The sequence below is a fragment of the Amia ocellicauda genome, chromosome 19 (genome assembly GCF_036373705.1).
Source record: "Amia ocellicauda isolate fAmiCal2 chromosome 19, fAmiCal2.hap1, whole genome shotgun sequence".
In the NCBI taxonomy this organism is placed as follows: domain Eukaryota; kingdom Metazoa; phylum Chordata; class Actinopteri; order Amiiformes; family Amiidae; genus Amia; species Amia ocellicauda.
Window position 1 is genome coordinate 26,793,651 of NC_089868.1, and position 143,200 is coordinate 26,936,850.

The 143,200-nt window shown below is 49.7% G+C and overlaps 3 protein-coding genes and 1 long non-coding RNA gene across 4 annotated transcripts; 2 read left to right on the forward strand and 2 right to left on the reverse strand.

Annotated features, from left to right (window-relative positions):
- Nucleotides 1-39,871: 39,871 nt before the first annotated feature.
- On the reverse strand, nucleotides 39,872-91,401 carry trabd2b (TraB domain containing 2B). Its single transcript, XM_066692346.1, has 7 exons — nucleotides 90,888-91,401; nucleotides 87,034-87,594; nucleotides 59,207-59,353; nucleotides 56,054-56,228; nucleotides 44,694-44,784; nucleotides 40,932-41,180; nucleotides 39,872-40,476 (listed from the first exon to the last, which is right to left on the reverse strand). The coding sequence occupies exons 1-7, from the start codon at nucleotides 90,990-90,992 to the stop codon at nucleotides 40,263-40,265; spliced, it is 1,542 nt and encodes a 513-aa protein (XP_066548443.1). The 5' UTR covers nucleotides 90,993-91,401; the 3' UTR covers nucleotides 39,872-40,262.
- Nucleotides 91,402-103,857: 12,456 nt separating this feature from the next.
- Nucleotides 103,858-107,999, forward strand: LOC136714703 (uncharacterized). The gene is made up of 2 exons (XR_010805046.1): nucleotides 103,858-104,602; nucleotides 106,490-107,999. It is a non-coding gene; the product is annotated as an uncharacterized LOC136714703 (long non-coding RNA).
- lpxn (leupaxin) lies at nucleotides 107,772-113,752 on the reverse strand. Its single transcript, XM_066692304.1, has 9 exons — nucleotides 112,961-113,752; nucleotides 111,848-111,939; nucleotides 111,505-111,575; nucleotides 111,065-111,170; nucleotides 110,069-110,347; nucleotides 109,819-109,986; nucleotides 109,630-109,711; nucleotides 109,221-109,369; nucleotides 107,772-109,001 (listed from the first exon to the last, which is right to left on the reverse strand). Exons 1-9 carry the CDS (start codon nucleotides 112,971-112,973, stop codon nucleotides 108,735-108,737), a joined length of 1,227 nt encoding a protein of 408 aa, XP_066548401.1. The 5' UTR covers nucleotides 112,974-113,752; the 3' UTR covers nucleotides 107,772-108,734.
- Nucleotides 113,753-114,149: 397 nt separating this feature from the next.
- On the forward strand, nucleotides 114,150-121,143 carry znf692 (zinc finger protein 692). Its single transcript, XM_066692104.1, has 12 exons — nucleotides 114,150-114,383; nucleotides 116,448-116,721; nucleotides 117,587-117,618; nucleotides 117,712-118,374; nucleotides 118,468-118,540; nucleotides 118,778-118,873; nucleotides 118,978-119,091; nucleotides 119,208-119,273; nucleotides 119,415-119,493; nucleotides 119,804-119,918; nucleotides 120,219-120,318; nucleotides 120,706-121,143. Exons 2-12 carry the CDS (start codon nucleotides 116,555-116,557, stop codon nucleotides 120,947-120,949), a joined length of 1,749 nt encoding a protein of 582 aa, XP_066548201.1. The 5' UTR covers nucleotides 114,150-114,383; nucleotides 116,448-116,554; the 3' UTR covers nucleotides 120,950-121,143.
- The last annotated feature ends 22,057 nt before the right edge of the window (nucleotides 121,144-143,200 follow it).

The following is a 143,200-nucleotide window of genomic DNA, read 5'->3' on the forward strand; positions in this document are numbered from 1 at the left end:
TGAGAGCGGGTGCGGACGGTGCTTTCGCCGGTGAGAGCAGGGGGTGCAGGGGGAGTTTTGCCATTTGGGCCCCCCCCCCCAGCCTGGGGCCCCAGGCAATTGTCTGGGATACTTACCCCCTTGGACAGACTGGCGCAGTATACTGCCTGGAGCCTCAGGGCGTTGCGATCAGCAATGTGTGTCGTCCTTATAACACTGCATTGATGAGAGAGATACAGACAAACAGCATGGACCCAGAGGGACAGAGAGAGAGAGTAGGAAAGACGGTCAGAGAGGGAGTTCCACTCCTGGAAGTGTTCTGTATTCTCTCAATGAGTCGCGACACGATGCACGTGTGCTGCGGGGGAGCCCTGCCAGCTCGCCTCCCGCGCAGTGCCAGGCCTGTGCCGGCTGGGGGCCGCAGCCCTGCCACTGACCCTGCTCAGGGGGTTTTCGGAGCCACCGAAGAGAAATAACATTTATTTTAATAACGCCTGATCCTGCCCTCACCTCGCAAGCATGCGGCTGCCCCAGCGGAGCTGTTCTCTGGCCTGACGCTCCATAAACACAGAGAGAGAGCAGGCTGTTTAATTAGCAGGCATCAGAGCTCGGTGACTCCCCCCCGCAGCCACAGGCAGGCGACTTTATTGTTTCATTATTACGATTAGCCTTAGCAAATGGGAGTGGGGGGGTTGCTGCAATGAACGGGCTGCTGCAATTATTTTTTTGATGTTCATGCGTTTGTTTGGGCCGCCTGGCCTGAACGTAGCTTTGGGAAACTCTTGCATGTGCATATTAAACGGCTGTGTTAGTGTATGCTAAATTTTGAGCTGGGTGTTTTGTTGCAGTTGCTGTTGTCTCTGACAAGGAGGCCGGATTTAAAAATGGTGATCACGCAACAAATTAGTTCCTCCCTCCCTCTGTCATTCATGCTGTGTGAGACCCCCAGAGCTCCCTCCCTACTGCCCCTCAGGAGCACCCCCCCACACACACAAATACACACACACACACACACCTCTACCTCTCAGTGCCAGTTAACCCCCCAGCACTACAACCCCAGAGCAATGCAGATTGAGACACTGGTTGACACTAGCACCAGTCAAGAGCAGTGCGATGACATCACTGCAATGACATCACTGCTGAAGCGAGACTGAGAGGTGATGCTGCTGTAACGGAACAAGGGGGGGCGGTTGTGTTTGCTAACGAGAGTCTAATCAAAACAAGAAAGTAAATTAAACACAAAGAAGGAAGAGCAGTTTAAATCGACTGTTTATGATAAATATTTATGAAGAGCCGCCGGCCCCCATTGAGGCCCATCCCTCCCCCCCACCCGTAACGGGATCTAATTGAGGGCAGTCATTCGGATAAAAAGCCAAAAAACACCGGGTCCCCCTATTAAAATACCATGCCGCGCTTTCACCGCTCCAAGTGGCGGCTCGGTCCTTTTTGTGTGTGAGAAGAAGGGAGAACAAGGCAGGATGAGTGTGGCGGGGGGGCGGCAGGGGTGGGGGGGCGTAACTTGACCGGCTCATTGTTCGACCTGTTTGTCTCCCTTGTCGCACAAATGGGCCCAGCTGATTTCAAAAGGACCCCCTTTCACTCAGCGCTCACCGCTCGAGCCCCCCACAATTACCCCACAAGGGCCTCGATTCACGGGTTCTCACCTCGTCCGAGCACCGTGTGTGTGTGTGTGTGTGTGTGTGTTCATATTTGTGTATGTGTGTGTGAGTGTGAGGCTCTGTTTACATGCGTCGACATGTTTTGTGTGTGTGTGTTTTTGTTTCCTCCGGTTTGTCTACCGCAGCTCCAGCATAATTTCCCCTTGAATGCTCTCTCGTGTGGAAAAGGGAGGAGGCGGGGTGGGGGGTCAGGCTGTGCGATGTTGTGCGATAAAAACGCGTGATTGCAGGGCTCTTGAGCGCAACAAAAGAGCCCCCTGCCACTCCGCTCCCTGAGAGGACATTCAGCCTGTTTGGACACCTCGGCCTGCCTAGTGGGGCTGCTCCCGGGGGTGGGGGGGGCCGTGGCACGGGGACACTGAGGTGGGCCTGCTTGACGAGCGATCCCACCCTCTCCACTCTCTCTCTCTTTCCAATTATTCACTCTCTTTCTCGCTCTCATTCTCTCTCCCTTTCCCTCCCTCTCTCTCCCGCCCTCGCTTTCATGCATGCATTGTGCCCCATCTTGTTTCTCCACCTCTCCATCTCTCCCCTTTCTCCTCTCCTCCCTCCCTCTCCCTGCATCTGCGCATCTGCGTCTGACCTTGACATTCAGACACTTGTGGTCAGGGTTCGGTGCGACGTTTTTGGGATGCAGGTTGTTCAAGTGGGTGGTGGTATTGTGTATGTCGGTCACCTCGGTTATGGTGCTTGGATGGATGGATGGATTGACGGACTGACTTTGACCCAACGAAGGCATTGACGATGAAATATGTGTTTTACTTGGTTGATAATGACCTTGCATCCCAAACAAGAAAACAATGAAACGCAAGACAAAACAGTGTTGTGTTGGGAGGGTGTGACCAGTGTTGTGCGCTGGACTGGAGCTCAGAGGGGGCTTGGCGGGGGTCTGCTTACTGGAGCACCCCCTGTATTACAGTGCGTGACAGGCACCAGAAAGACCGATGTGCGTTGCATTAGGTGTGGCAAAGCCGACGTTATCCATGGCACTGCGAACACACACGATACGGCAGTGATCTCTCTGAGCCCCATCCCTCTGTCCGTCTGAGACTCAAACCCCCTTCTGGCTCCTCCAGTTACTGGCGGGTGGACAGCCCTGAGACCCGGCGTAATATATGACCGCGAGCGAGAGGAGGGGCCGGCCTGACGCTTCGCAAGGGTCTCGTTCATCCGATATTGGCAACACCACCAGATCCGAGTGATTGATGATGACTCGTACAAGACTACACTAATCTGAAACATCTGTGGGAGGACCCTCTCCCATCACACAGTACTTCTGATAGTATTGTTTTATTAAAGTTAAATAAAATGGTCTACAAATGGCCGACTGGAGGACGCTGCTCCATCACTTCAGGAGTGGCCCATTGAGCTGGGGAGAGCGGGCCCGGCAGGTCCCAGTTCAGGAGCCCAGCGGTCCAGAACCACACACGCACATGTCTGACACTCTCATGATCTGCTCTCATCTTTATTGAGCAAAGGGGGGATTATTACAGTGCTCCAGCTTGGCTCTGCAGGAACCTGTACAGAGCGCTCTGTGTGCGTGGGAGAGAGCGAGAGAGAGAGAGAGCAAGAGAGATAGAGAGAGAGAGAGGGAGGGATAGAAGTGAGAGAGAGAGTGAGTGAGTGCATGTGTGGGAGTGTGTGTCTGTGTGAGTGAGTGTGTGTGTGAGAGAGAGTGTGTGTGTGTGAGAGAGAGAAAGTGTGTGTGTGTGTGTCCATTATCAATTAAAATGACGACACCCTTGGCTGTGCAGGCTGTCAGCCGCTCTCTCTCTCCTGGAGCATTTTTAGTAATAGTGAAAACATTAACATTAGCAAGCACTCTAAACACCCCCCACCCCCCCACCACCTCCTCCAAACCACCCCCCCGCCCAGCGCCTTCTCCCCGCGCTGTATCTCACAGCTTGAACGTGAAATCACAGTAAAAACACCATTGTAGTGTAGAAATAATAATGAAATGCCTGGAAATAATGATTGATAGTGTTGGGCCCAAACGAGAGGCATAATGTAATTGTCAGAGCTCTTGTCTGCGTTGATATGGGCTCTTCAGCGCCGTGATTGAGCTAAAAGCCATCTTCACGGCCAACAATTAGAGACGGCACACAAAACATTAGCCGCGCGGCCGTGACTCAGGCCCGCCGCGTTACCCACTGTGCTGTTGAGACCATTAGCGGGGCGGCCCGGTGCCCTGTCCCCGGCCCAGTGCTGGCGGGGCTGTAATTAGAGCCGGGCCGGTAAGTGGACCGGAAACGCTTTGTTCGACATGGTGAACTGCAGAAGGAGCGATTGTGTGATTCTGGCTCGGCTGCACCGAGTGATCGCTCCTCTGTCCCCTTCCAACCATCTTTGGATGGGTGGGGATGTGCAGAATCAGCAGGAATGACGGTCGGCGCCCCCCCATGGCAGGAGCAGGTGTTGCCGCGGCCGCTTGTCCCCCCCCCCGTGCCACTGCACTGATGTTTTGACTGCGCCGGTGATTTACACAGCCATTATCGTGAGCTCCAGTTTCCCCGGGATGCAGTTCACCGTCCGACAATGTGGACCAGATGCTGCTACAGAGGAGAGTGGAGGAGAGAGAGAGAGAGAGAGAGAGAGAGAGAGATGGAGAACTTCACCAGAACTTCACCAACAACTGGGAGAGCATGTCAAAAAACGCAGCGCTCACCCACCCTCTGTTTCTGCAGTGTAAATATGTGGAGAGAGGGATGGAGGGTGCAGAAAGCAGGGAGGGAGAAAGGAGGGATAGGAAAGGGGAGAAGTAAGAGAGGAGGAGAGGAAGAGGGAAACACAGAGAGGGGGAAGAAGCAGAGGGAAAGAGCGAGGGAAAGGGCAGAGCGTGAGGAGGAGAGCGAGGGGCAGATGAGCGTGTCTTCAATCAGGGCTGACAGTGAGCGGGGGGGCGGCACTTTCCCCAGCGCTCCTCTCTTTACGGGCCATCCGACTCCCTCTCAGTTTGTTTTAAATTTGACCGTGCAGATGTTTCTCCGGGTGAGCGACTTTTATAGTTTAGAAAAGATTATATCAGTTTTCCGTCGTATTGTGTTACTGTATTTTTAAATGGGAGGCAGGAGGGACAGTGGTTTGTGTGTGTGTGTGTGTGTGTGTGTGTGTGTGTGTGTGTGTGTGTGTGTAGAGGGCAGTGGTTTGTGTGTGTGTGTGTGTAGGGGGCAGTGGTGTGTGTGTGTGTGTGTGTGTGTGTGTGTGTGTGTGTAGGGGGCAGCGGTGTGTGTGTGTGTGTGTGTGTGTGTGTAGGGGGCAGTAGTGTGTGTGTGTGTGTAGGGGGCAATGGTGTGTGTGTGTGTGTGTGTGTAGGGGGCAGTGGTGTGTGTGTGTGTGTGTGTGTGTTTTTAAATCCTTCGCTTTCAGTGCGAAAGTCAGAGAGTGAGCGGGGGGGCTCACAGCATTAGACACAGATTCTTTATAATTTCAAAGGAAAACAAAAGCGCCAATCTGAGGATATTAGTTTTTGATAGGCAGCCGGTTGAGCGCCTGGGCTGTGCAGTTTCCATTACAGAGCACGGCTGTGTCACTTTCACAATTTTCCTCTCCTCTCTCTCTCCCCACATCCCTCGTTTCTTTTCCTACAAGACTAAGTAAGAAAAAAGAATGGGTCAGGGTAAAGGAGTGGGGAGACTAGAGAGAGGAGGAAGAGGAGGTAGTGGGGAGGCAGCTGTTTTAGATGGACAGAACTGTAATTGTCGGATTTGAGATGGAGAATTTGATTAAAGAAGAAAGAAAGGGGGGCAGGATTGCGGTGCTCAACACTCCAAACACCGTAGAAACACCAGCAGCACCTACAGAACCGCCCTGGTGCTGCTGCGTTCTCTCCCCCTCTCCCTGCGCTCGCCTGCAGCTCCCGTTCTGCCCAGCCTCGGAGGCTCTTCCTTCTCTGTGGGAGAAACCCGACACCGACTGGCCGGGCCAGTTCGGCACGTGCAGGCATTTCAATAAGCCACTAGATCGGCCGCGCTGTTTATTTTCTCGCTGGCCCAAGATGTTTCGCTTCGGCTTTATTGGACAAGTAGGAACATCTGTGGTCCCGCGACACGCCAGCGCATTTCAGCACACAACTCACGAATCCCCGTTTGGACTGCGCCACGGCCCGGGACGAACTCGATCCAGGCCCCCTAACTCAATTTGTGGGGCTTTAAACCGTTTAGCCACACTTTAGGATGTCTTGGTAAACATTATTCCAAGATATCGCTCCTAAATTTCCATACAAATTGAGTTTTCCGTGTTGCAGATCGAATTTGATATGTTAAATTAAATTACAGCCTGAGTTCATTTGAAGTAATGGGACTATTTTTTTTTTTTTCTCTCTCTCATTTTAGTGTTTTTTCTCTTTTATACGTGATCTTAAATTGTGTGCTGCTGTTTCTGGTGGAGGGATCTTAATGGGTTGTGTCGGTTTCTCCAGCTGGAGCCGGGTTTAGTGGCGAGGAAGTTCGTTGGAGATGCTGCTGGCTCGTCACGGTGCAGTAAGACCCCGAGACTGCACGCATCGCTGGCACGGCCTCCGATGCCTCCGCCGCGAAGGCACAATAATCATCATAATACAATTCTTCCTCTCATCACCGTCATCTCCAAGATAATAGAACGGATTCCATTCCCCTCGTCCCCTTCTGTCAGAACTTTGTTTGACTCGAGTTTTATCGCGGCCTGCAGTAATGCATCGGTAATGCTCTTGTTTTCAAGTCAGATCAAAGGCGACTCGGCCCTTGAAGTCTCGAGTGCCTTCCATTTCCAGTCGTGGGGGAGAGAGGGAATTCGGTGGCTTCCTCCCTTTCAAACACCCAGCCGGTCCATCCAGCCATGCCAAGTGGCGTTTTTTGTTTTTTGCAGACTCTCGGGGGGGAAACTGTTCCTTTCATTGAGTGTCCCCCAACCCTCCGCCGCCACCGTGGTCCTCGCTTGTGTTGAAAGTGACGCCGAGCGAGTGTCGCCCCATCGAGCCGCCCGTGTGTCGTCTCTGCGTCTGGTTCCTGGCTGCGCTGCGGACGCCAGGCAGGGGGAGGTGCTGTGTGTCAGCGCTCTGCTCGGCACACAAAGGAGTTCATGCGGCAGGGACGATACTGTGCCCTACAGCTGCTTTGTGTTGCATTGTGTTGCCAGAGGAGTGTTAAGTCCTGAAAGCAAGATTTCTGCTCCTTTCGAGAGGGATGCATTTTAGGAATCACAATATTAGGTGTGTAGCTACTCTAAAAACCTGGATAACATGGTATTATTGTGCCACATCTGGCATCTTAGGCCAGGATATCAATGTGTTAAAACCTTTGGTGCTCAGTTTCCTTGCTGTGTTGCCTGTTTCCAGGCGCCTTCGATGCCCTGCTCTGCCATGTGGGCTCCCCCGCTGTCTCCTCCGCCCTCAGTGAACACGGCCACTTCCGCTCCCGTTGACCAGGGATGGCCACGAGCGACGCGGATATCCCCCCGCCGTGCCGACTCCAATCCCTCATTAGTCTCTCGTAATAAGGAGGAGAAAGGGGGCTGCTGCAGATTAATTTATGATTATTGTAATGTAGTTCTTCCTCCACAAACATTTGCACAGCCGAGCCGCTCGTGCGGCCGGTGCAGCCGGCTCAGGCAGGCCCGCCTTGCAGCAGAGTGGCTGCGCGGAGATCTCCCTCAAGAGGCTCGTTTGTTCATTCTCCTCCGCACCTCCGCCGTGGCCCTCTTCTCCAGGCCCGGGTAATCTATGGAAATGTATGTATCAAAATCGTAATTGTGAAGTGGGTTGACCATTAAAATATTTGAAGGGCTTGTTTTATCAGGGGCCAAACATAGGATGTGAGTAATTATTATCACCACTGCTGATGGGAGGGAATTAATTTGCCAGGGAAAAACAAATTAAGGATGCTACTTACAGAACGCTCCATTAGACAATGGCATATATAAATATTTTATCTTGGGCGATACAGGTTACCAAAGGTTTAGTGCATCTCCATTTACATGAGGGCTACCACTCCACACGGCAGCCTTCGGGTCACTCTCGGCTCTTCACAATGGGCTTCCTGAGAGTCCCTGAGCCTCTTCTGTCTTGATTTGTCACAAACAGAACAAAGTCCTTGTTCTCAGTCTGCACAGCTGTTGGAAACTGCTTCCAAAGTCTTCAGTGCCAGATCTCAGAGGACATCTCCTAAAGACAATGCCATGCCGCCCCGTTCGGTGCGATTTGGTACAGTGCGATGCAGTGCCGCCCGAGACAGTGCCCCGTGCCATGCAGTAACACAACCACGTATCTGCCGGCGGCTTCACGGCAGCGCCACGGGGTGCCGGACCGCATCTGCATCTCACCGGGTGTGGCGCTGCAACGATCAGCCCACAGAGCCGCGAGGGGCCGAGCGGATTCAGACACACCGCAGCCTAATGTGAATCAGGACTCGGGGCTCCTGGAGGCAGTGTGGCTGTCGTGACTGCCTGCCCTGGAGCTCGCCTGGTTTACATTACACCGCAGGACCACCAACAGACCAGCCTTCCAGAACCGGCCCGGATTACAGCCGTGCTGCTGCTCGATGCCCGCCGGGCCACCCGTGGCTCTGATGTGGGGAGCGGCCTGCGCTGCCCCAGGGCCTGGGAACGGCAGGACAGGGAGCCATCAGAGCAGAAGACACGGAGTCACATTCTGTACAAAGGGGAGAGAGAGAGGCAAGATGTCCGCCCGTGCAACAACAGACGGCCCTGGCAGAGAGGCGGCTGTGTAATCGGAGTTCAGCCCGGCCCGTGGTGCCCGGGACCTTGCCTGACACCTGGGTGACCGCACTGCGGGGTGCAGTCCACGAGTCACTGGACACACTGCAGTGTGTCACTTCTCTTCTCTATTTATTTTCCTAAGAGTCTGTGAAATGTAATATCCATTGCAATGCTTTGTGTGTTATTGTTGTTTATTGCACCATGTTTGTCAAGCATGGAATCTATAGAGTAATGAATTTCAGTCTTTAATTAAAATCAGACTTCAAAGGGCTAGCAGTACAAAGCAAACACAACACACCCCGTGCGTTGAACCCGGGTACCGCCTGCGTTGAGTGCTGAACGCGGGTTGACTGCAGCAGTTGTGCCCCATCACCCTGCATGTGTGCAGCCCGCTGCCGCGCTGCATGTGTGGTTTCTGTTTCTGCTTTAATTAACTGGGTGATTAGTTCATTAGCCTGTAATTGTTACAGATGCCTCGCCGGTCCCCCTCCGCTGCGGCTCAGTGGTGGGGCGCCTCTCGTGGGAACCAGTGCGCTAATGGGAGGGGTCAGTGGCATTCACAGCAGCTTAGTGCCCGGACTGCGCCGCGGTGAGGCCCGGGGGCCACAGGGCCCAAACACCTGCACATACAGAAGGAAAACAAACACATGGATGAAGCAGCCTTTCTATAAACAGAAACATTATTATTATTATTGATAATTGTTATTATTAATATTTGTGTACATGCTACAATGCATTTGTAACGGTTTGGAAAGTATTTAATGTTCACAAATGCGATTAATGTGGCCGAATTTACGTGATTTCATCCTGCAGGACAGAGACCCAGCTGCCTGCTAATGAGACTCGACGGCGTGACAGCCCAGTGTCCTCTTAGACGCCCCCTAGAGGCCGCTGCACTGTTTCCGTGTTCCTTACAGTGCACATTGCACTGCTCTTCTCGTCAAAGATGTGTGAACTACAGATTATTATTATATTCATGAAAATACTATATTTAAATTTGACATTAAACGTGAAATATTTCCTAAATGGGCAAATACGTGGTTTGACTTAAGTGTTCATTCCAAGTGCATTCATACAAGTATATAGACTATAATCAAATAATTCCAGCATCGCTGAAGCTGGTGCTGCTTGGCTATGTTATTATTTTCAATATACAGTTATATTAAAACTAATACTTTTATGCGTAAAATACTGCATATCATAATGTTGCATCTCAGTGCGATAGTGCAGAATAGTACAGTGGAATAGGTTATTAATTAGTGTATTTGTGACGCAGTCTCTGTGAGCCGCGGCGGGCTGTGCAGGATTGTCAGCCTCGCAGCCCCGGGTCGATACTCATTTGGTGCTAATAGGCGGCATTGATTCCCGCTCTCCGGGCCGGGGTCAACTGCAGCGGGCTCGGCTCTTTAGCCCCATAAACGAGGTGCTAATCCGAGGCGCCGTGACCTGCTGCTGAGCGGCTGAGCTCAAGGGTACACACAGGCATGCACAGAGACGTGCAGACAGCACTGCTGCATAATTATCATTAATATATAAACGGGCATGATTGTTTATTTCCTGATAGGAATGGTTTATATTCCCAGAAACCCTTGTCTCCTGCATGCATTTATATAATTAATTATTATAACATTCAGTGACAAGAAAATTATTGAATATAAAACTATATATTTGAATGCTGTTTTGGATCAGGTTAGTTTCAGTGGGAAGGTGGTGAAATTAAAAGGTTAGCAGTGAGTACTGTGATGATGCCACTGATAGATATACGCCGGTTAATGGAGATCATCTCTAATGAACAGTCAGGGAACAGCGAGCCCCATCCTCGCCAGAGTCAAGGGAGAATCGTCGGGACTATCTGCTGCTCTGGATGACATTTTTGGCGAAATAAGCCATTTATTAAAAGCAGATTTTGGCAGAGTCCGAGTGATCGCAGTGCAAAAGATTTATTTGGGGGGCTGCTGCTGCTTAAGGTTTGTGTAAATATTACATTTTGTGATGCGATTCGCTCGGAAGACAGGTCCGTGACCTCCCCCGACCTGCTGTAAAGAGTTGATTTTGGCTCCTTTCGGGCATTCATATAATTCCAGGGGAACGGGGGCTGCCTGTAAACGCCAACGAGAAGAGGGGGAATAAAGGAGCGAGGGGGGAAACAGAGTGCAATAATTTGTTAAAGCCGACCTAATCCCCTCTTGGCGCTGGGGGGGCCGCGTCAGTGCGTCAGTCCCGGTGTCAGTCTGTCAGTCTGCGGCCCCTCAAGCCGCCACTCCCTTGGAAGTCGGTGTTTTTCTTCCCTTGTCACTCATCCTGCCGGCCCGCGTTTGGTCCTCTCTGCGGGTCTGCGAGGCGGGTGACGGGGACTCGGAAAGCGAGGGCATCTGAAACCAATTACATCTCCCCTATAACCACCCAGAGACCAATGATGGATGGAGGTCTGTATTTATAGCAAAAGCTAATTGGCAACATACACAGACACACTGCAGTGCCGCGCTTAGTCACCGGCTGCAGCGGGAAGAGCAGCCTCCTCTGCCGGCCCTCTCTGCTTCTGGAGACGTGCTCCCCGGACACGGTGGCTGGAGCAGCCCGGTACCTGAGACTCTTTAATGGCAAAACACTGATGACATACAGTGTGGTTTAAGTGTCGCACTGTGTGAGATAATCACACACAGTTTGTCCACCCTGTTGTAGCTTGTTCTGGGTGAATTGTGTAGTTTAATAAATATTCATGGCTTACCACACTATATACCGTCAGCGCCAATTAACGTAGAGATGAATCCGATTGCTTGGGATACAATATGAAGCATGGCACTTAACCTAACCGTACATTTTATAATAATAATAATACAATTTTTTAAACATATTTTTTGACATTGGGGTCTGAGAAAGTGCTTTGGAGGAATGCAAGCACTTACTGTGTTAACACGTTTGAATATAAATACATAAGTGCTCAGTTCAAAGTCGGAAGACAGTGAAATATGACTAAACTGAAGCTGGTATTAGTACAGCCTCGGGCCCACTGAATACCCAGCCAAGTTAAACAGTTACGCACTTCTGCAGATTTTCCCCTCCACCTCCAGAACAATACAAACATGAGTTTCTTATTCGTTCTTTCCGTGTTTTGTCTGTCTCTCCCACACGTTTTCCGTTTGGGAGATTGGTGTGCATTTGTGGCACTGTGTCGTTATTTCGGTGCTGGTCTCTCCCAGATTACAATAAACTCGACACAGGAGCCTCCGGCTGAGCTGTAATTACCCCGGTGACACACTTTTATATGAACAAGTGTCTAAACATCTTTTTTTTTCCTTCTTTTTTTCCTTTTCGCGTTTTCTTTCCGTGTCCCTCCATGTTTTTATTGATGTATTTATTTTATTGACACTTAAATATCTATAAATGTCTTGGGCGCAGATGAGCCTGTGGAGGGAGGCGCAGGGATGCGCTCTTGCGGGGCCGCTGTGTTGTTTTCCGATGTGCAGCTTATTCGGAAGTCGGTGCGGGGAGTTGCTCTGGGCCAGTATCGACATGCCTGTCAGCGTTTAGAAACTGCATGTGAAAATGTACACACACGCTGGAAGCACATCTGCACCTCGTTATGTCCCCGAAAATGAGTGCCATGTGGTTTTCTGATAAATAGGGCAGTCTATTTATTAGAGCACAACAAATTGGCTACACACACTGACATCTATTGAAGAACTATAAATACATACACGATGAGAGTTTTAAAACGTGCAGGCGGCAGGTATTTTACGAGGAGACTTTTTGCAGATCCGGGGCCATGCTTTATGTCGCTGGGTTATTTATGTCGTTTTCCCTCTCTGTGAAACGCGTCTGTCGGTGCGCTGGCTGGGCTGCGAAGGCGTGGCCCTCCCTCCGCACTTGCGAGCCCAACTTGCACATCAACACTTTTGGAAGACACCACCAGATTCCTGAACAGATCAACAACAGACAGGCTTTAAATCCCGTGTAATTACATATTTGGAGGCTTTTTTTCTGGGTTTTATTCGAAAATACGCAAGTTCTCACCCCCGGTGGTCCTTAAGCATATCCATATGTGTGCGTGTGTATGTATGCACCCCCCACACACCCCCTCGCTCTCCCTACCGTCACTCTCTCTCTCTCTCTCTCTCTCTCTCTCTCTCTCTCTCTCTCTCTATCTATTGCTGAAGAAACGTTAGATATGAGGAGATGATCAAATCAGCCGTCAGCGCTGCCCATGATCGCTGAAGGTCTGGGCGCTGGTCTCCAATCGCAAACTAACACGGGGGGCCTGTCGTGTGTGTGAGTGTGTGTGTCTGTGTGTGAGTGTGTGTGTGTGTGAGTGTGTCTGTGTGTGTGTGTGTGGGCCGGCGGAAAACCGATCTGTTTGAAAACACGTGCTAAATATTACCATATTTACATTCCCCTGAATGGCAGAGAGGGCGCAGGGGGCGGGAAGGGCTGCAGAGGTCTGCGTCTGGGTTCGGCGCTGTTTGAAACCCGAAACCGCCCCCTGCTTATTTCTGTTTTATGGTCCTGTCGGGCAGAGTGTTTACCCTGGACGTGCAACATCTGGATTAGATAATTTGTCGGGAATTAACGGAGGTTGGATGGTTATCGACCCCTTCGTGATTAAATCTGTTTGAATTTCCCCCGTGCTCCACCGGCTGCAGCTCCTCTGTGCTGGACAGTCTTGGGGTGAGGGGACGGGACGGGACTCCCGGACGAATTAGGGGCAATTATAGCCTGTTGCCCCCGTGCCTTGTTTCCTTCCCTTCTCTTAAAGCCTGTGTGTCGGCCACCTGATTGGCCCAGACAGGAAACGTCACCTCCCAGCGCCCGGCACAGAGCACTGGCCCAGGATACAATGACAGGTTCCCTAGAGTGACTAAGGCCTGTGTGTGGCCAGAGGACTCTGCCTGCATTGTGTGTGGCCTCGTGTGACACACAACTGTTTTCACACGCTTGTTTTAAATCAGATTTTGGATAATTGAATTGTGTAAAACCATTGTCTAGTCCACGTGTCTGTCTGGGGGATTGTCCTCGCACCAGGGCCGTGCAAAGGAATATGGAGAGAACAAAGTCAGTATCAGCACAAAGGACAGACAGTCAGTGTCACGAGTCCATAGTGTTGACGTCCATCGCGGTGTGGCGTTTCGGTGGCCTGTGGGCCTCTGTGGGTTAATCTCTTGTGAGAAGTGAATGCTCCAACGCCAAAAACCCCAAACTCCCAAACCAAACAAACCTGAGTTTAACTGCAGTTCTAGGAGAGCGGTTACGGCGGCCTGTTGTCTTCGGAGGGGGACCCGTTAACCTTCTGTGGTAGTTTATTAAAATATTACCTCATTCTTTCCAGCTGGGAGACCCAACGCAAATAAACAGCCACTGCATTCCAGCTTTGGTGACGCTGACCCGCGGTCCACATCCAAAATAAAGATTATTCAAATGGCGAGGGGCAGATGTGCCAAGTATTTGATTTGTGTTTCTTTTATTGACTTTTACCATCTGTTAATACAGTCGGGATGGGTTTCTCCTGCACGGCGTCATACAGGAGGGGTGGGTGCAGAGAGGGAGAAAGAATAAGAGAGATGGAGGTGGAGGGAAAGAGAGAGCGAGAGCAAAAAGGAAATCATGCTCCTGTCAGTTTGCCTGTTGCAGCAGTCTGACCCGTCCGGGTGTGGACTGGCCCCTGTCCTGCTCTGAGGCCCAGAGCTCACTGTTCAGTGGAGTTTATTGCTCCTTAAAATACTGTTAATACAAAACACAGGGAGAGACGGACGCAAGGCCACCACATTTCTCTGTACACGTATATAACAGGGTATGTCCCAGTGGGGGTTCATCCCAGACGTGCTCTGTGGGTCGTCCTCTGTCTTCGTGATGTGTGCAGCTGCAGTACCGGGCATTCTCCAGACTCCCTCAGAGCTGGCTGTACATGTGCTGTCAGACATACCTCAAAGCCTACTGCCGGCCAGGGTGGCCCTACAAACAAGCAACACACATGTGTGAGCAATGTACTAACACCCTGGACACATCGCTGAGGGTGCATGAAGCTGTAAGTGTGCATACAGGCGTGGTGAGAGGTGTGTAATTGTCATTTTCCAGCTCTGGAGGCGAACACAACGTTTTGACATCTGTCTCCTGAGGACCAGTCGGGTTGTGTTGCGCTGTGTGAGGACCAGACTGGTTGTGTTGGGCTGTGTGAGGGCCAGTCGGGTTGTGTGTGACTGCTGCAGCTTTGTGCCCCCTGCAGGCTCTGTAGCCCTTCCTGTGGGATACAGTATCCATCTGCCTGTGTATCAGTCCCCCTTTCTCTCCTCTGTCACCAGATACCTGAACTGGGCTAATCTGGGCTTCTGACAGCTGTGCAGAACCTATACAGGAAGTGACAAATACAGGTCTGACACAATTGAGCAAATAATGTTTGTGTTTGTGTCCGTGCTAATTAATTAATAATCTCCAGTGTCATTAAATACAGTGGAATTTATTTCATTAATTACCTTGAATAATGACTGATTAAATAAACCTCTGCAGCGGCAGCAGCAAAGAACAACAACCAAAAATACATGTTTTCGTAGTACCTGTCAGCAGTGTGAGAGATCCTGACGTGACCGGAGGAGAGCCCCGGCCGGCGGAGCGCTGTGTAAAACTTCACATGAACCCGCTGAAGGGCCGATGGACCCGGGCCCGGATAAATAGCGTGCCGGGGCCGCAGTGACAGGCTGTTTTCATAACCTCTGGAGGCTGGCGAGGGAGAGCGCTGAGTGAAAGATCTCTGGGTAGAGCCTCTCGCTTGGTCTCTAACCAGCAGCTGCCTAGCTCTTGAGAAAGGGAAACGAAGTCCATGAAAAGAAATGAAATGAAATTAATTAACAGGTTGTCTGGATTTATTAGGGCGATGGAAGTTCCCCGAGCCCAGCGGAACGAGGCGGCGGCTCGGGTTTCCAGTTGAAAAGTGAACCGTGCGCCGCGCTGGCCAAGGCAGAGCCGCCCCAGATTACATTACATTATCGTCATTTAGCAGACACAAATCCTTACATTTGTACCCATTTATACAGCTACAGCTACCACTACTCCACAGTGCTGCCGGAGGAGACGCTCCGGCTCAGGGCTGTTTCTGCCGGTTCCTCTTCCTCGTCAGTGACCCTGTCTGTGATGTCATCTCTGCTGTGAGGACCGGCTGGGGAACACTGGGAGGAGGTCACGGTGGTCCCTGCAGGGCTGCTGTATGATGTGCCATGACCCTGATTACAGCTCCCTCCTCCACCTTCCTGCCATCTCCAGTTCCCTTCATCTCTCTCCTACTCTCTCCCACTCCCTCCAGCTCCCTCCTGCTCCTCCGATCTCTCTCATGCTTCGTCCATCTTTCTTTTGGCTCCCTTCAGCTCCCACTTACTCTCTCCAGCTCCCTCCTGCTCCTTCCATCACTTTCTTGCTCCCTCCTGTTCAGCCCAGGTGGATGCTTCATTGTCGGTCCTGAACAGGCGTATGCGTGCCAGTCGGCTCTGCTTCCTTCCCAGAAACACGTGTGGCCGGCAGAGGTGGTTGTAGTGTAATTGCATCCGTGGCTCGGCCCAAGCCAGGCCTAATTGCTACCAAAAGAGCAGCCGCAGCCGCAGCAGCTGTCGGGCCGGCGGAGGGGCACAGACGTACCTGTAGTCCTGCCCCAAAAACATCTGCCACTGCTCTCCTTTTACACCGAACTGAAACCCACTGATATTAACTCAATTAGAGCTGCTAGCGTTTGGTACTCAGGCCGAGGAGAAAAGACATGCTAGGAACACGCAAACACGCCAACAATCCCACAGGAACTCAACGCGACTCAGACGAGACCTCCTCTGCACTCCGAGACAGACGGGGCAGATTAGTTGGCTGCTGTTTCGGGAAGGAATCCCAGGGCAGGTTCTGGCCGGCCAGCGTAGAGGGTCTTGGCGGGCCGGGCGAGGACAGGAGGCCCGGTCTGCAGCTGTGGCTCCAGCACTCCCAGTCCGGCATTGATCTTCATTAATGGCACATTCCCGGGAAAGAGGGAAGCGGATTTTGTGAAACACGAAACTGCGGAACATTTAATTAAGTGTGTGTGTGTGTGTGTGTGGATATATACTGTCTTTTTATTGGCACGTTTTATTGTCGTATGAATGGAAGATAAGATCAGGTGTTATTGAATGCAGCCAAAACCACAACCCAATCAGGGCCCAGGTTTTCAGTCATCTCGTGGGTACGGTTCTGCTGAAGAGAGCTGGGCTTGGAGGTTTCACCCGTTTCGATGGGTGAGTGTGTGCAAGTGATTGGGGGAAAATAAAAAGAGTATGAGATGTGTGCTTAAAAAGTGTCCATGCCAGGCCTCATAGTGCAGACCCCAGAGAGAGAGAGAGAGAGAGACGGGGTGTCTGTTCTGAATCTCCCACTGTCCTCTGGGGGCCGGACTGCTGTCCAGGTGTGAACTCCCTGGTGGCCCCCCACCCCAAGACCCCCCGTGCGCTGCAGCTGGGCCGACCGACACCGTGTCCGTGGGGTGGAGTGCAGGCCGGTCGGGCCGCTGCTGTTGTTTCAGGTGACAGAGCGTCTCCCCGCCAGACAGATGTGCCTCAGAGAGGGGGCCTGGGGAGCGGGGAGGTGTGAAGGGCTGCGTGGAGGGAGGGGGAGCACAGACCACAGAGAGAAACTGACCACCATGAGAAACTGACCACTGAGAGAAACTGACCACTGGATTAAATTGACTTCCAGGAGAAACTGACCACTGGGAAAAACTGACCACTGAGAGAAACTGACCACTGGATTAAATTGACTCCCAGGAGAAACTGACCACTGGGAGAAACAGACCATTGGGAGAAACTGACCACTGAGAGAAACTGACCACTGGATTAAATTGACTCCCAGGAGAAACTGACCACTGGAAGAAACTGACCACTGGGAGAAACAGACCATTGGGAGAAACTGACCACTGAGAGAAACTGACCACTGGGAGAAATGGACCATTGGGAGAAACAGACAACTGGGAGAAACTGACCACTGAGAGAAACTGACCACAGAGAGAAACTGACCACTGGGAGAAACTGACCACTGGATTAAATTGACACCCAGGAGAAACTGACCACTGGGAGAAACTGACCACTGAGAGAAACTGATCACTGAGAGAAACTGACCACAGAGAGAAACTGACCACTGGGAGAAACTGACCACTGAGATAAAATGACCACTGGGAGAAGCTGACGAACAGAGGGGGACCGCTGACCACAGAGAGAAACTGACAGCCAGTCAGTTTCTCCATCTCCTTCTCTTCCTCTTCTGTACCTGAAGATGATGTCTCCTAACTCACCAGACCACACATTTAATTGCCCTACTGTGGACAGAGGGTGCTGGGTGGCAGGTGCTGCTCCTGGGGCCCCAGAGCAGGGAACTGCGGAGACCCGGTCCGGTCCTGTCCAGCCCAGTCTTGTTCTCTTTACTGCAGCTCAGCTCCCCAGTGAAGCGGTTATTGAGGCCAATTACTCAAGACTGTGTCACACAGCTCTGCGCTGACGGGAAGGAGGTTTGACAGTTAGGCTACACATCAACAGAGATATCCTTTTAACACTCTTGCTTGACTTATCTGCACAAGTGGCGTAACCCGCGTGTGCCTGATGCCGACCCACCTGCGCAGACGCGGCGTTGGCCATTTGCTCATGAGCGAGAGCAGATCTGCAGGAGCCGCGCTGCGTGTGTCTGCGGGCTCGAGAAACAGCACTGTGGATTTCATTACCTGTTTATTTGTGTATTTAGGATATCCATATTGTGATTTTCGTGCAGAATCCATATTAATAATAATAGTAATAATTCAACAACACTTAAGTCTTTAGAGAGAAACGCTGCAGTAACAATTAAATCGAGTCTGAATAACTTATTGTTAATTATTGTTAACAGTATTATGAATTAATACTATTGAATTACTATATAATAATAATAATAATAATAATAATAATAATAATAATATTAATAATATAGCAGACAGGATTTCTTACACATTCTGTTATTTTTCACCCATAATGAATTCTCCTATAGACTGCTTGTCCGGCGACCCCGACAAATAAATATTATTATTATTATTATTATTATTATTATTATTATTATTATTATTATTATTGTTGTTATTGTTATTATTATTATTGGTATGCGATACGAGTCCAACCTATTTAGACTGCAATTAATTGAGTGGTGCATCTGTCACAGTACGTAAATGTTTAAGACGAAGTATTTTTTCTTATTCTGAATATTTACCCATACGCAGCCAAACAAGCCTGTCAGACTAAACAGGCAGAGTGCTTTTCAAACGAACTTTTACTTCATTGAACGAATTCAAACCCGCTTCCGTGGCCCCCTGACAGATGACAAAACACATCGACAATTCAATGAAAACTCTCCGCTTCTGAATAAAATGCTTTATTCGTGAGCAAACATTTTAACCGGTTTAACATATTCAGTGTGGTTTTCAAACGGGGAAACGGGACGAGTGGGTCGCAGACAAATAACGTTTAAAAACACTATATTAATCACTTCTGCAAGCTGCAGGCGGAGGATGAATGATACCTTGCATTTGCTCTGAACTAATTGAAAGGAGTTGATTAAGCGACCCCAGTGCGGTTTCAGAAATCACTTCCCAAACCCACTGCGTTTCCCCTCTTTTCTGAAAATCAGGCTAATTATTTGGAAACGCACTAAAGGGTAATTTGAATGTTTTGCTTCGTTAAGCTTTTCAGCGCGGCGAATACAAGCCTTCAATCCCGGCCGTGACTTCGCAGGGTGGCGGAGTTGGGGTGAGACATCTCCGGGCTGCGCTGCCGGGCCAAGTGCCTGTTTTGTTGGACTGGGGGTAATGTTGGCAATATGAATTAGTAACAGCTGAGTCGACACTGATGCAGAGAACGAAAGAGATGGCTTATAGAGCCCTGTTATTGTTGTTGTTATTAGTGTTTTGTTGGTGGTGTTATTATTGCTGTCGTTACACTGAAAGATTGTGCTGAGGACAACAGCACGAACTGTAGTCTGAATCCATCGGCTAAATCTGCAGTAATACTTGAGCGTGGCGTTCCGGGAAACTGATTATAATCCGTAATTAACAGGGGGATTTACACTTCTGACACGTGTTCCTTTGAGCATAAACGATTATCTTCAGCTTTAAATAATTATCACTGTTAAAAGATTATTCTTAATATAAGTATTATTGATACGGTATAGAAATAACAGCACAAATAGTATTTTTCAACTTTAAATTGTAAAAACACGTTGTCATGCTTGCCCCAATTTACACCTGTAACTTGTTGCAGAAGTAGACCTTGTGCTAGGTGCAGTGTTGTACACGTTGTGGTAGGTGAGTATTGTACACGTTGTGGTAGGCGCATTGTTGTACACGTTGTGGTAGGTGAGTATTGTACACGTTGTGGTAGGCACAGTGTTGTACACGTTGTGGTAGATGAGTATTGTACACGTGGTAGGCGCAGTGTTGTACACGTTGTAGTAGGTGAGTATTGTACACGTTGTGGTAGGCACAGTGTTGTACACGTTGTGGTAGGTGAGTATTGTACACGTTGTGGTAGGTGAGTATTGTACACGTTGTGCTAGGTGCAGTGTTGTACACGTTGTGGTAGGTGAGTATTGTACACGTTGTGGTAGGTGAGTATTGTACACGTTGTGGTAGGCGCAGTACAGAGGGGTATTGTGTGAGAGTGCGGGGTCTGCAGAGGAGCGCTCTGTTCGCAGCGGGCAGCCCGGCCAGCGGGCAGGGAGGACAGCTACGCAAACAAACAGCCGCACCTGAAACAACCGGCGCTCCGAGCTGGGCTGTCAGCGCCGCAGCTGCACGGCCACAGCAGCCCTGCAACCCCGAGCCCTGAGCGGCGGGAAGTGCAGGAGAGCTCACCGCACACCGAGCACCACACCCCGGGGTCAGCGTGTGTATTGTACAGGCATCGGTAATAGCAGTAATGGTCATAATAATAATTAATACAAGCCATGCAGCTCATCTGCGCTTGGCTGTAGTTGAGTGGGTGTGGGGGGGTCGCCCTGTCAGGTCAACCTCTGAGCTGCACCTGCGCAAACCTCACCCTGACTCTCTCTCTCGGTCTCCATTTCACAAAGGCGTTATTGGCACAACTGAGTGACATCATAGACGCCCAGAAGAGACGAGTGATTACTGTCAGTCATGTGTGTGTGTGTATGTGTGTATGTGTACACCCTGTGTGTCTGTGTGTATGTATACACCCTGTGTGTGTGTGTGTGTGTGTGTGTGTACACCCTGTGTGTGTGTGTGTGTGTATGTGTACACCCTGTGTGTGTGTGTGTGTGTGTGTGTGTGTGTATGTGTGCGTATCGAGTTGAAGAACAATTTCCTAAAACAGACATTATTGGTTAAGACTCAGAGGCTACACGATTTAATAATAAACAACAAGCGTGCGTCTGATTTATTTATGTTTGTATTTTCAAATTTTATTTTAAATCGAAATTGTGAATATATATTTTATATATTGGATCATAATAATAATGATGATAATGATACACTCTTAGAACTACTGTGTTAAATTTAACACATTCTGTGTTCAAGGACACACAACACAACTTTGTGTTAATAATTACCCAATTACAACACAATAATGTTACTTTTTAACACAATAATGTTTTTACCACAACCGACTTGTGTTTAAATGTATGGATGAATTTTAACACAAAGTTGTATTCTCCTTGAACAAACACAGAATGTGTTAAATTTAACATTCGTTCTAAGAGTGTATTTGTTTTATTTTTGATTGTATTTTCAGCGTATTTACAATGTTGCCATTTAAAATCTAAATTGTGAATATATATTGTATAATAATAATAATAATAATAATAATGTATTATTATTATCATTATTATTATTATTATTATTATTATTATTATTATTATTATTATTATTATTATTATAAGCTTACCAATAGGTTTATCATTGTTGGTAGATGTATATAATAAATTTGACACTACAGTGATCTCAGATTGGTATTTTATTGTTTAATAGATATTTATTATAGATAGACTATTATGATTATTGTTTGTAATATTTTAATTATAATGTGAAAAGCAGACCCCGAGCACGGCGCTCCTGCTCCTCGCACACGGGTGTAATAATCTCGCCGTCACGGCGCTGCTGTTTGCACACAAAGCCCTCAGTGCTGCTGCATCTGAAGCGGGCCTTGTCACGGAGAAGCTGATTTTTGTGTCCCGGTTCAATCCAATGTTAGAGTCCGGGGCCCACACACGCACACACTGTCCATCCTCGTCTTCATGCCACAGCTCTGCGCTCGCCACCCCGGGCTGAGGGCGCTGGAGACCCGACAAAGAGAGACAGGAGAGAGCGAGCCGAGGCGTAGCCCTCCTCCCCGCAGGAACATGTGCTTCTCGGTTTCGCACTAACATGGGTATAATTGATCATATGGAAACTATACCGGGACATATGGTTCAATTTTGGGTTGGTTGCTACACGGCATATGCGTTTGCTCGGCAGCCCTGAGAAACCCGTCCCCGTTCAGCCAATGATGTCATGCAGTGAAATCATGAGGGAAGATGACATTTCAATAAATGGTAGGAAATGAATCGCCAGGGTAACGCGGCGATCCCACGCTTGAGAAATATCAACATCGGAAAAATGGATGTGAGGAATTAATTACCGAATAATTGCGAATTAATAAAAATAACAAATAGTGTGAGCCGCAAAGCCGAGCAGTCGTGTGTAAATGAATTGCCTGGATGTCTTTCTGGCAAGACGATCAAGGTCGGGCGTAATTTAATATCCGCTATTCATTTTATAGACGGGCCCTGTTCATGACTTCGTCGCCATCATCATCATGCTAGTATGGATGTCTTTGTAGGCGAGGGTTCGCAGGAGTCTAGAGGTGTGTGTTAATTGTCTATGAATTAATGTGCGTGTAATGAACTAGGGGCAGCTATTAAAATAAAAACGGATTTCAGTGCAAAGTGTGTCATTCTTTCCCTGCCAGTGTGTTGAGATCACACCAAATCCTAATGTTCAGTCTCCATCAAGCGCTGAAAATATAACTGAGAATAACCTCAACCAAACAACACTTTTTTTCCTGTTAATGACATGTTGTATTTCAAACTACACACAATGTACACGCGTGTATTTCAATGTGTGCAGTCCAACACCTCAGACAGACATGCCTGCACAGGCGCGCAGAGGACGCTGTGGTGATGTTTTATTTATGAGTGGTGGGAATGTCTGGGGTTTAATCTCTGCTATTCACTTCCTCCCCAGCTGAAAATAATTCCCCTTCCCTGTTAAACATTCTGACCAAATGGTTCCCTCTCTCCATCTGCGGCGGGTTTGGACAAATGTTTCTGCGTCTTTAGAAATGTTCCTCTGAAGACCCCGATCCCATATTGTCTCAACATTTGTTAAGATCGCTTTTTTTTCCCACTTATGGCCTCGAAAAGAACTTGGTTAAAAGAGACAGAAAGAAAAGAAGAAAAAGAGACTTCGCAGGGGCGGTGAGAGGGTGTGAGTGCGGGGAAGGGGGGGCTGAGTGTGTGTGTGAGTGTGTGGCTGTGTGTGTGTGTCTCTATGTGTGTGTGTGAGTGTGTGTGTGTGAGTGTGTGTGGCGGGGTCTCATTGGTGAAGTGTATACAGTCCGCTGAGCTAACCCCCCGCTCTGCTCCATTCAGCCTCTCCAAGTTGGGCAAACTGAAAAGAAAAACAATAATTAGAGAGAATTGCTTGTGTCCAAACACTGGCATCAAAGCCTCTGGGTCCTGATTGTAACGAGCCGCGGTGTGCGATCGCTCGGCGTGACCTCTCGTTTGAGCGCCGGAGAGGGGTTCACTAAGCCCGCCAGATGGAGGAACCTCTGTCCCTCACAGGCCTCGACCCCCCCACACAACCCCCCCACCATCACTCAGTGAGAACCGCGGCCGGATAATAGCCGCAGGAGAGAGGGTTAAAAGAGGCGTCGTAATTGCCCAGGGTGCCTCTCTGTAGGGAAGATAAAGCCCCGGCAGCCGTGGCGGGACAGCGGCCCGCACTCAGCCCTCTCCCCGCTGACTGCTGGCGCACATTAGCGCCTCAAACACAGCCCGGCTGACTATTGAACACACGGGTTACCTGCCTTAAACAGCGGCTTGTGCGCCTGGCAGGGATCTGTTTCCCCAGTTAGGACACGCACGCAAACGCCGCAAATTCAGACAAAACACTGGCCAGAAGCCAGAGCACACACGGCTGCTTTAACATGCACTATAAATAGGTTACCCTGGCGTGAGATATTCAATTTTTAAATAATACCACATGAATTAAAATAATAATGAGTAAAATTACAATAATAGAAGCAGCATTTGTTTCCTGAAATCCTATACAGAACGGGGCTGCTAGAAGCTTTTAATTAAATTCGCATTTATAAAATATATGACAGTGAAACTAAATAATGTATGGTGACAATATTAGGTTTTTACCACAGTTTACCACTTGTGTTTTACTACACACTCCCTGGTGTAATCGCAGAGGACAGCACTTCCTAGTGCACTGACACGCACAATGTGGAGACAATTTCAGCGCGTTGGTTTTACAGGTGTTTCATTAACGTCAGTCCTCGGTGTGCGCCTGCGCTGCCACGTTGAGCCGCCTGGAGTTCTGCCGTTGTCAGGAGGCTTAAAGTCAAAACAAGTTGTATTTGTTAATTAATTCATTTAAAAGACGAACGTTTTAATTTTAATTGTGACTCTTCAATGCAACACCAAGAGCTCTAACACACACACACACCGGCTGGCCTCCAGGGGTTTGCATTTTGCACGTCGTCCGCTGAGCGTTTGAAGTTGTGTGTCAGCGGCCGGCGCAAATGTGCGTTAATTACTGCGCACATCGTGGACGCTGCGCCCTGACCCGGCCTGCTCTGTGAGCCCCGGCTTTCACACTTCAGCTGAGTCTTCTTTTAATGCCCTGTAATCCCTCGCGTTGTTTGCTTAAAATGCCCCCTGTGCTAATGCTTTCTGTTCGGGGTGGCGTGGTGGCCTTCTTTGTGCGGTTTGGAAACGCAGAGCGAAAAAGAGGAAAAGAAAAGAAAGAAAGAAAGAAAGAAAGAAAGAAAGAAAGAAAGAAAACACCACCCGGGTTTCCTTTCATCGCCCATGTGTGAGAGTGTGTGTGTGTGAGAGAGAGAGTGTGTGTGTGAGTGTGTGAGAGAGTGTGTGTGAAAGTGTGTGTGTAAGTGTGTGTGTGTGAGAGAGAGTGTGTGTGTGAGTGTGTGTATGTGTGTGAGTGTGTGTGTGTGAGAGAGTGTGTGTGAGTATGTGATTGTGTGTGTGTGTGTGTGTGTGTGTGTGTGTGTGTGTGTGTGCGCCTCCAGTTGCGCAGCGGCGAGTCTGTGTTGGGATGGACCCGACAGGGCCGCACGGAGGCCGGACATGCCACCCAGCCAGCGACACAGGCGGATTGGCGCTGCAGTGGATTCGCGCTGAATGGACAGCGGGACAATGCCACGCCGCGGGGCTGCCTGCTCGGAGTGGGGAGGCAGTGGTTTGTGTGATCAGATGAAGCGCGGTTTTAAGGGCCACCTCAGCCCACTGCACGGTAATGGGTTTGTGAAGACCTAAACGATTTGTTGACCAGGACAATCGACGTGTTGTCTGTCCTCGGCGTGCTGGAGGAGGGATTACACGTTTTCGGCACAAAGGAATTCAAATTGCTAGCCAAACTAATAGAGAGGGTTGAGAAAAAGCCCTTTCTTGCGCTGGGCACCGGGAGCCGCTGTCTTTTCTATTCGTCTTAATAACCAAGAAGGGTCTCCAAGTAGCCACTGTATTCATGCCTGACCAGCGGATTAGCCCGGCGACCCCGGCGTGCGGATGAACATACAGAAATAAACACATGTGAACATACCCCGCATGTCTTAATTAAGCACACGGTTCAGCTAGAACATTCAGACTCTCCTAGAACCAATGTGTTAATATTGGCCAAATTACAACACAATAATGTGTATCTTTATTATTATTATCATCCAATATATAAATATACGTATCGATTTAAAATGAGGACATTGTTAATACAATGAAAATACAAACGGACAAATGTCCGTTGTTTAGACTGTTAACTCATGTGGCCTCTCTACAGGAGGCTACCACTACTGTCTGTTTTAGCAGATTGTGTTCGTCAGCTCGATGCGCACACACATAGGGTGTTGCTGAATTTGAACACAACACAATGTGCTCAATTTAACACGTTAGTTCTAAGAGCACGTGTATTGAAATCAGATTCACATTTATGTGCAAGAAAACAAAAAATGCCAGATTATGAGCAGTTATAGGAATGATCATACAACCGAGATCAACAACTGTCATATTTAACTGGGTACATCAGTAGACTAATAATAATAATCATAATAAACATTTTTTTATATTAATAACAATAATAATGTCGTTTTAATATATTTATATAAACACTATTATTAATAATAACACTTATTTTTAAAATATTATTATTATTATTATTAATAATAATAATAATAATTTCGATTTAGTGAATATGTACGGCTCGTGATCTTAGATTTGAGATTTCTTTCAGAAAGCTCTTATACTTTTCACCATCATCATCAAAAGTATTATTATTATTATTATTATTATTATTATTATTATTATTATTATTATGTATTTATTAGCAGATGCCCTTATCCGGGGCGACCTCCAAAACAGAAGAGCATTATAAAAGTGCAATACAGTCAATTACAGATCAAACATAGTACAATTACAAGTTCAAAATCACACGAGTGCATAAGAACAATATACAGTTAATACAAGTCCTACATCCTAGATTGTGAGTCATAGTTAAGAGCTCGGGAAGGGACATAAACAACACGAGTGTAAAAGCAAGTAAACGGAAACTAGAAATAAAGTAGAATTATTATTAATTGTTGTTTGTTATTAAATGTAATTGTTCTTCTTATTATTATTCCCAATACTGTGACATCTGTTATAAATTAAACTAATTACATATCTATCTCTCCATCTTCGTAACTTCCACGTCTGTGTTGTGTAGAGGGGTTACACTGAGGCAGATCAGGCGCAGATGCGGTGTAACAGCACTATCGCCCCCTAGTGCCGCAGCGCCGGAGCGCACAGCAGCGCAGCGATGCGCTAAACCAGCGCCGGCTGTGCGTGTCATTCATCACGACAGTTTATCTGTAGAGTTGTGTTGAAACCCCAAACACGTTAGTCTACGCTATTGATTTACACCACCGAATTGTATTGTGTGTCTGAATATGAGTTTGTGTTGTTACGCTTTTTTACAGTATATGAAATATGACCCTTTTGTGAAATAATAATACATCAGTCAATCATGAACATCAGTCGTTCACTCGCTGCTCAACCTCCCTGGTGCAGTAAGGTCCACACCCCTACATTGAGACTATTTTGTACTTAAACCTGATCCCAAAGCGCCCGGCCAACTTTCTCTCAAAGACAGCAGTGCGCCGCTCAGAGGAAACCGCGCCGCCGGTCCACACGGGACAGTGTAAACGCACACGGCTCGGAAACTGGATTAGGGCTTTGATCTGCCTTAATCGAGACGGACGGCCCGCTGTAATTGTCACTCAATTGATCACTTCCTTCCTAGCTTTGAAAAACCTTTTATGATGTATTCATTTCTTTGGAGAACAAACTCCAGATTAAATAAGATTGTGTGGTCATGGTTAATTACATTTATTTTAAGTAGTGAGTAAGTTATAATTATTATTGTTATTAATATTATTATTATTAACAGCAATGGAGTGGGTGTCAAGAAGTTAACCTGCCTTGATCTCAGTGTTTGGTAGAGTAATATAAGGGAGAAGAAAAGGGCATCTGCTAAGAAAATAATAATAATAATAATAGAGTGACAGATTGTAAAAGAGTTGACAGTATTCCCGCTGTCCGTGACCCAGCCTGTCTGTCTGCATTGGGCCTTTGCGCTGGTTTGTCTGATAATGACACAATAATGCAGCGTCATTAATTGCAGAACAACATCAACATTGTGTTAGAGGTGGTTGACTCCCTGCAGTAAAACGATCCTGTTGACACTCTTCTCCGAAGTCCCCACACAGGGCTGGCCAGCCCTCCCCACGCCACGCTCTCCCTCTGTGGGCTGTTGGGGGTAATTTAGTGGCCGGTCGTAAAAGGCCCGTCACATGAGGAGTTACGATGTTGTCTCTCAACGCCCCGCACCGACACGGGAGAGGTTACTGAGTGGCAATAACCTCTCTCTTAGGGGCGTCACGGTTGCATAACAGGAAGAGCGTCGTTACTGTGATTTCTCCTCCCGTCCAGAGCGCAACATCATGACATTTCATTCTTAAAAAGGCCCATAAACTGACACTTAAATACAAGGTCATTGCAATTCGTGAAGGACAAGATAGCGTCCCAGACAAGTCATTTCTGTAATTCATTCCTTAAGTAGTAATGCACAGTGAGAAACATGGTGGGGGGGTACCCGTCTGCACAACCAGCCTAGTGCTAAAGGCACTGGAAACACGTGTGGGTGGGACGCGGTGGTCTTGCCCAGGGTCTCTTGGGTCAGAGGTCAGCGGGCCATGCTGTTGCTGTTGTTGTTATTGAGTCTGTTGTGGTTGTTGATGTTGTCGTTGTTGTTGTTGTCGGTCAGGCAGAGCCCCGGTCAGCCCCCAGGCAGGGCAGAGGCCATTAACTCAACAGTTACTCCCTCCTCCTTACTTGGACGGCTGCCACTGTAACTGACTGCTTCACACGGCTAAATCATGTCACGGGAGCAATGTACTTGAAGCTGAACTATTCATAAAACACTATTTATACAACGTGTGTGTGTTAAATGTGGGTTAGTGAAAACTAAGTTGCCTTGGATAAGGGCTGCTAAGAAATGCATAATAGTAACAATAATAATGTATACATTCCAGACTTGCCACACTGAACAGTCTGTGGACCTGCATGTGTTTGTGGAGACAAAGTCCTCAATTCGTTTACAGCTTGCTGACAAAGGGCACATCTGCAGTAAAGTTATGATGCATATATGACAAAAATATGTACATTGTGTGGGCTAAATGTGGCCTACCTCGGCTCTTGACGGTTGCCCCAATTTGGTCCCCCAAACCAGTGTCCCTGTGGAGAAGCCCTCCCGTGGGCTCTCTGGAGCTCAGAGACGGGCCGACAGACTCATGCCATCTTAAGATGGAAGCCATCCACTGATCCGGCCCTCTCTGGCTCTTGCAGCTCTGAGCACACAGGCGACCGCTCGGGTCAGCCGGGCTCTCTGGGACACGGGCCATTTCTCTGGTCTGAATGGGGGGCCGGTGGAGGTGTTGTGGTGCTCTCCTCTCTCTGATATCTGTCTGTCAAACCCTGTTGGTCTGTGTGGTCCGTCGCTCCATGCTTCTGTCCTGTCCGTGTCTTTCTCCCTCTGTGTCTGTCTGTCGGTCTCATCTGTCTTTCTGAAAGGCCGTGGGGATTTGTGTGTCTTGTGCAGTGTGATTACTATGGTCAGTGAAATTTATTCATAATTAAAACCTCTCTCTATCTCTGCCTGTCTGTTTGCCTGTCTCTCTCTCTCTCTCTCTGCCTGTCTGTCTATCTCTCTCTCTACCTCTCTATCTCTCTCCCTCTCTCTTCCTCTCTCTCTCTCTCTGCCCCAGCGGCTCCTGGCCTCCCCGGGCCGCCGCACAGTCTTGCTGTTGCTCTGAGTTTCAATAACCGATGACTAATAGTCAGAGAGAGAGAGAGAGAAAGTGGAGAGTGAGGTGGGAGTCACAACGAGCCGCAGCATTACTGAGATCTTTTATTTTGATCAATTTTCCTTCCTCCTCCCCCCCCACTCACTGCAGAATCATATAAATCCCCATCTACAGTAGTGCTGGCACAGTGGAGAAGGTCAGTGTTATGAAAACAAACCCATTTCGCTATTTGCTATAGCACCCTCAACCACGGAGAAGCCGCCGACTAGAGCTCAAATCAGCTCCTCACTTTAATCACCGCAGAGCCGGGGGCTTGAAACGCTCTCGCTGAATGTATAATGCAGTGTGCCGAAAAAAAAGAGAGAGGGAGAGAGAGAGAGAGAGAGACAGAGAGAGACAGAGAGAGGCAGAGGGGAACAAAACAAGCAAGTTATTGGTGTCAATGGCAGCTATTTTGCTTTTGTTGTTGTTTGTTTATAGACAGAAACAGGCAAGTGTTTGCAGAAGGTGACTGTGTGCCGCGGGAAATGGAGTGGAAAGCAATCTGGTAAACAGGGCGCACTCCTGGGTGTGAGTGTGTGTCTGTGTGCATGTGTGCGTGTGTCAGCGTGTGTGCTTGCATGTCTTTGTATGCGTTTCTGTGTGTGTCAGCGTCTGTTGCAGTGGCTGGGTATGTGTCTGTGTGATTGCATATGTGTGTCTGTGTCTGTGCGTGTGCTTGCGTGTGTGTCAGTGTGTGTGCTTGCGTGTGTGTCTGTGTGTGTGTCTGTGTCAGTGTGTGTGCTTGCGTGTGTATCTGTGGCTGTATGTGTGTGTGTGTGTCTGTGTGCATGTGGCTGTGGCTGTGTGTGTGTGTGTGTGTGTGTGTGTATGCGTGTGTGGGTGTGTGTGTGTGTGGTATGTCTGCATGTGTGTCTGTCTGTGTGTGCTTGCGTGTGTGTGTCTGTGTGTATGTGTCTGTGTGTGTGTGTGTGTGTGTGTGTCTGTGTCAGTGTGTGTGCTTGCGTGTGTGTCTGTGGCTGTGTGTGTGTGTATGCGTGTGTGTGTCTGCGTGTGCGTGTCTCTGTGTATGTGGCTGTGGCTGTGTGTATGTATGTGTGAGTGTGAGTGTGTGTGTGCGTGTCAGGGTGGTAGAGCAGCACTCAGTCTCAGCCTGATCCTCCCGGTCCTCCCAGTGTCGCTGAGCTTCGCCCGGATCACTGGACAGCAGCCAGGCTTGTTAAGAGGCTGTGTGTTTGTTTAGGAGGGCAGCCAGTGGCTCTGCCCAGCTCAGGCACTGACCTTCGCACTTCAGGGGTTTATGGGTTCAATTCTGCCCTCGTTTGGAAATAAAAACATCAGAGAACCTTTCTAGTAAAGAAGGCAGTGCTTTACAAGCAAATAAATACGCTGACAAATGGAGAATTAGGTGTCATACGTTCCCCACACTGTCCCTCGGCTCTGGGGGCTCCAGAGCTCTAATCATGTTTGTTCATCTAGCCAGGACCCTCGAAGGGTTTCATTCTGTCATGCTATCAAAAGTCATGTGTTTGTGTGGAGGCGGAATCTAGAACTGAACACTCTAGAACGGTTCTGATCGGGTCCTTCCAGGGGACCAGTGGTGTGGGAGGAGCGGCGCTGTCTGTGCTGAACCCCGGCCTCCTGTGTCTGAGTCTCTCTCTGCCTTGGGCCTCTGGTTACAGTAAAACCTACGTCCCTTTGCCGGCCTGTGAATCGCTCAGCCCACATCCTGCTGGCAGGTGTCCACCGAGCTGCGAGCGACTTCCTGCCGAGCCACATACCCGGCCACCGTGTCCTGGGCTCGCCTTGTGACCCGGGGGACAGTTCATTCGTCTCTTGGCAGGAAGAGGCTAAATTCCTATCCCCTCAGCTGCCTGCAGGCCCGGTGCCCGGGAAGCATGGCCCTGCAGGGCGAGTAGCCGAGGTGCGATGGTGGAGCAGAGGGCCCGGGGAGCCTGTCAGACCCTTTCACAGCCGATCAGATTAATAAACTCTCTAACAGATCATGAAACCAGATCCCTCCAGGCACCGGGGCAACATGGTGGCAACAGGCAGGGCAGGGCAGGGCAGGGCAGGTGCCGGTCTGGGCCCCGGGGCCAAGGTGTCACCCCTCTGACTGGTGAGCCGCTGCCAGCCAGGGCAGGGTAGTAAATAATTGAAGGGCCCGGGTGGCTGCGTGGCGTTCCCTCTCTCCCTCTCGGGGGGGGGCACGCCGAGGAGTGCAAACAGGCTTTACGACGCGCTGGGGGGCAATTACCTTGACTGTGGCATTTTAACAGCGGCTCGTCCTTGAAGTTGCCTGGATACACCTGAAGCGGCGATAAACCTGCAGGTTTAATGGAGCTGCAGAGCCGCTTATAGCACCCGAGAGCTTATATGGCTCTCCCCGTCTCTCGGCTGTGCTTTGCGCTGCGGCTCTCCGGCTCTTAAACCGCACGGCGCTTTAATGGGACGTTTCATGAGCCGAGTCAATTGCTCTGGTGTTCTACGCCCTGTTTTCGGGGATTATCTGCCTTTCATGGGCTTTTGCACGCGATGCTGTCACTCCCCTCGAACTCTGCCCCCCCACACCCCCGCACACCCCCCAGGGTCCTGTCACCACAGTGTTTATCAGTTCCAGAATACGGGACACATAAAGGAGTTCCTAGACTTTCTCATAGAGTGCTCATCTCTCCTTCCCTTCCTTCCTTCTCTCTCTCTCTCTCGTGATGATTTATCCGCACGTTCTAGTCTTTGTTTCTTCTTCTGTTCAATCTCCTCTCCCTCGCTCTCTCTCTCTCTCCCTCGCTCTCTTGGTGGGGCGTGTGATTTACAGCGGGGACCTCGGATGTCCTTGTCTTTGGCCGGCGCTGTAATTGCCCAGCAGGACCGGTATCGCTCCTGGGCTGACATGGGTAAACACACCCTGAGTGTCTGAGTGTTGGTGTGTCTCTCCGCGCTGTTTAGTGCTGATTGGTTTGCAGATAGCTTCCCCCGCAGCCCGGGCCCATTAGCCGTGTTTGAGCAGTCTGCTCTGAGGAGAGGTGACCTCCACCTTATCCCTGACCTCCGCTTCCCCCCCAGCCCGGCGTGTGGGAAGGCCACTCTGACGGGGCGGCCGCTCTGTGGAGACCTGGGCTGTTGTCGGGCTGTGAGCAAACACTGGGGTCAGACGACCGAGCGCCGCCTGTGCCTTTGCTAAACCAACCCCCCCCCACACACGACACACACACACGATACACACAGCCCTCCCCCACCACCAACCTTCGATTGATCTCTGAATTAAATATTGTCCAAGGCAGGCTAAGTCTACAGAGACCTCTTAGTAAAACTGATTGCTGCCATTGTGTGTGTCAGAGTGTGTGTGTGTGAGTGTGTGTGTGTGTGTGTGTCTGTGTGTGTGTGAGTGTGTGTGAGTGTGTGTGTGTGTGTCAGTGTGAATGTGTGTGTCTGTGTGTGTGTGAGTGTGTGTGAGTGTGTGTGTGTGTGTCAGTGTGAATGTGTGTGTCAGTGTGTGTGTCAGTGTGTGTGTGTCATTGTGAGTGTATTGGATTGAACAGAAAAACCAAACCTGCCAGGCTGCCCTAGTATCTGTGTGTTGAGATGGAGAGGAGAGAGTGAGTGAGCGGTGGAGGAAGGATGAGTGGAGGGGTTGTGATGGAGAGGAGAGAGAGACGGAGAGGTGGAGGAAGGGTGTGGGAGGGGGGTTGTGCAGTGAATTCACTTTCTCTGGCTGAACTTCTGGTCTCACCGAAGACAATTTCCACTGGCTTGGCTGTGTGGCAATAAAAATAAATGAAATTAAATTAAATGAATTATTTTCATTTTGAGTGAAATCAGCTCAGTGTTCAGAGAGGGGCGGCAGCAACACTGATTCAATCAACCAAGAACTACATGTTTTGCTAACACTTTGATTGAATCAAAATATCCCCCAGCAGACAGCCAGTCAAGGACTTGATAGGGTGCTATGTATGAGTGGGACAGAAATCTGGCCGCTCAGGTGCAGCTGGTGAGGTGGGAGATAATTTGTGCTTTATTCCGTTAACACTGAATGTAGAATGTTAACCATGTGTAACCGCATGTTTGATACCCATAATCAATAATAATCAGGCAGAGTCTTGAACGAGACAATCATGCGATAATAAATAAGGTGAAGACACTCCCCTGTAAGCCCCCGGATGCTATTTCGATTCTAAAGCTAATCCAGCATTATATCTATAAATTAATTGTATTAATTATTTTAGCTATATTTGCTCGTTTCAGCACCCTGTACTTAAACCCATTGGAATCACCTCCCGCAGCCTCCCGTCTCTCGGCCCCTTTTCCTCCCTCTCTCATCCTCTCCTCCTCGGAGTGAAGCGCGCCTGGGCTGCAGCTGTGCGGCTCTGCGTCTGTAGGGCTGCAATAAGGACTGAATCGGACAGAAAGAGCATCTTTCGTATTTGAATGTTTAATTTTCTCTCTGCCTTTCATTCGTCCTGCACTTCCCGTGTTCCGTGCATTAGCACAAGCAGTAGCTGTAACCCGCTTTAATGCCCCACAATTAGGTGTTATATTGCATGAAGGCGACGCTTACAGGTTTTACAGAAAGCCGTGTATAAGCTCTACATGTGTTTTCTGTCTGTTGTCTGGGATCTGGTCTGTGTGACTCCGCAGGGCCGCACTTTTAAAATGCACACCGATATGCGTCTGTTGTCCCGAGACACAGCAGCAGCACCGCTGTCTGTTGTCGGTGTTTTAATTTGGCCCTGAAGCAGCGGCCCTTTCTTGTAATATTGCGATGTTTGGTCAGTTGCATTATCTCTGGAGATGATTTCGGATCTGTGTTTATGAACAGAAGAATAGTGTTGTCGCTGTTGTTGTCCAATGGATGTCTGTTGATAAAGTCACAGTTGCTTTGCTTTGCTGTTTTGTATAATGTCTTTCATCTCTCCACAATTACAGCGTTTCATTTCGGCGTGGAGAGATGGTCCGGGAGGGGCCACGCTCATCAAAGCTGTCCGTCTCCCGCTGGATAAATGACACAAGTTGCAGTGAGACCCCGCCGGGGCTGAAGCGCTCCGGCCGCAGTGCGGACGAGTTAGCGCCGCGCTGAAGGGCTCTTGTGCGGGATAAGGACGCGCTTCAGCCCCGGGACCGAGGTCTCACTGCACGCACTCTGGGAGTTAAATATCCACAATATAGATGTACAGAAAAATAAACAGAAACGAAAAATAAACGAGTATTGTATATCGCACCCCCCAAGGGTCTCCTCTACTCGCTTATAGTACAGATACTCACCTATAACATTGTCGAAACTATAATATTTTATAATAATAATAATAATAATAATAATACCCTTTATCATTGTTAATTATAATCTATTGCTACGTTTTATTCTTGTTTAACATTTTATTACAACAATCATGCATTTATTTAACTGTGATATTTAGAAACTATGCGTGTGTGTGTTATAATTCACCAAATTACAACACAATAATGTGGGGAAAAATACAAAATATTGTGCTACTAAGGCATATAATTGTCTTGTAATTTGGTGAATTTTAACACAGTGTGTTGTCCTTGAACACACAGAATGTGTTAAATGTAACACATTAGTTCTAAGAGTGTGTATATGTGTGTGTGTGTGTGTGTGTGTGTGTGTGTATGTATGTATTTATATAGACACTATAATATCAAACGAGTTTTAATAATTGATGCGAAATGTAGTTTATAGTGGGAAGATATTTGAAGAATTAATGCATTTAATTATAATCGCCATAATTAAGCGCAAGTGCGCAGCGCTGGAGGCTGGGGGGGGGGGGGGGGCAGCAGCTGCAGTCAAAGGTGTTGAAGAGGAGGCAGCTTCTCACAGGGACCCCCACCCCCACCCCCACCCCGGGATCGCAGCATTGAACCTCGCTGGCCTGGACTTTCACAACCGACACCCCCCCATTCCCTAAATACCAGAATGTGGCGGAGGGGGTCGGGAATTACACCCCTGTAACACAGCCAGTGTGTCACAGCATTAACAGCAGAGAGGACACGTATTATCATTAATTCTGGAGTCAGTCGGCGGTGCGGTGACCGGGATCTCAGTGGAGATAAACGTGCTGTAACAACCTCTGTGTGTCTCTATCTGTGTGCAGCGGCGGTTGTGTATAAGATCAGTATCTGCACACTATGCAGTGAGAAGTGATGCTGGGGGGCAGTAGCAGTAGCCAGGTGTTCAAAGGCTCTGCGGTTATTTTATCCTTCAACTTGCTCAGCCGTACGGGGGGATGCGGATAACCATCCCTGGAGCGGCGCGCCTTAACCTTGGGAGTCTCCGGAGCCCAGCGCCTCTGCGGGCGCATTATATGCCGTCGCATGGCTGGCAAACCCGGCGCGGTTAAGCAAACACGACCTTCATTAGAGAGAGGGGCGTCTCAAAGGGCAGGGCGGCCGGGCGCCTAATTACCCCGCGCAGAGATCGGCTCCTGAGTGACTTCGGCCCAAATTGATTCCGCAGCGTCATCTTTTATTTATCCGAGCGCGTCGCCCCCGCAGCGCAGCGGGTCAGCCGGCCAGGACCCCAACTCCGCCAAACAAGCCCCCTATCCGGCAAAATGGTATTTTAGCAAAAGCAAACATTGTCGTGCGGCGGCTTAAGGGGCGAAATAGCTGTTTATATTTTAAACTTGTCCCTCTTTCTTCTCCAAACAAGCGGCTGTTGCCTGCAAACGAGCGGGGAGAATCGGCGAAGAGGAAAGAACCGAAATCAGAAAATGACATTACCGGGGTTGGGGAGACATTTTTGTTTCGAGTGTGTCTATCCCCCTTGTCATTACTGATTCTGTTTTAAAATGTAACAATTGTATAGCCCCTCTCTCTCACACACACATTAATAACTCAAATAAAGCTCGCCCTCTCAATGACGGCGCTGGAAATTAAATGCTCCGATGCCAACCCCAGGGCAAGAGGAGCTCAGACCAGCGGGCCGGTATCATGTCAACACAACACACCAGCAGCTGCACATCCGCAATCCGCCCTACAGTGCGGTTTGGTTTGTAACAATATTTTCTCTGCATTAATGTTGCATTAACATTTTCACAACATGAATCCTGACTATTCCGCGTTTCTCCTCTTCAAATAATTTAACAAGGAAACAAACAGATTAATCAACATTGTCGATCGCTAATAATAATAATAATAATTATAATAATAATTATAGCAGTTACAACAATAATAATATAATTAAAATTCGAACAGCAGCAGTTACTATATAATAATAGTAACAACAATAATAATAGCAATAATAACAGCAGCAGCTTATAATAATTATAATAATAATGACAGTAGCAGTTACAACAATATACTAATAATAATAACAGTAACAACAACAATAATTTCAATAATTACAGCAGCAGTTAAATCAATAGCAATATCGTATTATTAATAATAATATGGAAAGTGTGTTAAACAGAGGCGCCCGACCGAAGCCGCGGCGTTGTGTATAAACGCTCATTTTTTAATAATTCTTCACACTGTAAGTGAACGAGTGTGTCACACGCGGACTGTCTTGGTCTTTGCTCTTTATTGTGTACGAAGAGAAGAGAAACAGAGCAGCATCTGAATCCGTTTCAGCGAAGTGCGTTAGTATGATTTCCCCAAAACGACTTAATTACAAACACCTATGTCAGCACAGTGCAGTGATTTGAATATGAAATTACTTTTGCTAAACATTCGTTGTGTATAAATTCTGTCCTCTGCTATTATAATATATTTAACTTGAAAATGGTAAACCCAGTCTCTTCTTCTTCTTCTTCTTCTTCTTCTTCTTCTTCTTCTTCTTCTTCTTCTTCTTCTTCTTCTTATTATTATTATTATTATTATTATTATCGTTCTTGCTTCTTTAGAATGGTTCCAGTATGTATGCTAATATACAATATTATAATTCATAGTATTACTATTACAACAACTATAATAATAACAACTTCATGATAATAATAATAATAATAATAATAATAATAATAGTAATCGCTAACAGCAGAACTATTTCCAGTGTTCACATGTCACTCCGTACAGGAATATATTGTTTTAAGGGTGTAAAATGTATAGCCTGTGTGTTTGGCTGGAGTGAACGAATATCCCACTTTGAACGGGCACTTTTTATATGTCCGTGATATAAATTACACACCCGTTTTACATTCGATTGTGTTGCTGTCAAAAATATCTCAACCGCCTACTGGCATACTTTAAAACATCGCTGTGCATACTTATATGTTTTATTGTAGGCTATTGTCTCCAGTTGCACGGAGTTAAGTGTGGGTTGCCCTGGCGAAGCGTTTAAATTTGAAGTAATTAACGAGTTAGCGACTTAATTAAATGATCAATTAATTAAAGACTTGCGGTTGCTTTGCTTTGAGTGACCTTTCACCTCTACAGTCAACGGCGCGGGACGGGCTTGTTGACCTCATCGCTGTATTTCTGTATAATTTATAGCAACGTTGAGACTTTTATTTTTAAATGGGATGTGTCTGCAAATCGAAACACTCTGCAGATTATATATATATATATATATATATATATATATATATATATATATATATATATTTGTGAAGAACACATGAATTGGGTTAGCCGGTTGTCAGCTGTTGGGTGTCCCGGCCGCCCCTCGGTGTTGTGCGCTAATTGGCAGACAGCTCTGGCGGGATGGTAATTGGCCGCCTCCTGAGACAGGCTCTCGCCGCTGAGGTTGTACGAGCTGTTGTCGCCATCTGGTGGAGATGTCAGCAGCTGCCACAACAGTCCAGTACGACCAGCCTGCGGGACGGGGCGGGCTGCAGGGACACATGGTCCTCGGGGTTGTTCCTGGACGCTGCCCTTGTGCTTTGATCGCATCCCAGGGACAGACGGCAGCGTCTATTTGACACAACGGAGGCCCAGGTCCTGGACACCCCCCCAGGTCCATGGTGTCTCAGGCGCCTCCAGATCACATGTATCTCCAGCACTCAAGGGGCGGCATGATAGAAAGTGAGGAGTCCGAGTGGGTCTCTAGGACCCCTTGTATCAGAGACCCCTGCGGACACAAAAGGGTCACTAGCCGAGTAGACGGCCGAAACTATGTTAAATAAATAAATATACACCGATCAGCCATAACATTATAACATTTAAGTCCTGTAAGTTGCGAGGTGGGGCCTCCATGGATCGGACTTGTTTGTCCGGCACATCCCACAGATGCTCGATTGGATTGAGATCTGGGGAATTTGGAGGCCAAGTCAACACCTCGAACTCGTGATTCATCAGACCAGGCCACCTTCTTCCATTGCTCCGTGGTCCAGTTCTGATGCTCACGTGCCCATTGTAGGCGCTTTCGGCAGTGGACAGGGGTCAGCATGGGCACCCTGACTGGTCTGCGGCTACGCAGCCCCATACGCAACAAACTGTGACGCACTGTGTGTTCTGACACCTTTCTATCAGAACCAGCATGAACTTGTTCAGCAATTTGAGCTGCAGTAGCTTGTCTGTTGGATCGGACCACACGGGCCAGCCTTCGCTCCCCACGTGCATCAGTGAGCCTTGGCCGCCCATGAGCCTGTCGCCGGTTCACCGCTTTTCCTTCCTTGGACTTTTTTTTTTGAGTTTTGGAGATGTTCTGACCCAGTCGTCTAGCATCACAGTTTGGCCCTTGTCAAAGTCGCTCAGATCCTTACGCTGCCCATTTTTCCTGCTTCTAACACATCAACTTTGAGGACAAAATGTTCACTTGCTGCCTAATATATCCCACCCACTGACAGGTGCCATGATAAGGAGATTATCAGTGTCATTCACTTCACCTGTCAGTGGGCATAATGTTATGGCTGATCGGTGTATATTATTATTGTTCATGCCAAACAAAGTAAAAAAGTTGTGCTGTAAAAATGTTTCTTAAAATGTTCTTAATTTGTGCGGTTTGAAATGTAGAAGACTATATGCTTGATATTCAGAGGAGTCTCACTCGGTTCTCTGGTATTTACATGTTAAAGTGGGTTATGATTTAAAGATAAGAAAGGCGGCACGCATGCCCTGTCCTGGGAGCCCTGTGTCCGAGCGCAGGGACAGCACACAGACTGGGCTCTGACGGGGGTGCGAGGTGAGGAGTGAAGCAGGTGCCGCCGCTCGCCAGCAGAGGGCAGGGCAGGTTCGCGTGTAGAGAGACCTGGGACAGGAGATCCCGCAAACACGACTCCCTTTCAGTTACACTCTCTCACACTGCTCAGCCTCACTAGTTTCAGGTTTCTCTTTGGGACTCTTTGCTGTGAGTGTGTGTGTGGGCGTGTGTGTGTGTGTCTCTGTGTGTGTGTGTGTCTCTGTGTGTGGGTGAAGTGAGTGTGTGTGCGTGTGTGTGTGTGTGTCTGTGTGTGGGTGAAGTGAGTGTGTGTGTGTGTGAGTGTGTGTGTGTGTGTGCGTGTGTGTATGTGTGAGTGTGTGAGTGTGAGTGCGTGTGTGTGTGTGAGTGCGTGTGTGTGAGTGTGTATGGGGCTGTTGCTGTCCGTGTAGGGCTGTTGCTCTGAACACTCACAGTGCATGTGGTGCCTTATTACGCAGCAGGGGCAGAACTATAAATATATGATAAAATAAATAAATAAAACCAACACAGAACACTGTCAGAGGTGTGGACCCGTGTAAAAGACATGCCTGGCAGGATCCATACAGAGCAGAAAAGGACGCATTCAGGGACTCGGGTGGGACGCGTGTCTCTGGGCTGAGAGGCCCACGTCTTGGGGCAGCGTCACTGGGTCGGGCCTGCCTGTGTCACCGGGCCCCGGACCCGGTCCTCCTGTGCTGGGGGGCGGGAGCGCACATGGTGTCAGTGAAGTCGTCCTGTAGGCTGAAGACGTGTAGAACCTCAGACCCAGGCCCACCCCGACCAGAACCCCCCGTCCGCAGCGGCACAGATACAGTATAAATTATTTATTCTGTGTTTCTTTCGGTTTTCCACAAAGACCTGAAAATATACTCTAGCATGGAATAAATATACAGTATTTCTTTATGAACAAATACATCATTTACAAACGCCCCCATGGGACTGTGAAGAACAGATAATCATATACACACACACGTATGTATTATACATGTATGTATGTGTATATCTATATGTCAGTGACTTTATTAAGGCGATAGAAGCTTTATAACGTTTTCAGTCTCTTCCCTCTGGGTTTTTATATATTATTTTCTTAGGATAGCAGAGTTGTCTTTCGTCACCCCCTATCTTTCAGTACAGAAAGTCCTGGGGGGTGGCAGGCCGGACCCCCGCAGTCGAAGCTGTGCAGAGGGTGCCCCCTTCTGGTCAGGAGCGGTGCAGCAGGGGAGTGAGCAGCAGTGTGAGCAGGCAGGCCAGGCCAGGGGGCCGGGGGGGTGCGGCGGAAGGGAGCTGGGGTGGGGGTCGGCTGGGGGGCCGCAGGCTGTGTGCGCCCATCCGTCGGTGCGGCTCCTGGGGCGTCTGGGGGGGCTCCACGGTGACATAGCCGTTGGTGATTCTCACGTTTGGAGGCTGTGTGGTGCTGGAGCACAAATATAAATAATAAATAAATAAATGAGTGTGTGTGTGTGTGTGAGAGAGAGAGAGAGTATGTGTGTGTGAGTCTCATAGTGTGTGTTTGTGCAGTGTGTGAGAGAGAGTGTGTATGTGAGAGAGACTGTGTGTGAGAGTGTGTGTGAGTCTCTGTGTGTGTGTGTGAGAGTGTGTGTGTGAGTCTCTGTGTGTGTGTGTGTGTGAGTGTTTGTGCAGTGTGTGAATGTGTGTGTTGTGTGAGTGTGTGTTGTGTGTTGTGTGAGTGTGTTGTGTGTGTGTGTGTGTGTATTGTGTGTGTGAGTGTGTGAGAGAGAGTATGTGTGTGTGAGTCTCATAGTGTGTGTTTGTGCAGTGTGTGAATGTGTGTGTTGTGTGAGTGTGTTGTGTGTGTGTGTTGTGTATTGTGTGTGTGTGTTGTGTGTGTTGTGTGTGTGTGTCGCTCACCTCGCCCCCATGCGGACCCACAGGTCACTAAAGTGCCTCTGCCGGCCATGCTCTCGCTGCTGCTTCCTGGGCTTCTTCTGCCGCCCAAACTCCTCCAGCTGGCTCAGGCTGTCGGGCAGCAGCAGGTGGGGGGTCAGCAGGTCGTCGTCCTCGGACACACCCCCCAGGTCAGGGGTCCTGGTGGCCCAGGTGGGGGTCCCCTCGGGAAGGTCGGTGCCGGACGGCTCCTCTGCGGGCCGCTGCTGCCACCTGCGCCCAGACACAATCCGACACGTCAGTTTGTCCGTCCGTCCGTCCGTCAGTCAGTGTGTCAATCAGTCAGTATGTCAGTGTGTCAATCAGTCAGTCAGTGTGTCAGTCAGACAGTCAGTGTGTCAATCAGCCATTCAGTCAGTCAGTGTGTCAGTCCACTTATTATCTAGGTCACATGAGCTGAGAATGAATCAGCAATCGGACTGTAAGTGACTTGTCCAAAAGGGACCAAAGAAAACAGCCTGTCCCCCGGGGGGTTATGAACATGTGGCCCCAGTGGGTCATCCCCAGACCAGGGACCCCCTCAGTCCCAGAGAGCCTGAGGGCTGCAGGGTGAGCGAGCTGCTCTCTCTGCCTCTGAAACGACACACTCCCTCCCCCAGCCTGTGTGTACATGCGTGTCTGCCTGCAATGAACTGAGCGCAGTAAACTGAGAGGGATCATTTTTTATGTCCCTGAATGTGAGGAAAAGGCCTGGTGTGGGACTGACTGCCAAGGCCTGGCTCTTCTCTCCCCGCTCTGCTCTCTCTCTCCCTCCTTCCTCCCTTGCTCTGCTCTCTCTCTTTCTCTCTCTCCTCCCTCTCTCTCTCAGATATCGCACTTGGCTGTGAGACCCTGGCGTTCCCTGCTCTTACCGCTGGAAAGTGTCCCGGTGGCTCGAGGTTAAAAGCCATAAAACCAAGTAAATAATTAAATAAATACACTTCAAATATATATATTTTAAAATCACTTAAATAAGATTCCATGTTATGGACGAGTTACTGTTTTTATTTAGTTTTTTACGCTTCTTGCCTGCAAGGAGGTGATTACGGGCTTTATATGGTAGCTGAGCCAATTACAGGAGTTCAGTGTGCAGTACAGTGTCTGACAGGAGTTCAGTGCACAGTCCAGTGTGTGACAGGAGTTCAGTGCGCAGTACAGTGTCTGACAGGAGTTCAGTGCATAGTCCAGTGTGTGACAGGAGTTCAGTGTGCAGTCCAGTGTGTGACAGGAGTTCAGTGTGCAGTACAGTGTCTGACAGGAGTTCAGTGCGCAGTACAGTGTCTGACAGGAGTTCAGTGCATAGTCCAGTGTGTTACAGGAGTTCAGTGCGCAGTACAGTGTCTGACAGGAGTTCAGTGCATAGTCCAGTGTGTTACAGGAGTTCAGTGCGCAGTACAGTGTCTGACAGGAGTTCAGTGCATAGTCCAGTGTGTTACAGGAGTTCAGTGTGCAGTCCAGTGTGCTACAGGAGTCCAGTGTGCTACAGGAGTCCAGTGTGCTACAGGAGTTCAGTGTGCTACAGGATTTCAGTGCGCAGTCCAGTGTGCTACAGGAGTCCAGTGTGTTACAGGAGTCCAGTATGTTACAAGGGGTTCAGTGTGCTGTCCAGTGTGCTACAGGATTTCAGTGCGCAGTCCAGTGTGCTACAGGAGTCCAGTATGTTACAAGGGGTTCAGTGTGCTGTCCAGTGTGCTACAGCAGTTCAGTGTGGAGTCCTGTGTGCTACAGGAGTTCAGTGTGCATTCCAGTGTGTTACAGGAGTTCAGTGTACTACAGGAGTCCAGTGTGCAGTCCAGTGTGTTACAGGAGTTCAGTGTGCTGCAGGAGTTCAGTGTGCTACAGGAGTTCAGTGTGCAGTCCAGTGTGCTGCAGGAGTTCAGTGTGCTACAGGAGTTCAGTGTGCAGTCCAGTGTGCTGCAGGAGTTCAGTGTGCTACAGGAGTCCAGTGTGCAGTCCAGTGTGCTCCAGGAGTTCAGTGTGTTACCGGAGTTCAGTGTGCTACCGGAGTTCAGTGCGCAGTCCAGTGTGCTACAGGATTTCAGTGCGCAGTCCAGTGTGCTACAGGAGTCCAGTGTGTTACAGGAGTCCAGTATGTTACAAGGGGTTCAGTGTGCTGTCCAGTGTGCTACAGGATTTCAGTGCGCAGTCCAGTGTGCTACAGGAGTCCAGTATGTTACAAGGGGTTCAGTGTGCTGTCCAGTGTGCTACAGCAGTTCAGTGTGGAGTCCTGTGTGCTACAGGAGTTCAGTGTGCATTCCAGTGTGTTACAGGAGTTCAGTGTACTACAGGAGTCCAGTGTGCAGTCCAGTCTGTTACAGGAGTTCAGTGTGCTACAGGAGTTCAGTGTGCAGTCCAGTGTGCTGCAGGAGTTCAGTGTGCTACAGGAGTTCAGTGTGCAGTCCAGTGTGCTGCAGGAGTTCAGTGTGCTACAGGAGTTCAGTGTGCAGTCCAGTGTGCTGCAGGAGTTCAGTGTGCTACAGGAGTTCAGTGTGCAGTCCAGTGTGCTGCAGGAGTTCAGTGTGCTACAGGAGTCCAGTGTGCAGTCCAGTGTGCTCCAGGAGTTCAGTGTGTTACCGGAGTTCAGTGTGCTACCGGAGTTCAGTGCGCAGTCCAGTGTGCTACAGGAGTTCAGTGCGCAGTCCAGTGTATTGGAAACAGGGCTAAATGAGAAATACAGGCACAAGCAGAGCTCAAGACTATAACTATAAGTATATCCTTCATAACTCCCTGTTGTTTATTTTCCTTCAATCCGTTCGGACAGCACAGGCCTGGAGGGGTTCACAGTTAATGTTCCTCGACTCCGGCTGACGGCTTAAACGCTCCGTGTGCCCCCCCGCTCTGGCCCTGCGCATTAAACACCCCCCCAGCCCCCTGCTAATTACCCTGTGTATATTTGGAGAAGCAGTGCACGGCTCCAGTGGTGTTGTCCCACAAGAAACGATTCACAGAGCTGCTGAAGTTGTGCTAAATTGCCTTCTGCTTCCCAGCCTGCTCTGCTGCGCCGTCTCAAGTTGCCCCGACTTTCACTGCAGTGTTTCACAGCTGACACCTAATACACACATTCACTCACACACAGACACACGCACTCACACACACACAGACACACACACTAACACACACACACACACACAGACACACGCACTCACACACACACACAGACACACACACTCTCACACACACAGACACACAAACACACACTCACACACACATACATACACACACAGACACACACACATTCACTCACACACACGGAGCTCAATCACACAACGTTCTAGAACCGTGACGAAGAAATGACCCTGAAACAGCCCCCCCATTGCTGTCGATAGTTGTTCAGTGATATTTGTGTGTATTTTGCTTCTGTTCTGGTTTGCACACGTGTGTTGATCGTGAAGAACAACCTGCAGCCATTAAAGGTCGATCTGTTAAACAGGCATGGTTGCACTCATGCAGTCGGGCCGGGGCTCGGGGTTCATGCAGTGTGGGTCTGCCAGGCAGCGCAGGTTGCGTGAGCCGTGAGCCGAGCCCAGCGCGTCCACACAGCCCTGCCAGGACTCCCAGCCAAGAGGCACTTTATGAGGCCAGGAGCTCGTTGCGCTGGGCTCTGCTCCTCTCTGTGAAGCTCAGAGTGATGCAGCCACACCCATGACCAGGGCGACCCTTATTATCATTATTATCATTGTTATTTTTATTCCTGTTTGCACAGTGGTGTGTGTGTGTGTGTGTTGACAAGGCACGGCCCGGACTCACTCTGTGATTGGCTGTCCCGGGGCCGTGTGCTCCACCTCGTACCCCTCCTGCCGCAGGATCTCCAACACGCTGTTATTGCCCAGGAAGTGGCCTGAGGGAGGAAGCACAGAACAGCTGGTCTGAGGGGGTGAAGATCTGGCTACAGCACAGCCCCATCCGTCCCGGGTCCGATCGGGCCTCCAATTGAAGACGTCCTGCGCTGGACTGGTCCTCTGTATGGGCGCAGTAATACAGACAGTCACTGCTTTACCCAGAGTGCCAGAGCACAGGTATGTGTGTGTGTTAGATGTGCTGTGGCTTTGCCTTTGCGTTTGTGTTTGTGTTTGTGTTGTGTTGGGACCCGCGTCAAAAGGCAGGTCGTAAAAACTCAGAGAGAGAGAAAGGGAGAGTGAGAGGGAGAGAGGGGTGCTTGGTTTTTTTGCAGAATGGTGGCCTGCAGGGGTTGATGTTGCATGTGCTGAACATGTGGGACATGAGGGACACCTGTAGAGCCATGTCTCCCCTGCTGCCCAGAGAGAGGGAGGTGAATGGAGGTGCTCTAAAGCCACAGCAGCGGGGCTGGGGGCTGTGCTGATGCATTGCAGGATGCTTGTGAATTGGCACCTATGGGTGTCAGCGCGGCCGGCAGGGGGGTTGATCCTGGAATGGCTTCAGAGCCACTGCCCCCCCCCGCGTCTCTGTGATCTTCCCTGCATTTCTCAGACTCAGAGTCGTTAATTCACCGCTGTTTTCTCTGTCCTGCACTCTCTGTGCACAACAGAACTTACAGCATTTTATCAGCAAAACTCCCACTGTGGAGATGCATTAACTGAGGAGAAAGAGAAAGAGAGAGAGGGAGAGAGAGAGAGAGAGAGAGAGAGAGAGGGAGACTGCATGCATACTGGAGGAGAGCGGTCCTGGTGGTGCAGCTCTTGCTGGTGTGTGCAGCTCGAGGCCTCTGTCAGACAGGAGCCGTTTCATCTGCTGCCACCTGTGGGACCCATGTGTTTCTCATTTCTCTCCTTCATGCCTTCGCAGGGCCATGAAACATGTGCTCTAATACAGGTCAGCTAGAGCGGCAGGCTGGGTGTGTCTGTTGTTGTTGTTGTTGCTGTGGGTAAACAAACCCAAGAACAATTTTAAAAAGACAACAGCAGTAAAACAATGGAAAGGAAAGGACTGTGATTGGCTGATGAAATGCCGTCTCGCTCCTGTCTGCCTGGCACAGGTCAGCCCTGGCATCAGACAGCTGATCCAGCAGGAGGCGGTTAGAGAACAGACTGCTCTGACATTGCCAGTCTGTAGAGCACTTCCCCGTTGTGGTTACTGTCCACACGTCTCCCCAGAGGGGCTTCCCCACGCCCGGGGGGCCTGGGGTCATGTATTCGGCTGGATACAGGAAGAGGGAAATAGGGAGATGGCTTCCCGGCCCTGGCCTGGCAGTAGTGTATGGCAGCAGCTCTGGCACAGATCTGGCGGCTCGGCAGTGTCGTCCCTGTGCAGTCTGGCAGGGAGACGCAAGGCTGGAAAATGTGAGCGCCGGCTGGAGAGAGAGTCAGCTGATCGTCCCGGTGCTGTCACTGAGCGCGACCACAGGCTAATCCCAGGACCGCCTGAGACTTGCATGTGTGCGTGTGTCTCTGTGTGTGTGTGTGTGTGTGTGTGTGTCTGTGTGTGTGTGTGTGTGGGGGGGGGTGGTGGTGGTGTGTGTGTGTCTCTGTGTCTGTGTCTGTGTGTGTGTGTGTATGTGTGTGTGTGTGTGTGGGGGGTGTGTGTGTGTGTCTCTGTGTCTGTGTGTGTGTGTGTGTGTGTGTGTGGGAGGGGGGGTGGTGTGTGTGTGTCTCTGTGTGTGTGTGTGTGTGTGTGTCTGTGTCCTGTGTGTGTGTGTGTGTGTGGGGGGGGGGGGTGTGTCTGTGTCTGTGTGTGTGTCTGTGTGTGTGTGTGTGTGTATGTGTGTGTGTGTGTGGGAGGGGGTGGTGGTGTGTGTGTGTCTCTGTGTGTGTGTGTGTGTGTGTCTGTGTGTGGGGGGGTGTGTGTATGTGTGTCTCTGTGTGTGTGTGTGGGAGGGGGGGGTGGTGTGTGTGTGTCTGTGTGTGGGGGGGTGTGGGGGGGGGTGTGTATGTGTGTCTGTGTGTGTGTGTGTGTGTGTGTGTGGGAGGGGGGGGTGGTGTGTGTCTGGGTGTGGGGGGGTGTGTGTATGTGTGTCTCTGTGTGTGTGTGTGTGTGTGTGTGTGGGAGGGGGGGGTGGTGTGTGTGTGTCTCTGTGTGTGTGTGTCTGTGTCTCTGTCTGTGTGTGTGTGTGTGCGTGTGCATGTGCTGACATCCCTCTCTGTTTCTGTCTCCTCTTCTTTCCTCTGTCTCGGCTGGAGTTCTCTAACACAGGGAGACTCCAACGCAGAGCTCCTCTCACGCCGGTCACATGTGTGCAGATATGTGCAGATGGAGGAGGAAGAGGAGGAGTGCCGTGCTGTGCCACACAGGCTGTGTCTTGGCCTGGTCTCGGAGCTGCCGTCTCCAATGCTGTCAGCGTGTCGTAACTCACAGCCGTGTCCCCGTCGCCGCGCTGCAGACGAGGCAGCAGCTCCGAGTCAGAGAGGCTGTAAAACATGCGGCGCGGAAGGAACACACAGGCCTCCCGCCCGGCCGCCCGACACGCATTCCTGCCCATAATTACAGCCCTGCTCCGCCTCCCGCTCAGCGTTAAGAGGGTGTTAAAGCCTTTAAAACACACACACACCGAGGAAAAGAGCACAGGGAGAGAGAGGGAGATGGAGACGGACTCCCTGTTGCTAAAAGCCCAGGGTCGAGTCTCTGTTCACGGCTATAGTTGGTGTCAATCCCTGTCTGTCAGCTCCACCGGCTCGTTAACACATTTAAGCGGCGGAATGGAAAGAGCCGGAGCCATATCTGAACATCTCTCTGTGTATATCCTGAGATGAAGAACGCGGAGTTCCCGGCGCTGCTTATCGTACAGGAGACCTTCTGTGTGTCGCGGCAGCTTGGTGTGTTGATCATTAATCCTCCACAGCTGAACATCCGTCCTAACTGTTTGTCTAGTGGAGCACATCGCATCGCTGGCCTCCTGTTCCCAGGCCCTCTGTGTGTGGACGAGAGGCTTTATCGCCTGCTGGAGAGCGCGGCGTCCCTGCCTCGCACACGTACACAACATCCGTCACCCCGGCTCCGTGTGCGGCGGCTGGGCTGCAACACTGCAGCCGCGGGGGCTGACCGGCGGGTCAGGGGCCGTCTGTTCCAACATCCACACCGCTTCCCCCGGCGGTAAATATTTAGGCTCCGTGATGCTTATGGAGCATGTGACGGGGCTGTGGGGGGCAACTCTGGACTTCCTCCTTTTGAGGTCAGAGCTAAGCGGTCTCTGAAAGTGCGGCAGCGTTTGTTTTTGTTGCTGAGGTCTGAATGCCCCCCCCGCACCGCCTTATTATTTTTATAAAGGAACAATTTCCCTTTCTTTTTCAGTTATTGTTAAACAGAAGTCATTAAACACACACACACGACACTCAGCGCATGGGTCCTCTGACTCGGCCCGGCTCTCCTGCGGCTCAGAGCACCATTTATCTGCAGGCCGAGGGCGTCAAGTTTATTGTCCTCGTCCCGCCGGCACTGTGTGCTGAAGAGCTCTCCCTGCGCCGCGTTGTGGACGGGGGCTGATGTCTGACTCGGGGGCTTGGTTTCTCGTGTCATCTGTACCAGGGAGATGCTGTCCATGTGTCGGCGCTTCACAGCCCCTCCTGGGCGTCAGAGCGGAGGATCGCCACGCCTCGGTCTCTCTGAGCTGCGGCAGAGACAGAGTCGCGCAGGTTTCCAGTGAATCAGACAGCTTGTTATTCCTGTGTCTAATGGTTACGGGCAGCTTTAAATGGATCCAAATCGGCAGAACCGGCCCAGCTGGAGGCCAGTGAGTGATGTCTGCGTTTAACGCCACCTCTGTTTAATACAATGAGTAATGACTTGGCTCAGTCTGCGCACCGTGACTGATGATTCTAATTACAATCATAATAATGATCGGGATTTAATAATAATAGTAATAATAATAAAAGTAGTAGTAATAATAGTGGGTGAAATGAGCCAAGGAGACGATTGGGAAGGAATGTGAAGCAGGGAATGCTGGGAAGGGCTGCTGCTCGTTCTTTTGAATCTTTTTGTAAACATAAAACTGGGACTGAAACACCAGCGCAGCTCTTACTGGCCTAGGGTTAGTGAGGTGGTGCCAACAACCTGGGTTCAAAGCCGGTCCGGGGACTTCGGGGCTGCCTGGGCTGTTCTGAAGGAAGCAGGAGCTGTAAGCTGTACGCCTCGTGTGTCTGTCAGGTCTCCCCACGCAGGGCTCTGTCCTCGGCCTCTGTGCTGCTGTGTCTGTCCTCTCTGCGACACGCTGCACAATCGCAGTCACACTCTGCGGGGCATCGCACGCGTCCGCGTTCGTCTGCCGCTCCCCGTCCCTCGGTGTCTGTCAGCGCGGATGCAGTCTCTCCCCGGCGCGGCTACTGTTGACCCCCGGGGGTTAAGCGTCTCGGGCTGCACTGGGTGATGGATGGGCCTCTCTGGGTGGCTCCATTGCCTGCCTCCCTTTGCCTTCAGTCGGCCCCCTGACCCGCTGGCAGTGCTATGCTCTGGAGGCAGGCGAGGTGGGAGTGTTCCCGTCCGCAGGGAGTAGCGCCAGGGGGATCTGCTGGCTCTCCGGGCTCTGCTGGTGCATCTCTGGTTCCTCCCACAGTGTCTCGACCAGTGGCACGAGTACCAGCAGTAGAGAGGACACTATCCAGCTCCAACCCCAGTCCGGTCACAAGTCAGAGAGAGAGAGAGCGGAGTGGGGGCAGAAGAGCCAGGCCTTGGCAGTCAGTCCCACACCAGGCCTTTTCCTCACATTCAGGGACATAAAGACTGATCCCTCTCAGTTTACTGCGCTCAGTTCAATGCAGGCAGACACGCATGTAAACACAGGCTGGGGGAGGGAGTGTGTCGTTTCAGAGGCAGAGAGAGCAGCTCGCTCACCCTGCTCCCGCTCTGCACGGCCCGGACGAGCGAGGGATGAGCCCAGACTGAAATAGAGGGTGCTCTCCGTGCTGGGTAGGATCGCACTCTCCAGGGACCCCAGCAGAAAGTAGATCCACACAGGGAAAACGAGAGAGAAACGAGAGAGAAAGTGCTCCGGGCCTGTGACGGCTGTGGAGGGGGCGGGTCACGGCTCAAACGGAGGGTAATTGACCGCAGAGGAGAGCTGGGGGGAGCGCCAGGACTGAAGCCTCAGCGTGTGCCCGGCCTCCCCTCCCCTCAGAAAAAGCACTGGGACGAGCCCTGAGGCCTGCTCTTCAGCAGGAAATGAGAGATGACAAGATTAAGTTTGAGCATTGCAGCACTTACTCCTAATGTAGAAATTACTCGCTGCTAATATCAAACAGTGTTTGTGTCAGCGGCCAGCCAAGAGCTCCCCCTTCAAAGCTCCGAGCCGCACCCCCCCGGAGGCACGATGGGGGTCTGGGCAGCGTCACGGGCTCCCGGCTGAGGTGAGAGTCCTGGAGCTGCCAGTGTCAGTCCCAGTACGGAGAGAGAGGGAGAGAGGGAGAGAGGGGGGAGATGGCGCACACAGCTGTGGGGGAGTGTGGGAGAGGGAGAGAAGGAAGAAGGGAGAAAATGTGGTCCTGCCTTCCTTGGCTCTCCTTGGAGTAATCACACATTACATCAGACATGCTACCCACAGGCCCGGCAAATGTGCGCCACATGTGCTCCCCCTAACTGTACACGCACACATACACACACACACACACACTCTCACACATGCGCACACACACACGCACACACACACTGAACACACACGCATTCTACAATCTTTATATGTAATTTAACGAAGAAATTGTTTTATCAGTTGCTTCTTCAGCTGCAGATTCCGGTCAGTGAACTTTAAGAAATCCACTAAAACCCTTAATTAGCCGATTAGTTAACAATGAAAGCGCCTCTTTGTGCCCGGTGGAGAGGGCGTGGCTCTGGCTGCAGCTGCGAGGCACAGGTGGCAGTCGGTACGGCCCCTTCAGCTCAGCCTCACTGGGTGGCATCGGGTTCCACCCTTGATAACCGATGATCTCGCCGGCTAACGAAGCCAGGTCTCCACCAGCCACGGGGGTCCAGTTAGTGATCACGGCCCCCACTTAAACCCGTTAGACACACAACAAATCATGCTGTTGCTAAATCCACAGACCCTCTTACACGACCCCACAGACCCTTCTTGTCCACTGTGGGAATGTCTGGATGCTGCGCCACAACTACTACACAAGGTGAACACGGCGCTTTTCTCTGCATCTCCCACGGGATTATATGACATCGGCGATTTGATTCTGTGAGAAACCGTTCAAGCAAACGGATTCTGCTTTTCTTACTCGCAATGTAACAGACAACACAAACGGGGCTGAGTGCAATGTAAACAACACTAAGAGGCTTGTTTCTGTGCACAGACTCACACCGCAACAACGTGCAGTGCTCTGCTCCGCGAGGGCTGTCTGTTTATGCTCAAGTAGTTCAGGACATGTTTTGTCTTAACAGCAAGCTCAGTCTTAGCAATTAATCGGACAAAACCAAATATTTGCTTGTGAACGGCATTACGAATATAAATACACAGGATATATAGACAATAAAAAAGTGTTTTGAATGTAGCATATGCTGTGTGTGTGTTCTGTTTTTAGGACACAGTGTGTGTAGAGTGAAATTAGTATTTGTGTTATTCCTGTGAGACTGAACCCTCTCTCCTCTTTCCTCACTCTCCTCTCCTCTCCTCTCTCATCCTTCCAGTGGCTGTGCTCTCAAGCTGAGCAGAGTTCCCCACTGATCACATCTCCGCCTGCAAGGGCCAGAGGTCCCTGGAGACACACGCACACACACACACACACGCACACACACACACACACGCACACACACACACACACACACAGGGCAGTGCAGGTCTCCAACATTCACACTCCATCAGAGAAACGCGCCGCACTCACGCACAGATGAAAGCCGTTTGCTTCGGTTCACAGGAGACGCTGGTTTCCGTCAGTGGGAAGCCGATGGTGTCAGCATAGAAACATCTCTCTTCTCAGCCTGAAGACCGGACACACACCAGGCCTGTGCCGTGGGATTGATAACAGAACATTCCTGACTGGCGTCTCGAATAGCCCTGGTGAAGGCGCTGTTACTTCTGTGCTTCTGAACCGCACTGTGGCTGCCGTCGAGGCTCTTGTACTTCTCTGTCTTCTATGGCTCTGCTGCGGTGCCGTGTCCGTGCCTCGACCTCGGTCTTGGGGGGGCGGTCCAGGGGTCCGGTGTGCCAGCGTGCCCTCAGTGTGACGGTGCCTGTGGGTCTCTCTGCACGGCTCCCTCTCTTCAGCCCCACTGCAGCTCCAACCGGCCGGGACACGTGGTTAATGGAGATCGCAGTTTTGCTTCCTGTGTAGGTTTGTCACCCGTGAAGCCCCTGCGCAGTGTCGGTGCACGGCTGCCTGACCTCGACGCAGCTGGGCGTTGTGTGTGTCGGCGATGACTGCCGACTGCGCTGCTGCTGGGGGCCAGATCGGCGCGTTTGTTTTCACAAGCGGCCCGAGTGCTGAAATCTAAACCCTCAGCCCATCTGAGCTCATCCTCTGGAGTTTAACTGTAAGCTTAACCAGAGATGTGAAAGATAGTCTTTGCATTCAATTCACTTCTGGACCTCTGACAGACCACCCAGCAATTCCTTCCTCTTCCTCTTCCTCTTCTCTGGGGTGTTTACTGAGAGCAGAGCTGAACTTGTCAACTTTGGAAGATCTGAAACAGAGTGGCGTGGGGCGATGGCTTCAGCGAACTCACAGTGCAAACAAAAACAACACAGAAACCCCAAGATGTCCCAGTTGAGGAAGACTCTCAGTGGGGATCGTGGGTCATTAAGCTCCTGACAGCCAGAGCAGCAGGAGGATGGACCATGTGGCCGGAGCATCGGCCTTCCTGCAGCTCTCATGTTTCCATACGCAGGAGAGCAGGGCTGGTCTCTCTCTTTCTCTCTCTCCCTCTCCCTCTCTCCTCCGGCACTTGCCACTGAGGAGGAACATCTGAACGGGCTTATCCCGGAGTGAGCGCTGATGGAAGGGTTCGCTCGCGGGGGGGGCCAGGTCTGGATGCTATGCAGGGTTGAGAAGAACTTCTCCTCTGAGGCATTTTTTAAATATCTGTGTGCGTCTCACTCTCCCAATCAATCTATCGCTCCATCTATCTATCCATCCACCCATTCGTCTCAGTCTCAGCGTGGGAAACCGGCTCTCTGCTCGGACCCGGGCCCGGCCAAGGCTCACGTCCACGAACGTCCATGAAACGGCCGCAGGGAAATAACCCCCCACCACCCGCTCGGCTCTGGAAGCTCTAGAATTACTCCGAGGGCTCTGTGGCTTTCGTGTAATTAAAATATATGATGTGTATATAAACTTCCAGAGTGGGACATCCATCTCCCCGCTGTGTGCGAAGACCCCCCCCAACACACACGGAGCTGCATGTTCCTCTTGGCAGCGACTCCCAGACATAACACGGCTGGTTAGGGATACACTCAACGAGACATTTCTCATTTTTATGCACATATCAATTTAAAAAAGAGAGACATGGGGTACGAGTTTGAAGTGGAGAGAGAAACTGAACCGGCCGGGCCCAGTAGGCTGAGGGAGGAAGGAGGGGAATCTTCCCCCCCCACACACACACACAACACACACACACACACAGACCTCTCTGCGTGTCTCTGTGTGTCTGTGTGAAGATCGGTGGCTCTGCTGAATTAAAGACAGCTGACTCCCTTCAGCACACAGAGTCCCTGGGGATTCCATCTGGAACAACCCCCCCCCCCACCACCACACTTCACCACACACACCGCCCCCCCACCACACCGAGCGCCACTCATTCCTCCTCCTCCACATCAGGGCCGCTTCTCTCCCGCAGCCAGCAGCGCGCGCCCGGAGAACACGTGTCGGACTAATTGAACACACTTAGCAGTAGGTGAGCAGAGCAGGTCTGCTGTGTGTGTGTGTGTGTGTGTGTGTGTTTGTGTATATGTGTGTATTTTATGTCCAGCACTTTTCTCTCCAGGCACGGGGCAAGAGGATCTCTTTGAGACCGTGGTGCTCAAGAGCAGCACGTTTCCCTGGCCAGCGAGCGCCCTGTTGTGGAGCCGGTCTCGGTGCGGGAGGATTCTCAGTGCCGGGGACTTTGTGTGTCTGTCCTGTCTGTTGTTTTCCTGTAGTGTTACTGACCACTATGACCACACTGACTAACCGAGTGCTCAGCCTCTTTCCAGGGACCTCTTGCACCGACTGGCCCAGACCCCCGACGCCTCTGTCAGCGGCTCAGTCACGCCTCTGTTCGCAAGCTGTGGAAACTGTGCTCCTACATCTGAGACTCATTCACTCGCCTGCCAGGGTGCATCCTGGGAAATATCTCCCCGCGGTTTCCTTTTCGCAATCCAAGCGCCAGGAGGACGAAGACGAGGCACGGCAGGAGCGGTCGGAAGCTGGTATGTCATGACGGCGATGACAGCGCCCTGTTTGTGTTGGGAGATCTGCTAGGCAACCCGGGGGGGTGAGGCACCAGTGAAGACCAGGCCCACAGCGCCCGTCCCTGGGCTCTCCACAAGAGTGCTAGCTGTGCATCTGTGTGCTCTTGTGTCACTACTCTTGTGTCACTACTGGTGTGTCACTACTCTTGTGTCACTGATCTTGTCACTACTCTTGTGTCACCACTCTTGTGTCACTACTCTGTGTCACTACTCCTGTGTCACTGATCTTGTCACTACTGCTGTTTCACCACTCTTGTGTCACTACTCCTGTGTCACCACTCTTGTGTCACTACTCTTGTGTCACCACTCTTGTGTCACTACTGCTGTGTCACTACTCTTGTGTCACTACTCCTATGTCACCACTCTTGTGTCACTACTCTTGTGTCACCACTCTTGTGTCACTACTCTTGTGTCACTACTGGTGTGTCACTACTCTTGTGTCACTGATCTTGTCACTACTCTTGTGTCACTACTCTTGTGTCACTACTCTTGTGTCACTACTGGTGTGTCACTACTCTTGTGTCACTGATCTTGTCACTACTCTGTGTCACTACTCCTGTGTCACCACTCTTGTGTCACTACTCTTGTGTCACCACTCTTGTGTCACTACTCTTGTGTCACTACTGGTGTGTCACTACTCTTGTGTCACTGATCTTGTCACTACTCTTGTGTCACCACTCTTGTGTCACTACTCTGTGTCACTACTCCTGTGTCACCACTCTTGTGTCACTACTCCTATGTCACCACTCTTGTGTCACTACTCTTGTGTCACCACTCTTGTGTCACTACTCTTGTGTCACTACTGCTGTGTCACTACTGTTGTGTCACTGATCTTGTCACCACTCTTGTGTCACTACTGCTGTGTCACCACTCTTGTGTCACTACTGCTGTGTCACTACTCTTGTGTCACTGATCTTGTCACCACTCTTGTGTCACCTCTCTAGTGTCACTGCTCTTGTGTCACCACTCTTGTGTCACTACTGCTGTGTCACCACTCTTGTGTCACTACTCTCGCCACTACGCTTGTGTCACCACGTTTGTGTCACCACTCTTGTGTCACTACTGCTGTGTCACTACTCTTGTGTCACTACTGCTGTGTCACTACTCTTGTGTCACTGATCTTGTCACCACTTTTGTGTCACCTCTCTAGTGTCACTGCTCTTGTGTTACCACTCTTGTATCACTACTCCTGTGTCACTACTCTTGTGTCACCACTGCTGTGTCACCACTCTTGTGTCACTACTCTCGCCACTACGCTTGTGTCACCACGTTTGTGTCACCACTCTTGTGTCACTACTGCTGTGTCACTACTCTTGTGTCACTGATCTTGTCACCACTCTTGTGTCACCTCTCTAGTGTCACTGCTCTTGTGTCACCACTCTTGTATCACTACTCCTGTGTCACTACTCTTGTGTCACCACTGCTGTGTCACCACTCTTGTGTCACTACTCTCGCCACTACGCTTGTGTCACCACTCTTGTGTCACTACTGCTGTGTCACTACTCTTGTGTCACTGATCTTGTCACCACTCTTGTGTCACCTCTCTAGTGTCACTGCTCTTGTGTCACCACTCTTGTGTCACTACTCCTGTGTCACTACTCTTGTGTCACTACTGCTGTGTCACCACTCTTGTGTCACTACTGCTGTGTCACCACTCTTGTGTCACTACTCTCGCCACTACGCTTGTGTCACCACGTTTGTGTCACCTCTCTGGTGTCACTGCTCTTGTGTCACCACTCTTGGCATGTTGTTCGCTCACACGGCCGTACCCCAGCGCTCTCCCGCCCCGCCCGGTCCCGCCCCGCCCACCTGCCCCGCCCACCTGCCCCGAAGGCGAAGAAGAAGCTCTGCCCCGGGCTGCCCTCCATCATTGCCGTGATGCGCCGGCCCATGCGCTCGTTCCTCTTGTAGATGAGCTCCTGGCGGAAGTAGCTGTCGATCTGCTGAGCGGTGATGCGCTCGTGGTCCGGCAGGGAGCTGTTGATGAAGTGCGGGAGCTGCGGGGGACAGGAACAGGGGCTCTGTTACAGGAGCACGGGCGGGGGTCAGAATCGACAACAGGCAGGAGCAATTAATTCATTATTATTTGTATCTTTTTAAAAATGGGACGAAATGGGGGGGGATTTATAATTTTTGGCGACCGCAGCTTAAAAATGCCTGAAAAGGAAGGTACCCATTGAGACAGACTGACACAGGGACAGTGATACTGGGGGGGTATCAGTGGATCAGTGCTGCCCCCCCACCCCAGTTGGGACTCCTGCATGTAGATAACAGGACTCCGTGTTTGCTGCCGGTGCTGCTCGCCTTGTCCAGCTCCGCCTGGCTGCTGCCGTAACGCAGAGGAAGACAAATACCCCAACCTTCGCCGGCAGGACGTTCCTCTCGTTTCTATCCAAACAGCTGAAAACCCGCACGGGCCAGGAGACGCCCCCGGGAGCTGGCTGGCCATGTCTCTGAGCACTCATCATGTCAGATCAAACGCAGAAAACCAATGCCTTCTTAATTTCTTGCTTTCTTTTTCTTTTCTTTAAAAAAACAAAACGCAGACAGGCATCAGATCATTCCTCTCTCCGAGCGTGGCCCCGTTTCCGTTGATGACTTCCACTGGTCCCCGCTGCCGTGCGGAAGGGCTGTCTGGGCCCGCTGTGGTGAAGTCTGCACTCGGAGGGAGAGAGAGAGAGAGATAAAGAGAGAGGGAAGACTCTGGGTGATTTATTGGGTGATCGCAGGAGCCTGTGTACCCCAGGGAGGAGCGGGATGTGTGTGAAGAGGCAGCATCAGTGGGCCGTTGGCTCCCATCACTCAGATGATCCCCAGACGATGGACCAGGTCTGACCTGCCCCGCGCCGACACATGGCTTCAATTCACAGCCCTCTGTCTCTGCGATGCATTGGCTGCTCCAGACAGGTGGGGTTTGGACCCCTGAGAACTGTGCGGCCAGGATGTGCGGGGGGGCAGTGTATGAACCTGCTGTTGGAAACACTGACCCCTACAGGAGGGGCCAGCACTGGGGGGCTGGACACTTCCTGAGCTGAGAAAATCACCATGTGCAACAAGTGGGATCTGATTTGAGATGGGCCGCTGTATTTCTGCACTTTCCCAGGACAGTGGTGTAGCTCTGTTTATGCTATTGCAGCCGCAGGATGGTGCTCAGCGGTCAGGAAATGCACCGACCTGAGAGTGAGCGCGTTGAGTTGAGAGAGCTGGCCTGGACCGGACCGAGGGCTGGGGGCTGCCCTGGGATCCTAGCACTTGGCAGAGAGGACAGGATTACCGAGCAATTATCACACTAACAGTCCGCTGATAACCTGTCATTTTCAGTTTCTCTGCGCCGGCCGAAACATACTAATCCACCGCCATTACAGGATAAGTGCGTCTGGAGCTCCGGTCCCCCCGGGGAGCAGTTAGAAAGTGCCTGTAATTACCAGATCGCATTACCCGTCTTGTCGAGGGCCGCTGTGCAGGAGAGCCGGGATTCAGTGACAGTGGAGGCGGTTCTGAGAGTGGGGGTGCGTTCCTGCCGTGGCGGCGCTCTCTCCCTCACAGCGCAGGTGTGAATGAACCCACTTCACCTGGAGCTCCTCTCACCGAAGGACTGATAACCGTGCAGCAGCACAGCGCGCCTGCACCCGGGCCACTCCCTGCAGGATCAGACGCGATGTTTATGAGCACTGAGGTTAAGGAAGCGAGGAAATTAAACTGAATGGCCTGTTTCCTCTCCGCTTGCCTTTTATTGTTTCTTTTATAACGCTCATATGGTCCTGGTTTCTTATTTTATATTTTTAGTGGCGTGACTCTCCCCAGTAGTCATCACAGATGGAGAGGTCCAAGAAGAGTTTGAGATTCATTACAGTGTTTTAATCTGTGTACTGATGTCATTAGCCCATAAGAACAGCTCAGCGCTGAAGGTCTCTGTGGCCGGAGACAGAGAGGTGAAGGTCAGTCTCTTTCCTCTGTGTGTTTGGGCTCCTGGCCGGCCCCGATTTCCCCCGGCTCCTGTGGCTCTCGGCTGGATTTCCACGCCTCCTCGGCCGGCCGGCCTTTGTTGGACGTTGGTCACGGTCTCTGTCGGGCAGATGCTGCACATCGTTAACAGTCCGATCAGGAGCGCAGAGGAAAGCAGCGCCGGCACCAAAGGGACGCCAGACAAGACTCCCGCAGAGGAACGGGCCAGAAGGATGTCTTAGGCGTCAGAACCCGAACAGAATCCGCGCCTCACTGCCGTGTCAGACTCTGAGAGCGGCTTATTTCTGTGGGATGCCTCTTATGGGGCTGCACTCTTTCCCCCTCCATCTCTCCATCTCTCCATCTCGCTCTTGCTCTCGCTCTCGCTCGTGGTTCAGGTTTCAAAAGGCCTCAATCACCCCCCCACCCGATGACACTGAGACTCCAATTAGCACCGTCAGGCCCAGCTGGCCTTCCTGCCCCCAGACTGATAAGATCCGGGCGGGGGCCGGTCCAGGGGCCGCAGGGTTGTGATTTATGGGGTCTGTTAAGAAAATACACAGACACGGGAGGGACGGGGGGTGGGGATTCCCCACAGATACCTTATCTCCTAAAAGCCCCATTAGCGTCCGGGCCGAGCCTCTTACTGGAACAGCTAATGGAGCCGTGCGCCGACAGGAAATGCCTCCCAGCTGCCCCCCCTCCGCACGGGCTGCTGATTTTTTGACCCGCTTTATTTCTGAGCGGCCGTGGATAGGGCTGGCTGTGAACTCAAGAACCTCACCACAGCGAACGGGATGGGGGCGCAGTTTGGGGTTGATGTCCAGCCACGAGGCTCCATTGTCAGTAACCAGGAGCCCCGACCGAAGGCTGTAGCTGCCGTGGAGCTGGCACACGCGTGTGGGAGCCGTGGCTCCGCTGTGTCTCCAGGGCCTCGGGTGCAGGGGCTGCACTGAAACTCCTCTCTGTTTGTTTTGTTTTGTGTCCTTATGAGGGATTTCATTGTTTCTGCTCTGTATGGCACACTGACCTGCGAGGTGTCGTGGTTGAAGATCACGCTGCCGAGGTCCCCGCAGTTGTAGTGCTTGATGAGGTCCTCGGTGGTGTAGGGGCCCTGCTGGCTGCCGGCGCGGACGCCCTCGTGCTGCAGCAGCGTCTGGTTCAGAGCAAACAGCACCTGCAACACAGCAACACATGGCCATTAGAGAGACACAGAGCACACATGCCCGTCAGTGACACACAGAGCACACACGCCCGTCAGTGACACACAGAGCACACACGCCCGTCAGTGACACACAGAGCACACATGCCCGTCAGAGAGAGAGACACAGAGCACACACGCCCGTCAGTGACACACAGAGCACACATGCCCGTCAGAGAGAGAGACACAGAGCACACACGCCCGTCAGAGAGAGAGACACAGAGCACACACGCCCATTAGAGAGACACAGAGCACACACGCCTGTCAGGGAGAGACACAGAGCACACAGCGACACACAGTCCACACAGAAGGTCACTTTTCACGGCTCTATGGCAGCGCTAGTGCGGAGGAGAGACACAAGGGTTGGATGTTTTTCTATGACGGAATGTATCCTAGGGGACAGAATTGGGCCAACAGTTCACAGACGGGCCTGGGAGCGCGGCTCTCGATAAGGCGGTAATTAGAAGCAGTGAAACGATCGTTACTGGATGTGTTGTCCCCAAGTCGGGCTGTGCTCTGTGTCAGGGAGGAGTCAGTTGACAGATGATGGGATCATCTCAGGTAATCAGAGAGTGACTGAGTTTCAGTTCAATTATTGCAGCTGAAAATAACAATCAATAACAAGGAATCATCGGTAATTAAGAGACAGACAGAACAGCCGGGTCTTGCATCTCGCTGGGGGCTCGTTAGTTTGCATTTTCTATAATTGATCATCATTCACAAATGGCTGGGTCTTATCTTTTGGAACACCATCTAAGCTAAGAAATACGAAAACAAATCATTAATCCTAATAATGCCGCTTAATAAGATTACAGTTCATTTTCAAAGCGCGGGCCCTCCTGTTGGCAGGGTGCCAGCCGCCACGGTCCAGAGGGACTGGGGAAATAAAAAGCTATAAAAATAGCCGGGGACGCCTTTCAGGGCTCAAGTGCACACGATTTACTGCGGCCATTAAAGCAAGAGTAAACCCTCTTTAGGGAGAATTTATAGTCTGTGAGGAACGCCAGTCCCAGTGACAATGAGCCGTGTCCCCAGCCCGGTCCCCCAGCCAGGGCCCCCGGCTCCAGCCCAGCGCTGACTGGCCACAAGGGTTAAGGTGCACCCGTCAATCATAATTAATGATCCTGACAGACTGGCACGACAGGGACCACGGGGGGGCAGGGCCGATACAATTTCACCACAACGCACATTCTCCTGGGTCCACTGTTCACACACACACACACACTGACACACACAGACACACACACACACACTCACACACACAGACACATACACACACACACACACAAACAAAGACACACATACTCACACACACACAAACAAAGACACACATACTCACACACACACACAAACAAAGACACACATACTCACACACACAGACACATACACACACACACAAAGACACACATACTCACACACACAGACACATACACACACACACACACACACAAACAAAGACACACATACTCACACACACACAAACAAAGACACACACACACACACTCACACACTCACTCACACTGCCCCGTGCGGTGACCTCTGCTACCAGAACCTGTAGGGGTTAATTCCAGGGTCGGGCCTGGCTCCCCCCCCCTCCACACTGACACGTCTCTGTGTCCGTTATCCTCCTCACAGCTGAACCCATGACCCCAGGAGCATCTCGTTACGGCCCCCACTACCTGACCTCATCCTGAGTCACTTAGGGTCACAGCTGCCAAACCCCCCTGACCACCTCCACACCCCCCACCCAGAGTTAATGCCCCTGTGCTCCGGGGGGGGTAACTTGACATCAACAGCACCGCATCCTTCCCAGGGCTGCTGCTCACGTGGCTGTTTACTCGTTCAGATGAGCATAATTCCCAAGTTATTGCTGTTTTTCTTCCCCTCTCTCTCTCTCTCTCGCTCTCACTCTTTTCAGAAACCAGAAAACTATTTTCAGCCTCAAACCGCCACGTTCACAGCGTTTTCCAAAGCCGGTAATCCTGACCTGGTCTCGATCCGCAGCGCTGTGTCTGTGCTGCGGGTCTTGCTGAGTAATTGCTGCCCCCCCGCTGGTTGTAAAATGATGAGCCCCATTATAGCACCCCCCCAGATCCCCCACCCTGGCCGTGCCGTGTCAGTAATGACACCCTCAGCGCTGTGTCCGTATCCCCCCTGCTCGCCCCTCCGCGTTTCCAGATTTGACGGCATCCTGCCCATGTGCTTTTACTGCTGCCAGGCGCGGTGCGGAGAGAGGTGGGACTTTGTAGTGATGCCAGGAGAGCGGGAGCATGGGGCCTGGCCTTAATAACTGCACCCCACCCACCTGCTTACAACATTCCCATTTGACAGTGCAGTGATGTCACCGTAGCGCACAGGGAGTGTGGTGGCAAAGCACAGTGAAGTCACCGGAGTGCACAGCACATATATGATAGCTTTCCAGGCAAAGCAAAGGAAAGAAATGTGCATCTGTTTCAAACGGGTCAGCCACCGTGGGTTTTTGACAGGCTGCTGTCAGACGCCTGCTGTGAAGACATCGATTAGGGCCCGAAAACTAGGAGCGAGAGAATGAAAGAGATCAGAGCAGCCTCAGAGCAGAACTGGGCCTCTCAGACCCTGGGAGACAGAGCGAGAGTGGAGGGCGTGCAGATTCCCCAGACCCAACCGTGGTCCTGCACGCGGCGCTCCCTGTGGGACAGGCTCACTGGGCAGGCGCCAGGGGAAGGCAGGCCGGGCCCGCCCAGCCCGGTTACTCCAGGAGACGCCGCGACGGTGGCGCCCACTCACTGACTCTCAGGCAAAGCACCTCTTCAAACACAGCATTACTCACATGCAATAAAGCACTTTCATTTCCGGACACTTTGAGAGAAGCGAAGTGCTTTCTTTCCCTTTCCAAAAGCACCAAAGCCTTGTTATTTATGAGCCTATAAATATCACCGACTCATCTCTGAGGCTGCCTTTCTGGAAAGAGAAGAGAAAAACAAAAAAAAACAAAAAAAACAAAATATATATATATATATATATATATATATATATATATATATATATATATATATGTATATATGTATAGTGGTGCTGGGCTGAAAGGCACTACTGAGTCACCTGACACGCTATGCTCCTGTGATTGGCCGGCACCTCCTGGAAGGCAGGAAACCGTCACGCCCTCGTTGTCGGGCAGTTTGTGAGCGAGAAAAGAAAAAAGAAAAGCTGATAATTGACCTTCTGCCCGTGTGTCCCTGGACCCTGGATCGAGCCCAGCTCTGTGGTCATTCCCCCACGGTGCCACAATATACATACAAATATATTAAATGAATATATATACAATCCATCTCGTGACACAACGTATATCTGGCTCTACAGATACACGTGTCTGAACACACAGTGGACGTCAGAGACACGCGTCCCCAGCAGCCCTGTCGGACGTGGCTGAGTCCTGCGCGTCTCATTGAACTCTCCCTTCTGAGCAGTAAATCAGTGCTGGGGAATGCGTCTCGGCTGTCAGGGGTTTTTGACATGTTCAAGAGATAAGAAACTACCCTGAGACGAGACGGGCTGTTTCATCTGATTGTGAACGGACACCCGTGTGATCCCGACCCCACGCGGGAGAGACCTCTATCAGAGACCACAGACAGGCCGGCTATTCGCCCTGGAAGAGCTTCAATAAATCTCTCCAAGCGGCGCTCCCTTGGATCCACGCCGGTTGCAGATGGGAGTCTTATCTCCCAGAGAACCACAGTAATGAGAACAAGGCTCTGCGCACAGGACGGGAGACGGGAGTTCAGACACGTCCAGAGCTCAGACAGGACTGCGAAACAAACAGTTAAAAGTGTGGGTCTCTCTCTCCCCCGGCCTCTGCTTTCAACAGTTTCATTAGCAACCTCATGTTGTGCTGAAAATAAACAAGCAAAAATAATAATCATTTAGTGATTTGAGTGCAACCGATCTGGACATGAAGTTCCAGTTCCCCGTTATATCAGCGTGTTTTTATTCATGTATTATTTTTACGTCTCTGAGCTTCAGATCACACAACCACTGGGAGCTAATGATGGTCTGGAATGAATTAATTCAGCCCCATCGCTCACCCCCCTGCCCCAGTCATTGCCTCTCTGACAGCTGCGGAGGGAAGGAGGCTGGCAGGCAGGGGGCGCTTCTCCGATCCCGGCGCTGCCTGTGCCAACGTGCCGAGTGCCAAGAGAAATAAAACTGCAGCCACATGTGGGCCACAGCTGGAGAACCAGCTCCCAGATGTTTCAGGTTTTTTTATCGAGCCGTGCCGCCGGTGGAAATCAAAGAGAAACGGTGCCTCTGCGCCCGCCGGTCTTGTGCGACCCCCAGAGGCACGCCGACCAGGGGGAGCGGGAGAGGGACACCGCTGTCTGTAGAAGGGTAGATGAGAAGAGGTTACCCCAGGTGTGCAGGCATTTTTTTAATTGGTTAATTGATTTATGTATGGTCTATTTATCTATTTATTTATTTATTTATTTATCCATTCTGCCACTCGTTCACTCGTTTCCTGCTGGTGAAACAATGTGTCGCTGAGACTCAGGTGAGTGTCCGGTGCATCAGTGTCGTGGGGTGGGGCACAGCCTCTGTGTGACCTGTGACCCCCGCTGAACTGCCTGCACTTTGAGCCCCCAGCTGGCTGCAGTAAAGTGGGCTAATTTATCTGACGAGTCAGGTGCGGGGGGGGGGACCACACTGGAGAACAAGGGACTGGGGAGGGGGCAGCGAGAGGGCGAGGACGCACGTCACACACCGCACCCCCACACACCTTTCTTCCTTGGTCCCCATGTCCCTCCCTCCTTCTCTGTCACTCAATCTGTCTCTCTCTCTCTCTTTGCCTATTGCTGTCGTTTTCCAGCTCACCCCCCCACACACACACACCGTCTTGTCTTCTGTTTCTCAGAACGCTGCGTAATCAATTCAACACACAGCTCGATGGGTCGTTGTTGTTGCTATTGTTGCTGGTTTGGTTGTGTTATGCTTATGGTTATTGTTTTATGAATGGGGTTTAATGGGATATCTCTCACTGTATCCCAGACTTCTGTTCCGAACGCTGGGGCCTGAAAGGCTGGTGATGTCATCGTCACCTGTTATGATGTTATTAGAAGAGGCATCTGGAGCTGCCAGCCAACCTGGGAAACCATTCTGTCCTTAAAGCCTCCTTAAGCCCCTCAGTCTCAGGAAATCTGGGGCTTACTGGCCGGCCGGACCTCCAGCGGGCGTCCGGAGAAAGGCAGGCGATTCGGGCCTCCGCTCAGTAATCTCCGGCCCAGTGGGGGTGCAGGGGGAGTAGCGGCAGACACAGCCAGCCTCTGTCCAGACCAGTGGGGGGCAAATCTTCCCCCTCAAGGGCTGCGGTCCCCTAGAAACACCCCGGCGGCAGAACAATCGCCCTGTCTGTTCCCCCTCCCCACGAGTGTCCCCTCGAACCCGCCACCCCCCCCCCCGAGGGCGAAGTTAATAACACACAGCCAGGGTGGACACTTGTCTGCAAACAAGCCCGGCTGCCAGGAGACTCCTCTCTTTCTCTCACAGCGCCGAGGATGGGGTGTCAATATTTGTCCGGCTCTCTGAGACACAGAGAGGGAGAAAGGGGGCTCCTTGACCAGGGCAGCTGTGCTCGAGAGACGAGAACTGAGCAAACATGGGGGGGGGACCTTGGCAACCTTTTGTGACGCGAAAAAAGAAAAAAAGAAAATTGTGTTTCCACAATCCGCAAACGCAGAGGCTCCTTTTAAACATAGAAAGGAAGCACAATTAAAAGCCTGTCGAGTCAGTGGAGCTGTTTTGAGTTCACAGCTCCTTCAGTTAGATGCCAAGCAAGAAAACCTCTGTCTTGGCAAAGAGGAACCGATGGAACTGCAGATGAAAGGATCTCGGGGGTCCCGGACAGACCACCCCGTCAGTGTGTCCGACTCAGCAGGGGGGGGTCTTTGCACAGCTGGCTAGTGTTGATCAAATATGAGAGATCAAAACCAACATTTGCTTTTTTCTAGCCTTCTGTGTATGTATTTTAGTATGTATACGTGTTTATTTTTATTGTGTTCTGCTGTGTCTGTCCCGGTGAATGGGCCAGTGCTTCATCACAGTGACGGCACTTTCCTGTTTAATGCCAGATTCATAATTCTGGACCTAGTGATCCAGTATTACATGAGAATCTGCAGTTTTCAACACACCCAGTCTCCTGGAGCCAGACTTTAGTAGCAAGGAAGCTCTCTGAGGCAAGCCTGTGAAAGACCCCCAAACCTCCGAACAAGAGCAGCGGCCCCCTGGCTAGGACTGGGGGCTTCCTGTGCTACCATGGAACGCCCACTCCCTCTCCACACAGCAGGCCGAAGCCACCCAGCATGTTCCCGCACACGCAGCACACTTACTGTGTTAGATGAGGTCTTGACTGTCTGCATCCTCTCTGTTGAACCACAATGAGTGCCATGAGGGACTGTACTAATGCAGAGATGCACAGTGACACACACTGTGCGTTTGTGTGTCTGTCTGCCTATTTGTCTGTGTGTCCATGTGTCTTTGTGTGTCTGTGTGTCCATGTGTCTCTGTGTGTCTATGTGTCCATGTGTCTCTGTGTGTCTGTGTGTGTGGGTGCAGGACTGCAGCCCTGGCAGGGTGTGCAGAAGCTGCCGTTGTGCTGGTTGTGCCGGCAGACAGCCGGGAGACAGACAGTGCGAGCGCGAGGTGAGACGCAGCTCCTCCGAGCCGCCCATGTGTTTCCAGTTAGCCGGGAAGCCGAGCTACACGCCACGGAGCTGCTCCATTCCAGTGCATCCCCCCCCCACCGTGGCGCGCGGCCAGGGCCCTGGAACAGACATGGCCCACTCTCCTGTACAGATCTGTTCATCACGCTCCATCCCCCAGGACCGGCCGAGTCCAGGAGCCCACATCCCGAATCAGAGGGAGTCTGGGGTCTCACAGGCACCCCCTCCTCCTCGACTCGCTGCACCCTGTCACTGCCAATTTCCTGCCCTCCCATTGGCTACTCGGACAGCCAGCGCCGACAGTGATTGGACGCTAATCGCAGCAGCGTCTCCGGGCCGGGCTGTCAGCGCGGTGTAGCATGGCAGGACGGCGCTGTGTGCTGATTGGGAATGGCGTCTTCTCGGGGCAGCTGCTGTGAGCAATTTCCTCACAGGGTTTCTGTGATGGATTTTCACATTTTAATCCACTGGCCATCACAGAAAACATCTGCTCCTTTTTAAATGATCATTCTGAGTACGAAGATCGTTACTACTGCTCCTACTACTGCAAGGCATTGTTTTAAATGCCCCCCCAATCAGACTGGACTGGATGAAAGTATCAACCCTGTGAAGTCGCCCCTGTGTCAGTCTGTGCAATAAAACACAAGCCAGGAAGAAATGTATTTAGTGTGTTTTGCTGCATTCATGACGTCGTATGTTGAGTCCTCGTCACTTTGGCCTCTGGCAGAGCAATTCTCCTCACAGAAAACATCACCGGCAATCACCCTTTCATGGCAAATCAAAGGATATAAGGGTGCGTTTTACAGGGAGCGGGAATTGACAAACCTGTGTCCTGCCAGAGAGACTGACAGAGTGGTGGAGCATGTGTGAGTGTGTGCGTGTGTGTGTGTGTGTGTGTGCGCGCGTGCGTGTGCATGTGTGCGTGAGTGTGTGTGAGTGTACGTGTGTGCGTGTGTATGTGTGTGTGAGTGTACGTGTGTGTCTGTGTGTGTGTGTGTGTGTGTGTGTATGTGTGTGCGTGAGTGTGTGAGAGCAGTAGATTTGATGAGTGTGGAAACCTGGACGCGCACACTGTGCTGTTTCTCTCTTTTCCTTGTTATGTCCTCTCAACACATCTCTAATATCTGTGAAATTCCCTGTGAGACGCCGGGGGGGGAGTACAGGAGCCGCGTCCCAGAGTCACGCTGAGATCCTCCTCCTGTGGAAAATATTTGTGGCTGCCGCTCCTCCCGCTCAAGTCATAAAAGCGTCTCCCGGCCGGGTTCCTCTCGGCGGTCGCGAGGTGGATATCTCACTTTTTAAACTACACCCCGCTATATAACAGACCGATCTCTCTGTTCCCTCTGCATCGCCGGTTCAGGAGAGTTTATCGTGTCACTTTGTTGTTTTTTATTCATCAGAAGGTCAGTCCAGAGTAGTCTGGGAAGAGAAGCAATTGAAAGCAGATGAAGGAGTGAGAAGTGTTTTCTCGAGAGCAGCAGGAGCGCGGAGATCAGTGCGGTGCTCGTTTCCTGTCACATGGCCCCGGCTACCCCACCACAGAGGTGCCACAGAGAGCTCAGACCACGGTCTTCAAAATTACACCGGGACCCGCAGGCAGACTGACGCACAAAGATAGAGAGAGAGGAATATGGGCTGAGTTGTGCGTGTTGTGCAGAACGGCAGCATCTCTGCTTCGGCCAGATCAGTTAGGAAACAACTAAAAACACCGAAGACATTTTCAATTTTTTGCCGTTACGTTCATCTTGCTTTTCAACAGTCTGTCTTTAAAATTATTATTTTAAAATTCTCATAGGTGGCCGACTGCGATTTAGAATTGGAGGGGATTAGTAGGGAAGTAACCGTCCAGTTTTGCTCCGGCACATGTTGGGCCGAACCCGTCTGATCAGAAGAGGACCCCTTTTCAGGTCCTCTCATCAGTCTGTCTTGTTCGTCACACACACAACACTCCCTAGGGTAGGCCTGCTGGCACTGGTTTATGACATCAGCACTGCACCAGCGATAAAGCGAACAACTCGGCTGAGCCTGGTCCGATCCTGCGTCGGACTGATCATTTTACTCGTTTCGATCACAAATCTAATCAGAGCAAAAGGGATGCAGGGCTTGACTGCTTTTGCCTGGTAAATAATACTGCAGTAATCATTTTAACAAGTGGAAACATATAAATGAAAAAGACATTCATTTTTATATAGTGTTCAGTTGAGTTTGTTTGCAGCTAGAAATGAAGGAGCAAATTGTTTCACCAGAGAGTCCTGTGAATCGCGGCACAAGAATGCATATGATGGCTCGGCTCCTCGCTTCCCTCTCAGAGCGGATTCCCGCCGTGGTGGGGAGACATTCCTCCTCCAGTGATGCTGCGGTGGATATAATAACAGCCGAGACCACGGCGCGGTCAGTCCCAGCCTGCAGCGGGGCACTGAGGTTTCTGCTGCTGCCCCGGTTTGTTTGTATGCATTTAAAACGCTGTGTGCGATTGCAGTCGCACAGTTGAACGAGTTCATCTCTGCAGCGCTGCGTCCTTGTTGTGTGTTTAGTTTTGCACCATGTCTTTGATAGAACCAGAAGAACAGAGTTTGTGTCCAGCATCGCCAGCACTTATTTTCTACCGTTTACTATGAAAAAAGACAGCACTTTTGCTTCACATCTATTTGCAAGCCCCTCAGGTAACCTGGTCAGAGCTGTAATCCACGTTCCTGGCTCTGTGGGGGCTGCAGCGCTACATCCTTGGCATGATGAGGGGACAGTGGCGATCATTTTGGCCAATTCGGTCAGTAATGAGTTCTATTAAGGCGTGACGGATGAGGACAGGACGAGTACCAGGCTGAGTCTGCTGCCGGCTGAACTGGGGCGGCCTGGGACAGGGATTTCTCAGACAAACAGCAGTGTCTCTGTCCTGAACTGACCTCCAGTTAACCTGCCCCTATCTGGGCGATCTCCCCCCGGGACACGGGCTCGGCAGGATGAATCCCCTCCCTCTGAACTCAGTGGCGTTGAGGACTGTTTGTCTAAACTTTCATATTTGCGCTTTTTTTCCTCCTCCAAAAGGAAACAATTACCCTTCGAAGCGACTGAATGCAGAAGCTGTTTGTTTATTACTCCGGAGCAATCAAGCCACTCGGCTCAGAGGGACAGATTCATTCAAAGACATCCTTTTTCCAACAATTTACAGATCCCATCCACAGAACAGAGATAGTGCTTCAGAATCACAGCGTTCATAATGAAGACGAAGAAGCTTCACAATCTTCTCCCATTGAATGAACCTTCAGGAGCCCTGCCAGGAGGAAGTGGTTCTCAATTGACTTCTTATGTATTTATTTATTAATTTGGCCAGGAATAAACCCCTCAAAAGGAAATTAGACATGAAATTGAGTCAACAAACCCAGAGCCACAGAGCTGCAGGCCGAGACGGAGCCTGAGCTCATTTACTCTGTGCCGGGCCGGTTGTGATTCGCCTGGGACTCTGAGACAGCGTGGCCTTCACCCCCATCCCTGTGTGTGGTTGGGAAAAACATTAAAAATGTATTACAATACAATGGGAGGAAATGTAAGAGTGATATGAGCATCTGTGGAATCTGCAGCAGAGGTTTTTCATCATTGTTTTTCTCAGAGGACGGCCGGACTGCCTGCCAATCTCAGCCACAGCCGAGCGCCGTCCATCAGCCCAACAAGGTAATGGACTCGGCGATATGGCGGTCTGCCCTGCCGACAGCTCTGACAGACACACAGGCCGGGGGGAGGTCAGAGGGTGGCTCTGTACACGCTACTGACCCCGTGCAGGTGCTTCTGTTCCCCATCGATTCACGAGCTCAGACTCCGTCGACCGAGGGGCGCCGCCACGCAACGGCTAATGCTGGGGCACACTACATGATTTTATGCCTGATTTGAGCACGATTTGGTCCTCACGACAGATCGGCACTGATTGTCACGACAAGCAGCCTGGTTGGGGCGCGTCCTGCCGCCGTTGGTCGTGTAGTGTGAGACTGGCTGCGATGCGACCGCTTGCCCTCCGATCCGATCATAAGCTTGTCGGAGTTGCTACGACTTTATTAAACATGTTTAATATTTACAACTCGATCAGCGCTGATCGTGGAGAGTGACGTGATCAGCACCCAATGAGAGCCGAGCTGACTGAAGAAGAGAAAAGAAACAGGAAGAATAAACATGACAGGAGAATAAGATTTTCATACATGTTTATTAAAATACTTCAACTACCAATGGTTGTTTCGGGGCACGTTATTTTAAAATACTATATGCTTTTTGTGTTTGTCCGCACAGACGAACACAAACAACAACAGCAGCTTGTGGTCGCGTTCTTTCCGCAGTTTTGGACAGATCTGCAGAATCCACTGATCCCATTGGTGGAGCAGTGCAGATCTGCGCTACACAGACGTGACCTGTAAATGTCCACGTCCGTGTTTGTTTACCTTTTCGCTGTGTGGATCATGCGTGTTTCTGCGAGATTTGGAGGTTGTGACGCAGATCGCCATGACAAGGATTTCAGAACAGTCGTTTAGTGTGTGTTCTCCTGTACTTATCGATCGGGTAGTGTGCGCTCCTTCACGACGCAAAAGACATAAATCCGGTGCAAAATAGTTGTTAAGTGTGAGCTGCCCAATGTTCATAAAATCAGGTGTGTGAGGATGGCGTGGGCTCTGTGTGTGAGGGCATTGTTTTCTCTGCCCGGGTCCGGTCCCGCTGACGAAACTCCCGTAATGACAGAACGGTGCAGTGAACACGGAAGCCAGCGCGACGACCGCAAGCTGTGCTGTTTACATGTGTTAACTCGATGTTTACATGTGTAAACGTGATGTTTACTCATGTTTACGGGGCTCTGATGAAACGTGGCCGCAGGCTGCGCTGAGAGAGCCCTGCCAGGCCTCAGCAACCGAGGACAAATCAACGAGGCCAGGCTCGGGCTGCGGGGGGGACGAGTTGCTCTCCAAAAAGCAGAACTGCCCCTGACTGAGCTCGACCTGAGAGCGCAAACGGTAGAAAACCTCTGGCCAAGAACAGGAACAGCAGCCCTGGCTCTCAGGAAAGACCTCTCTCTGGCCTACAGAGACTGTGGGAAACATGCCAGGAATGTGTAGCAGTTTGAGATAAAGGCTGCAACACCGGCTGCCCCCCGGGACGTCCAGTGTGTCTGCTTTCGTTCCCAAACAACATCACCACAACTGCCGTGTGTATCTGTGTGAGGAAGTCTCCAGTCCTGCACTCAGCCATCCCAGCATGCACTGGGGTAACACTGAGTGAGCCAGGTGGAGGTCATGGACCGAGGGGTGGCAATAACAGTCGAGTTATTATATAGTCGAATCAGGTGAAGTTCCACCCATGGGGAGCTTCCCGCCCGGCGGACCAACCGGTGGCCAACACCAGGGGAGTGTGGGGGCCATGTGGAGTTGGAGCGGCTGACAGGAACAGCGGGAGGGGCGCTGCTGATTACAGACACAGACAATGTATTTCCGAGAGCTTCATCCTCCTGCATTTCCATCACTCCGCGGGAGTCGGCTTGTTAAAGATGACACAATGCACATCTGCTGCCGCTATAAGAACTTGGCCTCCAGAACCACGATCTGACGAAGCCTCACCACCGAAACATCTTAATACAAACCAAATACAAAACATAAAAAACACCTGCTGGAGGAGAGAGCCCCCTGACTTTACCCCCTCGTCCCCCCAGACCCGCTTGCACCTGGCTGGCCCGGCGAGACCAACACACGTCTCTCGCTGGGGATTGACAGCCCCGCTGCACCGGCGTCAAAACACACGGACCCACTAATGACAGAAAATTGCGTCAGACTATTAGGCCGTAATTAGGGGATCATCATCAAAAAGAGTTCTTAGAAGCCCTGGCAGCTCCGAGAAGGATGTCAGGACTGCCAGCCAACACAAGCAGCACCACGGCCGGGAGAGCTGACACAGGAACGCACTGCCAGCGCCTCACCGGCCCTGAGCTGTGCTTTCTCTGATGTATGTTTTTGTTTTCCTCGAGTCACCACAAACAGTCAGAGTCCGCAGCGTCACAGAAGTAAAACAAACGAGTGGATATATTATTGCTAGAGGAACGTTATGTAGAGTTATCAGTGTCTACATCAGAACCCGTCTCTCCAGAACCGGGATGGTAACGTCTCTGTGGACTTAGACTGGATGACCTGGACTGGACCGGTGAACACACAATGAAGTCACAGAAATGTATATATTTTCAACTGACTCGCTCTCTCTCTCCGTGTCGATGAGCAGGCTGAGCACGGGGCTGTGTTCAAGTGCCCTCTCTCTATCACTCTTTCTTTCTCTCTCGCTTTCTCTCTCTCTCCCCTCCTGTTTTCCACTAACCAGCCAGGCCAGTTGCAGAGGGGCAGCGCGCTTCCCGATTCCCACATGTCTAATCCGCGACCTTCCCGGCGGGAGAGGGCCCTTCAGCCCCTCGACAGCTACATGTGTTTGTTGTTGAGAGGCCTCTTTCATGTGCAATGGCGTTGACTCGCTCCCCCGCGCGGACGGGCTGCCCGAGTGACCCGCTTCGCTGGGAAAGGTAGTCGGCCGCATCTGCTTCTCATCTCCTGTGCGGCGGGGGGGGAGCGGATTGCTTTCGTTTTTTTTTACATCCCTGCTATGATCCCCCCCACCATCTTCCCCAAACACACACTGCAGTCCGGACCTGACCTCGGAGGCAGAGGAGGGGCGACTCTGTGGCCGGTAGCGAAATCCACAGACACTTGAATACCAGGCTTCAATGAGAACTAAATATATCGTTCCTTTACTGACACCTCGTCTCCAGACTTAGAGTTGTGTTTAATCTGAGAATCTACTGCAGTGATACATAATCATGCTTCCTCCCAATTCATAATATTTGGAAATCATTTTTTCTTTTCACAAAGTCACATTATAGTTTATTTTCCTCTTTGCTCTCTGAACAGGAGCGAGTGCGACTGGTGAGTAACGAGAGTCTGACAAGTACAAAGCATTAACCTATGAGAGCTGAAGGTAATGATGACAGATTTGTAAATAATTGCGAACTGTTCAGTTTTTGCGCCGGGTCGGCTAGGGGCAGCTCGTCTCGCCCGCACAGAGGGGTTATTTTGTATTGTTATGCCCAAACATGAGGAACTTTAGAGATTTAATTCCTGCGCAGATTCAGAGAGAGACGGATCAGGCAGCCTTTTGCTGGTTTTTGGGGTCTTATCACATTTCTCAAGCCACCTCTACCACCCCCAATAACAACAGCCACCAAAAGCATAAACCCCCTGAAAGTAACTCTGCTGTGGAGCTGAACTGGAGCAGGACTAGGAAAACTCTGCCCTGTAAAACCTTAACCCAGCTGCTCTCCCACAGCAATATTCCAGCTTAACCGGGTTAACAGCAACAACACGGCTCTGAAGCATGTTATTAAACAGAACCTCGGACTAGGATCACGTCCCAAAAGCACACAGATCCTTGGCAAGCCAGCGCACTTTCACGGTGAAAAACAATATGCCCAATTAAGCTGTAGAAACGGCGTGCCCTCTCAAAGGGCTGTCAGTTCCCGTTAGACTTGTGTGTCTAGTTAGTGTCTCACTTGGATCCCCTTTCAGAGCAGCTGAACCTGCGGACCCTTCCCTCCGCGGCAGCAAAGTGAAAGCAGGCCTCGGGCTGAAAGAGACACCCTGTTTGAACAGCCGTTCACTCTCCTCACGCTCTGAAGGCTGATTGAGTGTCTGCAGATGTTTCCAGGACGGTGAGTTCGGTTGGATTAAAGAGCTGGCTGGGAAGGGTGCGTCCTCCATCCCGCTCTGAGCCCAGATCAGAACCCGGGTTGGTCCTCGGGCTGTCCGCTCCCCGGGTCGACCGGTACGCCATAAATAACACGGTTCCGTGGCACCGCTTCTCGAAACCCGTCTCTTCTCTATTGGCCTGGCAGACCGTGCTGGGCGTCCCTCAGCCCCAGATAGGTGTGGCGTTCACGGGATAATGGATCTCATTGCGTTCGGACTCGTCCTAGGCTGTGGCTCTTCTGTGTTCTTCTCCCTTGCCTGTCCCCTCCCCTCAACTGTTTGGCTTTAAGGACAAAGCCGCTCCCCAGCAGCCCGGCCTGAGGTCACTCACAGTCGGCTTCAGTGCCCGCGTGGCTTTGCACAGATCGGCACAGTAACTGGTGTTACAGGATCGACTCTCCTGGGTTGCTTCAAGGCTGGGCATCGTCGGTTTAATGGGACAGGATGGCTTCCTCTTCCACTCCATGTCCGGCTCCAGCCCGTCCCCTCGGGGGTCGCTGCTCCTGCTTTCGTGGAATCACGCAGGTGGCTGAAACGCCTATAAACTGTGTTTTACGAAGGGATTGTTATTTCACCACTGCGTTGTTGTTGTCGCACAGCTCCCGCGCTGTTGTTCTTTCTCATGTGTTGATTTGGAAGTTGCCCTGGCGCCCGAGTCCGCTGTGAAGGTCTGACAGCTCTTTACTCCTCTCACAACATTTCTCCCATAGACTGACAGTCCAATAGTACGATTTTAAATACAATTTCCTTGCCTGTGCTCTCCTGTCTCCTGGCATGTGTTTTAAAGCATTTTTTTGTAGATATCTCTGCTTCACTTACACGGTTGTGATTTGCTCTTTTACCAACCAGATCGTTGCAATGTAATTTGTTTTTCTATTCATTGCTGAGGCACACAGAAGCTTATTATCCTGGTCCAGCTGTCCATTGTGTCCAGCCTGTCTCTCCAGTGCAGACTGCCCACCTCAGGACTGAGCCGGAGCAAGCCAGAGCGAGCTCCCTGACCACTCCCAGACCTGGATGAAGTGCAGACCCAGCTCCATTCTCCTTTTATTTGCATTCTTTCTTAGCTGCTTCAAACAGGCCTCCGACACAGCCATGCGTCCCCCCCCCCAGTCAGCCTGGGTAAAAGAGTCCGCGTTTAAAAGGTATTTATTTGTTTAAGCCAGATCCCAACAGCTGAGTGCCTGAGCGCGACTCTGTACTGCCTTCCCTTCCCTCCAGCTTCCTGGCACAGCGCGCCAGCCAACGAGCATGGAAAAGCTGTGCAAAGTTTCAAGACTGAAAAACAATAATCAGAGACTTCGCTAGAGGAACCATTGACACACACACATACACACACTAACACACACAGTGACACACACACACACAGTGACACACACACACACACACGGTGACACGCACACACACACACACTGTGACACACGCACACACACACACACTGTGACACACGCACACACACACACACACACTGTGACACACACACACACACCTCACGGACAGAATGTAACCCAGTCCTCGCAGATCTGAGATCCTTCTATAAGGAGTCCCTGCAATATTTCACAGACTGTGCCGATTTTACAGGATTTCTTTTTTCCTTCAAGCTGCGGCTGTAACACTTAACCGGGCGGCCCTCGCTGAGCGCACAGAAGGCCCTGCGGAGCGGCACATTAAAACATGGTTCAGCAGCCAACACACTCAGCTGAGGCCGGGCTTAAAAGCTCCAGAAAAGCACTTTCCTCTCACCTCACCTCCATGAAATACAATGCTCTCTCCAGCCTCTTAAACAGTTAGTTAGAAACGCTCCGTGTTGCTGGTCGCGCCCCCGTGGCACTATGAGAGCAGCCGTGTTGCCCCAATCGCCCCTGCCCCCTGAGGTCGTCTCTGGAGCACACATGGGAGCCCCTGCGCTGTGGAGAGGAATGTCCCAGGTGTCCAGAGTGTGTTGACCTCCGCTCCCCTCGCTCGGACACGCTGACCCTCACTTTGCGGTTCTTGTCGAGCCGTTCAGATGCTCTCCTCTGGACCCTGCGCAGCTGCCTGAACTCTGACCCTGGACATTTGAAAGCACACTGCTGCCCCTACCTGCCCTGTTGGAGGGGGTGGGGGGGCTCTGTGCAGTGCACTACTGGAGAGGGAATGAGCCACCCTCTCTCCCCTCTCGCATTGAAGGTAGTGAGAGGGTTATTGAAGGACGTGTTCTCAGACTAACAACCTCAAATATAAGAACACGTGGCCGGATACGTTTTGAAGTGTCTGGCTTAGATGTATTGTCCTTTTTAAAGTATTTGGGTTCAGTGAAACAGCGTGTGTGTGTGTTTGGGGGGTAGTGTGGCTCCGAGAGGGGCAGCCCCCCGCTCCAGACCCCGGTACAGAGCACTTCCCCAACTCTGGGGGAGCAGAAATCACTGCGACTTGGCCACAGTCCAACTCCAGGGGAAAAAGTTTCCCCTTGTTGTTTGGCCTCAGTTGTGTGTTATTTCGCTCGTTTCTGTGGTTGTTAACTCTTCTCGGGGTCTGAGGGTCACGAGACCTGTCCCGTATTCCACCTGTCCTCATCCTCGAGGCCTGGCCACCGATGTCCCACCGGCAGCCCAGCCTGATTCCCTCGAGTCCAGGGACAAGGACAGGCACACTCTGGCATATGTTTTGAATGGCAAAAACTGCTGCTGCTGCTGCTGTCTGGGCTGAACTCCCCCACACCTCCGAGTCCATGTGCGAATGACTCTGCTGGCACTCTCTCCCCGCTCCCAGGCCCCCCAGCGCTCCCCGGCGTGTCTTAACACACGCCTATTAACAGGCTTTACAGAGCCATTTGCGCCGCCGCCTGATCAATCTCCGCAGACTTGTTACTTTCGGCGCAGAAGAGCCATGAAATTGAGAATAGTGGGAAAGGGAACGGAGGGAGTTGAGGGTCTCTCAAGAGTTTCCCTTCCTCATCGTACCGGATGGCAGCCGATCAGAGCGCAGGTGTGCGGTACACATACGAGTCTGGGTCGACGGAGGGCACTGTGAGTTCAGTCTGGAAGCCACTGGCATTTATTCTTATTGTATTGTTAATTCAAAAGATTTACTGGCTGAGCAGATCCAGCATGACTTTAACAACAACAACAGCAACAGCAAAAAGATGTTTACCAGGCAAAGTAAGTTATTTATCCCTCTATTCCCTCGCTCACTGCGTTTGTTCTGCCCCCGGCCGTCCAAACAGCCAGAGTATGTTTGCTTTTCTTGTACACGAAACTTTATTGTCTTTTCTTTGGAAACTTAACATCCTTGGCCCCCGCATGACCCCGGCCTGCACAGAGGATTAGGACAGAAAATATGCTCTCGTCTCGCTGTTGGCTAACTGTGTGTGACGCCCGGAGAGCCCCAGACGTCACTCAGGACAGGGATGCATAGAGACTCCTATCGGGGTGACATCTCCCACATGCTCTGCATTAAGACCTAATTTCCCCCAGTCCTTTAAAGCCACGCCAGCAAAGAGATGTTTATATTTCTTTCCTATTTCCCAGTAGCCGCCAGGGTGCCCCCCCTAGCCCAGAGCAGGGTGTCTCCTGGGAGCCGGGAGGGGGCGGCGAGATGGGGTGGGGGGGCAAGGAGCGCATCTGACACCTCGGCTGCCCGGCTGGCAGAGCCAGTCCAGGGACAGCAGAAACCAATTACGCCGTCTGCTGACGCACGGGTTTCCCAAGCCAAGCCAAACTCTCATATCCGAATGAGCTCTGTGTTCAGAAGCGCGCGGCGTCCTCCCCGGTCCCGCGCCGGCGCTGCTACGCTTGTGGCGAGGAGGTGCAGCAGCAGGAATGTTGGAATGGCAGCCCGTCCCTCTAATAGCAAACAGAGCCGGCGCTCGGCCCATCCGGGGGGGCCTCAGAGGGGCCCTTGTGTCCGCCCAGGTGTGGAATCCGCGCCTCCCTTGGCTGCGCTTGCCGAATACTGGCAACACGGGAACTCACTCCGTTTTCTGGAGACGCTTCGTGTCGTTTTCGGACGGGCTAGAAATGCCCAGAGATCTTTGTACATGCGGACACACAAAGAGGTCTGTTTTGTTGTCTTTTTGTCACTCTGACATGAATTTGGGAAAAGCCGCTCGTGTCGAAGGATGATCACAGTCTGCAGTGGACAGATTTGTTATTATTTATTGTTATTATTACAGGTTTGCATGGCGGCCCTCGTATGCAGCTGCAGGAGTCAAGATCCACACGCTTGTGCATGTGTCCAGCAGCTCACACGCATGTTGTGCACAGAGAGTTTGCTTTCCTTTTTTTTTCGGCATCACAAAATGTCCTTCCAGTTACGCTGTGACTTTCAAAACTGCCAGAACTGAACACTTGCCTCTGTCCTAAACTCAAGCAAAAGAAAAGGCCGGTATGAGAGTGAGATATGAACTGAATATATAGTGCTGGAACCGAATGCTTTAAAAGCTTTATTTTGTTAGGGCAAGATTCCTTTCACCTGTCTAAGTGAATCCACTGACCAGCCTCCCATCTGCAACGCTTGCCTCGAGCAGCGAGTCAGCTTCTTTCCGACCTCATCCCCTTCAGTCCGCCTGGGCCTGAGGCTTAATTAGATCAGCCCGTCCTTCTCCTGCAGACTGCACTGACCTTCGGGGATCAAAGTTTGGAGTAATCTCTAAGTAAATTAGATTTTTCAACTCATTTGCCTCTTAAATGCATCCATATGTCTGATATTAGATTTAAACTGTTCCAGGAAAAACAAGTGAATGGCAGGTGAAATCGTCCGATCCTGCCTTTCAAAACTGAGGGGGGAAAACAAGACAGAGAAATGAACAGAACTGCATCAGTGGCGGAGGTGGAGAGACTGAACGGTTTCCTGTTATTTCTGTGAAACATTTATTTCTTTGCGTGCTCTCCGGCTTGTCCCGTCTTCATGGAAAAGCAGAGCGTTTGTCTGTTTCCATGTGCTGACTGAGATTGCCCATCCCAAGGCCCTGACTCCCGTCTGAAGGCGTTGATGTTTGCAGAACAATATAAAAGCCCTGGCCTTTTGGGAGCCGTGCTGCCGACCGCGTCTCTCCCCTCCAGGGGTGTGTGACGCTCCAACGCCGTTTCTCTGTGGCCGGAGCTGAGTGTAGCCCCCCGGCTGCTGAGCTCTCTGGGGCCCCAGGATGTGACGCACCAATGACCAATGTAGATGTTAGTCCTGACGTCTCGGTCCCTCTGTTTGTAGACATATAATGTACTCTGTCTCCTTGGAACCGTATGTGCCGGTTTATGGGACCTGATTCTGTGTAGTTTTACTGAAAAGCAACACAACGTGGAGGGGGTAGAGGTGATGGAGGGGGCAGGGGCTGGGGTGGTTGTTGGGGCAGGGAGGCTGGGCTAAGTCTCCAAAGGAAGAATCATGCGATCGAGGTTACACCAGGGGAAATCCGTTGATCCCTGAGGGATTATCGGGAAGGCTTTAACAAAGCAAAACAACTGTTTCCCCTGGGTTTGCTCTCGTCGGCAGAGTCTTTCCAGCGTAATCTCCTCATTCAGGACTGAGCTGCTGTTTTCAGATTGGGTTTCCACCGTGACTAAACTGGCTCCATCACTACACTAATCTGGGAACGGACTGCCGGCGCAACACAGAGAAGACCTTCACCGCAGCACAGACGGCAAAGCCCAAACACGTTGCTTCTGGAGGGGAGGGGGCTCTGTGCCGTTGCCGGACACTGGAGGGTGCTGTGATGATGGCTGAGGCCACAAAGACTCAGAGGCAGAGAAACAAGTTGTCCAGACTGTCAGCAACTCTGTCCTAAAATACAGGATAGTAATCCTCCTATACTGCGGAGTGAGACAAACAACAAACCCCAAAAACCTCCCTCTTCGGAGACGGCTCGGGGGAGGTGAGCCACTCATCCCGCCTGCATTGCTGAATTCTGGAATCACAGCCAGAACTGAGTCCGGAACAGCCGGATATCTCGGAGCAGCGCAGACACCGTGAACAAATGACGCCCATTATAGAGATTTATTGCCCAGGCAGCAGCGGTGGGACTGCAGCAGTGCAGAAGTGCTGAGGCGCTGCGTTCACATTCGCCATCGCATCGCCTTGGTAAACGCATTAGACACATAACGAGCTCCTGTAACACTCACTGCACTGACACGGCTCTCCGGGACCTGGGTCAGTCTCTCGGCAGGTCCGGGACTGCATTTCAGCTCCTGCGAGGGCTGCGCCATCCGTTCCAGCGGAGGCAATCAGTGAGGACAGATGAGCTGGGACCTGGGGTTAAAATGTGTTTTGCAGGCAGGGGGTGTTTAAAAGGGCTGGGGATGCCAAACTGCGATCGATATCCGACCGCACTTGCCATACCTGAGCGCTTTCAACTTTCCTCACTCTTCAGTCATCTTTAATAAAAACAAATGGGCGTCATCTTCCAGAAGGGGAAAGAGAAACATTGAGATTTATGCGTGCGGAGCAAGGAATTTATGACTTCAGAAGATTTTACCATTGCGACGGGTATTTCTTCCATCAGCGGGAAACCTTAGTCATGAAGCATTTGTCAGCAGCAATTGAGGGACTTGCATGAGACGTCGGGCTGACCTAATTCACACCGTTCCCTGAGATGTCCTGTGGGAGGGGATCGACAGGTGCAGGACACCTGCGTGGCTCAGGCACAGCCACTGCCGTCCCAGGCCAGCTGTGCCAGGGTGTCTTCAGAAGGAGTTGGACAGAAATGAACCCCGAATAAAGGCATTATGAAAGAAGAGAAGATCAGGGAAGCTCTTCTCACACAATGAAAAGGACAGCGGAGCAACTGGGAGGGGGGGAGCAGACTGCGTAGCTGCACTGTGTTGGGGTTTAGCCCTGCAGGCGTCACACAAGCGTCAGAGCTCGGTATCTCCCTCATGAGCGACTGCATGCGAGCCGACTCTCTCCTGGCCTCCAGGACTCCAGATGGAAACGATTGAGCTGCAGTAAAACGACCTGCAAGCTTCTGTACGGCCAGAAAAAAAAGAAAAAAGGGAAGATGGAAAATCAGATTCTCACATAAACAACACAAGCCTAGATGTTACCAACAACTAACTGCTGAAACCGCATTATCCCGTAAAACCCTGTTTATGGATCTGGTCAGCAGAGTTCTAGTCCAGCTGTGAAACACCCAGGATCGGCCGCCCTCGCTTTCACCGCCCTGAGAGCGCTGCGATACATATATATATAAATATCATTACCGGGCTTCCCCAGTGCCAGGGGAATGTGTATAAACACTGCAGCGCAACAGGGGGAAACCGCAGCGAGGGTTAGGCTGTGGTAGAGCGTGGAGAGCCGCAGTACTATGGGTATTTGGACCAAGGGGAAATGCCTGGGGAACGGCACCGGAAGGCCACGCCAGAAGACCATGCAGATTTCCAGCGGTCTTCTCTCTTACAGGAAGGGGTGTCTGGATGCATTCGGTCCAGCACAGGATTAGTCAATACATATATTTAACCTTGAGATGCAGATCGGCCCGAAAGCATTCGTACTTGACTCAAGTGTTTATTAACCTTCAGGCTGGGGTTATGGTGCTCCCCTCTTGGGGCCGAGTCACAAACGTTTTCTGGCCCTCATCTTGGGCACATAGTTCTGCATAGTGGTCTCGGTATGACCTTCCCATCTAACCCTCCCCCGCAGAGTTTATCAGAGGTTCACACCTTATTATTTTTTATTTCCCTCTAAAATCCGAAACCACATTTCTGTGACACTGGTGACTGATTTACAGCACATGAGTCGATGCCTAATCTGAGTTGGGTTCAGGTGTCGCAGGCTGGATCACACTTGGATGCCTGCATGTGACCCCGTGGAGAGCTTTTCCCAGGTGTGACTCCAGTCTCCGGCCACCCCACTTCCTGAAGCTACATTAGCCACGTAGTCTCATTGTCCTCTGTGACACCTCGACTATTGAACAGACGGACAATCAGTCTCCCGTTCGCAGAGGCCAGCATCGTTGGGATCATGCTGAGACTCATTCCTGCTCAAAACCATGAGCACTCCCCTCAGTTCGTGTGCCCTTCCCTTCTCTCCCTTTTATCCGAGAAACATTTCAGAGGAAATTCAAAATAAAACCCTCCACGCCGGGATCGGCGGCCTCAATGTGGGGAATTCATTACCGCACTTCCCCCCGTGCCAGGACATTCAATACGCAGAGACAGGGTTCAGCGGACAGCAATTCAATAAATAAACTCTGAGGAGCGAGGTCCCGCAGCCAGCAGGCCCAATGTGGAAAAAGAGTTAGTGAGGTGACAAGGGCAGTAAATCTCACACAGAGACGCACTACAGGGTCAGCACAGCATCCCACAGCCTCCCATCCACACGGCAAAGACCTTACAGCTGCAGACAGCGACACCAGAAACAACACCTGAGAGGCACGGTAATTAAACGTGAGATAACGAGTCATTACATCCCCACAGGAACAGCTGTGCTCCCCCAACCCTCCGTCCCATTACTGGACTCCGTTCCCACAGCTTGTAATTACTTAATTGGATTCTTAGTGGGTTCCAATTAAATAAATATCCATGATGTAAGAAAAGAAAACAATGTTTTGATTTATTGTGGGACTCAAATAGGGGCACTGTGTTCCAGCACACTATTTTCTTACCCCCCCATTCTCAGCAATAGATGGCGCTTGTACGTGTGTGTCAAGCGAGGCAGGCAGTGGGGGGGAAATTGTCATTCTCCTGCAGATTATTTTAATCGCTGGGACCCAGGTCACATCTGACTCGTGAGGAGAGAACAGCTGTTCTCGGCCAAGATCAATACAAAACACTATGAACCGGGAAGTCGCAGGATACCGCAAAGGAAATTCCAGGCGTTTTTTTGAGCTGATTGTAAACAGAGGCTCGAGGCAGCCGGGGGCAACCAAGGTATGTTCGGATGGATGTGCCGTTCACTGTTCGCCAGCTCAACACACTGGTGAGCCACACGATTACATCTGATTACACGGCATGCATGGCAGCTTGAAATTGCTGCGGTAATCACCCTGTCAATTCACTTGTTTGTACAGTTTACTGCAGGGCTTTAATCGGCGTAATTAATCGCCAGCGCTGGCGGCCGGTGCTCCTCCTCTCCTCACCGCGGGATGAAGCAATCGCAGAGAGACAGATGCTCGGCAGTCGAGGCCACATTTCCACTGTCAGCGGCTCCTTCCACAACAGCTCTGTGAAGCGTTGGGCCAGTACTTTTGTTTTGCATGAATCTGAGAGCTGTTTGAGACATTAATCATTGGAACCTGGTACCTGTTGCTGGAACCGAACAACAGACCCGCTGTGTGGAAGGGCTGACCCCAGGCGAGGAGGATTTCCACCCTGTGGAGAACCCAGTGGAGGGCTGTCACTAAAGCAGGGCCCCATCTAGACGATATCCCAATTGTATACAGGGCAAGCTGCTGCCTCTGGCTTTTCCAGCAGCAGAAACCTCTCGTCACCCAGGGTCTGCGCAGGGCTGCTCCTGGGAGCCCCCCAGAGACTCACGTGGAGCTCAGACTGAGCGATCCCAGTGTTGGGATCCCAGGAGCCCCCCAGAGAGACTCACACAGACTTAGCGATCCCAGCGTTGGGCCCCCAGTCCTGCTGTTCTCACCCAGGCCTTTTCTTTCCTGACTGCGCTGAGGGCTGCGCGCAGTGTTTTAGGAAACGTGGGCGTTTACAGTGCAGAGGGGCACTCGGGGGAGGGGGTGGTGGGGATTTGTTACGCATCGGTGGTGGAATGTAAATTCTGGAGGATGGGAAGGTCAATGATTATCAAATTTTGAAAAACATGCCGTGTTTATTTGAGTCTGTCCAATCAATACAGAACCACATTTAACCCGACACTGCAGCGGGTTTCACTTGAGGTCTGTTTCCTCCCATCGGTGTGAAGGACCAGGTGACAGTGCCGACAGTGCTGGGGTGCCAGGCGGTCGGGCCTCCGTCAGAACAGACAAAGTGGGCCAAAGAGCGCCAACCAGCCGCCTGCCAGGCAGCCCGGGGGTCTGCAGACTCGTGTCTACTGACGGCAGCCAGCCCTGTCGGCAAGGCGGTGCCCTCTGACCCCGGCACAGTAGGGGGCGCCAGCAGTGTGATGTCACCCCCCCAGGCAGCAGGCTGGGCTCACAATCAAAAACAAACGATTTGTTTGAATTATTTTCTTTGTGGCTCGGTTCATGAAAAAGATATGCAATCCTTCACAAGCCCCCCACCCCCAAAAGAAAAGAAAGAAAACCACTGCGTCCCTCCCTCCTCAAACCGGTCTTAACTCCCGATCCCAGCACTGACGCGGTGCTGTAAATGGACCCCCCAGCTGTCAGCTTAGATTGCTCTCCAGCAGCCTGAGATTAAGCATCCGAGCTCAGGTTTAGTTTGGAAACACGTTTTTTAATTTGATTTTACTTTAAGGGTTTTTGCGAAGCGCTGGGTTGAGCCCACAGTGAGTGACAGCCCCCTGGCGCAACCCGCCTCCGGAGCACCCCTCGGGTCCTTGGCACGCCGGCCAGCAGTGCATCCTGGTCTGGAGAGGACGGTGACACACTGACACACACACAAACACACAAACACACACCTGGGAATTAAGACCAAATAGTGCTAATGACCCTGGAAAATGAGGCAGGGGAAGAGGAAACTCCAAGCCTGTTCCTTCACAGCCAGGTTCAGACCGGCTGCAGGTCGGGCTGTGCAGCCCCAACAAGCCCACAGTTTTCAGGCAACAGATGAACATCTGACTCTGTCTTGACTACTTTAGAGCAGTTTAGAGCAGGCCATGAGGAATAATCTGTTGACACATGATGGATGATAATGCACATGTGGGTCAAATGCCCTATCAGTCACCACTGTTGTGATGAAGCATCAACCAAAGCCCGAAGTCCTGGAAAAGCACCCTGATACCAGTGTATAAGAGCAGGATATGAGTGGACAGGCGTGACAGACCTCCTCCAGCAGACCCACATGGCCACTGTCCACTGCCTAACTGCAGAGAAGAACAAGTCTGCTTATGGTTTCAGAAATCTCCTGCAGGGGTTTACAATGAAGTTCACGATCGAACACAGACTGTGAGGGATGGGGGGGTCTCGCTCCAAACAGCTGTTACCTGTGCACACTTAACACTCAGACACACACACCAGGACACGCACACGCACACACACATACATACAGCAGACATCATGACACATTCAGAATAGAAATCAACCAGAAGGAAAATGAAGGAAGGAAGAAAACCTTTAAAAAAATGAGTTGCAGACTAACTTTCCAATTTTATCTCAGTGAGTTCCACTTGTGACTCCAGCAGAACCGGGAGAGGGACGAGAAACCTCAGCAGGACGTAAAGACACTAATGACGCCCATGTCTTCTCTCCCCTGTCAGAGTCCTGTGTGTTTTCCATGCGGTATTAAAGTGTGTCGCTGTCCTCACACGACCCCCCACTCAGCTCAGAACCATTGTGATTTACTGCTGTCCTGGGGGGGGGGGGGGGATATAAATGCTCTGCCATGGAGAGACTCAGCAAAAAGCAATGAAGGTCTGACTCAACGCGTCACCTGATGTCTGCCACAGCGCTGCTCGGACCCCCGCTGGCCAAGAGCCAAGACTGTTCAAGGTTTCCCACTAAAAATAGGAAATTCCTCAGTATGTGACTGCAGATTCACAAACACACACACAGACACACACACACAAAGCTGAGCGAGACGCAGTGGGTGTATCGCAGGAACAAACGAGGGTACAGACGCTCTCCACTACAGACTCTTCAAATGTCTCTATTTAGCGGAAGCGCTTTGAGCTCTCGCTCTCTCTCTCTCTCTCTCTCTCTCTCTCTCTCTCTCTCTCTGGCTGCAGTCCTTATCGCTCTGAAGAGGAATGTGAAGTATCGTCCGCGTGGCTGATGGGCCGGTCTCGACGGCGCAATGAAGGGTGCTGATGAAAGAGGGAGGTTGCCAAGGGAAACCTCTCAAATTAGAACGGCGTCGCCGCAGGCAGCAGGGTGTTGCGCACACCGCGCACACCGGGGGTCAGTGAGAACAGCAGGTGGGATATTAGGGCAGGGCTCGGGCCAGGCAGGCGGCCGTGGCTCTCAGGGGCCACTTCAGCTGGGCCCTTAATTGATTGATCAGGTTTATAAGCTACAAAGTCATTAACTGGCTGATTTTCTAAGCTTTTTGCTGCCGATGTAAACATGTTGGCCCCGTTCCCTAAATACCTTCAAGCTGAAAATCAATGAAATTAAACTATGTATGTGTTTATTTATGGCTTTTTTCTGTCTTGATTTCATGGGATAATTAGCTGCCGGTTGGATGAGCTCGGTTTGATGCTGTCAGACAAAGAGAAGAGGAATTTACCTCGGCACAGAGCGTGTAAAAACAGACTTCCTGTGGGGGTCAAATACAGTTGAACATGAGAGCATGGGGGGGCGGTTCCCATCTCCCCCATACACCCCCCAAAAAAAAAGAAAAAAGGAGGAGTCTTCATATTTTTGCCAGCTAGTAATCTGGTTATTTTGGCCACCGCCGAATCTCAGGTTACTGTGCAGGAACGGGCGGTGTGAAATACCAGGGAGAGAGCAGTGTCATGTGGCCACTCGGCTCAGTGGAGCCCCCTGCCCAGCCCAGCCTGAACGCACGGGGCCGAGAGGGAGAGAGAGGGAGAGGGGCATGGGTTCTTCACTTTCTCTCGATACCAGTGGTGGCCGTATCGGATGCGTATCGATCGATGTGTTCGGTCTGCGCTGTATTGCTCTTTCCCTCGCAAAGGTCGGTGTGAAATCCCCCCCCCAGTTCTTTCATTTCTAATCCCCCTCTTCCAGGGCAAACGCCACCCTCCCTGTCCCGCACCACCTCCCTCTCTTCCTGTTATGTCTGTATAAATGTCTCTGTTGGGTAAATACCGCTGTCCGTCATCACCTCCCCGTGCCAGCGCCCTCCCCTCGCCCTGGTGTGAATGATGTCTTTATAAGCGCCAGCCCAGCTCTTTCCCCGGCTCTGGAGGGGCCTCCCCATCAAAACCACCTGTTTAAACCCCGGCAGTAACCCTTAGGCCACCGCAGGAACGACCAGCCTGCCGGCGGACCGTCCCAGGTCTGAGAACCACAGAGAATAAAACACACGCATTCATTAAGATCTGAATCAGGATGGTGACTCGTTATAATTTGTGATTTAACCCTCCTTGAGCCACTTTTCTTAGGCCGCTGGGCATTAAGAAAAGTCACAAGAGCCATTACCCGGTCTTCTGTTTTCCGTCTAACCCCCCCGCCCCTCACCTGTCCCCGCCCTAGCCCTACCTGGGAGAAGTTGAGGCCGTTGAGGGGGTGGCACTGCTCCTCCACGCGCTCCACGGCGCCCGTCCTCTTGCGCAGCCGCTCGGCCTCCTGTGCCAGGTACAGGTCCAGCACGGGCACCCCCCGTGAGCGCACGTCCGTCTCCGTCAGCGAGTTCACCATCAGCATCACCCACACGGGCCGCTTGCGCTCCCAGTTGCCCGCGATGGCGTTGAACAGGTAGTCGGCATACAGGCCCTTGCCGCGCTGGTCCGGCGTCATCCAGTGCGGCATCATGTGCTTGACGTAGTCCAGGTGGCGCTTGAGCCGGCGGTACAGGTCTCGGGGCAGCAGCGACTGCAGGTTCTCGCCGTGCGGCAGCAGCTGGCAGCTGGTGAGCGCCGAGATGGTGTAGGGGTCGGTCAGGTCCAGCTCGAAGAAGACGTTGGCGCTTTGCTGGAAGGCGCGCTTGGAGTTCTCCGGGATGAAGTCCCAGACGCGGGTGTATGGCACGTGGATCGTCCCAAACAGGTAGGATGGGGGCTCCCTCTTGATGGTCCAGAGGAACGAGTTCATGTCGTGTTGCTGGTGAGAGAGAAGGAGAGAGAGAGAGAGAGAGGTGAGGGAAAGAGAGGTGGACAGGATGGAAGAGAGGCCTCAAGTTGAGGGACAGATCTGGGAACTCACTGACTCCTGACCTCTAGGCCATGTGTGTTCATGTGTCACTGTGCAGTATCTGGGCAGAAGCCCTGTGCACAGTGCTGCGGTGAGAGGCACAGGGTTGCCTGGCACGCGTCTTGCTCGCTTCATTGGTATTCCTCTCTTTGCCCTGATTGTTAGACACGGGTTGTTGTTCCTCTCTTTGGTTTCTGCACATGTCTGCATGTTGTTTGTGGTTTCATCTGCATTTATCAGACCCACATTCCCCCGTAAATGCCCGCTGAAAAGAAACCACAAACGCATGATCGGGCCAGCGGTGCCTGGGGGCCAATGGCAGCTGCCATCCCCGGGGCACAGTGGTCGACATGGGCATGGCCCCCTCCTTTCTCAGCAGCCCTGCGTGGCATTCGGTTCAGAGGTGCACTTCAGGGAGCAGTTTATTGTGTAATCAGCAATCACAACAGTGTAAACAGGAAGATCAACAAACACACGAGTCCCACGCGCATGAAAGGCGAAGCCAAGGAGGGGTGCACATGGAAGGAGGGGGAACGTGCCATTGAAGCACTGGGAGACGCTGCTGGTTTTAAAAGCTGATTTAACAATATTTAAGATATAAAATATAGCTCAGTATATATTCTCATATATTGTTCAACATGCCGACTATAGCAGGGCTGCCCCCCCTTCCTTTACAGCCAGTGGCTTCTTTATTTACTGGGCTTAATTGGTCGCAATTACCATTGTGTCAGAAGCATTCGGTAATTGGTCCTACACCTGTGGGACTGGGGCTCTCTGCAGGGACAGAGTAGGCCAACAATGATATCTACTATATATATATATATATATATATATATATATATATATATATATAGCTTTACCAAATTACGCAGCTCATAAAACCGGAAATGGTTAAAACTGCTGTGCAATGGAAGTATCTTTTATACAGAGAAAATGTAATACAAAAACAAAAGACAACCAGTGTTGGGACTGCGACGGAGAAAATCGACATCATCTAAACTCATCTACTTCAATCAGTCTACTTTGTTAAACATGGACGGCGAGAATTGTTTTTAAAAACTGCGAGTTCGTCCTCAGCCCGTGAAACGCAATACTGCTTTAGCAGGCGAGCCGATAACGGAGGACAGACGTGAAAACGCGGATTTCTCCCTTCAGTCCACAGAAATCTCCCTTATGAGGAAGAGCATCTTAAACTCATGAAACTAAAAAGTTTTAAATAATACCAGATACTAAGTGGGTACACGAAATTATACAGTATAAATATATAGAGATAAATAAAACAAACTTAAGATAGCTGGTAATGTGTAGGTAACATTATTAAGTAGGCAACATTTAAAAATATGGACTCTGTGTGTGTTAGTTGTTTAATGTATTTGTTGCCAAAGCGACAAAAATCAATTACGAAAATGGGATAAAAGTGGTGAGAAGTGTTTTTAACTAGTTGAAAAGGTCATGATATGCGAGAGACTTGTACTTTAAATAATGTAATCATTAAATACTAATATTATTATTATGTATTATTATTATTATCAATAATAATAATAATAATAATAATAATAATAATAATAATAATAATAATAATGCATGTTTAAAGATAACACTGTAAGGTCATGTTCCTGCAAGTTCAGGAGAAAATCCGATCATGTGCATACAGGCTGTATACCAGTTATAACCAGAAACACCCGGAGACAAGTCGGTGGATCAGTGAATAATAATAATAATAATAATAATAATAATAATAATAATAATCATAATAATCATAATAATCATAATAATAATAATAATAATATATTCGCAGTGTATTATATAATATTCGAGCTGTTTGCCGGCCTGTGATCACAGACACGGGGCACAGAAATCCGCTTCAGTCTGTACCGATATTTAGATCAGCTTCAGTATGTAGAGTCAGATATGCAAGTAACGAAACCTCTGTATGACACACGCCAGTGCACACAGGTCGGACTCATGGCTGTAGCAGCACAGGAACAGCCGCCACTGCGGGAGAAACGCAGCCCGGAGGAAGGGACGCGTTTCCCTGCTTCTTCACAGGGACGAGAGGGACATCTGTACATCTGATGTTTTGGAGTTTGCGCAATGTTTCGCTTTGAAGGAAGCCGTCCCCATTTCTAAAACTTTAATAATAATACAGTGGACATAGTTTTAATTTTAAATAACAACCACTTTAATGTATAAATACAAGACAAATCAGAAAGGAAATGTGCGGACGAAGAGTCGCCTGGAATAAACGCGTCTGAATCTGTCACACTTGGCCAATAATGCAACACTAACCTCATCTCACCAACAGAGCTTTGAAGGAACTTTTTAAAACGCAACAACACGTATGAATTTGGCGAGAATAATCGTTTTTAAACACATTCATGATGTTGCGCATTGTGAGCCAAGAGGAGAGCAAGTGAACCGGGCAGAGCTGCACAGATGCGATGAGAAGTCGTATTTAAAACGTTGTAATATAAGCATATATATATATATATATATATATATATATATATATATATATATATATATATATATATATATATAGTAGGAGCCTACAGGATCACTAAATGTTTATCATAGTTTGTTTTATCATATACTCTGCTTTTATTGTATTTTATTACATGCAACATATTTCATATATAATATTCATAATATTCATAATATTCATAATATTTCATATTATAATAAATGCGCATTGGATCGAACGATTGCAATGTACGACCATCATGTGCCCAATAGACTCGTCTTATATTACATGTTTATTATTATTATTATTATTATTATTATTATTATTATTATTATTATTATTATTATTATTATTATTAAGTTGTACAGTTGAGACGTTCAGCCCCCGGCCTTGAAAAGTCCAGATGCACAGAACGAATCCTTAACTTTATGGCTTTGTATCACAGGGGGAAATAAACGGGATTTCATATTTAAAACGTATTAATACCGATAATTAACTATAATCATCACCATAGTACTACTATTACTCATAATACCAATGGAGGGTGCTGGATGGCAGTGTCAATGCAGTCCGATGTCAATGCACTCTGGTGTCAATGCTCTCATACACACATGCCACTACAGACAAACTGCCCCAGACACGAGCTGGGGGCGAGGACACCCCTCCCAGGGAACCCTTCCCCAACCATTCTGTATTGTGCAGTGGCAGTGGGCATCCGTGCCGACGGCAGGTAACTCACCGACTCCGGGGGCTGGCACTGCCCGGTCCGGCTCCCTGCTCTGCCCAGCGCCCCGTGCAGGAGAGCGCCCAGGAGCGCCCAGGTCAGCCCGGGCTGGACACGCATCTCCGCTCCTCGGCCCCGTCTGTGTGAGTGCGGCTGTCCGTCTGCTCTGTCCGTATCTCTCTCTTCCAGAAGAAATAGCAAGTGAATTAAAAACTGTTGTAAACAAACAGCGGTCAAGGTCCACGCTGCCTCCGCCTGCGGGTCTGGGGTTAGGGCGCCCCGGCACAAGCGCACCAGCCACTCGGGACCTCTGCCATGCTCCTGCGCTCGGCTCGGTTGTCCCAATCCGGGCGAGGGAAGCGCACTGAGAGCTGAGCTGCACTGTTTACCGAAGGAAGAGGTGGAGACGTTTCTCTCCTTTTTCCCCCTTTCTTTTTTTTAAAGATGCAGAGGCAGAGGGAGAGAGAGAGGCAGTGCGGGGTGATTCCTTGGGGAGGTTGTGCTGGAGAGGGGGTCCTGTGGAGAGTGTGGATATGAGCAGCGCGGGAGGCGGGGACGGATCTCGCTTGACAGCCTGTCAGAGTCCCAAACTTCACAAAATCCAGTTGAAAGTTGCAGGAGGAAAGCTGCTCACGCCAGACCCCTCGGCCACAAGAGGGCGACACGTCTTGCGTGCTGAAGTATTTCTGAGTTGGGACAGAAGCTGAAGTTATCACAAGCATATGCGCGACTCATCCAAACAGATGAAACAAGCGTCACTCTCCTTCATACAAGCACAGCATAAGAATAAGACACAGTTAAATGTCACTTCTACCACCATGAGAAACAGCATTATTGAGTGCTGCTTATTTGGTTTACTCTAACTTCTAACTCCCAGATGTAGTTTAACAGTTTACTATCACACCCATCCACAGCCCAGTCTGGGCTCTTGCCTGCCAGTCCAAAGAGGAGTTGAATAGTTTCTTTCATGGGCTGTGATGTGGTGGGAGCTCTGTCCACAGAGCGCGGGAACAATGGCCTGGCTGAGCTGCTTCCCCGTCTCCTTGATGTGGACAAGAGACGTTGAAAGTGACCGAACCACAGGGGTCACCCGAGCCCAGACAGAACTGGGCCATAGAGGTGTATTGTGTGAGTAGATAAGCTGTGAGTAAGTTACACCAGCTCTGAGTTCTACACACACTGGCCTGACTCCTTTACCGACATGGAGAAATCTGGCCCACAGCGGCCCTGTTCAAAGGGCATGTGCTCAGAGAAATAGCTCGTCTGTGTTGTTGTGCTCTTTTGTTTTTCATTTGCTGTTGTATGTATTTGTTTAGTTCTGCATTGTTACTTTGTTACTGCATGATGTCACTGAACCAGAGGAAGCAGACGGTCCTTTGAAGGGGGACTTTACTCCACACAACGTGGGCACTTGTGTACTCTTCTGTGTTCTGCTGTTTCTCTCTCTCTCCCCCTCACCCTCTCTCTCTTCCCCTTTTCCTCTCCCCAATTCCCCCTCTTCTCCTCCCTCTCTCTATACTGCCCCCCCACCACCCCTCCTTCCCCTCCTCCTACTAATTTCTCCTCTGTTGATTTTGGAATCTCCTCCTTGAATACCAGATTTTTCTTCAAACACTCTGTGCGTGTGTGTGTGTGTCTGTGCGTGTCTGTGCGTGTGTGTGTGTCTGTGCGTGTCTGTGCGTGTGTGTGCGTGTGTGCGTGTCTGTGCATGTCTGTGTGTGTGTGTGTGTGTGTGTGTGTGTGTGTGTGTGTGTGCGTGTCTGTGCATGTGTGTGTGTGTGTGTGTGTGTGTGTGCCCGAAGCACAAGCAGCATCAGCACACAAAAATCCTGGGTGGCTTCTTCAGGGGGGCAGACATCCTTGGAAATCAGAACCACAAACTCCTTATTCAACATTTCCTTTTCCATTTGCTATGCATTACAGGGAAATTCTTGTTGTTTTAAAATATTGTTTTTGTTTTATTCTCCCTTCTGTGTTCTGGGTTCGGCTCATTGTGGTTCCAGCTGCCGCACGATCGGCCGGTGTAGCAGCTCCTTATTGTGCTCTGTAATTCCTCAGAGAGCATGTGGAACTGCGTTGCCTTGACTCTCCGTGTGTGTTGCTGAGTGTCCTGGTGTGCTTCTCCGTGTGAGTCGGCGCATCTCCCAGGCTGCCAGGCCCGTGAGGAGTGTCACTCGAGCTGAACCAGAACCCGTTACCCAGCACCAGGGTCCCAATGGATCCTTACACACACTGCACAGTTGAGCGATTCTCTCTGGGTTTCTTGGTTCTCACAAAGTAATACATGTCTGATTCCGGGAGACAGAATGAGCGTCTTCTGCTTCTTCCTCTGCTCCTTCACTAGTCAGGATTGTACCTGACAGGATTGTTTCTCATTTAAATTGGCACCTCGACCACTGGGAATGTAAGACGGTGAGCACTGAGCAGGCTGCGGGCACCGCACTGCCCTCTGGAGGGAAGCCAGGCTCCAGATACGGGGACGGGAAAGAAAGGAAGAAAAGACAACATGGAGCTCAAGAGTTAATGCTCTGTGTGCTGACTGCAGAAAACTCTCAGAGCTGAAATGGACGTCTAGGGATCTGGGTTTAGGAAGGACAGAGTTCTCGGAGTGAGAGGACTAAGACTGTGTCCTCCCTCACTGCCTGCCCAACTTGGTGTGTGTGAATGAGTGAATTACATCTTTTGGTGTTTATTTCTAAAACCCAAGACTGCTTTTGACAGTTGCCCAGTCCCAGCATCCACTATAATGTCTCCTGCCCCCCCCCCACTGAGCTGTACTGTAGGGAGCGACTGGGCCAGCGCAGTGAGCAGGTCAGCCCATGGGGGGGGGGCACTTCACTCACATTCCTGAGGTCAGCAGACAGATCAAAACCCGGCCCGGTCAGGAGCCTGATTGGAGCCGATACCGAGGACACAGCGGCGCTTGTGTGGCCCAGAGCTGGGGGGGTGCGCAGCGGGGCTGACAGGACTGTATTGTTAGTGCAGCTTTGTTACACACTGTATGATGAAACGCAGAGGACGACATGAATCATATCAGTGTGTCGGGCCTGTGTGTGCGTGTGTGTGTCACTGGAGTCCTTTGAAAGACCGTGTTCTCCACTGGATGTGTCCGTTTCGATGCTGACACACATCTACGAGTGGGAACTGCATTTGAAGTCAACACTCTGAGAAAGAGATGCCTTTCACCCTGAGAGCACAGTGTGGCTCAGAGCTGTGCCCTCACAACGATCCCCGCAGAGGAGGTGCATTGTGGGTCGGCCCTGGGCAGGCGGGGGGTGCGAGTCAGGTGACAGAGTGGCATTGATAGTGTGTTTCAGCACCTGCCCCAGGGGCAGGACCTTAACCTAGGAGACAGGGCAGAGACGGCTGGGGGGGCAATAAAGACAGAGAGACCAAAACAGGGACAAAGAAGGAGGAAGGGAGACTCAAAGAGAGAGAGAGAGAGAGACTGAGAGAGAGAGAGACTCACACACACAGAGGGTCCGGCACTCACTTCCAACTGACGGACCCCAGCAGAGCATCACCGTGACACTCCCCCCCCTCACACCCTTCCTGCACATTAAACACAAGACAATATTGATTCAGTGTCACTATCAAAATATTGTTGCGGTTCCAATTCCTGCCGTCCGCAGCGGGAAAGCTGATCGGGGGTCCACATGACGGGATTTGCTCGGGGCCGGGGGGGTGAAGAGGACGGTCTGCTCCGGAGAGAGGCATCCCTTCAGGGAGGATGAGCGTCGGTTCCTGCAGGTGTGCGTTCTCCAGTGGAAGACCTGCACTCCCCCACCAGGGATTCTGAGATGTTTCTTTGATTTTGATTAAATTTCAGAGACATCAGATTCAAATGACAGTGTCAAGAAGAGAATCCGCAGGCCTTCAGACTCGGCCGGCATCACTGCATGGAAAGTTCTCGTCTGTGTGGTGGGGCAGTTGTAGCAGCTTTGTGTTTTGTGTTCGTAGTAGTTTTGTGTGTTTATTGCTGGGCCCTGTTGGACCTGTAGTCAGAAAGCGACTTAATTAATTCAGCCTCTGCCGCGCTCTGACACTAAAACTGCATTTCTGTCTTTATTATTACTGTGATGATGATGAAGAGATTAAAGGAAAGACACAGGGGTGTCAGACGGGGCTCGGGTGAGAGAGTGAGAGGCTTCCATCAGTCGAGAGCTGGTCTGTCCATCAGCATTCGACACCAGCAGTGGACGAGAGGGGCGCGATGATATAAAGAAGGAGAAGAGGAAGAGGAAGAGGAAAAGGAAGCCCCTGGAAGCCCCGTGCCAATCTGTGGATCCTTCGGGAAGCCGGCCAGCTTGTCAAGAGGGATCAGTTAAAGCAGCAATAAAGAGAGATTTTCCTGAAAGCGTAAAGAAAGCTCATTAGCCGCTGGGAGGGGGTTTCTGGGCAGAGTGCGTATTTGCACAGGGCAGGGGCGGGGGGGCGGTTGTTGTGGTGCCGGGAGGTGTTTGCTCTCGCCCCGGCCTCGCTGCCGTGGTGTTTGAGGTCGGGGGCCAGGGGGCAGTGACAGATTGCCAGGGCCCGACCGTCTGCTGCCCAGAGCCGCTCTCTCCTCAGACGGGCTGCTGTTCGAGGACCTGGAATGTGTCCTGTGCAACCTTTCTTTTTTTTTTTCTTTGGCTTCTGAAAAGGGAAACATTTAAAGAAATACGCGGGTCAGACTGCCCTTGTGGCAGCTCGGGGTCGCCTGAGGAGACGCTGGGCTTGTTTCACACATGCTGACATACGCTGACCTGGTGTAGAACCGCCTCTGGGGCTTTACCAACCACCCATTAGGTACCCATCGAAACGCCCACCAAACTGGGCTCTGGGAATGGGACGGGGTTTCTGTCCTGTCAGCAAACTTGTTATCTCTGACGCCTGAGAGAGAGAGAGTGAGAGAGTGAGATGGCAATGGTATCTGTACCTGGCATCACTGTGGGTTCAACTTTCACCTACACCTGGAGAGAGTAACCAACGGACAACACGGGAGAAATGGACTAGAAGACTTAAATGCTTTTTATGTTGTTTTGTTTTTCCTTCTCTGCTGTATCAGAAGAGTTAATCCTGCTTCCCCAAATCAGCCCATCTCGTCCCGTGCATGGCGCTTGTTCCGGGTCAGTGCCAGTCTGCACAGCTGGATCACGCACAGCTGGATCACGCACAGCTGGATCACGCACAGCTAGCGGAGATCATTAATTTTCACTTTCCTTTTTGTAACCACATCTCAGCTGCCTGATAGTCTTTGGGCTGCCTATACATCCAGACTCGTATATATATATATATATATATATATATTATTAAACAACACAATGAACAGACTGTGGTGTTCCTCCGTGCTGCTGCTGCCGAAACCCCTGAAACGGTTAAAACCTGACGGCCTGAAACGTGAAAAAAAGAAAGTTTCCACAGGAGAGAGGTAATTTTCTGCTGCTTCTTGTGATCCTGAACATGTGTTATGATTTATACTGTAATCTACTGTACTTCTCAGAAAAACACGCTTGTTGTTTTTACCCGCAGTAATCGTGTTTGTGCTGGACGGCGTCCTGCGCGACTGTGGAGAGTTTGTGCAGCGAGTCCGAGCCTCGATCACGGCCTGGGCTGGAGGAACAGAGAGCTTCACAAAGTGGCCCGGAGGGTGTGTGTGCGACTGGCAGAGCCCAGCGCCTACACAACACACACACTCACACACACACACACACACACACACATACACCATCACACACACCCACACACACACACCCACACACACACGCACATACACACACACAGCACACACACACTCACACTCACACTCACACACAAATACATTACACACACACACACATCCTGCTACATTTCCCATCAGACTCAGCATCTTTTGGGCTGCCTGGGACAGCTACCCAGAGCACAGTCTGATGGCCCATGCCACTAAGGCTCCAATACCATCACTGCCCAGACATGGGTCTCCAGCAGCCCGGGTCCGGCCTCTCCTGCCTGGCACAGCAGCGCTGCGAACAAGAGCGCTGGGGGCAATGGACCATGGACAGGTGAGCGTGCTGACAGCCAGGCAGGAGATAAGCCGAGGACTGCTATCAATGGCTCTGCTCTGTTTGAGTGTGTGTTTTGAGGGGGTGGGGGTGAAAAGCGGATAAAAATAAGGGCCTGCTTTTACACTGAAACCTTCCCAGCCTGGTTTCAGTTCCTAGTAGACTAGTGCAGGACTGGCTCCGTACCGATGCTGGGTCTTATCTGCGCAGGGGTGTTTCAGAACAACAACCAGCCCTGCAGCCTGTGGGTGTGGGGGGCGAACCTGCTCCTCTGACTGGACACGGGGGTGGGGGAAGCGTGCAGACAATCTCTCCGTGCTCTCCCACTCTCCCATCTCTCTGAGCCCCAGTGTCACACACAGCCAAGACTGCTGGGAGTGACCGGGTTATATCTCAGGCCCTGCGCTGGACTCTGGTTGACATTAGTCAAGAAACGGGACCCTCTCGCCAGTCTCTCTGGAACTGTTGGCAGCTCAGACTCTTATTTAGCGTAATCTGTAAATCCCCTCCTCCCCCTCCGCAAGATAACAGAGACTCTGAAGCTCTGCACATGGTTTATTTTGGCACATCTGTTGTTGTGTCTATTCACACATATTGTAAAACCCTGGGTAGCGTTTGGACAGATATCGGAGAGAAAACAATGTACACCCACTCACAGATCGGAGGCTTGGCGCCGCCCTCTGGTGGCCTGCCCTGCAAACTGCAGGAGCTAATGACTTCTTCAGACAGACCTGGTGTTCAGCCCTTCAAGGCAGTTGAGTTGAGTCTCATTCCATAAACCAGTCAGCGTGGTTACAGCCTGTTGGCTACTACTGGGTCTAACTGCTTTGGCATCGATCTGGCTACTCATTGTTTTATGTACAGAATGTTAGGGTATATTGTCAAAAGTGTAGAATTTAAAACAAGGGCAGTAATGTTCAGACTGTACAATGCGCTAGTTAGAGCTCATCTGGATACTGTGGACAGTTATGGGCTCCACACTTCAAGAAAGATATCGCTGCTCTAGAGGCAGTTCAGAGGAGAGCAACCAGACTTATTCCAGGTCTGAAGGGAATGTCCTACTGAGAGACTGAGGACCTGAACCTTTTCACCCTGGAACAGAGGAGACTACGTGGGGACTTGATCCAAGTCTTCAAAATCATGAAAGGCATTGACCACATCAAACCAGAGGAGCTTTTCCAGATCAGCAGGGACACACGCACAAGGGGACACAAATGGAAATTGGGCTTCAAGGCATTCAAGACAGAAAACAGGAGACACTTCTTCACACAGAGAGGCGTCACAATCTGAACAAACTCCCCAACAATGTGGTAGATTCTGAAAATTTGGGAACATTTAAAAATAGGCTGGATAGGATCCTTGGATCACTCAGTTATTAATGGACACCAAACGAACACGATGGGTCGAATGGCCTCCTCTCGTTTGTAAACTTTCTTATGTTCTTATGTTCTTATGTATGTGTTTGTTTGTGATGCTTGCATTCGACACATTTCAAGTAGAGAGAAGATGCTGACGTTGTCACACAGAGTAGCGGCGCTCGGCCAGGCTGGCATGAGCATCTTGTCAATATGGTTCCAGTTCTCCGATTGCGTTCTCTGTTTCTTCCCTCATCTTTGTGCAGAACGCCGCTGAGGTACTAGGGCAGCGCATTACTGATCTATAACGCACGCGCTGCCTCTGTCCTCCAGTGAGTCTCACCTGACCCAAGGCAGCCCAGCACCTGCAGTCCGGTCTCAGGCAGCCTCCGATACGTCCCTGAGAGAAAGCAGGCTACTGTTGGCAGTTCAACCATAGGCTCCCTGCTCCCTCCACCAGACATCTCATTTTGCTCTGCTGCGGCTTCCTGGGATCTGTGTCTCGACTCCCGGTGCCTCCTCCAGCGGCCCAGTCTGCACCGGACTGACAACAGTTATCATCCCGCTGTAAGAAATTATTAATTGTTTCTCCAGGGTTTCTAAAAGAGGTATACGGTGCACCGGAATGCTTCGGCACGTCAGCCCCATCACCAGGCTCCTGCCCTCCCCTCCCCCAGCCCTGCCCACCTCGAATCTGAAGGGGTGCCATCTGCCCTGAGGGATCGCAGCCTGGGACCGAGACCCACAGCCGTCAGCGGAGCAGGGGCAGCGTCGGCACAGAGACATAATGTTTTCCACTGCAGGCCTCTTGGCACGAGGGCCGGCTCCTGAGCTGGAAAGCCACTAAACATCCCCCAACAATGAGCGTGGCGGAGCGCGGCCGCCTGCCTGATTTATGGCCGGCGGATGTGAACGGCTGAGTGCACTTCAAAACCGTGGAGTCGATTCAAGACCTGTCAGCGGGGCAATTTTGTGGTTAACCATTCCTTCTTAAAACAAATCTCATAATGAGGAAACTTGGTACAACACCCCATCCCCCAACACAAACACACACACACACACACACACACACACAACACTGCACACTACACACTCAAATGTCCCCACAAGTATAACACAAGTACACATTCACACACAAACTCACAAACACGCAAACACAGACACACACTCACACATGTGTGCACACACAAGCCCAAATAAGATGGAAACCAACAAGTCCACTTCTACTACAAAGAGGCCCGGTAATAAAAGTGAAAGGCCAGAGGACCACGGCAGTTCAGAAGTGCTGAATGCGAGTGTGGAGCTGCTCTGAAACTCGCTCTCGAGGGGCTGCTGGTGGGAACACGGTACTGCCGGGCCACTGGAGGGGTTTACAATGCAGGTCCCAATAGCGCTATCCTAAGCCCCCCCACCACACCGAGCACGCTCCCCTGGACCACAGAGACGAGCGCAGAGCCTCCGCTGAGACGCTTTGGGCCCGGAGAGACAGGGAGTCGCGTGGGAGCGTGGAGGAGCCGTCGTGTCCTGCTGGCCGAGGTGATCATATGGGAGCATTTTCTTCTCAGTGCCTCCTGTCAGAGCCCACCTCTCGAGTCTCGGGTCCCATGCACCCCCTGTGTAGCTCAGACCGAATTCAGAGCTCAGACTCTGTGCGCTGTAGTGTGAAAGTGAAGGACCAATGATAGCAACCCTGAGAACACAGTCATGAAATCGACAGGTAGAGGAAGCTCTCTCAGCAAGAGGAAGGTGATTTTAAGCTGGAAATGCTTTATTAAGAAAGTCCGTGAAGGGACGGTTCATTTCCACAGGAGGGCAAAGTGATTCAGAGACATTTCTGAGGAGCAGAACGGTTTGGTAGCAATCAGCCAAGTCAGATTTTGCAGCGCGCTGGTATAAATAGCAGACACAGGAAGTCACAGGAAGTGAGTGCCGGCTGCACGCACTGCTCACCAGATCTTTGGTCTCCAGATGGAGATTCCCCACTTCCTGTTGTTTTCCCCGTTGCGTGCCGCCCCGTGTCAAAGCACCCAGTTTGGTTCATTTCCAGCGTGAGACACTGGGACCCGGCACCCCCCCCCACCACCACACACATCCTCCTCTCCCCCTGCTCTCTGAAGGACAGGGCCCTGAGTAACCAGAGGAGACCACAGCCGCTCTGCACCAAGATCAGCAGCGAGACAAAAAGCACCGATCGGAAGTGTCTGCACGGAGGGAAATATTTACTGGCCGCTAATTTTGCCACATTTATTTTCAAACGTGCCCCACTGAATTCTTTCTCCTTTTGCTGGAGCGTTTGAAACAAAGAGCGGGGTTGACATGCACAGGCATGCAACTGCGTCTGTGCACACAGGATTGTGTGACTGTGTGTGTGTGCGTGTGTGTATAGGGCTTCATCTTCTTCTCTGAGATCGTCATGCCTTTGTGGAGGGGGTTCTTCCCATTGTCCCTCGGGAGACGAGTGTTCCTGCTTTAAATTTGTCCAAACACGCGGCTGCAGCCGGGGATTACCGGCGGCTGGGAGGACAGGGGGATGGCACGGAAGTCCTCTCTCCTCCTGGGCTATTGTTCTTGGCATTCAGACGGGACCTCCAGCGGTTGAAGCCCCCCTGAAGACTTTCATGTTTTCCTTTTATTTCTATCTCTCTCGTCCGCAGACCGATGTTTATTAAACTGCATGGGTTAACGTGAGACAGCTGGGGTGACACACAGATCTCCGTCCGTCTCGTCTCCTCTGGCCATGTGGGACTGGGTCTGCTGGCTGCTGGGGAGTCACAGGTTAAAGGACAGTATTGGATTGATGTGCGATGGGACTTGTGTGAGAGATGTTCCATATGAGAAGGGAGAGTTTGTGTAATTGGATGGGTATGATTGCTGAACACTGACATTCAAACAAATGTAAGGCCAAACTCCTTTAAGATAACAATTGTTAAAAGCTGTGCAATAAGTTGAAACCTCTCCTTTAACCCGCTCCCCCCCAGAGGAAGTGGGACGGCCTGTTTTCCATGCCGGCCACCCCCATCTTGTCCCTGGGGCACGTCGTGTTCTGCGAGATATTTCACAGGATACGGGTTATGTTTTTTGTTTTGTTTTTGTTCTGTTTCTTTGCCTTTTTATCATTTCCTCTTGAGGGTGTTTTGATCAGACCAAAGCCTTCCCGGCCACAGGCATTTCCACGGCGGCCACGGCCCGGACACGCTGCCACCCAGACACGGCCAGATGCAGTCAACGCTGCGGTCGGCATTCTTCACGAATTACTGTGAGAGACACAGGCGATCAAACGGGCAGCAGAGGAACACAGCGCTCTGCTCGGCTTGCACTTCTGGGCCAGGAGGAGCCTCCTTCTTCGACATGCGAGATGTATTTATAGATCTAGAGTGATTTTAACCCCGTGTCACCCCTCATCTGTGTTGAAAGAGCTTGCTTGGGTTTAATGTGAAATTGCCCATAGCAAGTCACTCGGTCAGGAAATCTTACAGGCATCTGTGCTCTAAAAATAAAAGGACAGCTGTGTCCAGAGCACAGGGACGTTCTGTACCATGTCTTTTTATTAACTGCCAGGATCTGACCAGACAGTTACTCAATCAGTGCAGAAACATGAGGAACCGGAAGCTCGCTTGCCTGGGTCCAGAGTCTCCAGGAACTTCTGACAGGTCTAGAGATGGCTGCTGGACGAGACTGGGATGGGCAGGGTGCGTTCTGGACCGTGGGAAGACAGAACTTCACCCCTGAACCTCCTGTGGGATGTGATTTAGTTTCCCCTGGTTGTTCTGCTTCAGTGTTCCTTGAGCGCAAGGCGTCAGCACCAGACACAGAGACGTCTGAGTTAACCTCCTGGTTGGGATCTGCCTGAAGTATCTGAGGAGGGGTTGGGGATGGGGTGAGGGTTAGGGTTAGGGCTTGAGATTGTGTGTAGAGATGTGTGGATACTTTACCAGCTCCAGATACTACTGAGGAGCAAGGTCTGTGACCCAAGCAGCTCTAGTACATGTCAGTAAATGTCTTTGTGTTGAGAGAAGTGTAGGACGTACAAAACGGCAATCCTGTCCGTAATGTGTAAAGCATGTAGGACAAGCAGTCCTGAGGGTCCTGCAGACAGAACTGGATTTTTCCAGTTTCAGTGTGAAACCACCCGAGTGATCACAGGCCTCGTGGAAATAAAATAAAATACAATAAAATAAAATACAGCCCGCTGTGAAGGGCTGTAGAAAAGCTGAGACTGCATCCCGTTCCCAAACTCACAGGAATAACAGGAATCCAACACATCGGAGCTCGAGTTACGGCCTTTATTGGGCTTCTGAGGATCGCAGAGAAAATCTGGAAAGGAAGACAAACTATATATATAAAAATATGAGAGGGAATGAATTCAAGAAAGGAGCTGAGAGTGAGAGAGTGGGTGGATGAGAGAGAGAGAGAGAGGGAGAGGGATCTGAGAAAAAACGGAAAAGAGGTGAGAGTTGGCCAGAGAGAGTGGTAGAGAAAGAGACTGAGGGAAGGAGAGAGAGAGAGAGAGTGAGAGAATTCCCATTGAGCGGCCAAAGACAACACTGGAATACCGCAGGACAGAGTGTCCCGTTATTAATCAGGTGTGATATTTAGCTTCGCCACCGGTCAGCCAACGAAAACACAGGTAAGAGGCAGGGAATGAAGCGGCTTAATTAGTTTTCGGTCATAAGTCACCCTGCTGTTACCTGTAAGTAATTAGTAGCGTGTTTGAGCTGTCATGAAACACATCTAAATATAGAGGAATGGCCGGGCGTGGAGTCCGGAGCAAACAGGCGGCGGAGCAGGAGGTACAATGTCCCGTCTTGAGGTGGGACAGTTAGACAAAGACACGCACATGTGCAGTGCGGTGCGCGTGTGAAGGTAGAGGGGCGGGAACTTGCCTGGTCCATCAGACTGGACTGTTATCAGTTCTCTGGAGATGATGGTAGATAAACTACTACATGAATTAACTAATTAATTCCAATTCACAGCGTGGAGCAGATTTGGAGCTAGGTCTTCGTATTGGGCAATTACTGAGGGCAGAGTTTGTGGAAATTACCTTTCATGCTTTCTAAACAAAACAAGAAAGTGACTGTTTTGATTTTGATGTTTTCTAAATCTTAATCCAGCAATATCAATAATTCTCTTTTTACAGACACGCCATGACTGAGTATCTGAGTGTGTCTGAAAGAGAGCAGAGTCTCAGTGTGAGTGCGTGTGTGTGAATGTGTGTGTGTCTGTGTGTGAGTGTGTGTGTCTGTGTGTGTGTGTGTTTGTGAGTGTGTGTGAGTGTGTGTGTATGTGTGTCTGTGTGTGTGTGTCTGTGTGTGTGTGTGTGTGTGAGTGTGTGTGTGTGTGTCTGTGTGTGTGTGTGAGTGTGTGTGTGTGTGTGTCTGTGTGTGTGTGTGTTTGTGAGTGTGTGTGAGTGTGTGTGTATGTGTGTCTGTGTGTGTGTGTCTGTGTGTGTGTGTGTGTCTGTGTGTGTGTGTGTGTGTCTGTGTGTGTGTGTGAGTGTGTGTGTGTGTGTGTGTGTGTGTGTGTGTGTGTGTGTCTGTGTGTGTGTGTGTGTGTGTGAGTGTGTGTGTGTGTGTGTGTGTGTGTGTGTGTGTCTGTGTGTGAGTGTGTGTGTGTGTGTGTGTCTGTGTGTGTGTGTGTGTGTGTGAGTGTGTGTGTGTGTGTGTGTGTCTGTGTGTGAGTGTGTGTGTAACACAAAGGAGGAATTGTTATGCAGTGTGTTTGCAGTTCAGACATCACACTTTTGATCATATTTCAAAGGCCCTCCATGTATTCAGCTTTAAATGGCCTTCTTGTCTTTTAACTCCTTATTAAAACACATTATGCAAAAAAAAAAGGAATGAAATAAAAAAAGCCCTGAGAGACAATCGGCCCTTTGCAGCTGGGCCGCGTTATTGTACACGTGACCCGTTGTGCTGAGTAACTAGTGGCTTTGGTCCCGGGCCAGTTTACTGGCTGGATCCAGGAGCCTCACCCTCAGCTGTTTGTGCCCAATAAGCACCGCTGAAAGCAGGGTTATGGTACATTGAGGCTGCAGGCTTTACCATCTGTTTTCATCCCTGCTGTGACTTTTATTACAGCCCTTTCACACAGTGTCACCGGGAGTAATAGGACTGGAGAGTGAATCGGGGAAAGGTATTATTGTACTCTGGTCTAACCAGAGGAATGAGATTAACCAGGAACTCTGTCTTCTGATTGACAGCTGTAGTGTCAGTTCTGTGGCTCCTGATTGACAGCTGTGGAAGAAGACGGGCTTTCAGTGGCTCTGGCTGAGACCCCTGACTCTCCTGCAGAAACACGCCTTCCCTTCAGATGCCACCCGTCCTCCGAGACTGCAGCTCAGAAATGGATAAATTGCGTAAGCGGTTCCACCCCGGCTCATCCCCCCCTTCTCCCTCATTCACGTTTCTTTTCCGTGAGTCTCCAGACTCAGGCAGATCGCTCTCAGGTTTAATGATGGGCTCGGTTACTGTTTATGAAAATCCTTTTTGTTTTTGTTGCCGTTGTGTTGTATCAGTAATATGCGGTTTTGTCTCCTTTAATGAGAGGGATTTAGCAATTTCCTGGCCTGGCACGAACTCCTGTACTTTGTGCTTCGATTTATTTTCATACTGGCCTTTTCCCCGTTTCTCTTTCCACACCCACGGCTCTTCCTAAGACGCTGCTTTATCGGCATCACTATCCGTCAACGCGGTCTGTCTGAGCTCTGCGCGGCACATCGCGGCCATCCCTCGTCTCTGCAGACCCGACCGCTGCAGGGCTGGGGATCTCTCCGCGTGAGCTTAGCTGTGGAAGTATGAATAATCATCACACTGATGAAGATAATGCCGATGACGGGGATGTTGCCGGGCCGTGTGATTATCCCAGGGTCGGGCGCATATCTGATATCAAAGACCTATCGGTCGTGCCAAAACGTTTAGGGTAATTGATTGCACTGGTTTGATTTTTAAATCACAGAAATCTGTCTAAATCTGCCTCCCAACAATTACAGCGCGCAGGAAGAATGTGCATTCCACTACAGCGATGAGGGCTTCAGCTTCTCTAAGCTCTTTCTCCGAGATCTTCCTCTCAGCTCCTTCTCTGAGATCTTCCTTTGAGCTCGTCCTCTGAAGGTCTGTTTGCTGTAGTCCTGGCTGTGACTGTAGCCTGTTTGCTCATTTCTGGTTCAGGCCCGTGTGAACGGTCTTCTCCACAGCCGGTACCACGCTGCAGCCCCAGAGCTCCTCGGACACAGCAGGGCTTGGCCGGCCATCCTGCCTGGTGTGCATCCAGTTCACTGCAGGCTTCACAGCAGCATGTGAGGTGAAGACTGAAAGCAGAGCCCTGTGCTGACAGGGGGCCTAGCTCCCTACAGCCCATTAATCAAACGCCTTTTAATTCCAACCACCAGGGCAGAGCCACCGGGTCAGAACACATCTTGATATTTTCAATACTCCTTCTGTGAGACGTTAGTGCCAGCAGGAACCCTTCCTCGCTAACCAGGCTGCCCGGCGTGCGGCTTTAAGAGCACTTGGTAACGTCAGGCCTGGGCTGAGATACAGTGAGCACAGAGGACGGGGTCTCAGTTCCATAACGGATCGGCATTGAGGACAGAAACTCTGCAGGGGCAAGTGTCCCGCTGAAGGGTGAAGGCCCACCTCTGCTCGGGCACGAGGTGTGTTGCAGGAATGTGTGAATCCTGTCGGGGGTCTTTCTGCCGGGCAGTGCGCCAGCTGGACGGGTTTGAAATGGAGATCATTATGCATCTGACCCGAAGGGAAGGTAGGATGTAATTTTATGTGCAAAATGACTTTTGAACAAACACAAAACAACAAAAAAGAAAAAACGGAGAGGAACTGTGCGCTGAGCCCTGCAGCCCTGAGCCGAACATACTGCAGCTATTGTACTGCAGAGCCCAGTTACCCCGAGTGATTAATCACCGTATTCTATTCCCACGTAATCGCCCCACCTCCCGTCCCCTGTGGCCCGGCTGCTCTCTGTCGAAAGCACGCTCCCTCCCTGGGTCGGACCTCCGGCAGCCTCGGCACACACCGGCACAATGAGCCCTGACATTACCATTCCCTGTTTCTCTCTTAATTCATCAGTATATATTATTTTAAATGTTTATAATCTTTAATCTTTTCCTCATACATTTTGATCTGGCCTTCCTCCAATGTACATTTTTTTCAATTCAATATAGCTTACCATGCTATTAGAGTCCTCAAACCTTCACCACAGCCTGATTTCCTATTTCTCTTTATTACAGGGACGAGCGGAATCCCAAAGCCTCTGGGAACACATCTGCACTCGGGTTCACAAACACGGCGCATGGAGAGCTGAGGACGACTGCAGCAACGATTCAGGCGGTGCCAGGTTGAGAAGCCGGTGCTGGGATTGAGCTGGGATGCGAGGGTTTATTGCCCCTCATCCCTTCAAGCTGGTCCTTCAGGAGCCACAGTGGCTACAGGGACCCAGGGCCCCTCATTCAGGCCTTCCCTGGCCCCGGTGAGCGGCAGCATCGTCCCAGGCTCGGCTCCTTGGCAAGGGCTGCGTGGCCTCCGATACACAGGGTGTGAAACCTGAGTCCCTGCTGCTTGTCTGCGCCACACGTCTAACTTTTATGAACTCCATTTGTCAAAAGCACTTTTCCCCTTTCCGGTGCCGAATGCCCCAGGGCGGGGGGGGGCCTTGGCTGCAGCTCATCGTACTGTCCCTGTCTCCAGGTCACTGGAGTTTGGGTTACTGTCCCGGCACACCTGCCTTTTCTCTGGGCCGTCCTCCTGAGCCTGCACTGTTGATCTCATCTGAGTTACTTTTTCTTTTTTCACCGTGTTCTTGCTGGCTCAGGTATTTCTTATTTAAAGAAGCTGGAACTTTTCTGGGCTTTCCATCACTGCGCTCTGTTGATCTAAGCAGCAGCAGCAGCAGGTAGTGTGCCGTACAGAGACCCCGGAGATGGACAGACAGAGGGAGGGAGACGCACAGACAGAGCCTCCTTACATGAGGCGCAGAGAGAGAGATTTTCCTCAGTGGGTTGGTTCTCTGCGTGCCAGAGGCCTGTGCTCCTCGCTTCCCCCCATCCAGAAGAGCCTCGCGATTGCAGCGCTATGCATCACTCCCGGACACAGGCTCTCTTGACTCTCTGACAGGGGATTTGAACGTGAGGAGGGGGTGTTCTGTGTGCCTCCCGTGGGAGCGCAGGGTGGGAGAGTGGGGACAGTGAGGCTGCCGTGAGGAGAGATGCCAGAAGGGGGCGCTCACTCTACAAGCACGTCTTCTCTAAGCTTTGGGACAATTTAAATTCAGTGGATGACACTGAAATTGAAGGGGGTTAAAAGAACGCTTGTGTTTTTGCCTTTCATGTTGCTTTGTATTTATATAAATTGGCTAAAGGGGTTCCATCAAATCACTTCTAATTAAGATGGTTATGTGTTCATTATCTTGCAGTGTGTGCTGCTGCCGGAGAGAGAGAGTCTCGCAAGTCCCACCGACAACCACCCCCCCAGCACCCCAACACCTGCACCGATTTAAACCAGTCGAGTCAGTGATTCTGATGCAGTGATTTATTAAGGCAGAAGGAAATCCAGAAGGCCAGGGCTGAACAGGAATGTGCATCACGAGTTTAAATGCTTTAATATGTTTATAGCAGAGTTGTGCAACGCCTGCAGCCATGGCTGTTTGTGTTGGATGTGATTTAAGGCACTGTGCTCAGGCAACACAAATATTATTTATTGTGCATAACACACACATATATATATATATATATATATATATATATATATATATATATATATATATATATATATATATATATATAAAAAAATCTGAAATAGAAAACCTGAACAAATAAAATAAAATGGAAAGCCGGGTCAGCAGCAGGAGCATTTGGACTCTGTCGGTGCTGAAAAGTTGTAAACTATGGATTAAAAACATGATTGGCCCTACCACAGACAGGGAGCTCTGATTGGCCCTGCCACAGACAGGTGGCTCTGATTGACGGTGCTACAGACGGGGTCTCTGATTGGCCCTGCCACAGACAGGGGGCTCCAGAGATTCCTGTTTTGCTGATCAATGGTGCTGCTCATTTCCCACGGCAGCAGGGAAGCGTACAGCTGCGTCCGGCACTCAGACGAACCGTAAGGCTCGGAAGTTTGGAAGCGTAAGGTTGGAAGTGAAAACCTGGGTCGGTGCTTCCCCCTGGCTCTGATGCTGTCAGGTTAAAATCAGCAGAGTCGGGAACGGTGGAGAAAGAAAAAAGTCTTGCTGTTTCTTTGCAAACCCGGTGTGAAAAATGAGTCCAGCCGGTGTTCACAGCTCTGTGCCTCGGCACGTGAGCTACCAGGCAAGGGCGACAGTGGCTCCAGTGCAGAAAACAATCCATTCAGTTACGTGACTTAAAGCTGGATTTTATACAGTGCAAATCCTTGTGATTGCATTGTGGAATTAAATCAAACTGGCGGTTGAAGAAAATCTTGAAGGCCCTGTTTCTTGCGAGATATTTCCACCTCCCTCTAAATGAAGAGTTTGTCGTGGCAGCTGGCACAATAGGGCTTCTCCTCCCTCTCTTTGAACACGCCCTGGGACAGCTGGCGGAGGCAGAAGGCGCAGACGAAGTGCTCCGGGTGGAAGCGACGGCCCATGGCAGACACGCAGCGGCCCGTGATGGGTGTCTGACAGCCCCCACACAGCGTGCCCTGCCGGGAGTGGAAGTGCAGGGAGCACAGCGGCCGCCCTTCCAGCTCCATGAAGCAGCCGTCACGGAACGGGGTGAGGCAGTCCTGCACAGAGACAGAGAGAGAGATGGGGTGAGAGGGAGAGAGGGAGAGCAGGAGATGTTGGGTGTGTGAGAGGGGAAGGAAGGGAGGGAGCAAGAGGAAGACAAGGAGGGTGAGAGGGTAGGAGAAGAAGCGAGGGTGACAGGAAGACAGAGGAGGAGATGTAAAGACAGGAGAGAGAAAATCTGGACCAGTCTCCGCCTTGGGGGAGCAGCGACTCACGGTGCACACGAAGCAGTCCGGGTGCCAGGTGCCGTTCACCGCTGACAGGTAGTTCTCCTTCACCGGTTGTCCACAGCCGGTGCATTTCGGCGCGAACAGACGGTAGAAATCTTCATGGCAGTACGGCTTGCCCTCGTTCTCCAGGAACCCTACAACATGGGGAGCGGGTGTTAGATCTGGGACTGTTCTCAATGTAACACGCAGCCCCACTGAGGTGGGACATGTTACACTGCAACACGCAGCCCATTGGGAGCAGTTTCTCTCGCAGGGGCGTGTCCATGTGTCCGCAGAGCTCATTGTGTACCTATGCCTGATACAATTACATCACTTCCTGTGTCGGGGGAGCAGTCACTGTCTCTGTCAGTGAGCGTGTCCCCCAGCGCGTGACAGCAGTGAGTCCATCTCTCACCCTCAGAGCCGAACACCTTCCCACACTCCGTGCAGAAGAAGTGCTCTGGGTGCCATGCCCGGTCCATCGCCGTCAGGATGTTCTGTTGGAGAGACAACCCGTCTGTCAGTCGGACAGCAGACAGACTCTGCGGGAGAAGCAGCCTCGGCAGCAGAGAGACACATCAGACAGATAGATGGAGGGCTGTACCTGCAGGATGGGCCCGCTGCAGTACGCGCAGCGAGGGGAGAACAGTTTCTGGTAGTCCGCCTCACAGAAGGGCTTCCCGTCCCTCTCGAAGAAAGCCTTCAGCTCCACGCCGCACACACAGCACACAAAGTGCTCCGGGTGCCAGGTCCCCCCCAGCGCCGTGATCACCTGTGAGGAGAGAGCGGTGTCAGGTCGGCACGAGCCAGCATCCGACGACAACCAAACACTAGCGGGTGGGAGGACCAGCTACCTTTCCCACGATGCACTTGCCACAGGACGCGCACTGGCCCTTGGCCGTGGTGTGCACGCCCATCTTCTCCATACTGGTGTTGAGGTCCCCCAGGAGGTCGTCGATGGAGGCCCCTTTGCCACCGGGGACAGAGCTGGCTGGCTTGGCAGGTGCCAGGTCCGAGGTCTTTGTCTCCACCTGTGCCGGTCTCTGAGCCTCTTTCTCCTTCTGCTCCACCGCTCTGTCCTTTCCCTTCGGTACGAGGGGCGGTGGGGCTGAGAGGGCAGGCTCACCAGGGATCTGGACAGGAATTGAAAGATAAATAGGCTTTAACCCCGTGGATGAGCGCTGGACCAGCCGACAGGAAACCAGTTCAAAATTTGAAAGAAGCTGGAACAAAAAAGACAGACAGAGATCCACGCATAAACTGTCAAAGAACGAAAAGCCTGAATGTATCTGAGAGCCAGGGAAGAGATGTACAGACACTCAGAGGCGCTGGCCCGTGTCAAGCTGTAGTTGTGTGTTTCCTGCAGCACAGCGCTGTGCGGAGACCTGATGCTGTAGGCTGAGCCGGCAGCGCGACCTGCTGTGTGAACGAGGTACTGCACTGAGGCGCAGTAAACTGCACACTCTACTGGAACACACTGGGAACTCGACTCGACTTCACTTCTGCTGCAGAGGGCTGTCGATGGTCGAGTTCAACTCCTCAGGGCCAGAGTCTCCCAGTTTTGATTTAGAAAGAAACTACTGTTGCCCAGCCTTGGACAGTGCATTGTATTTAGTTGAATTATCTGTCCTTTCTTTTCCTTTATATTTAGTTTTTTTTACAGAATGGACAGTGTGGCTGAAACAGGCTGAGAAAGAGAACTAAATGTGTTTAATGTGGCCAAGATTCAGAATGATTTTGCTAATTATATCTTTAATTATCTATTTTTGCATGTTGTAAAATAAACAAAATAGGTTTCCAGTGTGAAGGGACGAAGGGACAGTGTGGGGGGTGCAGTCGGGTCCTCTCACCCCCAGGTCCAGGTCTAGAGCCTGCAGGCCCTTCATGATGCTGTCCAGCTCCCGTACGGCCGACCCTGGGCTCAGGACCCCAACCTCCACTGGCTCTGGGACCTCACTGAGGAACACAGGGGCAGAGAGAGGCAGTGAGGGAGTGAGAGAGTGAGAGGGTGAGTGAGTGTGAGAGTGGGAGAGAGAGAGAGGGAGGGAGAGTGAATGAGTGACAGACTGGTGAGGGAGTGAGAGTGCTTGCACAACACATACACCTACACAGCACTCTTTTCTAAAAACATATGATTTTTAAAGTCCATTTGTTCCCAAAGCGGGGCGTTTGTGTAATCATGTCCTTAACACCCTTATCTGCTGTGGTGGACATCCATCTCAGAGCGTGGGGCTCTCCTGTCGTCTCTGCGGGGGGCATCTGAGAGACTGGTCACCTGTCAGGGCCTCACCTGTACACGTGGTCCGCGTCTGCGTCCGTCGCTGGACTGCCCTTGAATCTGGTGGTGTAAACGGGCTGGACCTGAGGATGACAGCAACTCACAGCACTGTAACACAGGATGGGCTTCTACTGCAGTGTGGAGAGGACAGGTGTGTCCGTTTTGTGCGTATTGATGATGAATGGGAGATAAGCGGCAAGTTCGTCGCATTAATAACTTCAAACAAATGAAGACGAGTATGAATGTGTTCTGAGTCTTTATGTGATGAAGCTGTTGCAGTGCAGGTATGATTTGACCCCCCACGTCCATGCCCTGCTCATTGCCACCAACCCTGTCCCACAGTGGGCATGTTTACCTGCCCGGTCACTTCGCCGTCCTTCTCGGTGACATCATCCTGCCCCTCTGCATTGTGGGAAGTGCTCTGAGCCAGCGCCTCCAGTAAACTGTCTGAGAAGGAGGAGAAAGAGGAAGAGGGGGGGGGCAATGACATGATCTTTATCCCACTTTATTCCAGACGTGCCCATCGGTGCCGGCTCACACGACTCCAGCACTGGGCCACTCAGCCGCAGCAGATGTTCTCACTGAGGGCTGGGTCACTCGTCGCACTTTCATTTCTGTATACCTGTGTCAGCCCCCCCGTGATTTGTCTGTTTCTTTGTCTTTCCACTGTATTCTCTGTCTGCTGTTCCCACAACCCCCCTCGGCCTGTGGAGGCGAACTCTCGGCGCGTCTCTGCGATGCACAGCGGCGCGGCTCACTTCCTGAGGAAGTACAGCGAAGAGGCGATGCTGATCTCGGCGTGGTGTGGAGAAGCGATACTAACCCTGCGTTGAGTAATGTCATCGGCATGGCTTTCAGTAGGCGAAAGATCGATCAGTACCACACCCTTGACCCTTCTACAGTCACACATTAAAATCCTTCCCAGCCATCCCTCTCCCCCTCTGTCCCTCTCTCTCTCTAGTCCTCAGTCAGTTTCTTTCCAGCTCCTTCTGAGCCCGAAAGACTGTTTTCTGTTCAGCTGCACTTAAACGCTCTGGACTCGGCAGAACATCAAAGACACAGAAAGACCTACTTATTTTATTTTGCAGCACTGCAGATATTTGCTATTTTGTCTAATTCTCCATGAAGTCAAGCTAGAGTTTGCCTATAAGGTCTAGAAGAAAAATAAAGTAATAATAATAATATTTAATATATAAATAAATAATATAGTTTTTTTTGTTTCAGATTCTTGCTAGATTTACACTTATTGCAGTTATAGTGAAAAAAAAAAAACAACAAAAACAAACAAAAAAATATGTTTATCCCTGTTCTGAATTGCTTTGAGTCAGTCTATTGTCAGGGTTGTCCTCCTCAGATACACAATTTGCTCTTTATCTGAAATAAAGCCACGATCGTCAGCTCTCACACACAAACAGTAAAACATCCCATTCTCAGCTCATGGACAGAAGACGTCAAATCAAACACTCACCTAATTCGTCCATTGGAAAATTTGTTTTTTTTTATCTCGGTGTCCCAGCAGAAGTTAGCTCTTAGGTTGATCTGCAAGTGTGTGTGTGTGTGTGTGTGTGTGTGTGCGTGCGTGTGTCTGTGTGTGTGTCTGTGTGTGTGTGCGCATGTGTGTGTGCGTGTGAGGGAGAGTGTCTCAGAACTTCGTCCTCTCAGACAGCAGGAGTGTGTGCGCTTGTGTGTGTGCAGTTATGGATGTCTCGATGTGCCAGTGTATCTTCTGTGGGAGTTTCTGTGAATTAAGAAAAATAAGTGTAAGAAACACCTTTACATACTTGTCTTAAACCAATTAAAACGCTGGTTTAAAATAAAGAGGAAGCCTCCATTCCACATTCACGCAAATGCGAGTCTCTGAGCCTAACACACTCACACTCACACTCACACTCAAACTCGCACTCACACTCAGATCACATCCACCCACACTGAAACCATTTCCTGTCAGTTACCTTAGAAATGAATCAAATCAGACTGTCATGGCTGGCAAAGAGTGGCTCCTTCCTGTGCTGCTGCTGCACTGAAGACAGCGAAGCACTGCATCTTGAACTGACTTTTTCAAAACTATTTTCATGCACTTGCTTCGAACACCCCAGGAAACCCTGAATATACTCCTTTAGACCTGGTTGAGGTGTGGGGGTGGGGGTGCAGCTGGTTTGAACCCGTGTGTGGACAGAGTGGTCTGTGCATCTCTGTAGGGGGCGATAATGAATAGATGGGAAATCAATCAATCAATTGTTATTTGTATAGTGCCGTTCACAGGGCAGCCACAGAGCGCTTTGCAGAGTGGTAAACATACCACATGCATACAGCAAAATAAAAAAATATAGACATTTAACAGTTGAAATGAACTAAAATAAAGTAAACCAACATTAAATAAATCATTAGGCATGGCTGCAGAATGTGTGAGTGTTTTTGTTTGTTTATTTATTTACCAGCAGACAGAAACTTTAGCTGGATACTTTATGCAATGTGTCTTAACCAAGAACGGAAATAAGTTCACTGGCTTGACGTGTTTGTAAAATTATGATAAAGAACAATTAAAAGTTGCGTTTTTGTGCCTACATATACGGTACCGTTCTCAGCGTGTAGCTAAGTTTGATTATACGGTAATGCTGGCCGAGGGAGACGCGAATAAACTACGTTTCCCACAATCCTCTCTGTTCCCAGACCTGCGCTCTTCTTTGTGCTGGAAGCTGGAGTGAGTTTTGTTATTTTTAACTTGCGGAGTTTGAGGTGCTCAGGAAACGCGGTGCACCCCGCTGATCCGTGGCAGCAGCATTAGAGACTCGCCGCCAGTGCCCCTCGGTACCAGAACCGCAGGCCAGGATCCAGACGGGACCAGTTTTGAAGAGGCCGAGTGGGAGAAATTCGTCCTTAAAAGGGCAACGGTAAGAATGGCGGGTGGGGCCCGCTGGAGAACAGCGACCGTTCTTGCACTTCAGCCAACCAGACATTTCAGTGGCATAATCTCTGTGACGGGGAGGGTTTGAAATAAATGGAAAACAAATCTGAACTGAAATGCAAATAAATATTGAACAGCACGGGTTCGCCTTTTACACCCCAGTGCAGCAGAGTACCGTTCAACTGTGAGAGTGAGCTCTAATACACACACACATATATAATGTGTATGTGTGTGTGTTTGTATGAGTGAGTGGGTGGATGGATGAGAACGAAAGTTAGAGAGTCTGCGTGCTCTACTCTGTGTGTGTGTGTGTGTGTGTGTGTGTGTGTGTGAGAGAGAGAGAGAGAGAGAGAGAGAGACAGACAAAGACAGAGAGACAGACACTGTGAGAGAGAGAGAGAGAGACAGACACTGCTCTACACTGTGTGTGTGTGTGTGTGTGAGAGAGAGAGAGAGAGACAGAGAGACAGACACTGTGAGAGAGAGAGAGACAGACACTGCTCTACACTGTGTGTGTGTGTGTGTGTGTGTGTGTGTGTGTGTGAGAGAGAGAGAGAGAGACAGAGAGACAGACACTGTGAGAGAGAGAGAGACAGACACTGCTCTACACTGTGTGTGTGTGTGTGTGTGTGTGTGTGTGAGAGAGAGAGAGACAAACAGAGACAGAGAGACAGACACTGAGAGAGAGAGAGACAGACACTGCTCTACACTGTGTGTGTGTGTGTGTGTGAGAGAGAGAGAGACAGACAGAGACAGAGAGACAGACACTGAGAGAGAGAGAGACAGACACTGCTCTACACTGTGTGTGTGTGTGTGTGTGTGTGTGTGTGAGAGAGAGAGAGAGAGAGAGACACAGACAGACACTGTGCTCTACACTGTGAGAGAGAGAGACAGACACTGTGCTCTACACTGTGTGTGTGTGTGTGTGAGAGAGAGAGAGAGAGACACAGACAGACACTGTGCTCTACACTGTGTGAGAGAGACACAGACAGACACTGTGCTCTACACTGTGTGAGAGAGAGAGAGAGACAGACAGACACTGTGCTCTACACTGTGTGTGAGAGAGAGAGAGAGAGAGAGAGAGAGAGAGAGAGAGAGAGACAGACAGACACTGTGCTCTACACTGTGTGTGTACATAACTTGGGAAAGTTACAGACTTTCCCTGGGCTGCTGCCGTGCGCTGACACCTGCGACTCTGGACATGTTTGCGGCAGACAGGCGCTCACTGGAGCATTAAAGACGAGGCTCTGAACTTACAGTGAGAGCAGCGTAACTGCAATTACTACAACCGTCATTACAACACCTGGACACGCATGTGAAAATAACATCGGGGGTCGGTCTTATGAAAACTTCAAACATATCTTATCTTTGCATTGCGTTACTGAGGCTGCACAGCTTATCCTCCTTCAAGTCCTAAACCCATCCCTTGGCGTGACCTGTGTCCCTGTGAGTCCTGGGCTCCATTACAGCTGTGTACTGTAATTCATTGATCAGTTACTCCATGCATCACACTGACTCAGCGTGTCACGATTCAACGCACTGGGCCGTGTTCAGCTCACCGACCAATATAACATACGATACACATGTTTATTGTGCTTTCTGAGTCGGGTAAACCTGTAGCACAGCTAGCATTGAGCAACATGCAGAATCACTGTCACTGCAAAACATCTGCTGTCATTCTGATGAAAAGAGACTCGGGGTTCCCCCTGTCCCTCTGTGTGTCACCTGGTGGCCTGTGGAGAGGGACAGAAGTGTCCAGCCCTGGTCCAGCACAGCTCCCTGTTTGTCCTTCCTCCCTTACAGTATCACTTTATAAAGACCTGGACCTCTGGGAACCAGTCGGGATACCCCCACCCTCCTGTGTAAGCCTGTGAAGCAGTCTTGCTGAAACCCGTCACTGACTAGCGTGTGTTAGGGAATGTCTTGTGGAGGGATCTGTGCAGGTCTGTGCCGGCTGGACCCGGCTGCTGGCGCTGTCGTAGAGCTGCTCTGGGATGCTGGCGCTCGGTTGAGTTCAGAGAGAGCTCAGCCCGGTCACTGTGTCCTGCAGGAGCCCTTAGCACCACGGCAGCTGTGTGATCGCCCCCCAGTCCTGGCGGTTCTCCGAGGGGGGTGCCTGCTGCAGGGTGACCCGTGAGCGGCGTCTCGGAAGTGGTGATGTCATCGTTGCGGGACGCAGTGCGCAGGCAGCGGCGACGGGAGCTGGATGCACGCAGGAGCAAGTCCCGGGTCCGACTGGGCGCCTGTCTGCAGAGCTGGGGGGAGCTGAAGGACCGGCTGGGCTTCAGTCTGCACTCTGAGCTGGCACAGTACTTGCTGGAGAGGTACTGACCCTGAGAGAGAGAGAGAGAGGGAGAGAGAGAGAGAGAGAGGGAGGGAGGGAGGGAGGGAGCCGGTGACTCACACACAAACTCAGAGACGGACACACTGCCCTGGAGACAGACGGAGAGAGCGACAGACGCACAGGGACGCACATTAACACACAGAGATGCACATTGTGCTGCATAGGAAATGGAATTGAAACCGAGAGCGAGAGTATACATACCGAGAGAGAGACTTCCTGAGAGATGCACGTACACAGAAGGAGACGGACACACTGAGAGAGAGAGAGAGAGAGAGAGAGAGAGAGTGAGAGACACAGACACACTGACTGACCCAGAGAGAGAGAGACGGGGAGAGATGCACGTACTCAGACACTGATGCATGATGTTCAGTCTATGGGCCCGAGTTGTTTTTATCCCAGTTGTAGTAGGCCGGGGGGCGCAGTCACTCACACCCTCTCTCGGTTCAGTTCAATTTTAATTCGAGGTGCTTTATTGACATGACAAACAAATGTGTATTGTCAAAGCAACTGGACATACAGACACATATGGAAAATAAATAATAATTATAAATAACGATAAGATGTATTAAAGTACAGAAAAAAATGAATCAAATATAAATTATCTTTAATACCTAGAAACAAAGAAAATATGTTTACTATTTCCAGATTCCTTTTTTGAAATACAATGACATGCATTACACACGAGTATTTCCATTTTATTCACAGCCGGTGCTCGTGTGTCATTGTGTCCCTCAGGCTGTGGCAGGCGGCGATATATTGGGCAGCTTGGTGGGCCTGTGTGTCCCTCCCCCAGGAGGACTGACTGTTTTCCTTGTAGATCAATTTTCTCTCTCTCTTTTCCGCAGCTACTTCACCAAACTCTGCGTCAGCTGTTCAGGTAAGTGATCTTTCCAGCCCCTGCCTCCATATGTAACAATACAGATCTTCAGTGTTTGGGGTAAAAGTGTCTATTCCTTCCTCCGTCCCGCAGCCTCGGTCAGCCAGGCGAGGGCGCAGGACACCCTGGTGACGTCCAGGGAGTCTCTGCACCGCCTGGTCTTGCTGGTCCACGAGCACGGCCGGACCTGCCCCCTGCCCCCCGCGGCGCAGCCCAGCTTCAGCCCTGATCCCGTCCCCCCGCCTGGCCACCGGCACGGACAGGAGCTTCCCGAGCAAGTCTGTGTGGCCGCGGAGGCCAGCGGAGTTGGGAGAGCCGAGGCCGTGGGTTGTGACGTCGCCGGCAGGAGTAAACGGAGCGGCCCGGCTGAAACCCCCGGTGCCGATGGCAGTCCAGACGGGCTGAAAGGAGGAGGAGTGGAGGAGTGTGCTGGGAGAAAGGGAGGGGACAGAAGGACGCTGTGTCTCCGGTGGGGGTGTGGGGGGGGTCACGTACTCTCGTGGTGCCCCGCGGGGGGTGAGGCGGCGGCAGGCGAGCCAGATTGGGCCGAGAGCAGGAGGCGCAGGGACGGGCCGGAGGATGCTCCCAGGCCGAGGAAGCGAGGGAGGAGGGCACCGGAGGAGGGCAAGAGAGGCCAGCCGCCCCCCACCAGGAACGCCAGGAGAGGCCGAGCATCGCCCCCCGGGCCCGGAGAGGAACCGGCGCCCAAGGAGGAGCCAGCGCCTGACCTGGGACCGAGAGAGGGAGAGAACAAAGGTGAGGAGAGGAGAGGATGTTTTCCTAAAGCGCTGTGTTCCTCCAGAGCACAGGAAGCTGATGCATTGAGTCTTTCTCTTTCTCGCTCTTCAGAGTCTGGTGGTGGACAGGAGGTGGAGATGGACAGTGGACACATCACTGTAGTGGCACAGTGGGAGGAGGACAGGTGGGCTGCTGAGGTTGTGTGTGTGTTTGTGGTCACGTGTGGCTGGAAGTCAGATTTGTTGTTGGTGTACAATTGTGTAGCACAACTAGGCTCTGCTCTTGATTTCTCAATTGATTATTGAACTGATTTATTGGGATCTTAATTGCTTAATTGGACAAATAATCTGGATAACAGCAAGTCTAGTGTAGGAGTGGTTTAGGGCAGTGCGACAGGCCACTGACCGGGTTCTCTCCACAGCGAGGGCCGAGTCTCTCCTCCGGCAGCCGCCGACGAGGCCGACCTGAGTTACGCTGACGACCCAACTGACAGGAACTACAGCCCCCCTGGCAAGAGGTCAGCTGCCCTCAGCGGCCCCTCCTCACCCTCTGTGGCTCTTCTTGCCCCGGTCGCCCCGGTCCTGATGCCAGACTTCCCTGTCGCCCCTTCTCTCTCTCCAGCATCGCCGCCGCAGTTCCCCGGGTCTCCACCAGAGGGCGCAGCCGGAGCACAGAGCAGAGTGCAGGAGAGAGGGAAGACGAGGGAGCGAGGGAGGTCCTGAGGGAGAAAAGCAGGTGAGAGAGAGAGGACGGGGGGTAGAGAGAGAGAGAGCGCGAGAGACTTAATGTCACCGAGTTCCCGACTGTACCCTCCATTAATGCCATGTTTTGTTTTTGTCTTCTGTCCCCAGAAGGAAAGCCAAAGCCAAGAGGCCGACCGACGACGACCTCTCTCAGATCGGAGGGAAGAGAATCAGGTGTGACTGCCACTGCCACCTCCTCCTGTTGCCCTCGATGTGTGGAGCAATAAAAAGTGCCCAGGTTTGGGCTGTGGGGCGCGAGGTCCTGTTTCTGTCTCACCGGTGCGCCCCTCTCTCTCGTTTGTCCTGCTCTTACAGGAAGGCGGCGCCACGAGAGATCCTGCCCTGCGAGTTCGAAGGCTGCGGGAAGATCTTCTCCACACGACAATACCTCAATGTGAGTCTGAGACGCGGAGAGGATGGGGACAGTGTGGAGACGGGAAAGGAAAAGAGAGGACAGTATGGAGACGGGGGAGGACATAGGGGAGACGGGGGAGGACAGTGTGGAGACGGGAGAGGAAAGGAGAGGATGGGGGAAACGGGAGAGGACGCGGACAGTGTGCAGACGGGAGAGGACAGTATGGTCACAGGACAGTGTGGAGATGGGAGAGGACGGGGACAGTGTGGTCACAGGACAGTGTGGTAAACCTGAGAAGCCCTGTAGAGGAGTTACTTCTACTTGATAATAATGACCATCTCTCTCGCAGCATCACATGAAGTACCAGCACTTCCACCAGAAGACATTCTCCTGCTCCCACCCCACCTGCGGCAAGTCTTTCAACTTCAAGAAGCACCTGAAGGAGCACGAGAAGCTGCACAGCAGTAAGGCTCTCTGGGTGTGGCCCCCAGGCAGCGCTCTCGCTGTCCACCGGCTGCTGGGGTCCACCGCTCGGGGCGGGGGGGCGGGGCTGTGAGCGACCCAGAGAAGGGCTGTTGCTCATGGAGGACCTGGCGGATCACCTTTGATCCAGAGAACTGGGTCCAGGAGCATGTTCTCCCCCAGCGCTCATCCTGGCCTGTGGTCCCGCTAACAGAGATGTCCGTGCCAATCATTGATCTGTCGATTGCCCCAGGGAGGGCAGGTGTTAATGCTGTCCCCGTGTCTGTGTGTCTTTCTGTGAGACAAGAGGGACTACATCTGTGAGTTCTGCGCCAGGGCCTTCCGGACCAGCAGCAACCTGATCATCCACCGGCGCATCCACACGGGGGAGAAGCCACTGCAGTAAGTGCCCCTGACCTTTCACCTCTGACCTTTCACCAGTGTTCTGCAACCCCACCACTCCAAACAAATACAAAATTATTTAATCTTGTTTCCTTGTTCTTGCTGATATATTCCCTCCCCATATTATTGGTCACGTGATTTACAGATGTGGTAAACAGCCTCTATCTGCCTTTACCCTGCTGTAGCAGAGAGGGCACTGAGTGTGAAACAGGGCAGCCCCTTCACTTCAACAATCAGCCTTTATAGCACCTTTCCCAGCAGAAATGAGCCACAGAGGAAAACAAAAGACCCTGGAGAAGAAAATGCATTTCTGGGGGGCTGATGCCTAGTGGTTGCCTCCCCTCCAGGCAGAAAGTACAGCAGGAATGTTCTCTCTTTCTCTCTCAGGTGTGAGGTGTGTGGCTTCACCTGCCGCCAGAAGGCGTCTCTGAATTGGCACATGCGGAAGCACAACGCCGAGTCGGCCTACCAGTTCCCCTGCGAGATCTGCGGCAAGCGCTTTGAGAAGAGGGACAACGTCACGGCCCACCGCAGCAAGAGCCACCCGCGACCCCCCAGCCCGGCCCTCCTGCACCCATCGGTGGACCCTGTCGGAGGAGAGGGCGTGGTTGTCCCTGTCGCCCGGGAGTGACTCGGAGCCCCCCGGCCCCATGGCTGTTTGTGCTGCCCGTTCTCTCGCTCGGAGGTCCGTCCTGTGCCGGATTGTGTGACATCGGCCAATCGGAGAAACAACCTCATTTACTACTTATTATTTTTAATGCTGTGGTTTTATCTTGTCTGTCCGTTTTTACCATTTGTATAATAATAATAAAGTGTGTGTGGAGACATGGCAGTAGGTTTTGTTTGGTTCTAGTTGGCGCAGGGGCAGCGTGGTTATCTGGGTTGTGAGGCTGGTCTTCACACACTTGTACAGTCCTGTTCGGACTGAGCCCTTCAGAGCGCGCTGCTCTCGGCTAAGAGAGAGCCGACACGGCGTCCGCAAACCACTGGGCTCGGTGCGTGAAAGTGGCCCTGCTGGGATCGGAGTGGCCCAGTGGTACTTCCTTGCCCTCCCCAAGTGTGGCCAAGAGCACGTTTGGTGATTCCAGATTAATACGCAACAACAGAGCCAAGAGCAATGCCGCTTGTGTGTGCAGGAGGCGTGTCAGTAGCATGTGACTCTCGAGTTATCGTGTCGCTCTGTGTGACGCTCTGTGTTTTGTTAGTAAAGGTGACCAGAGTGAAGGTTTTAAACCCCTTCAATGCCAGCAGTTCAAAATTAAACTGGTCATTTTGTGCAGGTTGCCTGTGTGGGAATCAATGCATTTGACAGAAGAGTTTTTTTTTTTTTTTTTTTAATGAGGACAAAAATTGAAGAAAGGACATGAATAAAGTAATCTCTCTCTCTCTCTCTCTCTCTCTCTCTCCCCATAGCCACTCCCTGTCTCTCACTCTCTCTATCTCCCTCTCCCAGCCACTCTGCTGTATTCACTCTCTCTCTCTCTCCCACATCTGCACTTTTATTATATTTCATATCATCACCACGATGCCTCTCCCCCCAGGCCGGGTGCACAGTCAGTCCTTGGGACTGAAGTCCGCACCATGTTCCAGAAGAGAGAGTTTATTAAACTCCCTGGTTGGGGGAGGTGTCTTGGTCCGGGTGCTGTTTTGGGAGCAGCCTGTGAGTTTCAGTTTCTACACACACACGTTTTTACTTTCATTTTTCTGACATTTCTCTTCCTGGTCGGCCTTGCTCTTCTGAGTCAGTGACACTCTACTGTAGACAGAGCAGCAGTGGGATCGAGACGAGCGCCTGCAGCACGGCCCAGGACCGCAGTGAGATTCATTGGCTTCGTTCACAGAGGACTTGTCGCATGGGCATAACCTGCTGGGGGGTGACGTGCTGTGTAATGTTGAGCAGGGTCCTCAGGGCGCTATAAACAGGAACAGTGTAGCAGTTGTAAGTGCCGGTTAGTGTGTCTTGCTCTGTGCGGGGGGTCGGTCCAAGTGAAGTTTGCTCTTCATTTATTGTCACCCAAAACAGGGACGGGCTGTTCTTTAATATGTGACATGAAAAAAGACATTTATAAATACAGCTATGAATATATGAGAAGATGTGCTGCTGCTGAGTCGCGCTGCGTCTGTGACAGTCCCAGTTCACGGTGGGTAGAGTTGTAATCCGTGAATCAGACGCTGTGACCCGTTGTGATCCCTGGCTGTCGGCAATACCCGTCTGCTACTGGCCTCTTCAGTGGTGGTGATCTCTGGATCCTCCTCCGCCTCCTCGTCCCTCTCGTTGCGGGACTCCAACAGGGACAGAAAGTGATGGATCATATTTTGATCCACCACCTTCTGATCGTACAACTCCCTGTAGAAGTCCCGCACCACTGTCTCAACAGCCTCTCTGCCCTCCACCTCCTGCCCCGAGGAGTCGATCATGGAGGACATTGCAGGCCACCTCTCCTTCGTTTTCTTGAAGAAGAAGCGGCTGCACTTCTCGTCATCCTCCATGATGCAGATCCTGGAAAGGACCTTGATCTTTTCTTGCTCCTCCCGATAGAGGGCGGAGAGACTCAGTTTGACCCGGGCCACCTCCTCAGCTAGGTCGAAGCCTCTGAGCTGTAAAAGACTCAGGCGCTGGAGGCGGGCGTTTAGATGGGAATATCTCACCCGCCTCTCGCAAGCTTTCTGTTTCCCCAGCTGAATGAAGTAGCACTTGGTCCTTTTCATCACCATCTCCCACCACTCTATGGGAGAATCAAAACGGTCCTTCAGGGTCCTCCACTCCTCGAGGCGTCTGCTAAAGGTCTTAATAACACGAGGGTCATTGAGCAGAGAGGTGCTGAGCTTCCAGACCCCAGGCCCCGACTCCCGTGTGCTCGGAATGAGCACCTCATCAGGAGCCTGTGGTCTGAAAAGAAGACCGCCTCCGAAGGCGGTCCTCTCCAGTGGCTTACTGAGGAGGACAAGATCTATCCTGGAGAAGGAGGAGCCAGAAGAACTCACCCAGGTGAACAAGGGGACCAGGTCCCGACCTGCGTCGCAGAGTTCAAAGTCCTCCACGAACGCAGCGAGGTCCCTGCTGGATCTATCGTTGCGGGGCTTACTCCGGTCTACATCCCTCAGAGCACAGTTGAAATCACCTGAAATGATAACTGGTAAGGTGCCGATCAGGAGCGGGCGTAGCTGAGGGAGAAAGAGGACTCTCTCTCTCTCTGGCTGTTGGGGGCATAGACGTTGACCAGCCTCAATACAGCCCTCTTGTATTTAAGGTCGAGGCTGCCCACCTCTATCACCCTAAATTTTTTAACTTCTATGAATGGGTTCTTCAGGAGTACGGCAATCCCATCCGCCCGGGACACGTTGGACCCCGACCAGAAGGATTCGCCTAGGGTCCAAGTGTCCCGGAGATCTTTATATTCTTTTTGGAATTAAAAAGAAAGTGTTTTAATGCCGGGGCTATAAAGTTGAGTGACACGCCCGGCCCACTGGTCCCTCTCGCTCTCTGTGCAGCCCATTCCCTCACACACACACTGGAAAAACGTGGAACAGACACATTTAAACTTCTTCCTATTGTCTACCCATAAACATTTGATCTACTTTGTCTACTTAAATGTAGAATTATGTCCCCTGAAAGTAGAAGTAATAATTTAAAAACATGTTTCATTCTACATTTTCTAGTAATTCAGCTCGGGGAGGGTATTGGAGCTGGTGTGTGAACCTGCATGTGGGGGGGTTGAGGCTGGTTGTGGTGGCCCGGTGTGGGTTAATGTCAGTCCGTCCCTGCTGTGGAGGTGCCTGACTGGCTGACAGACCAGGCTGATTTGGCTGAAGAGGTTCTCCTGGTACAGTCACTCGGCCAGTCAGACTGGTTCTCTTGTGTTTCTTTCACAATTTGCATAATTACGGCTGGACTCCACTCTGCCGTATATCCATCCTGCTCTGTCACTCTCGCCTGGACCATGATCAGCCGCTCCAACAAGTCGGTGATAGATTTCAGAGGTGAGTACAGCCAGACGGTTTTACACTTCCTTAAGCTATTATTTTTAATACATGTTGTAACTTAACAGTTTTGGCTGGTGATCACCCATCTGTTGTTAAATTATGCATTTATTTATTTATTTTTGTACATACCGTCTGTCTTGTGGAACTTGAAGTATGACTCTGTTTTTGCCAATACTGTTTGAGGGGAATAAATAATTATAAAATAAATCAATTGCACAATTTTCAGTTGCCTAGATAAAAATAAGGAAACCGGGTCAACACTGTGTGGGGCAGCACTGGCTTCCCCACGAGCCCCACCATAAACGGTTTTGAAAATAGATGGATGGTTAACACTGTGCATGTCCTCATGTGAATAAGCACATCAAGCTTTTATGTCAGATTGTAAAGAAACTAAATTGCTTTTATGGTGGAATGTCTTACTCCTTTTCTCTCCCTCTTGTCATTTGAGGTCGCAGAGTTCTGTGGCAATGAGTGAAGTGAAGTCAAGCCTTTCTCCTGAGGAGCGCAGGCAGCTCATCTCCCTGTTTGATGACGTGCAGTTCAGCCTGCTCTACAAGGCCACTGTCCATGGCTTTAATGCACGGGAATTTCACAGCAAATGTGACAAACAAGGTCCGCTGTCACTGCTGCCTACAACAGATCAGGCTTCATCTGTGGAAGTTACACCAGCAAGATGTTCTCTCAGACTGGGCAGCACCTCACTACACATCAGTGTATTTTATGGTATTACGGTTCTTCTGAACAGAAAATGAAAGACTTGAAGTTGCTTTTTTGAGACAACTTGTAGAACTGTTTAATGATAACCATAATTTTTATTTGTAAACCCCAGACAAGATGCCTATACTTCAGTTGCTGGATCGGTAGCATTTACACAACCCATTGCAGGAATTTGTTTTGCTGTTGTTGTGCTGTGAACGCACTGGCTCGCTGCCTCATGTTTTAGAGCCGCTGTAGTCTCGGCTGTACAGCTGGGTGTGTAACCTGACAGGATCTACACACATCTAATGTTATTGAAAACACTCTGTCCTCTGCTCTGAAGCCTGTATATCCCTCAGCTTGAAATGCTTCCAGAAATAAAACAGGGACTATTTACACGTCCTCCAGTATTGTTGCTGATGTCTGAAATGTATTGCACTTTTTTGTTCTCTGTTTTGGTGCAATATTGTGTGTATGCTATTGTTACCCAGAATGCTCAGTGTTTCCTCAGGTTGCCACACAGTACTGCAGTGGAAATGGTCAGACAGCACAGGGGTTTGATCACCGAGGCCGTTTCTAGCCTTTTGGGGCCCTCAGCAGGATTTGATTTGGGGGCCCCTCACTGTAGCCCACTTGGCACAACATCACACTAACACGGGCTTAAGCCCACCGTCTCGTAAACATTTGTATGAGCACACACACGCACAAACAAACATACAATGTACAAATATACATGTAAAGACTAAAAAGGGAACTCATAGCAAAAGTCTGGAGTACAATTGAAACAGCACAACTGTGTTATGATTTACTATGCCGCTGGCAGCAGGGCACGGAGTCTGCTGCACATGGCCAAGGGCTAAAGTTACTGAGTTACAGTTTTATTTTTAATAACACAGGGTGATAACAAATAAAAACCTACAAAAATGCCAAAACCTACACTAAAACCTATAGCCCTAAATAGCACCACGATATTTACACCAAAGAAAGACTTTAAGAGAAAAGAAAGAAAGTTCAGTCCCATGGTCTGTCCGATCAAAGTGCACAGTGTCTGAGTCGCGCGTCTGCTGCAATCCAGGCCAGCACGGCAGGTCCTTCCCACAGCTCTTCTACTCCTGGACTCTTCCTCTGGACTTGGCCAGCTTCCACAACAGGAGAGAGGCAGAGATGGCTTAGGGAGAGCGCCGGCACAACAGACACATTCTTATACGTTGATGGCAGGCGGCTTGCAACACACGTCCCTTTCTCACCCACTTTCTCCCCTGCGCTGACTAATTCTGAGTAATCTAGTCGATTTTCATTAAAAGTAGAGTTTTCATATTCTTATGCATGTTCTTTGTTTAATTGTATTATACTGTTAAGTAATTAACAATACGTTTTCTAGAAAGTTGTCCTGGGTGCCCTGGGTGGTGTGCACAGTCCTACTAGGTGGAGGCACCGCTATAAACTGGACCCTAACCCAGACTTTACAGCAGAAGAGCCATGCTAGACTGCAACTCCTGCTACAACCAAAGAACCTAGGAAAACCCAGGGCCGACCCTGACCAATTTGATGCCCTAGGCAAGATTTTAGCTGGTGCCCCTTTTGCATTGCAGCCAATTCCACCACCGATCATTGTGTTCATACTCACACAGAAACTGCATAGCTTTATGTCTTTGAGATTTTCTTTATTTTAGAAAAAATGAATAAAAATAAAAACAGTATTAAACAAGAAACAAGTGACATAAAACGAATTATAAATACAATATAAATAAGAGTATTGCACCTTAGTGCAATATGCGTTGTTCTACAGCCTTACTCACCTCGCCTTTCTTGCAACAAACAAGTGACATAAAACAAATTATAAATAAGTGCATGGGTCGTGCAGCACACTTGAAAGAAAAAGCGTATTTCTCTTAATTATGTTACAGGTTAGGTTATTCCCCAAACAGCTGAATAGTCTTAACAACATTCCCTGATGAATTTAAGGTAAAAGTAACTGACATTGACTCTAGCTAGCTCTTTAATGAGCGAACATTAATAGTATCGTCCAAGTAAGCTAGCTAGTAGTAACACTGCTCCAACAGTAACTGTGCAATTAGATACACTATTCATTCATCACATCACATGACCTCCGTCCTTATCCCGTTTCTCCTCTTCTCTTCTTCTTTTTATTTTTCTTCTTCTTTGGGCTTTGGTCTTTTTGACATGGTTTGAAGTGGCTACTGATGCTAATTGATTATGTTTAATTGATTATGCGCTGGGGTGATGCTGCAGGCAACACAGAAAATATGGCCTAATAAGCTTTTGTAGTTATGTTGTTGTGGGGGCTTTCGCTTTTTGGTAATATTTCGAATTAATAGTATTAAAATACTATTTAGTAAAAAAAATAGTAAAAGTAAAAAAAAGAAAAAAAAATCTTCACTCATTTGGGCACCCCTCTGGATGGAAGGCACCCCTAGCATTTCTCTTCCGCCTGTGCCACGGGCCGGCCCTGAGAAAACCCTGTCTGTATCACCTTGTGCCACCAGATGCGGTTCTGTGAAATATAGTCACTTTTCAGTTGGATGAGTCAGGTGAGGGTTGGTTCCTTCATTTCAAACAATTAAGAAAATGCAGAAGTGTAATTAAAATAATAAAGCATGACATAATAGTAATTAACAATCAGATCGGCTGTGAGTGACAGTGCTAGTGAGAGCGCTGAGTCATTGTGCACAGGGGCCTCTGGGTATTTCAGCAATCAGGAGCATGTTCAGTGTTTGGTCGTTCAGGGTTTCAGGGTTTGTCTCCTGGCAGCTGTAACTGGAGGAAAACCAGAGGAAGTCATATGTGCAGCTGCAGGTTATAATCCATCAAGGGTTAACAGATATTGATGCCTGTATATAACAGGGAAGGGAACTCCATCAGTGGTGATTGACAGGAGTTGTTCCTGTAAATATCTTCTGTATGTAGACTATTTTTAACAATATATTTACTCACTTGTGCATTTTAATTAGAAAATGTAGTAAGTCCGTCCCGTCCTGGGTGTATTCCTGCCTTGCGCCCTATGCCTGCCAGGATCGGCTCCGGCTTCCCCGGAACCCTCGCCACAAAGCGGTTTCAAAAATGGATGGCTGGATGGATGTGATGGATGGATGGATGGATGTAGTGAGTCTGCTTTTCAGGTCAAATATGCATATGGAGGAGATTTGTTTTTAAATGAGAATATAAGTTGTTTCCATATATGTTGATGTGTAATATGACCAGTTTATAAAAAGTATTTTGTTGTTGTTGTTTGTCTTGTTTTTTGCATGCGGTTTGTCTCGGTCTTAATTTACAGAATTGTTTCGTATTTGTTGGTTCAATTTATCATTTAATGTTAATTTTTACACTTCTGCAGTGTTTTTTCCTTGAGCACTGATTGCATTATAAACTTAATGCCGAAGCTTGTAAAAGCTCAGCACTCTTTGCTTGTGGAAAATAATTACTCCAGTGTCCTGAACTGTTTTTGAACCGAGACACTATTTACCGTAGTGTTTTAGATGTTTAAATGTAATTTTATAAATCTTATTTTTAAATGAAAAGTGATGTATTGGTTATGGTAGTCAGTGTTAATTATCAATGGGGATGGGTTTGTCCAGTAGATAAGTGTTGTCTATCTTGCTACTGTTACTGCCTCTCCCTGCCCAAATACCCAGAGTTTCTGGAGCTGCTGTTGCTTTTTGCAGTAAGCTGTCCTGGAGGGATTCTCCAAAGTGCTGATCAGATAACATTTTCTCAGAGGGTTTTAATTAATGCACTTGTGACAGGGTGAACTGTCAAGTTTGTTTTTGTTTTATACAGTTAACCTCGTCTCCAAATATTTCCCTAACTTCCCTTCTTGTGTGACAATGTGTGAATGTGATACGAATGAGGCATGTATGAGATCTTCCTTTCCCTTCCTATAAATCACTGCAGTGTTCCCCCCAATATTTGGAGATCAGGTCATGTTGGTGAACAGGGGTTGAGTTAACTTATGAGTTGAAAGATAGCCACCTAGGCTTATATAGAATGCCGCATCAGCATTACAAACTGGCTGCCTAAAGGTCAGAGGTCTGTATATTGCAGTAAGCTTAGAGGTCTGATTTATAAACCTTAACTGCAGGTGCAGAGAGTCATAGGTAAATGGACTATAAAAGGAGCTGGGTCTCCTCAGATGTGGGGAGAGAGGGCCTACAGACAGCTTGCTGCAGAAGCTGTGAGAGAGAGAGAGAGAGAGAGATAGAGGGGAACACCAATCATTTGATTTTTGGGATCCTGTTTTGTTTTTGTTCTTTGCTTGTGTGTTTGTTTCAAATAAACAGTTTGATTATTGCCACAATCAAGTCAAGTCAAGACTAATCCTTGTGACTGAATAGCTTCATGACATGTTGTGTAATCCACTGGTTCTCAAGCCTGGTCCTGGAGTTTCCCCTACCTTGCTGGTTTTTAGTCCATCTGAGCTCTCAATTACTTAATTGAACCCTTCATGGAAGTAATTTCCTAAATCAGAGCCCTTTATATTAAATGCTAGGGGTTTTAAGTGAAGATCCTTAAAATATTTTACAGTTAACTAATTAATGAACCACATTTTTATGGGTTATACAGTTTAGAGTCAAATGTAATCAAATTATTCCTTAAAGGTTCAATTAAGTTACTGAGCTCGGCTGGAACAAAGACCAGCATGGTAGAGAACCACTGGTCTAAGGTAAGTCCATCTGTGCTGGGCATCATGCAGATCTTAGTTCTCTGTAGGAGGCTGTAAAGGGTGCTATAGTGCAGATTATAAAGGGTAAATGCTGTTGTGAATAAATGTATAAGCCTGCTTATGAAACCAAGCCAACCATGGCTCACTTATATAGCCTCTGCAGGTCTGGTGCAGCTCCTTGTACTTGAGTATAGACTCCTGACTGTAGTGGTTATTCCTGAGTCTCAACCCCTAGAGACACCCCAAGAGCTAGAATTGACCAACAGGTTCCAACTGCTGGACACCGAGTTGGACAGTGACAGCTCAGAGGGTGATGGGGGGGCAGTTGAACACCAGGGCACCATGGTGCCCACTCCCCCCCCAGAAGAGGGAGGTAGTTATAGTAGGAGACTCAATTCTTAGAGGTGTAGATCACACAGTGTGCTCTAGTGATAAGGAGACCCGCATGGTATCTTGCCTGCCTGGTGCTCAGGTTGCAGATCTCCCTAAACTAGTAGACGAGCTACTGACCAAAGCCGGGGGGAATCCACTGGTCATGGTCCACATTGGAACCAATGACATAGGGAAAGGTAGGACAGAGGTTCTGCAAGACAAATTTAAAGAGTTAGGAACTGTTAAGGTACAATGCTTCAGTTGAAGCAACCCTTCGGGTCCCAGTGAATCAGGCACCCCAGTCAGCGCTTCCAGTAACAGTGTAGACTCTCAGCAGGAGACAGGCCCGGGAAGTAAAGTCACTGACACAATGTCTGTTCGTTTATCTTCGTTTATTGAACGTTTCACACAGCCTTTTATACATCTACAAGCAGTATTTCGAAGGAGGTTCGGGGCTGTCCCGAACCTGGATGATATTTTCTTGGCATATGTCCCGGGGCAGTTCCGAGACATGGGAAGCAATAATTCATTAGGTATTCTTTATAATTAGGAAAACACTATTTCATCCAGACATGGAAGCACTGGTACCAAGGACACAGCACACACTATACTGATAAGAACGTGATATATATATTTTCACTTCGTTACCTAAGGAATGTCCACGGCAGTAGAAATTATCTCTGTCACACAGATAAGTCAGAGCAGAGAAATCCAAATAAGAACAAAGAAACCCTTATAAGAGCAAGTTTTAACTAGTATCTTACTGGAAAGCAGTTTTACCCCAACAGGAACAAAACTAAAGAGCAGAACCTCCACGGTAGTTTTCTCTGAAATCCTAGCCTGGCACGTGGTACTGGAAGTGAGACAGGCAGAAATTAGAAAGTTTAACACGTGGTTGAAATCTTGGTGTATGGAAGAGGGGTTTAGGTTTATGGAGCATTGGTCTTTCTTCTGGGATAGATGGGACCTGTACAAACCGCACGGTCTACATCTAAACAGAAGGGGGTTAATGCATTGGGAGAGCGCATGGGCAGAGAAATTGAGAATCATTTAAACTAGGGACCAGGGGGGCAGGGAGCTCTGACAATGGGAGATGTTCCTCTATGGAAAGAAAACCAAGGGAACCCACTAGTAGGAAAGTCCTGAAATGTTTGTACCTCAATGCCAGGAGTATAAGGAACAAGATGTTGGACTTAGAAGCCATAGTGCTGGCATGTGACTATGATGTTGTAGGTGTGATGGAAACATGGCTTACAGAAAACGATGGGGATGAATACAACTTGGAAGGATATACACAGTTGAGGAGAGACAGGCAAAATCGAAGAGGAGGTGGGGTAGCACTATATGTGAAAAATGTCATTGAAGCAGAAGAACTAAAATTAAATCCCAGTAACGGAACAGAATCTTTATGGGTGAAACTTTTGGACAAGAGATGTGGTAGGAGTGTGTTACAGACAACCCAAGTCAGATATTCAGCAAGATGTTGCATTGTACAGTGTAATCAGGACTGCATGTAGCAAGGATGTGGCTGTTATAATGAGGGATATCAATTTCCCAAACATAGACTGGGAAAGCCTGGTTGGGACTACAGAAGCAAAAATGGAGATGGTTAAGATGGTAAATTAGTGCTTTCTAACTCAATTGTTGGAGCTAAAACTAATGCAAAGAGCTTTTTTCAATATTACAACAGCAAGAGGTCAATAAGGGAGGAAGTGAAACAGATAAAGGGCAAAAATTGAAGTATCTTGGAAAACGAACAAGATGTAGCAAATGTTCTAAATGAGTATTTCACAGAGGTTTTTACTAAAGAAAAGACAAATAACATGCCACAGGTTAACAATCAGTCCAGTCAAACCATAAAAGAGATCAGGATAAATGAGGAGGAGGTACTAAAGGGACTAGCAGAATTAAAAACCTACAAATCACCTGTGCCAGATGGGATATTTCCAACAGTACATAAAGAAATGATTTATAGATCACTAAGTCAAATATTCCAAATGACACTTAGAACAGGGGATGTGCCAACTGACTGGAAGACAGCAAATGTCATACCAATCCACAAGAAAGGGGACACAACTGAGCCAGAAATTACAGACCAATCAGTCTCACCTGCATCACCTGTAAAATGTTGGAAAAAATGATTAGACAGAAAATAGAGGAGCATCTTAATGAAAACCATATTCTTGGAGATAGTCATCATAGGTTTAGACGAGGCAGATCGTGTCTTACTAATTTATTAGAATTTTCTGAACACACTGAACTGCAGCTGTAGATCATGTGAAAGCATATGATATGATATACTTTGATTTTCAGAAAGCTTTTGATAAGGTTCCACACCAAAGACTGATCCTCAAATTGGAAGCTGTAGGCATTCAGGGTAATGTAAGTAGATGGATTATGAACTGGTTGATGTCTAAGAAACAGAGGGTGTCAATTAGAGGAGTTGCTTCTAACTGGAGTGAGGTTGTTAGTGGAGTTCCACAGGGATCAGTACTAGGGCCTGTGCTTTTTCTAATCTATATTAATGATCTGGACTCTGGGATAGTTAGCAAACTTGTCAAATTTGCAGATGATACTAAAATAGGTGGCTCGGCAGATACAATCTCGACAGCACAGGCTATTCAAAGGGACTAACGTTCAGACAACATTCAGGTGTGGGCCGACACCTGGCAGATGAAATTCAATGTGAACAAGTGCAAGGTAATACATGCAGGTAACAAAAATGTCCACTATGGGAGGAATAGAACTGAATGAAGTATTGCATGAGAAAGACCTAGGAGTCTACGTGGACTCCTAACTTTCTCCATCCAAACAATATGGGGAAGCAATTAAAGTCAAATGGAATACTAGGGTATATTGTCAAAAGTGTATAATTGAGAACAAGGGCAGTAATGTTCAGACTGTACAATGCACTAGTTAGAGCTCATCTGGATACTGTGGACAGTTCTGGGCTCCACACTTCAAGAAAGATATCGCTGCTCTAGTGGCAGTTCAGAGGAGAGCAACCAGACTTATTCCAGGTCTGAAGGGAATGTCCTACTGAGAGACTGAAGGACCTGAACCTTTTCACCCTGGAACAGAGGAGACTACGTGGCGACTTGATCCAAGTCTTCAAAATCATAAAAGGCATCGACCACATCAAACCAGAGGAGCTTTTCCAGATCAGCAGGGACACACGCACCCGGGGACACAAATGGAAATTGGGCTTCAAGGCATTCAAAATGGTAAATAGGAGACGCTTCTTCACACAGAGAGTTTCACAATCTGAACAAACTCCCAGCGATGTGGCTGAAGAGACAATTTGGGAACATTCAATAATAGACTGGATAGGATCCTTGGATCACTTAGTTATTAATGAACACCAAACAAGAATGATGAAAATGGCCTCTCATTTTGCAAACAATTATGTTCTTATGTCCAGAAAGAAATCCTGTTCTAGCATAAAATAAGAACATTAGGTGTGTGCCTTAACTCAATGTAAAAACAAACCTCCACTGGGGGTGCCCAGTTTTAATTTCTGCAGAGCAAGTGAATGCACCAATGCAGTATGGTAATCAACAAAGACAGTTCAGTCTGTGGGTGGACAAACAAAGTTTTAACACAAATTCATTTTTTAAAAGAAGGAACTGTACATATTGTGTGTAAATGTTATGTGTAACAAGAGATCCCAGGAGGGTTGATTTCTGTTCCCTAGTAATTGGTGTGTTTATTATTATTTATTATGTTTTTTCTTTTATTATAGAGTGTTTTGTTGCGGGTTTATATTTACACCTTCTTAGTTTTATTACTTCTGTTAATTTTCATTTTGTTTGCTTTTTCTTCACTTAATCACATTCTCACTTGAAGGCAGCACCTTTCACAAGCTCCAGACACACTTGCCCCTCCAGCTAGCACACCTGTTTCATTTATCTTCTCCTCACCCATAATGAGGAAAACCTGCTTTAAAAGACCAGTGCAGAGAGCAGCAGGCAGTCAAGCCCAGAACTGAGAAGGGAACAGGACAGTGCTGCAGGGAGCAAGGCAGGAGGGTGTGTGGCGATTGGGAACAATAAAGGCCGGGAAGATGGAGCCTTGAGGAAAAGAGGAAGCTGCTGATTGGAGCAGGGGAATCGTTCACGGCATGATAAGTACTCTGATATTCTGTGGAAAACTCTCTCTTGTCTTGAATGTGAGTTTTAGTTGATGTTTGCTGCACACATTTCCTGGCTACTGGCTGTCTCTTTGTAATACGAATACAGTATCCTGAGGAAAAGAGAAATAATCAATCTAAGTATAGACACTGGACTGATTTCGCACTACTTATACTTATCTTGCAGGGCCGGTACAGACGGTGTCCCCCCCCATGTAGTCAGCTGGCCCCGATGCAGAGAGTTATGCACCTGTGGAGAGAGACACACTGGGGGAAAGGATAGCAGAGGGACGTGAATGAGAGAACATCTGTAGTGTGTGGTTTCACTTACCCGGCCTCAAACGACGTGTCCCTCCTGAATTTCCTTTTCTTGTTTATCTCTTCCTCCCCAGAATTGGTGGCACTGCAGAGCCTGGTCCGAAGGCTGATACCTTGGAAGGGGGACCCCGTGCTGCCAAGCCTTATAGAGACCTATTTGCTACAACCTCGAATGGACATTGGTGGCTGAGATTCCCTTTTGCGTATTTGCAATGTATTCCCGGGATTTTGACTTTGTGGGGGGGCCAGGACAGGCTTAGCTTTTAGTATAGTTTTATTGGGGATTTTTAGGATTAGTTTTAGTGTTGGGGTAAAATTGCTTTCCAGTAAGATACTAGTTAAAACTTGCTCTTATGAGGGTTTCTTTGTTCTTATTTCTCAGCTCAGACTTATCTGTGTGGCAGAAAGTTTACTGCCGTGGACATTCCTTACAAAAAGTATTTGATCCCCTGCTGATTCTGTACGTTTGCCCACTGACAAAGAAATGATCAGTCTATAATTTTAATGGTAGGTGTATTTTAACAGTGAGAGACAGAATAACAACAAAAAAATACAGAAAAACGCATTTCAAAAAAGTTATAAATTGATTTGCATGTTAATGAGGGAAATAAGTATTTGACCCCTTCGACTTAGTACTTGGTGGCAAAACCCTTGTTGGCAATCACAGAGGTCAGACGTTTCTTGTAGTTGGCCACCAGGTTTGCACACATCTCAGGAGGGATTTTGTCCCACTCCTCTTTGCAGATCCTCTCCAAGTCATTAAGGTTTCGAGGCTGACATTTGGCAACTCGAACCTTCAGCTCCCTCCACAGATTTTCTATGGGATTAAGGTCTGGAGACTGGCTAGGCCACTCCAGGACCTTAATGTGCTTCTTCTTGAGCCACTCCTTTGTTGCCTTGGCTGTGTGTTTTGGGTCATTGTCATGCTGGAATAACCATCCATGACCCATTTTCAATGCCCTGGCTGACAATATGTCCCAGGTTTCATAGTAACAGTTCACACCAACTGCAAATTTTCCCCCTTGGTGTGTTTTTGTTCATATATAAAAAGATTGTGTTCAAATGTCTAAATGTTGTGGTTATGAATATATACTTGTAATAATGGAAATGTTTTCTAAATTGGGTTGAAGCCTATCTCTGTATGAAGGCTGATTCGATACAGTAGCAAACATACTGTTAAGGGGTGCTAAAGAATAAAATGTGTAAACAGGGCTCAAATGTCCAGATGCCCTAATGACAATGAGACTGTCAGCAAATCGAAAAAGAAAAGAAAGAAAGAAAAAAAAGCTCTTTCTCTGCATGAGATTATTATGGGATGACTTATGAGACTCTCTTGTCACTCCTCCATTGTCTGTAAGGAAGATGCTATGTTGTTTATTTTTGATTGGGACTAACACATGCAATCAAAGCTGTCCATTCACAGGTAAAAGCTGCCCAGACTAAACCAGCCCAGCAGGACTGTCACCCATTTCAACCAGGTGACTGTGTACATCAAAGCACACAAGAGAAAGTCCTCCCTGCAGCCCAGGCAGACAGGGCCCTACCAGGTACTCATGACCACCCACTCAGCTGTGAAGTGCCAAAGGGAAACGACACTGGTGGAGACCAGAGGGATGCTCTCCTTTACTCCTGGATCCTCTTCCTCGCTGCCTGCAGGACCATCGTCTGCGCCATAACAGCCAAAGGACGTCTTCGGTGCACAGCCAATGGGATCATCACTGATTGAGGAAATCAGTCCAGAAGCAGCATCAACCTCTAGATAACGAGACCAGCGCAGGGCCAGAGCAGAGGCCCACACGGAGTAGCCGGATGCACGGGTCCACAAATATCGGCTGATGTGCTAGTAACCTCTCCCCTTCCACATATTGACATCACAGACACTAACACTTACACTGAACAAATACGACTGAGGATTCGACAGCGACAACAAAGCCACCTGACCAGAAGAAACGCCTACAACCCCAATTGAGGAACAGTGCTGAATCCTGATGATGGCCGAGGTCGACCTCACCCTTCTGATCATTGCCCTGACGGCGCTACTGGAGCGATCCAGCTGAATTGAATGCCAACAATTCAACCACTGTCCCACGGTGGGACACAAATAACAGCCGCTCCACCTCCCTGAAGAGAGAACAAAAGCCTGATGACCGTTTGCTGCATTCAAGAAATGCATGGTGGACGATATGTAACTTCACTGCTAGACAATGTACTAATGAATCATGTTATGTATGCACTGCTATTCAGATGGTCTTTATATTGCCTTAATTGACAGTGAGAACCACGGACGGCCTCCTAAAAGGCCAAATTATATGAAAAGACACAAGAGGGCTTCATTTGACACATCAGTATATGCCATACCTGAAGAACATCGCCTCACATATAGGGCCAGGAGATTCTGGACCTCTGTCTTTTCTTCCTTTGGCACTGTGCAGCAATGGCACATTATTGAACATTTACATTATAGATTAGCGCAATTTACAATGACACAATAACAGCTCTTGAAGCTATTAACACTGAATTAACAGCCACACGCCTCATGAAAACTCAGAATTGCTTGATCTTAGATGTGCCCCTTGCTAAGGAAGGAGGTGTGTGCCATATTGTAGGGGATCACTGTGTTTACAGAATCTGATCAAGAGGGCTTACTTTGTGATTAACATGTCCAAAATGTCTTTTTATATCTAATGGTTGAAACAACTTTTCGCAATTTTACGAAATTAATGTAACATGTTCATGTTTCATTAAAGAGGGCAACTGTTGGGGTAAAATTGCTTTCCAGTAAGATACTAGTTAAAACTTGCTCTTATGAGGGTTTCTTTGTTCTTATTTCTCAGCTCAGACTTATCTGTGTGGCAGATAGAGAAAGTTTACTGCCATAGACATTCCTTAGGTAACGAACTTAAAAAAATAAAAATAAAAAAATAAATATATATATATCACGTTTTTATCAGTACAATGTGTGCTGTGTCCTTGGTACCAGTGCCTCCCTGTCTGGATGAAATGTTGTTTTCCCCTGTTATAAAGAATACCTTATCAATTAGTTCTTCCCATGTCTCGGAACTGCCCCGGGACATATGCCAAGAGAATGACGTTCAGGTTCGGGACTGCCCCGAAACCTCCTTTGAAATATTGCTTGTAGAAGTATAAAAGGCTGTGTGAAACTTTCAATAAACGAAGATAAACAAACTGACATTGTGTCGGTGACTTTACTTCCCTGGCCTGTCTCCTGCTGAGAGTCTAAACTGTTACTGGAAGCACTCACTGGGGTGCCTGATTCACTGGGGAATCCGAAGGGTTGCTTCAACTGAAGCATTGTACCTTAGCAGTTCCTACCTCTTTAAATTTGTCTTGCAGAACCTCTGTCCTACCTTTTCCTATGTCATTGGTTCCAATGTGGACCATGACCAGTGGATTCCCCCCGGCTTTGGTCAGTAGCTCGTCTACTAGTTTAGGGAGATCTGCAACCTGAGCACCAGGCAGGCAAGATACCATGCGGGTCTCCTTATCATTAGAGCACACTGTGTGATCTACACCTCTAAGAATTGAGTCTCCTACTATAACTCCCTTCTCTTCTGGGGGGGAGTGGGCACCATGGTGCCCTGGTGCTCAACTGCCCCCCCATCACCCTCTGAGCTGTCACTGTCCAACTCGGTGTCCAACAGTTGGAACCTGTTGGTCAATTCTAGCTCTTGGGGTGTCTCTAGGGGTTGAGACTGAAGCGTTGTACCTTAACATTTAGTATTTTTATTGCCTGTCATTAACATTAGTTTTGCTTGTGTTTTTCAATGGCAATCGCCCAAAGGTGGTTTTATTGTTAGTAATGGGGCCTCCAGCTACTGTAATAAACTTTTTTTTTTTTTTGTAACTCCAAATATTGACTCTGTGGTGTGTACATTGGGATCTTGCTAAGGCCTGTGTGGGGAGTGGGGGGAATAGTGAGACCCCCTCCTCACTTGAATAAAATAGGGGTGGCATGGTCACGTGATGGTGGCAATTGTTCCCCTCTTTGTCATCGCCACACTTTGTTAGAAATATTAATCAAGGAAGTAGTCCTGGACATGTAAGTTAGATGAGGTAGGTGCTGTAATTTATTGTGGGTAAAAGTGACAACTGGTTTAGAGAGCAGAAAGTAGTGTTGAGTTAGGGTTAGGCAAAGCAGCAAGGCAAGATAGCAGAGGTTAAAGTCAAGGAACCCCTTTTTGCAAGGAAGGTAGTAAAAGACTATTTGTGAGTAAATAATGTTGGATATTTCTTCCCATTATCAGAGCTCTGGAATGGTTAAATGTCTGAACACAGTGGCACATTTGGGAATGGGTGGATTCAAGCATTGCAGTTTGTCCTACTGTGCTTAGAAGCTATGCCCTCATGGGCCACGGGATTAATGACTGGGCACAGCATGCGTCTTCCTGAAAACATTTGGTCTGGAATAGAGCAGGACTTGGTGTGATCACTGTAATAACATATAGAACTCACCAGACATTACTAATACACTAACCATATTACAGCAAATGCCAGTGAAGCTAAACAGCCCAGCAATTGAACAATGGAAAAATAAGAAATTAAATTAAATTGACATTATGTTGAGATGCAGAAATCCTAATACATTTTTCCAAAACAAGGTGGAGTGGATTCAAAGTGGCATGGGCCACATACTGTTTTAATGAAAACTGTTAGCAGTGTAGCCTTAGATATATCTGTAGCCTTAGATATATGCATGAGTATGAAAGGCTCTGCTCAGAGAGTGAGGCAGGGAGGAATGTTACACATAACTGCTGCATGAATAAAAAAAAAATCACTTGATAAACAACAGCCTTAATGAAGCACCACAGGCTGCTCCATGGCCTGTAGTAGGTGGGGATTGTGGTCATAAACTTTCCACTGCCATGAAAAACTGAAATTAATGTGAAAGAAAAGAATAAATCAAATTTTGTGGTGTTTGTTTCCACTAATTTTGTGGTGTACACGGTAAGAATTGCAGACATGAGTTTAAGGAGTATAAAAATGTACAGTGACAGCATGGTGAGAAATACAGAGGAGCAGGTGTGAACATTAACCTTGATATTTTAAAAGATGTTCTCAAAATACTGTGACAGTATATAGTTAAAGGTTATATGCAGTAGAATTATGTAACTATGCTTTGTTATGTTGTCAGCACTTCTATCATTTATCTTCAACTTGTCCTATGTCTACCCCTGGCTTTAGTACATACTTGGTATTTAACCGTATTGTCTGCACAGAAGGTTGCCCTGGAGTAGGCTGTCTTGTAACAAATACAAGTAATAATGATATAATAATGATGATAATAATGAGCCATGTTTGGAACAGAGTCACAGGACATCAGTTACAGGTGAAGATTAATTTCCTATCCAACCTCTCGACCAATTGAAGACAACAGGGGAAATTATGCCATTATTGACTGGCTAATTTTGGGAAGGAAACAGTCAAAACGTAATCATTGACATGCATTAAAATGTTAAATCAAATTAAAAAGTATAATATAAAATTCAATACAAAATATATAAAAATCTAAATTGAAAATAAAATTAAATTAAAAGTTCATAAAAATCACAAAAAGTAACAAAGTGTGAAGAATGTAATATTGAAGTAATATTGCACCATATGCAGGCAAGACTGTACCATCACACATAGTAGGGAGGGAACTTGAGAACACAAGTTCTTTTTTTTTTTTTAAGAGAATTACATCTCTTGTTTGAAAGAAAATTAACCAATAACTCCAAGCAGGCAGAGCTGTTTCTAGGCATAAGCAACATAAGCTGCTGCTTGGGGTCCTTGACCACTAGGGGCCCCCTAACAAAAAATAATCTAATGTATTTTCAATTATTTTCTATAATTGATTTTCATAAATTATCATATTAATAATTTTTCAAAGAATTTTCAGATTCTGTTCATGAGCAGTTGTGCCCAGAGGCATCATGGAATCAAACATCACAACTAGAAATTTAGTCCTAACATGTGGCAAGGAAAAAAATATATATAAGGCTTGCAACCCAACCAAATTAAAATGTTAGGGAAAAAAGACCAAGAACATACTTTTGAGAGCTGCTATGCATACTTCCCATGCTCACCTCCAGAGGTCCGCCTCTCCACAATACTAACCAGTTTTCCAGCATTCCTGAGCACCATGTGCCACTGATTCAATTAACATTCTTTTCACCTAGTGCCATAGTTTAACACCCTCGTCTCCCATTCGCTCTTCACTCCCATCCACTGCTTCCAGCGCCCCTCTGCCGAGTACATATATACCCCTTGTATTCGCTTGTTATTTGTAAGCATCACTGAGCCTTTTCTACTTCCCTTGCAGTTACTTGTACCTGTTGACTGGTCGCTGATGGGTTCTACTGTTCTTTCCTGCATTGCCCTTGCTGCACTGTTTGCTTGATTGCCTGACCACTCATCCTTGACCCCTAGCCTGTCTGGCCATTCTCTATGCTACTGCATATGAGTTCACCCTCTCTTTTCCACAGTGTTACAATAGTAATCTGGCACAAAAGTATAAAATTGTAAGAATAACTGAAGAAAAACGAGCACAAGAGCAAGGTATTGTAATATTCAATTGTTTTGTTTGTATTGTTGTACAGGAGCTCAGCTTTCTTGCATACTGGCTAAAAGAACCTTTAATGGTGATGGCTGGCTTTTTTTTTTTTTTTTTTCCTCCTCTTGTTACTTTAAATGGACAGTCCAAGTTCACCTTACCTGCCACCAAATATCATTTTACTATAACATGGCTGTGTATTTTACCTTGAATAGGATCTGCAACAGGTGTTAATTGTTTTTCTCTATACTGCTACCTAGTTCTGCAGCATTAATTATCAAGATAGCTAATTAACTATTGGTAGAATCAGCAGTTGGGATTTGGCAATTCTAGCTTGTTCTAGATCCGTAGTTCTCAAACTGTGGGGCATGCTACCCAAGGTACTACTACAAAATGTGTACATAACTTGTATAAATCTAAACATTTTAATATCATTCTTGTTCAGTATCTTTGGGTATCCTGCAATGCACTTGATATAATTTATCATTATTATTTTTATTTCTTGGCAGACGCCCTTATCCAGGGTGACTTACAACATAAGTGCATGCATACATTGTGCAGTTTCTCGGACAAGTAAATGCAGCAGCAACCTGCTTAGAGAAATGTAGTTAATTGAGAAATTGATTGTGAGAGGGAGAAAAGTGTCCAATACAAGCTGTAGTGAGCGCAGTAGCAGAGCTCATTTGAAACTGAGCTTTATGTCCAAGTCCAGCTTTGCAGCGTTAACTGCAATTAAGTGTTCCTCCTGGATTTCTTCTGAAGAAATTTCAGAGCAACAATGTTTGACAAATGAGTGTTCAACAGGTCTTCCATGTAGTTGTGAATAACTAGTGTTGTCTAGTTCAGTGAGTGCAGTTATTGTTTGAAATATTGGAGTAGCCATCCAGTTAATATGGGAGCAGACATGGTGTGTTGGGCTGGCCAGACAACATGCTGACATGCCTGCCACTTGTACCAACTGCAGGGGGCTCATCCAGGGCTAGATCAGGAAAGTCACTGGCTATTCTGATGGGGCCATTGCCTATTGGTCTGGCCAGACAACCAGCACTATTCCCTTAACCTGGTTTTAGATGCTTACTCCCCCTAGTGGCTATCTTCTGGGAAGACTTGTTGATGTATTGTTGTACTTTTAACCAAGGATGCCAAAATCACCTGTTGAAGGGTGCTGCTCCAGGTTTTGTCTTGCAACATAAGGTTATGGATGAAATGCATAACAATTTCTTGTTGAGAACACTAGGGAAACCCTAACTCTGGCTGCTCCTGAAACATGGTACCTGTCATGAAATATGTATTTCAGGGTTAGCACCACCTAGTGGTCATTTTTGACAATTACTTGTACTTACAGCCCACAGTATCTTTTACGTAGAATTATCTGATTGCCTTTGGTTACATTGCAAAGTCAGTGTAATCTGCCATTTTGCACAGAAAAGTCATAAAGACAAACTGCTGACAAAGATGCTTTTGTAATATTCCTTCTGCTCATGTTAACCTGGGGAAGCATTTTGTAATAATATTGTGCATATCAGTTTCTATTCATATTTTGTACTTCTGTGTATTTGTTATACTATGTAGATTAAACAGCTGACCTCATTGTTACATGGATATAGAATGTAGTTAATTGGTTTGATGCAATGTGATTGAAGAAATCATACGTTTTAAAGGCAATGTCTTTACATTGATTTAACATTGTATACTTGCTTTTATTGACAATACATTGACTTTTTTTGTAATTTCAGTTAAAATAATAGGATTCAGTTCTGTTAGAATGCGTTACTCAGAACTTGCAAATAAACAGCCTAAACTTTACTTCAGTGCCTGGGACTTCATTCAAGCCTTCTAGTACTCATCCTCAGTGTTTAGCTATCTGTCTACTCATGCAGAGCCATGCATAGGGGAGACAGAATATTACCAATGTTTATTAAAACTACTTTGGATTTTCTTCTGACAATTAGCTCTTTTGTTTTAGAATCCCCACATCAGAGAATTATCCCTCTCCAGCCCCAGCTAGAAGACAACTGCTGCATGTTAATCGCAAACTGCAAGTGACCTCTAACTCCTAATGACTGTCCTGGTTCAGGTGAATGGAGCGAGGGGTGGAGTGGGAGTCACGCTATGTAACTGTACTGATGTAGAAGCAGTGAATTTGAGG

Coding starts and splice junctions, on each gene's coding strand:
- trabd2b (XM_066692346.1), bottom strand. CDS start 90,992: ATGCGTGTCCAGCCCGGGCTGACCTGGGCGCTCCTGGGCGCTCTCCTG. Junction 87,595..90,887: donor AGTGCCAGCCCCCGGAGTCG/GTGAGTTACCTG, acceptor CTCTCTCACCAG/CAACACGACATGAACTCGTT. Junction 41,181..44,693: donor CCGGGACAGCCAATCACAGA/GTGAGTCCGGGC, acceptor GTCTGGGCGCAG/GTGGCAGCAGCGGCCCGCAG.
- lpxn (XM_066692304.1), bottom strand. Junction 111,171..111,504: donor GACGCGGACCACGTGTACAG/GTGAGGCCCTGA, acceptor TGTGTTCCTCAG/TGAGGTCCCAGAGCCAGTGG. Junction 109,712..109,818: donor GCAGCGGGCCCATCCTGCAG/GTACAGCCCTCC, acceptor TCTCTCCAACAG/AACATCCTGACGGCGATGGA.
- znf692 (XM_066692104.1), top strand. CDS start 116,555: ATGTCATCGTTGCGGGACGCAGTGCGCAGGCAGCGGCGACGGGAGCTG. Junction 117,619..117,711: donor ACTCTGCGTCAGCTGTTCAG/GTAAGTGATCTT, acceptor TCCGTCCCGCAG/CCTCGGTCAGCCAGGCGAGG. Junction 120,319..120,705: donor ACGGGGGAGAAGCCACTGCA/GTAAGTGCCCCT, acceptor TTTCTCTCTCAG/GTGTGAGGTGTGTGGCTTCA.